General features: G+C 43.4%; 1 protein-coding gene, 1 long non-coding RNA gene and 1 pseudogene across 5 annotated transcripts; 2 read left to right on the plus strand and 1 right to left on the minus strand.

Moving 5' to 3' along the window:
* Positions 1–15,806: 15,806 nt before the first annotated feature.
* Positions 15,807–17,497, minus strand: LOC307213301 (WD repeat domain-containing protein 83 pseudogene; annotated as a pseudogene). The gene is made up of 2 exons (XR_013843986.1): positions 17,466–17,497; positions 15,807–17,268 (listed from the first exon to the last, which is right to left on the minus strand). The product of XR_013843986.1 is annotated as a WD repeat domain-containing protein 83 pseudogene (transcript).
* Positions 17,498–49,919: 32,422 nt separating this feature from the next.
* FRMD1 (FERM domain containing 1) lies at positions 49,920–109,890 on the plus strand. 2 transcript variants are annotated; one of them, XM_079971357.1, is made up of 14 exons: positions 49,920–50,223; positions 76,900–77,098; positions 85,413–85,503; positions 90,387–90,466; positions 91,714–91,790; positions 92,826–93,012; positions 95,874–96,029; positions 99,582–99,647; positions 99,824–99,892; positions 100,075–100,249; positions 101,390–101,725; positions 101,869–101,985; positions 103,174–103,253; positions 106,415–109,890. In XM_079971357.1, the coding sequence occupies exons 2-14, from the start codon at positions 77,003–77,005 to the stop codon at positions 106,700–106,702; spliced, it is 1,818 nt and encodes a 605-aa protein (XP_079827483.1). In that variant the 5' UTR covers positions 49,920–50,223; positions 76,900–77,002; the 3' UTR covers positions 106,703–109,890. The 2 variants fall into 2 exon arrangements, with proteins under 2 accessions (XP_079827483.1, XP_079827484.1); XM_079971358.1 differs by lacking the exon at positions 49,920–50,223 and adding an exon at positions 76,480–76,576.
* LOC307213173 lies at positions 53,487–60,434 on the plus strand. 2 transcript variants are annotated; one of them, XR_013837427.1, is made up of 3 exons: positions 53,487–53,584; positions 58,432–58,580; positions 60,257–60,434. It is a non-coding gene; the product is annotated as an uncharacterized lncRNA (long non-coding RNA). The 2 variants fall into 2 exon arrangements; XR_013837428.1 differs by lacking the exon at positions 53,487–53,584 and adding an exon at positions 58,018–58,135.
* Positions 109,891–121,896: the final 12,006 nt, after the last annotated feature.

The following is a 121,896-nucleotide window of genomic DNA, read 5'->3' on the forward strand; positions in this document are numbered from 1 at the left end:
TCTAAATGTCTAAATGATGTCTAAATGTTCCTCTCTACATGCAAATTAGCATATGCATTTATTTATTTTTGCAAACCTGTGTTCTCATTTGTCCTCTTTTTCTTTTTTTTTGTAATGTGGAAGTAGCCACCCTATGTATGAGGTCAGAAGTGGGGAGAAAGAGTGGCTAGTAATATCGGGGTGGGGGAGGGAGAGCTGCTATGCTGCTTGTGTGTGGTTTGTCTCAATTGTTCAGACATCTGGACTGTGACTATCACTTCTTTGAATTATGTGAGCGCCTCTGGCACAGAGTTCCCTACTGCAATCAGAAGGAAAGAGGTTTAAGGCTCTCTAATTCTCTAAAATCCAGCTCATTACTTCCCTTTATTTCCTCCATACTAACTCTAAATAACATGTTTCCATTCACTGCTTTTAAGAGTTTGAAAGCTTCCTGCTTAATGTTTTTCATCTAGGTACCTGCATTAGATGACTTGAGGAACGTTCGCCGCAAGAAATAAATTATCCCAAATGTGGCTCTGCATGTGTGTTACTACTGCGGAATAACTCAGTACTTTAAAACTAGCTGCAGGAGAGCTGCATAAATCCTCAGACCAATAGATGGGTATCTTCAGCAGCAAAAGCACCTCCTTCAGACAAAAGGCACTCCCTGCCTTTCTTGTCTTGGCTTTTCTGTCATGAGAGCAAGAAGAGAGCCTCCTGGAACTCTGGATGAAAATAGCTTCCAAATTGGATAGAATTCTGAGCTGAAGCTGCCAAATTAATTAAACAGTCTGTGTAACTATAAAATTAAACAAGCATAACATCAAATGTGAAAAGGACCCAAGGGAACAGGCTAAGGAGTGAAAACAGCTTCCATTGTTTACAACCTTGCTGCACATGTTTTATAGGTTACAGAAACATTTCTATCCATAATATGAAAAGTTGTTGCCTCCCCCCCCCCTCCAATAAACTGGGTATCGGCTTCTCTTGGACCATATCAGATTTCAGACCCTTTAGAGTTTGTGCCCAATCTGAAATGAATCCACATCAGTCTCCTGGGCAATACAAGATGCAAGATGATCTTTATGATAGCATCATCTTTGGCCATGGTCTACAAATCTCAGACCCTACAGTTGTCCTCACACAATTCAGATCCGTCTTACTGCCTGCACTAATGTAGGACCAAACTAGATGTGAAAACAATTAATGTGTGCTTTTAAAGAAGTTCTTAAAAAGTCTCTGTAGAGAGGGAGGTAATAAAGAATGGGACTACAGCAAGTGGGGAAGGGGGTTAGCATTTGTGCCATGGCCCCAATGAAAATTCTTCCCTGGGGCAAAGGCTTCTATTGGTGCCGGTAAGAGATTCCTTCTCAGCTCCAATAGCAGCTTCATGGGAGCAATTTTTGTCTAGACCTTGTCAGAGAAGGAAAAGGTTTAGTCCCATCCCTCTCCAGTCACAATCTTACTTAAACCCCTATATGTTTGCTATTTACAGGGTGTGTGTTTTGCAATTGCATGTTAACGGCTTTGATGCAATTAATGTGATGTTTGATTTGGCCCTTGCCAAAGGTGGAAGGGAAGGCTAGCAGGGCATCAGTATTCCCATGGATGCCCTTTGCATTCACAGTACAATTAAAACTGGGTGGTCTGGAAATAGCCTGGGAAGTTGATCTCAGTAAGCCTGTTTAAAGACTGATGAAACTTCCCTTCAGAGCCAGTGGGTTCTGCATCATCTTTGGAACTCCTGCCAGCCTCCATGTGATGAACAAAAAGATGTCTCTGCTATAGTGATGGGGGGGTGAGGCTTATGAGACATATTTGCACGCATGGTTGGGATGTGAAAATGTATCAAGATTCTGGGGAAAAGATACCTTGGATTACCAAGCAAACAATTGAGTCTAATCCTAAATTTGTGCTGCTAGTGCTATTTGCTGACAAGCATAAAAATTGTATTCATAAATACCTGATAATCTTCTTGACGGTTGCAATCTTGCTTAAAGATTACACAACGCTGGAAAGACTATGAGGTCAGCAATTTCTTATTTTATTTTATTCTGAAAGGTGGTACCAGTGTATAAGATGTTCTGTTATTGGAAAAATGAATCCTAGTTGTCACAAAATATGGTCAACCCTGATCATTTCTGTACAACATGATATCTCATTGTTTCCCATGTGAATCTTTGCATTACTCAGATACTCCAGGGGAACAGTTCCAAGGATTTCATGACTAAACAACTCAGTAATCTCTCCTCCTGTATGTATCTCTGAATTTTGTTCACATGCACGCACCCCGTCCAGCCTTACCCTGGTTTCATTGTAGCCCCTGAAAGCTTGTCTGAAGAGAAATCGGTCATGCAGTGCAATTCTTCACGTGTCTACTCAAAGTCAGTGGGTTCAATGGGAGGTTCTCCAGATAAGTGTATATAGCAAGCATGGGGAACCAAGATGTTGTGGGTCTTTAGCTCCAATCAGATACAGCAGTTGGTCCAGTGGTCATAGATGATGGAGCTGTGGTCCAACAACATCTGGAGAACCATAGGTTCCTTATCCATGGTGGACACACAATTACCTAGGAGTGAATCCCATTGCATTGAATGGGAATTACTGTACCTCTGAGTAGATATGCACAATATATTGTACCACAGATGCTTCTGGAGCTCAGGCTTTGACAACTCAGCAAATGGATAAAAGTTTGTAAATGAGCTTCAGCTACCAAGACTGTTTCTCAGAGTAGCTTTCCTGTCCTAGCTTGACATACTGGGTAATGGTAAACTCATGGGGGCCCACTGAGAAGATCATAAGAGATTATGGTGGAATGTATCAGGCAAGGTGGTCCATAAATAGGTTGGACCCTGTGGAGTTTGGATAGAACCCAGAAAACAATAAGGAGCTCATCCTGACAGTCAAGTTAACAATAAATATCCAAATTGGGGGTTTATAGCAGTGAGTCTCATTGGTCCATTGACTAGCAGGGCTAGAAAGTAGGATTCTTCCATGGACTGTAAAACACATGCAGCACTTTCAAAGCCTTTGTCTGCAGCTCCTTAAGCATTAAGCTCTCTGTAACAAATGATATATTCATAAAGTGAAACTATTACATGGGGCAAGGGAAGAGCCATAATCTTTCCATGAATATCTCTGTGGCTGCTGCCTGAAAGGAAACACAAAAGGAGGGATTTATCTGAAATCTTTTAAATATTCACTGTGTGGTTCCACCTTATTAAGAGAAAACAACTGGAAACAAATGGCCCTTTTCACTTGGTGGCTGAGGATCTGGAAGACAATATGAGTGAAACAGCAAAACATTTGTGGTTTTCTCATTACATTTTAAGTTGTGCTGTTAAAAATCCTTAACGTTCAACCCATGAAATTAGCATTTAGGAGATGTGGTGACATATGCTCTTTAGCACTAGAGTTTAGGTGCTTGCAGGGCAAGATTACTTTGGAGATTGCAAGACTCTGTAAGGGTGAGTGTCCCAAGTCTGGAGGCATCATTGGGCTCAGGCATGAAGTGATGGGCTCAGGTGGGTGAGGGGAACAAGAGGGTGGCATGGGGTGGGGGCTGAGGTAATGGAACAGAGACTAGAGGAAGTGGATAGTTTTCTTACCCAATATATGGCAGCCCTGGATGGTGAAGAGGGGGCCTAACTTCCTACTTCTCTCTCGGGAAGAGGAGCACAGCAGTGGAAACCAGGGAGGCCATCAAGCAACTACTGGAGTTGAAGAACCCTAAGTCAGAAAGGGGCACAGCTCTGTTGCCCAGAACCTGGTGGTGCTTCTGCTGCTGGAAAGAGAAACTCCCTCAGTGCAGTAAACATTTACATGCTTAACAGCCTTGCAAAGGCACAAGAGTCTCTCAGATAAGCTCTTTAAAAGCCTGACTGATGGTTGTACCAACCCGTTGGGTCAATTCCACTGCTTTCAAGCAGTTCTGAACTCCTTGACCCAATCTTGGGCTCCATAAACAACTGGCACTGCTGCTTCTAGCCCCACTAGCCTTCCCTCTTCTGTCACTATGTTTCATCCTTCAACCTTTCTAGTGATATCTAGATCTCAAATAAGGTATCCAAATACAGGTATTAGCGTGTGTGTGTGCACGCGCACGCATGCGCGTACACACACACACACACACACTGCCTTTCTGCATACCATTTTAAGATTCTAAAACATATAAATTATATAAAATGTAATGTTGGTCCTGTGAGGAAAGCAGAGGGGACAGTCCAACAGGTGCTGACCCTAGCGCTGTCTTTGCCTGCCTCTCCCACTCACTTCTTCCTTCCCATGTTCAAATGAAACAATCAAGCCTTTCGCTATACTATATTTCTGGAGCATAACTTTATAAGCACACTAATATATACATATTTTGATGCAATGATACACGTTTTTGTATCTATCTGTTTATGTGCAGGTTGCTTTAGGAAACCTGGAGTGGATATGTGTATAATATTATATGTATAACAATGTGAGTAAGAATACACAATGTGAATAATAATACATATAACATGTGCAAATTGTTTATTTCACTTCTCATTTTGATTAATGAGTGAGACACAAATTGGGGTTGAGGGACACATGTGGATAAGCTCAACATGGAGATTTTCAGAAAACTCCTTCTGTAGGGAAGAGTCTTTGGCACAACCTTAGACAGCAAGTGTGCACACCACTTCCTCCAAATATTTGCTTCTGTCTCAGCTTTTCTCCTTTCTTTCCTCCAAGGATCTGAAGGTGGGATAAATTAGTCTCTGCATTTCATCCTCACAATAACTCTGTGAGGTAAGTTAGGCTGTGACTGGGCCAGCGTCACCTCATGAGTTTCATGTCTGAGTGGGGATTTGAACCCTTGTCTCCCAGATCTTAGTCCAGTGCTCTAACCACTACACCAGCCTGACTCATTACCCTTTACATTTGCCAGACTACTTTGAAGAGATGCACTCCACCCCCTCCCCACAGGACACACTCATTTTTCTTAAATTTATTTTAGGCTATAGTCCTCCTATATAAACTTATGACTGAGCAAAATGGGAATAACTTCCAAATACGCAGCCATCGGACAGGATTGTAAATCGAATTTTATATGATTTTATGGAACTATTATATGAATTGGTTGTGGTAGGACTCTGTATAAACACAATTATTCGTTATTATACGTTTGCTACAGCCATGCAGGGACTGGTTGGTTAACTGCCCAAAATTTAAGGCATGACACAGTCTGAGGGAATCTTTTTTGTTTTATGGCACCCACAGTCCTCTCTCCCTTTGTTCAGCTCCTGCTATCGGTCATACAGCACAGCAATTTAGCACAGCTTTCTGCAGGGTCAATTATGCCTAACGTTGCCCTAGAAGCAGGCCTGTATATTCAAAGACAGGGTGTCATAAAAAGCACCAGCTATAAAGCACGCGAAGCACACGGGAATGAATGTTCAGCTCCTCATAAACCTTGTAAGAACCACAGCATTTAGGGTGCTAATACCAGCAATCCCTCTCACAAAAGGAGGTGTTGCTGAATGGTCTTGGTAGGGTGCCATCCCAGCAGCTGGCTTAGCACTGCTCTGAGGTCAGGCGAGAGGAAAATTCCACCAGGATTGTTAGTTTGTGTTGATCATCAGGCAGCGCTGTGGGAGGAAAAATCCTGCAGCAAAGAGGAAGGTCCTAGAATGGTTCCAAAAACGTTATTTGTGTTTGGTAAATGTATACTGGTGGTGTGCAGAAAGTGCTAGTCTGGTAAGACTGCTAATTGAAAGGATCTGCTGCCCCTGTGGATTCTGCCGCCCAAGGCAGCCATCTCACCTCACCTCATAGGTGGGCCAGATCTGGCTGCATGGGTTCTAAACAGGAAAGAAACAATTTGTGAGATTGGGGGATGAACTTACACAGGCGCTTAGGGAAGTATAATGAATGGAAAGTTATATGGCTGCCGAGACATATAACACCGGTCCTAAGAGACCTGCATTGGCTCCCAGTATGTTTCTGAGCACAATTCCAGGTGTCAGTGCTGACCTTTAAAGTCCTAAACAGCCCCGGCCCAGTATACCTGAAGGAGCGTCTCCACCCCCCCCCCCCACACCCCCGTTCAGCCCTGACACTGAGGTCCAGCACCGAGGGCCTTCTGGCGGTTTCCTCACTGTGAGATGTGAGGTTACAGGGAACCAGGCAGAGGGCCTTCTCGGTAGTGGTGTCTGCCACGTGGAACATCCTCCCATCAGATGTCAAGGCAATAAGCAACTATCTTACTTTGAAAAGACATCTGAAGACAGCCCTGTTTAGGGAAGTTTTTAATGTTTAATGCTGTGTTGTGTTTTTAATATTCAGTTGGTAGCCACCCATAGTGGCTGGGGAATCCCAGCCAGATGGGTGGGGTATAAATAATCAATTATTATTGTTATTTATTATTACTGCTTATTTAACTTATATGCAGAATTCATCATGCGAAAGGCTGGGCTGGATGAATCCCAAGCCAGAATTAAGATTGCCGGAAGAAATATCAACAACCTCAGATATGCAGATGACACAACCTTGATGGCAGAATTAAAGAACCTTTTAATGAAGGTGAAAGAAGAGAGTGCAAAATATGGTCTGAAGCTCAACATCAAAAAAACGAAGATCATGGCCACTGGGCCCATCACCTCCTGGCAAATAGAAGGGGAAGAAATTGAGGCAGTGAGAGATTTTACTTTCTTGGGCTCCATGATCACTGCAGATGGTGACAGCAGTCACGAAATTAAAAGACACCTGCTTCTTGGGAGAAAAGCAATGACAAACCTAGACAGCATCTTAAAAAGCAGAGACATCACCTTGCCAACAAAGGTCCGTATAGTTAAAGCTATGGTTTTTCCAGTAGTAATGTATGGAAGTGAGAGCTGGACCATAAAGAAGGCTGATCGCCGAAGAATTGATGCTTTTGAATTATGGTGCTGGAGGAGACTCTTGAGAGTCTAGTGGACTGCAAGAAGATCAAACCTATCCATTCTTAAGGAAATCAGCCCTGAGTGCTCACTGGAAGGACAGATTGTGAAGCTGAGGCTCCAATAACTTTGGCCACCTCATGAGAAGAGAAAACTCCCTGGAAAAGACCCTGATGTTGGGAAAGATTGAGGGCACAAGGAGAAGGGGACGACAGAGGATGAGATGGTTGGACAGTGTTCTCGAAGCTACAAACATGAGTCTGACCAAACTGCGGGAGGCTGTGGAAGACAGGAGTGCCTGGCGTGCTCTGGTCCATGGGGTCACGAAGAGTCGGACACGACTAAACGACTAAACAACAACAACAATTGTTATTATTTTCTAAACCAAGATCTAAATATGAGAAATAAAGCCAGCAGAGAAGGAAACCTAACTGGAATATATAACCCAGTTTCACTGGAGTACATACAATGACTGCATTGCCACCTGAGTCAGAAGGACTTGAATAACTAGGCAGCAGTATTCAAAATTCCAAATGGCCTGAATTCAGGAGTTGGGTGATATACGATAGATGAACATTGGGCAACCAACTCATTCTATCTGTGGTGATTTAAATAATTTAGTACAATCTTGATTGATCATCTCTTGCCTATGAATATATATCATCTGCTTCATTTTTACTATAGGAGTTCCAGGGAGTCAGTCGGTGTGTAAAAAGAACCTGCAGAGGGACTCAAGTCATTTAGAATTGCAGCGCTATCCTGCCATCTATTGGCAGACAGTGATCTTTAATTTTTACAATTTGAAAATCACCCATAATCTCTCTTTCTCTCTCTCCCTCCCTCTCCCTCTTAAAATGTAATTACAAACATGGCAAAGTTTACTAGAATGTGCATTCAGTTTTTACATGGACCTTTTCTGAATTCCATCCTGCATTAGCAGTTATGCACAGTGATATTTTTCAGTCTAAAAGGTGTTCCCTATGTCACTTGCAATCCTATGTGCAGTATGTTTTTTGGATGTTGGTCCCATTATGTTCAACTCCCAGGTAAGTGTGCATAGGAATGCAGCCTTCATGAACCACCCTTTTCTGCACTGTGTCTGCTTCTTTATCTCTTACATTTTATAGTAGCATAACGTTTTAATTTTAAGAGTCGGCATCCTGCACTCCTCTCAACCATGCAACCCCTATCTTCCATTTCAGCATTTAGTTATGGAGGGTGTCTTGAGGGAACATCAAAAAGTGTCTGGAAGCAGAAACTCAATAAGTTTTCCATTTCTGAACCAAAAGGCAAAACTGGATACTGCATCCCAAAGCAGAATAATTGGTCAGTGGTGCATTTAGGTAATTTTAAACTCTGGAATAATGGCCATATGTGAAGGGAAGGGGGACTCCTGAGAAGGTAATGCACATTGCTTCACATACTTCACATGTGTTAAGCCATCTCTGCTGCCTTTGCCCCTCCGCCCCCAGCCCCCCAGTGCCCATGATATTCTTGCAGAGAAGCTGGTAAAATGTGGACTGGATGAGGTAACTGTTAGGTGGATTTGTAGCTGGTTGACTGACTGAACCCAAAGAGTACTCATTAATGGTTCCTCATCATCCTGGAAAAAGTGACAAGTGGGGTGCCGCAGGGTTCTGTCCTGGGCCCATTGTTGTTTGACATCTTTATAAATGACTTGGATGAAGGAATTGAGGGGATGCTCAACAAATTTTCAGATGACGCCAAACTGGGAGGGGAGCCAATTCTGCAGAATACAGAATTGGGGTTCAAGATGACCTTAACAAGTAGAAGTAGTGGTCCAAAACTAACAAAATGAATTTCAATAGGGACAAATGTAAGGTTCTACATTAGGCAGGAAGAACCAGCTGCACAAATATAAGATGGCGGGTACCTGGCTTGCCAGTAGTACATGTATAAAGGATCTAGGCATCATAGTAAACCACAAGCTTAACATGAGTCAACAGTGTGATGCAGCAGCAAAAAAAGGCTAATGTTATTGTAGGCTGCATCAACAGAAATCTAGTATTCCAATCAAGGGAAGTAATTGCACCACTCCATTGTGCCTTAGTCAGACTGCTGTGTCCAGTTCTGTCGACACTGACCCCAAGATTTCAGAAAAGATCCCTTCCAACCCTGACTGGAAGTGCCAGGAATTGAATCTGGGACCTTCTGCATGCAAAGCAGATGTTCTGCCCCTGACCTATATGCTCTGTAACTGATTTCTGTGGGGGTTTTATCATTGACTCTACAAGAGACACAATTCTAGTTTTCCTTGCCTCATTTCTAAAAGGACAAAGAATAGCAATTCAGCAGCCTCCTTAACTAACACAAAACACAACACATTTCAATCACAGAGTCCATATGGCCAAAGCTTTTACAAGTGCTTTCTGTGAAGCTTTACAAGTGGATTTTTGTGTGCAGAGGGATCAAACAGAGCGTCTCAAGTGCGCCTCAGGCCAGCAATTTGGAGATGAGCCCCAGCTTTTGTTCAGAGCACACTTCAAACCTCAGCACCACAAGGAGCAGTGACAAGTGGCACAAAGGAGACGGAGGTTACGTTTAACTGGAGCTGAAGTACAAACGACGGCTACATTGATGGCTCCTCGGTTTCAGACAGTCAGTTCTTTCCTTGAGGAAAAACACTGCGAGGAGATGAGCCAAAGAGCCAAGAAAGGGCACTATTTAGCCTCTGTATCCACAAGGCAGGGTGGGGGGATGGCCCCTTTGGTGTACAGAGAATGTCTTCATTCACAGGCTCCCATACCATCCTCTTTAAAAAGGATAAAGCTGGCCTTTGAAGCAAAAAACTCATCTCAATGGGAGCAAATAGGAACTGATACTTAATCGTGTAATGGGTCTTTGGATTACATGCCCATTAACTACGGGGTATTTTGCCGGCTGTTTGGCTCTCGCTTTAGCTGTTAGTCAGGCTCCAGTGCACAATATTTAACATCCAGGCAAAGGCAAACTCTACTTCTTTTTTTGAGACACAGTATCAAACGTGGCTGCTTCAGCTAATGTGCAAGTCAGTCCGTTTTGTTACTCTGCAGGACCAATTAAACATCTATCGGGCAGCTTGGTTACCAATGTTTTGTTTTGCTTTTGAACACCTGATCTTGAAAGGCAAATTGTGTGCACGTCTAAATGCGGGACATAAAAGAAACAACTTGTAAGTGTATTGAATTTCAGATCAGAACCACCTTGGGGCAGGGTCCTGATGCTGTTGTAAAGCATAGGCACTCTAGCAGTGCTGAATGAAAAAAGAAAGCGCACTTTTCATGGCATTTCCTTGCAACTGGCATAATTTCTGTTATGCTTGTAAACAATCTGGACCTCATCTGGGCAAACAAGATTGGGGAATGATGTGATAGGTTTCTCAGATTTTGGTAAAGGTAAAGGACCCCTGACAGTTAAGTCCAGTCGCAGACGACTCTGGGGTTGCAGTGCTCATCTTGCTTTACTGGCCGAGGGAGCCGGTGTTTGTCCGCAGACAGTTTTTCTGGGTCATGTGGCCAGCATGACTAAGCCACTTCTGGTGCAACAGAACACCAAAACCAGAGCAGCGCACAGAAATGCCATTTACCTTCCTGCCAGAGCAGTACCTATGTATCTACTTGCACTTTTTGGCATGCTTTCGAACTGCTAGGTTGGCAGGAGCTCCGACCGAGCAACAGGAGCACACTCCATCGCGGGGATTCGAACCACCAACCTTCTGATCAGCAAGTCTAAAACACAGAGCCACCCGCGTCCCCCAGATTTCAGTAGTAGGGCTATCTGGGTTGCACCAAGGCTATTCCTGGCAGAGTTATAGACTTGGCAAAACAAAAGAGGGACTATTGATACTCCTACAGTGTGCTTCCATTTTCACCTAATTATCTCCCTTTCTCTAGATTCAGGTAGGTACCTGTGTTTGTCTGACGCAATCGGTGGGGGGGAGGGATTGTCCAGTAGCACCTTAGAGACCAACTAAGTTTGTTCTAGGTATAAGCTTTCGTGTGCATGCACACTTCTGAAGAAGTGTATCTGAAGAAGTGTGCATGCACATGAAAGCTTTTACCCAGAACAAACTTAGTTGGTCTCTAAGGTGCTACTGGACAATTCCCCGCCTCCCTTTCTCTATTCAGCTTACTTGGCCAGTTTCTTTCCATTCCTAGTGTCACTGGAAGATGATGTCATCATCCCTGCTGTTGAAAAAGTAGTGGGGCTTCCCCCCTCCCTGCCCACTGTTCCATTCACTACTAATTAACTTAGGTCATGTACAGGGTCTTGGGAAATTTCTGTTCTGAACATTCATACCAAATCCACCACAGTCCCTGCGATCTATCCGTCACACATTCATCTTGGAGCAGGTTCCCCCACCTCAATGCTATGGCACCTTTGTGATATTCACTGTCCAAGATGTTGTGCAAACCATTTTGCAGTGTCTTGTGCAAACAGAAGCACATCTTTGGATTTCAGTTATCTTTTCTCATTTAAGGCTCTTGTGCTAAACAAAACAAAAACCATCTGTTCTACCTGCTGAAGAGGCCTCTGAATCCAGCTCATCGGTTGGTGTTCAGCTAGGTTTTACTCAGAGTAGAGCCACTGAAATGAATGAACATGACTAAGTTAGCCTTATTAATTTCAGTGATAGACATATATCACCCATTTTGTCTATTTCTGCCAGCTAGATGTCCTTCAAGTTAAATAGACAATTCCAATCCTTTCCCCAATCCCACTCACCAATGACTAGCATGCTCTGTTTTCCTCTTCCCCCCATTCACATCTAGTACTTGAAGTGTTTCTGTCAGTGGCCATTGGGTCACACAGCATCAGGAGTAGTTAGCCAGTTTTGTCCCTGCAACAACATTGCCTCCAGTTGCAGAACTTTACTTTCTCTCCAAATGATGATTGACACTTGGTACCTCGGGTTACATACGCTTCAGGTTACATATGCTTCAGGTTACAGACTCCGCTAACCCAGAAATAGTACCTCGGGTTAAGAACTTTGCTTCAGGATGAGATCAGAACTCGTGCTACAGCGGTGCGGCAGCAGCAGGAGGCCCCATTAGCTAAAGTGGTGCTTCAGGTTAAGAACAGTTTCAGGTTAAGAACGGACCTCCGGAACGAATTAAGTACTTAACCCGAGGTACCACTGTATAGGGGATATGAAAAAGGTATTTCTGGAGCTAAACCTGTTCACTGCCTCTGATGGCTCTAATCTTTAACAATCACTGTAGCTTCCAATATGAATAGTCCTATTCTGGGATTACGTTTGTTGGTCATGCACAAGTAACTGTCATATCCTAAACCTTTGTATTCCTTTTTCAAACAGATAATAACATACAAAGAAACTGACTTTAATTTCTGATTGAATTTCAGACCTCACCACACCAAGCCGGGGTGAGGAATCTGTGGTCCATCTACAAGATATTGCTGGACTACAACTCCCATCATCCCTGACCATTGGTTGTGCTGGCTGGAGCTGATGGGAACTGCAGTCCAAGAACATCCAGGGGATCACAGATTTCCCACTCCTGTCACAGAGATGTATTCTGAAGAGATGTTCACCACTTCAGAAAATAAAAAACAATCTCAGGATGATTTCCCCAGCTCAGCAATGAACATGTGTCTCAGTCCTTTGTTCCGTGTTGGAAGGCTATCCAGAGGCTCAGCCTCTCAGTGTCTTGACTAAGGGGCATTTGTTGTGGCAAACTTTGATGGGTTCCTGAAGGAAGCCTCACAGCCTTTAAGGAAGCTTCTCTGTTTTTTTCGAGAGTGGCCCAATTCCTGCTCAAGCATGTTGTCAATCACTCAGCCTTGGTCCCCACATTGGAACAGTCAGAGCGTGAGCAACCAAAAAAAGACAGCTGGGAAAACACTGAAGTGGAGAGTTCGGAGACAGCGAGAGAGGCATACCCACTCACCATGCAATAAATAGCAGCTGGGGCATATCCTGTGATGTCCACAAGGCCCAGCAGATTTGAAGGAAGAAGGTTATAATACGTATTGGGGAAATTTAATCCCATTGGAATCCCCCATCCTTTGCTGTGACCCCCATGTGACCTTTCACCCCTGTTTTCTTGTGACTTGCTCACCCAACACCCTCCGCTCTGCCTGTGATCTTGTCTTGCGCCACCTCCATTTTAGCTTGGAGTCAAAATAACAGCACAGAACTAAAACATGGACAGGAACACCTTCCTATATTAGATATTGTCTTTGTGGTGTTTGTGGGGGAATCATGTCTGTTGGTGGAGTGCAATTCATTGCTACAAACCAACACCAGGACCCAGATTAAAGATTTACTATTCAGCATTTCAGTGCCTTATATCTACCATCAGGTGTCACTAGTGCAAACCTACTTCCTTAACCCTTTCCAATTTTATTCACCACTTCACCATTTGCTTCTGTTCTGGGAACTTTTATTCTGCTCTGTCTGCCTGCAGTTCCTCTTCTGTTCATAGAATGCAAGATAACTGGCTATTGTATTTCCAGGGTTTCATCATATTGCTTTTTGTTATTACTAGACGATGTCATGCATTGCTGCTTTAAATGCCTTATGATGAGCACGTACAGGAGTGAAAGAACAGGAGTAAAAGAAGTAAGGAAAGCTTCTGCAAGTTGAAAGAGCAGGAAGAGAAGAAAGGGCTTTGGGCTTGTTGGCACACTAGAGTGTGTGTTCTTTGAAAGCAAGGAGTGTGTGTGTCATTGCTGCTTCACAACAGCTTCCCTCAGTAATGCAAAAGCACTACCTTTTCATGTTTCCATCAGTTAATGGAAAAGTTAATTTTAGCTTCAAATAAACTGATATATAGCCAGGTTAGTAAAAATGTCACGTGGTTCCTGTGAAAATAATAATAATAAAGGACCACATAACCGGCAAGGTGGATTTTGAGACAGTGTGGATGAGCCCCAAGAAGTTAGAAATGTAAAATGATTTAGGCAGATTTCCAGGAACTAGAAGGGTTCAAAATCCACCTATTTAACTGTAACAGTTTGGATGTATGTGGAACAGTTTGCTCAAACGTATCCTTGGTGTTCTGATACTGTGGCAGTTTAGAGTTAGAGCAGGGGTCGGCAAGGTTTACTGGCCATGGGCCAGATCACTCCCATGGAGATCGTCTGTGGGCTGGACTGGTGCAGTGTGACGCTGGAAATCACGTCTGTGCATGTCTGTGGCACCAGAAATCGCTTCTGCGCATGCCCAGATGCCAGAAATCGCTTCTGCGCATGCCCAGATGCCAAAAATCACGCATGCGCAGAAGCAATTTCTGGCATCTGGACATGCGTAGACGCAATTTCCAGTATCTGCACGTGCGTAGATGTGATTTCCGGCACCGCTCGGCCAGTCCCCGCACCATACTGCATTGGTTTAGTGCAGCATGCAGGGGACTCGCCGAGCGGGCAGCTCAGTTCGGGGGCAGCTCGGGGGCCAGTAAAACGGTCTTCACGGGCCGCATTCAGTCCATGGGCCGCACGTTGCCGACCCAAGTTAGAGCCTATTATAGGTAGCTAAGCTGTGACACAGAGTGAAAAGGAAAGGGTTGTACCCACTCAAGGACTTCATAACAATACTGACAAACTATTCGTAATTATTGAAGTGATATATGTGGCCATTTAATTATCATCATCATCTTTGATGTGCTAGACAACCATTTCCCTGTAGCACCCAAAAGATAATAAATATGCATCTTACCAAGATCTGCTACAAGATAAGGGAAATCTAGCCTGTCAAAGTGATTTATAGCACTTTGTAGTCATTTTCTATTTCCCAGGCTGAAACATGACATGAAGAGTTATCTAGAACTTCTTGTTTTCAGTGAAATCTGTTTACTTCATCTTATGGTAGTGAATGAATACCAAGAAAAGCAGAAAAATAAAAGGACACTAGGGAGCGCTGTTGTTCTGCAGAAAAATGAATTTCCCATCAGTTCGTGCTGCAACCAAGAGGGCTAATGCAATTAATTGATAATGGTTTTTGATAAATATTTGCACTAACTTCATTAACTACGTGGTTCCAACTGTTTTATTTCATTATCGCAGACTGCCTTTTTAAAAATCACTTTGCAATTTTGGGATGTGAAAAGCACACTTGTCCCCATTCAAGGACTTAACACACTGTATCTATCTACATTAACAGTCAAGCAAAAAGAACAAAAAAAAATAGTGTCCCTTGTGGCATTTCATTCTGGGATCTGTTAGCTTCAGTGTTCGAATTCTCCTTTTGTACAGCTCTGCAAATTTCATGAAACAAAGCCATTCTTCTCCAATTCATTTCGCGGAAGCTCCCTACACTATTTATTTGGATTTATATTCAAGCTCTACATTTCCAACTCAGTTTGGTGACGTGTGAGTTACACATGACACAGAACTGAAGGGCATTTTAGAGGCGTGCATCCCAACTTCCTGTTCAATGCAGCTGACTAGGAATGCAGAATGCTCCTGCAGCATCCCTGACAGATGGCTGACCAGCCTCAACTTAAATACCTGAAGCAACTTAGAGCTGAGAACTGCCTGAGGTGGTCGGTCCTGCTGTCAATCAGCTTTTCCTGTCAGGAAGTTTCCCCTTGTATTTAGCTGAAATCTGCATCCCTGCAATCTCTACCTACTGGAGCAGCAGAGAACATGTCTGTTGCATCTTCTGAGATCGCAACTGTCTCAATTTGCCAGAGAGTCCCTATTTTAGATCCCTATTTTGTCTACCACCACCTTTTGGGGGTGTTGTTTGTTAAAATGTTGCTAGTGGGAATTGTTAGAGTTATCCTTCTTTCCTCGAAGTTACATTTCTGAGATATGTATTTTGTGGGTGCACCTTGTCCCCAGTGCAGAGGTGAGACGGCTGCCTCAGGTGGCAAGAACCACAGAGGCAACAAATCTCAATTCATTCAGCAGATCCTGATGTCAATCTTCCTCCCTCCCTTGTTTCTTTTTTTTTCTTCCTGAAAAACAACTTAACTTTACTTAGTTTTCAGTAAAACAATACAGTCTTTTTTAGGGGGGGCGGGGAGAACAATCAACTCAGGTATTAATGTTGAAAGATGAGAGTACTTATAAAACAGAAACCTGCTGATGGTTGAGGAAGAGAGACTAACATGGCCATCCCTCTGGAAACTGGTATGGAACTGAGAGATTGTAAGTAAGTGTTACAAGCACCAGTTGCAAAGTGTGATTCCAAAGAGCAGGGGAGTCCAGTGTTGCACACCTTCCCGAAGGCAGTGGAAACAGTACTGTGCTTCTGAAGAGAAGTATGGCTGAGAGTTCCATCTCCTTGCAGCTTCGGTCCTCCACTCAAGCCAGGACAGGGACCATCAGGCTGGTTCCCCTTCCTCAGCCACGTACAACTCCTCCCTCCAAAACTGCACACGGCCCTCTGCAGCAGTGAGCAAGCAAGACTCAGTTGGGTGGAAGGACAGAGACTGAACTGCAGTCTTGCTCACAGGCAAGCTCAGGGCAAGGGACCCCTCCACCAGGTCCCAGAAGTACACCTTCCCATCCTCAGAGCAGCTCCCCATATGAGTGTCCCTCTCGCTCATGCAGCAGTCCATCTTATAGGTTACATTCTTGTTGCCTGTATATTCTCCTAGTAGTTCGCCCGTATCCTTGTCCAGCAAACGCAGAGTAGAATCCAAGCTAGCAGCCAGGGTACATTGCCCATCTTTGCTGAAACACACGCAGGTGATGGGACTTCCAATGTAATCTGAGTAGAGCTCCCCAGCACGGAGGTCATAGCGACGGACACGCCCATCCACAGAACCTGTAAGGATTTCATGGTCTGACACCTTCAGACTGGAAATGCCATCCTTGGCCTCATCCAGGATTTGGATGGGATCTGGTCTGCGTGACCGGCAATCCCAGCAGCGGACACTGGAGTCAATGGCACCTGAAAGGATCACAGTTGCCTCTTCATTGAACTGGACACAGTTTACTTTCACGAATCACTTGACCTGTGGCAACATCCCACAACACTACTGTCTTGTCTGCACCACATGAACAAAGCTGGCTGTTATCAAATGATCCTGCTGCATCCAGAACTTTATAGCCATGGGCGCTGTAAGTCTTAAGAAGAGTGCCTTTGAGGGGGTTCCAGAGCTTAAGTGATTTGTCACTGCCACAGGTGAGACAATAATTTCCATCCACATTGAACCTCACTGCCCTGACAGCTCCCTGTTTACATTCCAGTGTGCCCAGAAGTTTCTTTGGCAACTCAGGCTTCTTCAGTTTTGGCTCTGGAAAGGCCATGATGAAGACAAGCAGGTATGCTATATGGGGATTCTTCTATACTGGATGCAACAGCTGTAACTGACAGCCAATTCTCAAGTACTATGAAAACCCCAAAGTGGAGTGATGTGATGTGTTAGGATTGCCCTGCGTCTGGGATTTTTCTTCCATTTGGAATACCACCCTTGCCTATATAGCTTGATTTACTTATTTTCTTAAATTTATATCCCGCCTTTCTTCTACACGTGGTTCCGGGGCAGTCACTGAACAGACCCAAACCTGCTTCGTTTCAGCCATGTCCCTTCGGACCACCAGGAATCAAACATGCGCAGACTTCCCATTCGGAAGGATACTCAACATGACTGAAAAACGACTTAGCACCTCTTATAGCTTCCCCCAAACGTTTTCCTCCCTCCCTTGTTTCTGATGTAGATCTTTTCTCACTCCTTCTCCCCTGTTGGAGAGGTGGGGAATTTTGAAGTCTGCCTCAAGTGCCAAAATGTCTTGGGCTGGCCCTGCCCTAATGCACAGGCCCAGGCAGATCTCAACATCTTTTCTTACTTCCTAATGCTGCATAAAGATATTAGCATGAAAGACTCTCTTTTGGATTCAGGTTTACTCTTCTGGGAGTGAGCGTGGTATTTTCATGCCAACCCTAATGTAGGAGAACCTGCCCATATAGCCTGCGGAATTCAGCTGTTCCCACCAAATTGGCTCAGTCTGATGGTGCCACCTAGAGTCAGCCAATCAGCAAGGGAAACTTCTCCAAATTTTACATAAGACACCTATGAAGAAATTGGGCAATCACAATCAGTTTAAGGATCTTATCTGCTGCTATTACTCCCCGCCCCCCGCCCCGCAAATGCCTGCTCACGTTTAAGTCTAGCATCCCAGTTTGTCTGGGGGACCCTGCAGAGATGGAGACTTATGGACTAAATTTAGCAGACAGGTTTTTGACTTAGGCCAATTCCCACAGCCATTTGGTCTATGGCAGAGGCTTTAAACCAGGGGTGGGGAACTGGCTCCAGAAATCGCCCCCTTTCTGCAGGGTATTTTTGACAGGTGGGCACTTGATGCAATATAATGACAGGTGATTCATAGAATCAGAATTGTAGTGACGGACGGGACCCCAAGGGTCATCTAGCTCAACTACTGTACCTGCAATGCAGGAATCTCAGCTAAAACAACAACGGCAGAGGACCATCCAACCTCTGCTTATAAACCTCCAATGAAGAAAAGCCCTCAACCTGCAAAGGAAGTTTGACTTCAAAGGAAGAATCAGAAGCACTTTCTGAGCATGCTCCAGAGTCTTCCTTCCTTCCTTTGCACCCCTGCCTTGCATTCAAGGTCTGGCTGCAAAGATTCTTCTCACGTTGGGCAGGGATGGGCTCCAACTAGGACAGCAAATCAGCAGCTCCTGAGTGGAACCAATCCTAGCAGGGCTTCTATTAGGTGATTTATTTATTTTTTAAGTGCCAAAAGCAAGCCCCACTAGCAGAGAAGTGATTAGGAGTGCACTCTAAGGTTCCTGGTTGTTTCTTTATAGCCATTATTTTACCTGCCCTACACAATGAGCATCCAGGCTTCCTCCTGGGCCGTGTTCAGAAAGTAGTGGTGGGGGATGAGTGTTCAGACCCCTCGGCTCTCACTTGTGGGGTGCCTCAGGGTTCTGTCCTCTCCCCCATGCTTTTCAACATTTACATGCAGCCGCTGGGAGAGATCATCAGGAGGTTTGGGCTGGGTGTTCATCAGTATGCGGATGATACCCAGCTCTACCTCTCTTTTAAATCAGAACCAGTGAAGGCGGTGAAGGTCCTGTGTGAGTGTCTGGAGGCGGTTGGAGGATGGATGGCAGCTAACAGATTGAGATTGAATCCTGACAAGACAGAAGTATTGTTTCTGGGGGACAGGAGGCAGGCAGGTGTGGAGGATTCCCTGGTCCTGAATGGGGTAACTGTGCCCCTGAAGGACCAGGTGCGCAGCCTGGGAGTCATTTTGGACTCACAGCTGTCCATGGAGGCACAGGTTAAATCCGTGTCCAGGGCAGCTGTGTACCAGCTCCATCTGGTACGCAGGCTGAGACCCTATCTGCCTGTGGACTGCCTCGCCAGAGTGGTGCATGCTCTGGTTATCTCCCGCTTGGACTACTGCAATGCGCTCTACGTGGGGCTACCTTTGAAGGTGACCCAGAAACTACAACTAATCCAGAACGCAGCAGCCAGACTGATGACTGGGAGCCGAGACCATATAACACCGGTCTTGAAAGACCTACATTGGCTCCCAGTACGTTTCCGAGCACAATTCAAAGTGTTGGTGCTGACCTTTAAAGCCCTAAACAGCCTTGGTCCAGTATACCTGAAGGAGCGTCTCCACCCCCATCATTCTACCCGGACACTGAGGTCCAGCACCGAGGGCCTTCTGGCGGTTCCCTCACTGCGAGAAGCCAAGTTACAGGGAACCAGGCAGAGGGCCTTCTCGGTAGTGGCGCCCTCCCTGTGGAACGCCCTCCCACCAGACGTCAAAGAGAACAACAACTACCAGACTTTTAGAAGACATCTGAAGGCAGCCCTGTTTAGGGAAGCTTTTAATGTTTGATGTATCACAGTGTTTTAATATTCTTTTGGAAGCCGCCCAGAGTGGCTGGGGAAGCCCAGCCAGATGGGCGGGGTATAAATAATAAATTATTATTATTATTATTATTATTATTATTATTATTATTATCATTATTATTATTATATTATTATTATTATTAATTATGACATCAGGTGTGAGGTAAGTGGAGCTGTGGAGGACACAACCTGCTGGGACACATTAGGACCCCTGGACAGGTCTGGTTTGGCTTTCAGTTCCCCCCATTCAGGTTTTAAACCTTTGCACAGCTGGTCAATCAACCAAATGCAGCAGGCCTTATGTTTTTGTCCCATTTCTTCTCTAAGGAAGGACTATGGTCTTCACAGGCCTTTTATGATGCCACACTAAAAGATTAATTGTGGGTGTAGTGATGGCTACACATGCCTCAAGAACTGATTGTCAGCAAATGACTTGTGTTTGGAGTAATTTCTAGGGCCACCAATAAGCCCTGTTGTGAATTGACATCCAGCCACATCCTTGCTCTATTGTTATTATTGCTATTATTTTAGCCAGGCACAATGATCCTTCATAAGAAATCAAACTCAAATTTCTAAGAATATCTTGTTTTCTATGCCATCTTTATGTCATTAACAAAAGCAATAAAACACAACAGTGGTGAACCCACAGTACTGACTAACTACCTGATTGTCACTCCCAGCAAAATCAAGTGGTTTACTGAGTCTCTGATGGGTCATCATATGTGTCTGATGAACTGCATTAAGCTTGGTGGGTCACAAGTTTAATCAAGTGTCCCTTCAGACAGTCTCCAGCTGCTGTCTGAGTGACTGGATTTGCTAGAGTCTCCATCATGAAGAAGGTCCACCTAGATCTTACTCCTGCACTTCAAACTCCTGCAAACACCCCTTATCCCTGAATCCTTTCTATCACTATCCTACAAAGGAAGAGAACAATCACACAGGCATGGCTATGCACCCTTTATATATTATCATTTATCAAAATCAACAACAACTGAATTTGCAATTTCCTGATAGGTTGATCTTCTCCCCAACAATACAAAACATGAAGTCTTTGATTCTTTTTCTAAAGGCTGAAAAGTAGACACAACCCCCCTTTTTTTGTTTTGCTGTGCCAGTCAGGTCAGATCTCAACAGCTTTACAACTAACTCTCAAATCTTATCTCAGAATAGCTGAATTCTTGCCAGGAGTTCTGTTTTGATACAGAAGGTATGTTCTTATCTTAATCGACAGAAGTAATTATTTGGGTGAGGATGTCTCACTGAAGAAATACATGCTTTTTAGCACTTCAGGGGGTGGGGCATTGAGCACAAACTGAGGGGCAAGCAACAAGCATTAAAGTGGGAAGAGACATCAGCTATTTATGAGCCAAGGAAAGAGAGATCTGCTGAGATTGGTAGGTTTTGTTCTTCTCAAAAAGGATATATAAAGCCCCTCAGTTTTGTGAGAAATTCTTGGAATGTTTGACCTTTTGCCTCCAAACAGTCCTCTAGTCTCTAGCTGTGGAGGGCAGTTATTGCACCCACTTCCAATATACCAAGATGTTTAGGTCTCTACTATCAGCTTCCACTACATTTTGGCAATACTAATTGTTTTCTTGCTATTAAACCATCATTAGATCAAACTACTTTACCTAAAACAGTGGTGAATGTGGATCATCTAGGCTTCTGCAGATTTTTATTGACTGGCGCATCCTAGTATTATTTGCTTTTGTAGATAAAACCTACATGTTATCCTTCGTTTGTTTCCATAGAACCAGGATAAACAAGAGAGATTAAATAAATGCACAGTCAGAATGAACTCTCATCGTTATTCCCATGGTTTTCATTCCCTTTCTTGAGGGAACAAGCAATCTTTGATCTGGCACAATATTCTTGCAGTTCTTGTCACACCCCGCCCCCCCCAAAATGGGCTCCACCATAAGGTCTTATTAGCTGTCAGTAAGTTATCTCCATGATAGCTATTGCTACCCCCCACCCACCCCCCAAAAGGGCATGTATAATTTCTAATGGCAATGTAAAATTGATGGGAAACAGCTCTCAGTTGATTGCTCTCTGTTTCTTACATATAAGTTTCTAACATTTATTTATCTTCTGTGACCTGATTGTGGAAGGCTTACAGGACACATTCATCCAGAAACTAGGTAGAGACTGTTTTGACTCTTCCCCAGAAACATCAGAAGAGCAACAGACACAGGAAATGCCTGACTCTGCCCAAACACAAGTCCAATGCCATCTAGTGACTATACTATACAATGATATTATCCATACATGCCCCAAACATATGTGCACACAACAACAGAGTTTGAAAAAAAAGCAAACAGAAATATTATATTATGTTGAAAGTTCACCGTTACCAAAACTGGAATTTCTCCAAGACACTGTGGCTAGAGAATTGCCACTCTTGCAAAAGTTTCCTCCTTGGAATGTTTCATTAGCTAGGCTTTAGTCCAGATCCACAGCTGGTGAACATCAGCTTGATGCTGGGTATTTCAGGGGAGTTTTGCTGACTAATGGAAATGCAGTATTGACTTCAAGAAGCTGTATCCTGAGTCGCTTAAATAAGGTCTTTGCATACCTGTAAAATCTAAATTTGCATGCTCTCATTCTGGGTCTGAACTCTCCACCTATTGACCCAGACTGAAAATAAAGTTAATAAAAATAGCATTTTAATTCACATGCAGTCTGGAATGCATGATGTTATAGGGACGATGTTATATAAGAAAAATAAAAATAAAAGAAAATGCAGCCAGATGGCATATTTTATCATACAGACCAACAAATGGAAATAAAATAAAAAGCTATAACCATACACACACTAAACTGCTCGAATAAGCACCATTAAACAAAGTTGACTTGCTTCTGAGTAACATGCATAGGAATGTGCTGGTTAAAGGGATTTCTTTCCACTTTGTTTGCAAGTTCTAACCTTAAACAACATGAAAAAGGCTTCTGGCAAAGCTAAGCCTGGAGGTAGCAACTGTTTGGTTTCTCCCCAGAGAGCTGAATGCAGTTTAAAACAGAATCACTGCTTGGAGTATATACGCTTATTCCACTTTCACATCTGGTTTTGCCTCAGCCTTTGAAGTGATAAAAGCCTTTTCCTTTGACCTGATAAACAGAGAGAAACTGGGGTTCACATTTCTTAATACGAGTGTTGACAAGAGATTACTGATTTATATTAGAAACCTTTATTCACAAACTGGTATTAGCGTGTGTTTAAATGGGCATCTTACCAATGTGATTCCAACCTCAAGGGGTTTAGGACCAGGCTATTTACTAGTTCCTTTCTTGTTTCATTTCAATATAAATAGAATCCAGGATCTCCAAGGATCCAGGATGTCCAAAAGACACAGTATTTTTTTGGCCTACAGATCGTAAGCCTATGTTGTTCTATGCACATGGTGTACCTCTTCTTTCTACAACTATGAGACGTAAAAAGCATCTTCTCAGAGACCCTGGTTTGTTTTGTAAAAAAGGAATTTCTTACCATGAATTTATGCTGAAACTAAGATAAAATATAGCATATAAATACAGATAAGGATTTTAAGTATCTAGGAATTAAATTCAACCAGAATTGTACTTGGGCGAGGCATTTGAAACCTACAAGCCTCTCAGCCTCACAACTGATTAAGGCCATTTTTAACTTTAGTAGCCCTTGCATTTAAGTGGGGGGTTTTAGGGGGGGGCGGTGAATCCCACAAGTAGTTATGTTGCAGATTTATGGGGCTGGAGAAATACTATTAAACTGAAATCTCTTCATAATTTACTTTTGAGCTCACTCTTGGGTGTCCCATGTTACTCTCCCACTGTCACAATAAGATCTGAGGTTGGTTTATTTTCCATATCATCCAGAGTTCATGTCGCTTTGCATCTGTCTTGGCTGAATTTAGAGCCTGACACAAGATTGCCCCCCAAAATGTTATTTGGAGCAAATTTCTAATAGATCTGTACAAAGCTGGGCCATCAAATGTGAAATCTTTCTAATCGAGTATGGTCTGATTTTCGGTGCCCTCAAGATGGCAAAGCAGTGTGTTAAAAACTGAGTTGGGACCTTCCGATACCTAGATGTTATGTCCAAATTATGCAGTTTTCACAACTGTATTACTCTGTGAAATCTGAGTGATTATGGTCAGTCCTTTTTTTCAAGGGGAATGCAGGGGTATGCATACCCCTAAATATTTTGTGAATCCAATGTCAGCTTCATTTCCTTTCCCAGTGATTTTCTTGAGTGAAATTGAGAGTACCCCTAAACAATTTTTAAAAGAAAAAAAACACTGATTATAGTCTTTCAGATTACTTTTGTGAATTATCGGTTGAAGCAATGGGGAAGGGATTTACAAACTATGTTCGCAGCATATTTAGATGAGAGGTATACCAGAATACCTGTAAATTGTTGTTTATGTATCTGCAGCCACAGAGAAGTGGAAAATATTATTCATCACATACTGTAGTTCACCTCATATAATTCTCCTAGGGATATATTTCTCAAAGGAATTTCATCAGAGAGGTTCTTTCTTGAATAGCAGGGAGAAAATTTGCTCTGTACTGATGGGTCGGGATAGCAGGATAACTAGCTTAAAAAAGCACCATCATAGTGAGGGGGGCTGGTCTAAGTCAGAACTAGAATGTTCCAAATATTTATTGAAATTCCTCCCCTGGAGTAAAAAATGGCAGAAGTAAGTTAAGGGTAATGAGAATATAATAGTGACCTGCATTATTAAAGTTTGGGATAGCTTAAAATCTAGAGCCCGAGGATTCCACCTGTAGAATCTTTCAAAACAGATGAAATAGTATCCCTGACTGAGCCTTTATGGAAAACATATGGCCTGGCGCAGGTGAAGCATGCTGGAGAGAACAGATCGGAAAAAACCTTTTAGCAATTTATATAGGGGCCCTAAATGTACTGGGACCTATGCTAAATTTAGTGTGAAGAGTTATTGTTTAGGAGCCCCAAGATTCATTATTTTGAGAATGGTGCCAGAATGGTTAAATAATGGAACAGTTGGATATGTGTACAGCTGGAATAAAGTTTTGAGGATATATCTGGAACAAAAATATAAAGTTGTCACCTTGTGCCAAGTCTGCTGAAAATCAGTACATCAACTTCCATCGCACAAGCATTTGACTCCATGGAAGTATAAACAGGTGGATAAATGGGGGAAAGCTGGTCGCTGAAGGTGAAGGATTCCTGTACACTGGAAGGCCAGGTCAAATAATTGAAAACTTTTGGAAATGAGTAAATAACTAACTATGACAGGAGAGGAAAAGGCCCTGTGGGGGGAAACTCAGTGAAAAGGAACAAGCTGAAACAATTCTTTTCTCCAAGGCCTTTGTCCAATTAAATGGTCTATGGCCTTTTAAACTGGTGTGGGGGCATTGTTTTGATTGTTAGTATAGTATGTATTTTTGAGTTTTTATATTGTAAGCCACCTCATGATCTGCAGATGATGGGTGGTATAGAAATAATATATTGGTTTTATTTTTATTTTCTGCCCTGCTTTCAGGGTATCCACCTTCACAAGACTGCCTGCATAAATACAATAACAGATTGTACTTTGACAAAGCTTCCAAATTCTTAAAATAACAATAAAATAGCACACAGTATCAACTTTAAAATGTTTAAATAACAAAAAAATTACAGCAGCAGACAAATATTTGTTAAAACACTGCTCCATAATGCACACTGATAACCAAATGGGACATGTAGTTTGCTTGATATTTGTATTGGAAATCTTTGTGAAGAAATTTATAAGTATTCTGCAAATATATAAACTATTAACTCCAGCCTAGTTGTGTAAATTAAGTTTGCTTGTAGACGAGCTGCGTTCTTGAAAGATTGGTTGATGACAATGTCTAAAAATAATTAAATCAAACTATGAAAGGGCAGATGTGACTTCATAGTACTGGGGAGAAACATCTGTTCTCATATCTACTAAAAAAGATATGGAAGGTGTGTGCTTTTTATAATTATAGAGGCCCCAAACGGAAGCCAGTTGAGATGCTTCCAGAAAGTCCATATCAGGGAATAAGCTGGGGTAGAATTCTTTTCTCTCTCATCTACAGCCTTTTCTATGCGTATAAAATTGGATTTGTGTGGAGAAGTCGTCAGGGCACATGTCTAAATCACCATTTTTTTATATACTCCAGAGCTTTCCCTATGAAAACCTGCTTTTATTTAAAGCTCAATCGGCGCAAACAGCAGTCCTCACAAACCCTGAACTGATGTTTGCTCCTACTGAGCACTCAAGAGCAGATTTTCATGGGGAGAGCTCTGAGACAAAAAGAAAACCCACAAAGCACTCGGTCATGGAGCTTTTTCTAAAAAAATTAATCTTTATTGCTTTAAAATCAACACTTACACATGAGGCATCTAATCATAAGCCTGAATTTTTATTAAAGCTTATATGTTTAATCAGGGCTTGTATTTTAAAAATGAGCTTAAAGATCTTCAAGTGTTTCATGCCAGGCAGAAGAGTAGCTGCCTAAAAACCTTGGCAAGATGTTTTTCTCCTAGACAAGGGGCCCCCCTGATTTATAGCAGAAAACAATTCTCAAAGTCGTAAAAAGGGAATTACAGGCAGAGAGCCAAGGTTACACTGACCCTACAAATTAAGGGTGGATAAATAGTAAAATGAGCCATATCTTCTTCCTAAGGTTAAAAAGGTCAAGAGCAGTGAAAAAGCAACTGGTCTGGCTGGCAGAAACAGAGCATTTTTGGGAAGTCTTTTCTAAAGCTGTTTCTTTCTTAAACTAAGATCCTTTTAAGATTTCTTTTCCTTTTAAAAGGTTATTTATGTATTAAATATATTAGTTTAAATATAATTATGCAAAGGATTTAAGAAATGCTAGATTCTTATTTCATATAGTTGTAAGAGTTGTAACTATCCTGAAATTAAGTCAGCCACCAGCCAACCCCTTGCCAGACAGGAGACGCCATCGAACACTCCTGATATATGGTTGTCAGGCCTTTTGTTTAGAAACCTTCAAATGAAGGAGATCTCTCAATGTTGATGTGAACTCAAAATCCTTGACATATGTTTAAGATAAAAATTCAAGATTAATCATCTGTTTTGGAAGGCAATAGGGCAAGGAGGGCAAGAGGTGAGCTGGTAATTAAGATTCCTTGTTGAGACACATGTAAGATATATTACTACTTATTTGTCATTTATAGATAGAAGAATATATAGCTTTTTGATTCCCATAAAAGGGCGAGAGGAAATGGGTGTATCTTTTGTGATTGGTTCTAGCAAACAGCCAATAGGAATTTCAACCAGGCTGATTGGACAGAGGCAGCCACAGGAGGAGCAAGGGGGCTGGATTAAGGAAATATAAGTGCTGGCCAGAATGGCAAGAGGCCAGGCCAGAGCTTGGTAACCATATACCACTGTGCCTCATATTTATTTGTCTGACAAATAAATTACTATTTTAATTTCTCTATTGCTGCGTTGAATATTTCATTCCAGCTAAGCGTTAACCACAAGCAGGGTGCTACACACACACAACAGAAGCTTGAAAAAAGTAAAAAAGAAAACGAAAACCTAACAAAAGAAGCACAATACATCTCTTACAAACAAAAAACAACAACAATAGAACAATACATCAAAAATTCGCAAAAATGTTCCATCAACTTCCAACTTCCTCGATATGGGTTCTTTGTTTTCTTAATTACTTGCCTTAATTATTTTTCCAATAAACTTTATCCTTGTTAAATCTTGTTTGACTTCATTATACCTTAGTCAGTTCCAAGAGCTATTCAAAACATTCTAAAGTTTTTATATGGGGACACTGTTCTTTTAAATATTCTCTATAGATTTCCCATTCCCTTTTGAACTTTTGGGTTGAACAATCTAAGATCTTTTCCATCATATATGCTAGTTCCATGTATTCAAGCATTGGAAGGTCTTTTTAGCATGGAGCTGAGCCTGCAAAGAGTGGGGCAAAAGGTAAATGTGGAAAAGCCCTCTGCAGTGTAAGCAAATGGAATTGGTGCAGCCTAGGCCGTGGCTTGTTCCCTCAATGATGAGGATTAGGCCTTGGCTTCAGCAAATAAGGCCCCTCCCCTCCCCAGGGGGGCGAGGTTGCAGGCAGGCCATGTGCACTCCCCGTGTACAGCAGGGGCGTGGTGACGCCGCCCGCATCACTGGGAGTCTCGGCTGCATCACGGACCACGGCTAACCAATCCAGTCAAACGGGGGCATGGCTTACCCCAATTTAAACCTCCACGCAGCCGGGGAGCTCCTTCCACTTACCTTCTCCTTCGTCGGATCTCCCACCCTATTTCCATGCGTTCGCCATCTTGGCCTTTCTGTGGACCACAGTTGGTCGCCTGTTGAGGGGGCCAGGTAGGAATTTCCCCACTTGGCAAATTGGCAGCAGCCATTTGTTTTTGCCTGCCTTGTAGCAATCGTCACAACTTTGTAAGGTTTGGCGGTTAGGCATTGGTAAACCTGGTTTATGGGAAGGGAGGTTGTGGTCTTCACCTGCCCCTCCACTTTAAGTGTATTCCGTTAAAGGGATCTGGGGGTGTGGATCTTGTCCGAAGCCTGGGTGGCGGCTAAGGCCATGCCACGACCCCATCGGGGACCCTGGGGGAGCTCTCAGTTGATGTACATCTACAGGACTTCCCCTACTGGTGTCCCACCCTTATGAGACTACCTGCATGTGGGCAGGAGTCAGATATAGTCGATTCAGTTCCAGTGCCTAAGCCAGTACCACTCACATCTGTAACCAATAAAGTTGTGGCCTTAATTCTCCCATTAACCCAAAATATTGGTGTCCGTGTGTTTTATTACCCATGAAATGGGGAGGGCTTGGGGCCTTGCCATGCAGTTCCTTCCTTCCTGGTAAGATGCTGCTATTGTGGTTCAGAGACTTTGTCATAATGTGACTTGTGACTTCCCCCATTGTGGTATCCGGGGACACAATGCCAAGAGGTTTGTTTTTCTTATCATTCCTGAGAGGATTTGGGATAGGAAGCAAACCATCTGCATCAGCCAAGTGTTAATTGCAAGGAGGAGGCTTGAATACCTGAAGAAGTTATTGGTGTAAAAAGGCAATTTAAAAGGGGCTGGGTGAGGGGAGAAAAGAAAAACCCACAAAACGTTGTGTAGCAAAACACTGGAGAAAATAAAATAGATTTTCTGGCTCTCTCCCACACGTACATTCACCTTTCCTAAGAAGAAGCTGCAGGACACATCTAGTTTGTGGCTTATTTCCAAGTCTTTGTGGCTTGTTCCAAGTCTTTTTTTCTATGAGACAACAGACGGCATTGTTTCACATTTATGACTGCAACTATTCTTTATTGCATCAATGTTAGTAATACAAATAAGCTCCCACTACTATTTTTCCAATAACTGTCCTTTGTATTCTACCACAGTGCTTCGAGCTTTTTAGATTTAACAGCTATGACACTTCAGAGAAAGGTAAATATTTGTGAAACAGTTGTTCATTTAAAAAGTATTGTGAAATAGTCCTTTGCTTCAAAACATTGATTATAGTCCCACGTCTTGGCAAAGGCAGGGCAATCTGTTCAACAGAGGTAGAGCGGGGGGAGAAACATTCCAGGTTTATGAGCAAATTCAGAATTTAGGAAATGACAAGGATATAAAGATGGCCAAGTTGATGCAAAAATGGATCAACATTCACAATAATGTGGATTTGGTCTCTGACAGTGGGCAGCATGAGATGCTATAGAAGATTATATAGAATAATGCAATTACGGTAGCAGTCCAGGCTGACAAAGTTTCCGTAAATTCCCCCTGTATTGGCAGGACTGTTCACAGTTTGTTTTTAAAATAAAAATTATATGTATTAAGGTGACACACATTTTCTGCTAAGAAAATTGTGAGTCTGTGGCATGTAAAATGCATCTACGTTTGCAAATAATTGCTTATTTTGCACTGTCTGCAAGGTTTCTGCAAGTCTAGAAAGAGGCCAAGGGCGACATCAGCATTAGCACCCATTCTCTGGCTTTATAAATGCTTGTCAGTCCTCAGGAGGTACAGATCAGTCATTTGCTTGTCCATGTCAGCTCTGCATGAGTCTATTCATAAATATGTTCTTGAGATCTTGAGGTGAGGGATGAAATCAAGGAAGCATCCAAAAGAAGAAATGTTGTAGCTATGGATGGCTTCAACTAACCTCACACAGACTGGCTACTTATGCATTCCAGTCAGGACAAAGAGGTAATATTTCTAGATGCCTTAAATAACTGCTCCCCAGAACAGTTAGTCATGGAACTGACTAGAGGGGTGGCAACCCTGGACCTAATATTGAGTGGCACCCAGGACCTGGCTATGGGTGTAAGTGCTGTTGAGCCAGCTGGGATCAGTGACCATAGTGGCTTCCCTACAGATCTCCTCAGGTGTTAGGATCAGCAAACAGACGTTCTGGTCATTCCACCACTCTCAGAAGCTCAGGGGGCGGTGACCCAGAAGAGGGCATTTCCCATGGCAGCCCCTAAATTGTGGAATTCCCTCTTCACATAGGTGCATCTGGCACCTTCACTGTACAGCTTTCACCATATGCTGATGAAGCACCTCTATACCATCACCTTACACACCCAAGAGAGATATTTTAAGCACCCACTCTAGTTGTGATTATAATTTGTTTGCAACTGCTCTTAATGCTGTATTTTATATTGCTGTCACTCTCCCTAGCACCTTCTAGTGAAGGCCAGCTGGCGATGATGATGGTGGTGATACCATCTCATGTTTGGTTTCCTTGGAATGAAGGTTATTGGGGTCTCTGTTGTTGTTTAGATATATAGTTTTATTTACACACACACACACACACACACACACACACACACAAGCTGAGCTTAATAAGGAATCACAGCACTAATACTGCAACAAAACTCTTCAGTTAAATTTCAGGGTGGAGGGGAGTCCTAAAGTCATAGCTTTGGGTTCAGCATAGAGGGGAAGACTCTACCCAGCTCTGGATGAGATTTCGCAAAGACTGACCCCTGGCCTATTATTCTCCCACACTTAGGATGATGTTACCTGCAGTTAGGTGAGGGGAGGAAAGCCTGCCCCTTCCTTCTGGAAGCATCACTAGCTACTTGTTTCTATGACAATGCAGTCAACTCCTTAGTCAACCTTTAATAAAAAGGATGCTTATCAGGTTCGGCTTGCACCATTAAATGAACAAAGCAGTGGGTTTGACACTCCAATCCTATAACAAAATGAAGCCCGTTCACTCAATAGCAGAGGAGTCCCATGGACTCACAAGTATATAGACTAGGACAAAAATATCAAGCTGCCCCTAAATCTCAGCAATTATTATCCTGCCTGTCTTATCCTGCTGCACCTCTGTTTAAACAATGCAAATACTAACAAAACTAACATTGCAATCTCCATCTTTTTAGTGCACAACAAATCAATATGTAGCTGCCCTCCTGTACACACTCCAGAGCCAAGATCGTTTAGTGGTTTAGAAATTACAGTTCCTCCTTCTATTTTTAATAGTGTGGCCATGGAAGTCCAGCCAGCTTTACATCCCCAAAAGGAATGCACTTTAATTTCAACCCGACACTGATATTTAGAGCTTGGCTTAACCCTTACATGTATTTTTATGTCCCTCCTTGTTTGACAGGCACACATCTGAATTGTGCTTCTTAGCCATTTGACCCCAACTTGTCCAAGCGTTTCTCTCGACTCCAGCCACACCCTGCGGCTGCAGGCAAGACATACAATTACATGCAGCACAGAAGTTCATATCCTGTTGTGGTTTTGGATTTGTGGCCTCCAGTTTAACTGTGTATCCCTTTCTACAACTGTTCTGACTCCACCTTTCCACGCGTTCCTTGATTCTCGGGTGCAGTTGTATGCATGCAGTTTGCTGCATGTGGGGATAGGTCTATGGGGAAATCTCCCGGCTCCAAGCTTCTGCTAGGGTGGTGATGCCTCTTCAATGGAGACAACTGTAATGCCAGATTGGAGCCAGGGTAGAAACACTTGGTTTGCAATGGAGAATGGTCCATTAGGGTTACAGGGCCCCACCAACCTCAACCAGCACTCACTTTCCTACCTCCTTACTTAAAACCATTTCAGCTTGGATGGGGACAAAGGAAGAATAATTTGGCTCTGCCTTTCATTAGCTACAGATCCACCTCCTGTCAAGCTCCACACCTTCTACCCCTCCAGCCCCAATGGGCAGCAGCAGCCACTTAGAAGAGGACACTGTTAAATAGAGAGTTGTCCTCTGCAAAGTAGAGAACATGGCTAACCTGCCACAGTCTGAACATGTGAAAAGGAAAGCTCACAGAGTACAGTGGAACCTCGGCTTACCTACCGTCCTCCTTACAGACACTTTTGGTTATGAGCTCCGCTAACCTGAAAGTAGGTGTTCCGGGTAGCGAACTTTGTCCCAGGATGTGAGCGGAAGTCACACGGCGGCAGCAGCAGGAGGCCCCATTAGCAAAAGCGCGCCTCAGGTTAAGAACAGTTTCGGGTTAAGAACGGACCTCTGGAAGGAATTAAGTTCGTAAACGGAGGTACCACTGTACACTGCCTGCTGTTCACAAGAACAATACACTTGAGATCAAGATATGAGGGATTTGAATGGAGGTGTTCCCCACAACAAATCCCATGAATTTCAAAGTGCCATTGTCTTGATTCTGGCCTTTGAAGACCTCTTGCCTTGCAATGTTACTATTTACTGTCTCACACTCGCTTTAACTAAAGGTTAGGCTTTTTTTTTTTTCTTGAACTGAAGCAAACAATAGCAAAAAGGTGTGTGTGGAACCTAGCTATTTCCCCAGTTTGTCTGTTTTGTCTGTTTGTGTGAAGAGCCAAAAGCTGGAGGAGACATGCATATGCACACATGCTCACATTGCTGCCTGGTATCGTTAAAAAAAAAAAAAAAATACAACCAATTTTCCACAACAGCAAGTGTTGCTTAAGATATGCCATATGTTCTGTGCCTTCTCTGTCAGTAAATAGATGGGTTTAGAGTGAAACGGGGCCTTCTAAACCAGAGGATGCTGCGCTATTCCTAGTTCAGATGCTGAGCTGCCCACAGAGATAGGAGAGGAAGGAAAAAAACACCTCATAGTTCCTGTTCTGAAGGGTTTCAGAGCTTTGCTCATCTCAGGTGTTTGTTAAGTATTAACCGTTTGACAAAGGTGCTTTCAGTGACAGCTATCTTTGAGCATTCGTCAGAACGACATGCAAGAACGACTGTTCTAACCCACTTCTGTCTGTGTTCATGTTTTGTATAGATACCAAAAATAGCACATTGTATTGAAATATTGCACGGGCAGAACTAGCAGGAGGGGAACCCTGTGATCTTTGGCCCTCCTCTCCCCAACTTGAAGGCCTGGCACTTTTGCAGAGGCCCTATTGTGCACTGTGTGTTGTTTTGGAGAAAGCAGGCTTGCTTTCAGTCTCCTAAAGTATGCATGAATTTTCCCATGGCCTGCTCCTGGCCCACTCCAAACAGCATGCTCCAGGCATAAGCAGCTGACGCTGGAATGAAGCATTCCCTTGGCAACTATTAACCCCAAATTGAGAACGGACAACCCCTTCCCATTGTGTGGAGCTTGAGTGATAGATGCTTTGTGAGGTGATGTAATGCCATGTATGCAAACTAAGCGAGGGGCTCAAATGGCACTTGGAAATTGTTCAGTGACTTTGAGCAGGGGGCTGTGGGTGGCTCACAACAATAGCCTCGAGTGGTGAGGCAATAGCTACCAAAGCATGGAGGGGGTTCATGGGGATGTGTGTGTTTTCTAGAAACCATCCATCATAGCTGAATTCCTGGTGGTAAGAAGGGTGAGAATTTTAGCACAAGATTACACTGGAAAAAATGTGAGCTGTAAAATACCATGTTGGGTTCTGAGTAGGTGGATCAGACATGCAGGTGCTCCCATTAAAAAAAAATATTTTTAATACTGTATATATACTGCTAATTACTGTTATCTTTAAATGTTTGTGATTGTTTTTAACTGGCTTTATTTATAATTTTAGTATTTCATGGAAATTGCTTAGGTTTTTCTACAATCAAGTTGCCATATGAATTTTGTTAAATAAATTGTTCTGTCTGGCTCTCTATAGTCTTCCCTGGAAACTATTAAGCACAACTTTTGCTTCAATCCCCCACCCCAACTCATAAGGTATTTAGCCAATCAGCTCTTCATTTCTTCTGAAGCATATGTCCTGGGAATGATTCATACATGATGTTTGAATGCACCTCAGCATTAAAAAAATATGACACTGATATTTGTTCTAAAAAGTGCATTCATAAACACAGAGGATGAAAAAGGCTTTGTCCTACCTTGGATACAGGTCAACAGTATGGTCATGGTTATTACAATGACTGGGCAATTTTCCTCTGTAAAGGAGATAGCCCAGGAGGAGGAGAACATTAGCTGTCAACTGAAGTCACCTTGGAGATGCCATATCTGTGTCCGAAGATCTGATGTTTGAAAGCAGATCTGTTGCATGGCATGATCACACACACTTCTTGCTTCTACTTGTATATTTTCAGATAAACCACATATTAAAGGTAAAGGTACAGGGACCCCTGACCGTTAGGTCCAGTCAAGGACGACTCTGGGGTTGTGGCGCTCATCTCGCTTTACTGGCCGAGGGAGCCGGCGTACAGCTTCCGGGTCATGTGGCCAGCATGACTAAGCCATTTCAGGCAAACCAAAGCAGCGCACGGAAACGCCGTTTACCTTCCCGCCGGAGCGGTACCTATTTATCTACTTGCACTTCATGTTTTTGAACTGCTAGGTTGGCAGGAGCAGGGACCGAGCAATGGGAGCTCACCCCGTCGCAGGGATTCGAACCGCCGACCTTCTGATCAGCAAGCCCCTAACATGGTTGTTATCAGTCTAGTGTGACTTCTGTTGATGGTGCAATTTGTTTATTTAATGATAATGATATTTTATACTGCCTCTCTATCTAGGCACTCAAGGCGGTTTATGATTTTACAATACAGTGGTACCTCGGGTTAAGTACTTAATTCATTCCGGAGCTCCGTTCTTAACCTGAAAGTGTTCTTAACCTGAGGTACCACTTTAGCTAATGGGGCCTCCCGCTGCTGCCGTGCCGCCACACAATTACTGTTCTCATCCTGAAGCAAAGTTCATAACCCGAGGTACTATTTCTGGGTTAGCGGAGTCTGTAACTTGAAGTGTCTGTAACCTGAGGTACAACTGTACTAAAAGAAACAGCTGGTCTAAAGAGCAGAATCCTCTCGGGTGACTGATGGGCTTCCTCTCAGGAGCTGAGGGCATGAGCTGGGGGCACACACTCCCTGGCCTTCCACTCTTCCCTTGGGGCAAACAGGTTTTAAGTAGACCCTGGGAAGGTGCAGGGGAGGGGTTGCCCCAGCAGGGCTCTCAGGCCCCTTCTGAAGCTGATGGTTATATGCTTTTCTGGCCTAGATGACTTCTCTTCTGTTTTCCCTCAGCCAAACATGTGATAAATTGCTTACTGAGTGGCATAAGCAAAAGCCCCTCTCCAGTGGGATTTACAATCTAAATGTAAACAGTGGGGAGACAATAGAAAGAGCAAGGTGAAAGGGAGGCAAGTACAATAAACAAAGGATGCAGGCAGATTTCTTTTGAGACACATCCAAACTTTGAGTTTCTTGTCACAAGCCAGTTTTCTACTTGACGAGGTGGCTTGTGGAGCCAAGGGAATGTTAGCATAGTGAACTGGTTTGGGAATATTTCAAAAATCTGTCACAGACACATGCACACATGCCTGTAGCTGTTGCCAGGGAAGATTACTGAGAAAGGCATGTGCAGGTGTGGATTTTGCATATAAAGACATTGGGAGTTCAGTTTACGTATAGGGAGTGTCGTGAGTTTCTAGAACGCAATCCCAAATTCCCCTGAAAGCCACCAAAGTCAGAAAAATCCCGCTCCTGCCCCCATGGAACACACACAACCTCCTGTTAGAACTGTTTATTCTAAAAGAGCTTTGAAATGTCAGCATGGGGCTTGATAGTTGTACAGCATCATTTGGGGGTGGGGTTCAGAGCTAGTTTTGTACATTATTTCAATAATTCTTAGGAACACAGGGAGCTGCCTCCTCAAACTATTTATCCATCTAACCCATAAACATCTACAGTAGTACCTCAGGTTACATACGCTTCAGGTTACAGACTCCGCTAACCCAGAAATAGTACCTCGGGTTAAGCACTTTGCTTCAAGATGAGAACAGAAATCGTGCTCCGGCGGAGCGGTGGCAGCAGGAGGCCCCATTAGCTAAAGTGGTGCTTCAGGTTAAGAACAGTTTCAGGTTAATAACGGACCTCCGGAACAAATGAAGTACTTAACCTGAGGTACCGCTGTACTCTGCCTGGCAGTGGTTGTTCCTGGCCTCAGACAGAGCTGCTTCCCATCACCTGCTAACCTGATCTTTTTAACTGGAGATGTCAGGCACTGAACTTGCAAGCAAAGCACAGACTCTAGAAATCCCATCATCTTAACCTACACAAAATGGCCAAGGAAGCCTGAGTGATCAGGCTGAGACCACCTACCAGACTTCTGGTGCTCATCTTCTTTGGGCTGCGGTCCTGTGTACTTACTCAGGAGCAAGCCTCTTCGATCTCACTGGGACTTTATTCTCTGGGCATGGTTTCAGTTTAAGACACCTTGTGCAGTAGATTTGCTGAAGTTCAGCAAGGCTGAGCCTGGTTAATATGTGGATGCGATAGACTGTATAAATAAATAGTTAAAATAAAAATATTTCCAAATAAACAAGCATAGGCTGGTTTGTCTAAAAAGTGTGTCTGCAAGGTGTTCCACTCCAGCAACTTTAAATTTAACACTCACAGCATTGGGGGGGGGGGGGAGAGAAGCAACAACAAAGATCTGCCAAATGGCCCCGTTTCTCCTCCCCCTCCCCACTTTTGTGCAATTTCTTTCAGAAAACTAGTCATCTGCTTTGTGGTGGATGGCTTCCCATTTCCTCTCAAAGAATTATGCTGTTAATAATTAAACTCCCATAAATTCCTACAGGTGGTGCTACAGACAACCAGCAATCCTGAGAGAGGCGGGGGAAATAAGGAAACAAACAGGGTTTTAATAAAGAAGACAGATGGCTGCCTCATAGCATAACACACTTGATGGGCTGGTCTAAACTCACTGTTCTGAGTTCTCTGCCTTTGTTTTTTCCTGCTTCTGCAAACCTTGGGGTTCCCTCAAGCCTCCTGGTACCTTTCTTGTCCATGGATGGTGCCATTTTGGCTGCATAAGGATCCGCACTTGGAGAATCTGTTCAGCGTTAGGCTAAAGGATGAAAAAAGTAGTAGGAAAATCTTCTTTGATTGCTTAAGGCATGGGTAGGCAAACTAAGCCCGGGAGCCGGATCCAGCCCAATTGCCTTCTAAATCCGGCCTGTGGACGGTCTGGGAATCAGCGTGTTTTTACATGAGTAGAATATGTCCTTTTATTTAAAATGCATCTCTGGGTTATTTGTGGGGCATAGGAATTCATTCATTTCCCCCCCAAAAAATATAGTCCAGCCCCCCACAAGGTCTGAGGGACAGTGGACAGCCCCCTGCTGAAAAAGTTTGCTGACCCCTGGCTTAAGGGATCCTGAAAAATAACAACCTGTTGATACAACTTTGGTGACCCTAACTGAGCTCTTTCTGACATATCAGTATGATAAATTACAGAGTAGCAAGAGAGTTAACCTTGCATTCCCTTCAAAATTGATGGGATTATTTATGTTGTAGTGAAGACAGTTTGAAACACTCAACCACCGCCAAATACTTAAGCACACAAGTTCACATTTTATTACACAAAGCTTTCTTGTTGCCCTGCCTGCACTTTTCTGGGCTCGATGAGTCAATGTGCTTCGTTCCGTTTTGGAGTTGAAAGACTACAAGTTGATCCCCTGCAGAGATTAGATTTTTAGAGCCACATTCCTAATTTGCAAGAGTATTGGTGGTCTGGTCCATTTTTGGGTGTTTAAAAAGTAGCTGCCATCATTATTTTTCTCCCTTTACAAGCAGACATAAAATTTTATAACTTAACAAGGTGAATTTATCCTCTGAAACCCTTTAAAGTGAAAAGCACCACTAGCTGATACGTCAACACATTCAAGCAGTGAGTTGCAGGCTGGGAACAGTGTGACCCTTTGCCTTGACAGCTCAGTTCTAATTAAGGCAATTAGGGGTAGATTCACACAACCTATTTTCCTCCACTGTGCAGTCATTTGTACTATTGCATCCTGGTAAGATCCACATGGAATATGGTCTTCCAACACCATTTTCAGAAGAACTACAAAGTGTTAATGGGAGATAGAAACAATCAAACCAATGGGGGTACATGATCTACATGCTCAACGAGAGCTTGAGTTGGGGGAGAAATGTGTTTCATCTCACATTTAAAGGCAAATCTATCAAATTCTTAGTTTTTGAAACAGTATGAGAACTGAAACATAGCCATCCTCTGGAATTCTTATCCTTCTGAATTCTGCGATGCGGTTCTCCAAACATACAATATTTATTAAAATGCTTATATTAATATAGTAGTGAAAATAATATACAAAAATAAGATGCATCCATTGGGGGAAATTGTTTGCAAAAATGTGTACATTAGTCACAACCGCATACAAAAGTATAGTCATTAGGATAAATTTCCACTAAAATGTTGATGAATTTTCATTAAGGTTTTTTTTAAATAAAAAAATCACAATAGATGCAGAAATGTAAAGAACTGAATTTAAGATTGGAAAAGTGAGGAATCAAAAGAATTGAAATCAACCAATCCCCATAGCCTTAGCCGCAGCACAGGTCCACCACATGTGTTAGTTAGTGTCTCCAGTTCTAAGTGGACCTATAGTTTATTACTTTGGACACTTATATTTTACAGATGTTCATTGTCGTGTATTTTCCCTGATCTGCTTCCTTTCTTTTTTCGTGCTGCAGGAAGAACAATGAGTATTAGCACTAGGAGCAATCTGTCTAGAGGCAGATTTTAACTTGTTTGCAATAAAAAAAATCCCACCTTTCTAATAAAATACTCAAGGGTAGAACATTTAGAACAAAACAATAACACCACAGAAAATCAAACACATGAAGATCAACAAAGAAAACCACACTAGATCAGGCCTGCACAGCTTGTGTGGGTAACCAGAGCTTTAATTTCTCCCTCCTATCTGCTCCACAAAAAAATAAAAACACCTCTCACCTGCTTAAGCATCCCAAGTGGATAAAGAGAAAAGGTTCCAGCCTACTAGGTGGTAACCAGGACAGGAGCTCAAAGCCTCTCATTTTTTTCCAGCTGGAGGAGAAGACGGCAAAAGAGAAGGGAGACAAACAGTAGCAGTCAGTGGGATAGCAGAGAGACTGTTTAGACAGCAAAAAAGAAGATTCGCTAAATTTGAAGGCAAAGTATGGAGAAATCTTTTCATGAGTATTGTGGAATTGGAGAGTTGGAAGGAACAAGTTGGTTTTCTAGTCTAACCTTTTGTTGATGGAGAGCCATGTTTACAGCATCCATAGGTAGCCGTCCAACCTCTATTTTAAAACTTCCTGAGGCAGCTTGTTCCACTGTTGAGCAGCTCGTGCCATCAGGAACTTCTTCCTATTGTTTAGTTGCCCCCTTCCATGTAATCCGAACCTGTTGTTTCAGGTGCACCCCTGAGCCCCATCATCTGTGTGGCAGCCCTCCAACCTAGACGCAAATCTAAACTACAGCTTGCTGCCAAAAATGAAATTAACCAGGAACTTCTCCTACCTTTGCCTTGGAACCAGGCAGGTTTCCCTTCCCCCAGAACTTCCTTCTTCCATGCTGACTAATGATGTTTAGGTCACAGTATGGTACAAGCAGGGAGGGGTTGAGAATTCTTGGATTCCTTGTCAGTCAAGAAACCACGCACTATTTCAACGGCTCTCTTGATCAGGCAAAGAACCACTTGACTCCATTAGCAACTGCGCATGATTGGCCTGAGCAGAGTGTTTGGCTTCATGGGTTTCAGTGCTGAAAACCCGGATCCAAATCCCCAGTCAGTTGCAAAGCTGTGGGGCCTTGTTGAAGTCACTCCCTGTCAGCCTAACCTACCCCACATAGTTGCTTTGAAGCTAAAACACTGCTCTGGTTTCCTTGGCGGAATGATAAAATACTGTTATGAAGGTTGCGCACCACTCCCAATCTCTGCTTAGCATTAGCAAGATTACAGGGGGTTCCAGGTGCTTACCCAGGGTTGTGCTATTGCAAAAATCGAGATACGGTGGAACCTAATGCCTTTAGGAAATTTGATTTATTTTACATATATTTACAGCTAAAGCTTTCAATGGAGGGAACATAGAACATTACACCTTAAGGGTGTCCCCTTTGCTCCTCTCATTTAGCAAGCTTGGATCCAAAGCAGCAATCAGTTATTATTTTTTTAATGTATTTTTATTAAAGATTTTCTTAATTTACAAAAGTATGTGCAATGTTTCTCTCTTATTTTTTCCCCTCCATGTAACATTTTTTACAAATCAATTTCATTTTTTGAGACATTAGGAAGAAAGGTGGAGGGGGGAAGATGGGTGGGGGTGGGGTCGGGTGGCAATGTTTCTATTTTACTTAATATATGTGGGGTTTTGTGTCAGCATTGCTTGTGCGGGTTCTCTGCTGTTCACTTGTGTTCCTTTGGTGGTGAGAGACGTTGGGATGTGGTTGTTTGTTTGTGGTTGGCTGTGGTGGTCTTTATTTTCATGTGTGAGTGGGGTGAGTGGGTGTTTTGGATCAGGTTAGCCATATCGATTTGTATGCTGTTGGTGGATTTTTGTCATTGTCTTGGTGGGCTGTGTATGTGATAAAGGGGAGCCATACTGGGGTGAAGGTGTCTTCTTCTATTTGTACCCGTGTCAGTTTCAGTTTATTGGTTACTTTTTCTAGTAAGGCTGTTTCCCATACTATTTGGTACCATTGGTCCATGCTTACTCCTGACAGGTCTCTCCAGTGTCTGGTTATGATGTTTCTGGCTGCTGAAAGTAGGTGGGTTATGAGTTCTTTGTGGTGTAAGTGGGCATTATTGTCTTGGAAGATGTTTCGTAGGGCCAATTCTGGGGTGATTTCTAATACTTGCTTGGTTATAGCAGCAATCAGGTATGGCTCCTGGTCTCTCGGGGCTGCCTCCTCCAGCCAACGCCACATGGAGTTCTGCCTTATTCCCAGCACACCTTTAGATTTCAAAAAGGACACATTTTTCCTGTGACATCATGCTCCCCCATCACCTTGGCAACCTTCCAAATCTCCTGTCAACTTGAGTAGGGGAGAATAGCTTTTTGCATTGCCAGTTGGCTTTTATGGTCCAGTACCTGACTCCCCATTGTTCCTTTGTAGCCAGGCTGGTTTGCACAAACTAACCCAGGAATTTCATGGCCAGACCAGTTCTGCAGCTTGTATTTTCCCTTCCTATCCCAAATATTATCTAAATACTACCATCTATTAATTTCTGCCATTCATTAACAGACTCTGGTACCCTAGATCTATGACAATACAAATGAAAAATGTAACTAAAATGTAGAATAGTTTGAGTTCTGGAGAAAACATGTTGCATCCAAAGCAGAGGATCTTATGGGTCTTACACGCACACAGCACAACAACTTCCCATTTGTTGCACTTATAGTCTGGCAAACTGGAAAAGGGCTGTTAAATCATAGCTTAAGAATCAGCTCTCAGTCTCACCATAAAATTCTTCTGGGCACAGGACCAAACTGTTTCACACTTCATTTTTATTTCATTTCCCATTGATGGACTCCAGTGAGCAATGAAGCAGGCAGAATCAGACATCAGTACCTTTAAAACATTCTTAATTGGGCTGATGGGTTTTACACAAGGAACAAAATACATCCCTTCTGTAATTAAAGTCAACTCCCCAGCATTGTGGAATGATTCTTGGGAAGGATTTATGCAAATGTGTGCAGGTTTTTATATTAATTACATTTTTATATGGTGGGAAAATGCCAAATTGTGAGGCTGTTTTTGTCGTTTTTAAGAATCTTCCTCTGTTGTGTGCAGTAACCCCTCCCCTTGCTTTTCAGGAAGAAAACTTTCATGTCATTTGCCTCTAAGCAACATTTTTTGAAAAGGCTGGGACCTGAAGACTTGATCCCATCTCACTCTGGCTTGCCCAGAAACAGAGAAATGAAGAGGAATTTGTAAATGGCAGTTTCTGCTGAGACAATTGCTTCCAGCCAATTGCTTTTGTTTCAAGGATTTGCCCATGTAGAGCTGGTTTTAGTCACGTCTGCCTCCCGATGTGCTCTCTCAATTCCTCTGCTCTGAGCATCAACTCTCTTCTTTCAGCTTAAATAGGCAAGGGACTAGTAGGCAAGGCTACTTCCCAAGATTGTATCTTCCAGAGCCTCTATTCTATTCTGCTCCCAGAATGCAAATCTGAATAAATTCTGCTGGGTGGGGGTGGGGAGAGCAGACAATCAAGAGCAACAAATTGAAAAGCGTTTACTAAATTAAGAACGTAGTGCTTCTTCAATTCCCACTTTAATCAAGGTAAAAGGTAAAGGTAAGGGACCCCTGGACAGTTAAGTCCGGTCAAAGGTGACTATGGGGTTGCAGTGCTCATCTTGCTTTCAGGCCGAGGGAGCTGGTGTTTGTCCACAGACAGCTTTCCGGGTCATGTGGCCAGCATGACTAATCCGCTTCTGGCACAACAGTACACCGTGACGGAAACCAGAGTGCACGGAAACACCGTTTACCTTCCCGCCACAGCGGTACCTATTTATCTACTTGCACTGGTATGCTTTCGAACTGCTTGGTTGGCAGGAGCTGGGACAGAGCAACGGGAGCTCACTCCGTCGCGGGGATTCAAACTGCCGACTTTCTGATCAGCAAGCCCAAGAGGCTCAGTGGTTTATTCCACAGTGTTACCTTTACCCACTTTAATCAAGCTCATTTGGAACACTGCTTGCTCAAGATTGAACACACAGGCATGGGCGTAGCCGGGATTTGTGTCAGATGTGGGCAGGACACCCACCTGTTATTTTATTTAAATCTGCATTTAACAATATCAAATGAAGATTTAAAATGCCTTTTTGCATGATTTGCAGGATGCCCCTTTGAGTTTATTCCACACATGTACCCACCTCGTGAAAATTTCTTTTTCAAAAAGCCCTCACGTACAGTGTGCTCCTTTAGTGGGAATTCATTATTCAGTTCAGCTCCTGTTAGTGTTTCAATGCTAACATACTCCGCATAACCCTGGATTAAACTGTTCAAGCCATGTGATTCAAATATCACAAGCATGAAGAGAAATGTAGAATTATGTCTGTTCAAATCACATTAGGGAGATTTACAGCAGCATGACTAAAAATCTGTTTTTTGCACATGACAAATTGGTATTTAGATGACCGTATCTATTTCTTAGGGACGCGGGTGGCGCTGTGGGTAAAACCTTAGTACCTAGGACTTGTTGATTGTAAGGTCAGCGGTTCGAATCCCCGCAGCGGGGTGAGTTCCCGTCTTTCAGTCCCAGCTCCTGCCCACCTAGCAGTTCAAAAGCACCCCTAAGTGCAAGTAGATAAATAGGTACCGCTTTATTAGGGGACGCAGGTGGCGCTGTGGGTTAAAAGCCTCAGCGCCTAGGGCTTGCCGATCGAAAGGTCGGCGGTTCGAATCCCTGCGGCGGGGTGCGCTCCCGCTGCTCAGTCCCAGTGCCTGCCAACCTAGCAGTTCGAAAGCACCTCCGGGTGCAAGTAGATAAATAGGGACCGCTTACCAGCGGGAAGGTAAACGGCGTTTCCGTGTGCGGCTCTGGCTCTGGCCAGAGCAGCGATGTCACGCTGGCCACGTGACCCGGAAGTGTCTCCGGACAGCGCTGGCCCCTGGCCTCTTAAGTGAGATGGGCGCACAACCCCAGAGTCTGTCAAGACTGGCCCGTACGGGCAGGGGTACCTTTACCTTACCTATCTATTTCATGAATTGTTGAATTTGGGCTGAAATGAAGCAAGTGGATGGCATTCGGAAAAGTGGGAATGTGAATTAGCTCCGAGTTTAGGCCAACACATCCAGGAAGCATTCTCTCTAAACTGAAGCCATAATTTCAGCATGATTTCAGAAGCTCATCAGTGTAATTCCATATATTGCTCTACAATTAAAACTCTTTTAGTCTGAGAGAGGTATTTTGGTGCCTTCCAGCTCATTACTGCAGTGTCAGTCACAAACCAGTAATAGGCAATTTGGCCACTACTCAAGGCCATGCTCTATAAACAAGTCTCAGGACAAAAACAAGGTCATGTTTAACTTGAATATTTTAATTCAATACAGTCAACCTCTTCTGCATTCCCTTTCCATGAATTTCCCATTTAAATTGCAATTGATGGATAGGGGCTTTGATGGCATACAGGCTAGACTTGTTATTCGTTGTTTTAATTTAACGTGCTTTTTCCCCTCCTACTTTTCTTCAGGAAAAAGTTCAAAACAGCTCTCAGTCATAAAAGAATGTCAGACAAATAGGAGGAAAAAACCTAACAATAGCAAAAACCAAAATTCACACATTGGTTTGGGTCCTACCTTACTGAGCAGAAGACAACAACTCCATCTTCCATGTGACATCCCTTCAGATATTTGAAAATGGCTTTCAGTCTTCTCTTCTCCAGGCTAACCATACCTAGCTCTCTCAACTATTGCTCCTATGTCTTGTTTGGGGACCACTGATTTAATTGCAGGATCCCCCTGCCAAAAAATAAGTCAGTAAGCATTCATTCATTCATCACTGCAACCAGAACATCATTAGGTCACTTCCTGGTGACCTGTTTATTGAGCATTCATTCTGATTTGTTTGCAGGCGGGTTAGATAAATCTGTGTCAAATAAATGTAATCCCACACTTTCCAGTGGATTTTGCCATTGTTTTCCTTATTCCAAAAAGTTCAACTTTGGGAGGAAGTGGGTTTTTCCCAGAAGAACTCCAAATCAACTGTAATTGCACAACCTAAATTTGTGGGTGTATGATTGAATCCCACTGTAAAATAGCAACTGCCTAGATGTGTCCTTAGTCTCAAATTTAAAATATAGATTTTTTTAATACGCTTTGTGTACTATAAATTGCTTTCATTGCTTATGGCATTTCTGTAAACACACTATTTACTTATTTTGATTAACAAAATTCATTGCTGATGTACTTTACAAGAATAAATTATTCATCTGTTTTAAACTTACCAAGAGAACTTATTATTTTTATTATTAACCTAGGTCAGACCCATTGAAATTAATGAATGTGACTATGTTAAGTAAATTAATTTCATTAGGTCAACTCTGTGTAAAAGTTGAATCCCACCAGGTGAAATTCTTTTCCAATTCTGAGCATCGTCACGCAGTTTGACGGTAATGACAGTCCATATAACCAGTGAATAATATTTTAAAGTGGGAAATTATTTTCAGCTATGTCAGCTATTAAGGCTACACACTATCCTGTGCAAACGTACCTGGGAGTAAGACCCATTGAAAGCAATGAGACTTTCTTCTGAGTAAGCATGTATCGGATTGTGCTGTCTGTGCCCTTTTCTATCCCTATCAAGATTAAGAGTTTCTTGAATGAATGACCTATTATTTCTTTTGAGTTATTTTTCCTATTGATTCCCACGGCATACCTCCTGTTGGTCCTCTGTTTACAAAATTTGTGGAGGACAAATACCCCAGATTTCTTACTTCTGAGTCATCCTGTCTTGGCTGGAACAGGCCAGAGCTTTCAGAAAACTCAGCAGGGAAATTCTCATTGTTTCTACTGAATAAGTGTTAGCAGTTGGCAAAAGATTATAGTTAAGATGCTATTTTATGGGCCATGACACCATCAAGGGAGAAGTCTGCCATCACCAGCAATAGTTACAGATAGGTAGCCGAGTTGGTCTGCCATAGTCAAAACATAAAATTCCTTCCAGTAGCACCTTAAAGACCAACTAAGTTAGTTCTAGGTATGAGCTTTCGTGTGCATGTATCTGAAGAAGTGTGCATGCACACAAAAGCTCATACCTAAAACTAACTTAGTTGGTCTTTAAGGTGCTACTGGAAGGAATTTTTTATTTTATCACCAGCAATAGTTCTGTTAGAAACGAAAACTTTATATGTATCTTCAAACAGCTATGGTTGGTAGCCACAGACCCTCCAAGTGTCCGTATTTTCCAGGGACGTCCCTGAATTAGAGAAGCCGTCCCAGTTTCTGATTTGATCCTGGAATGTCCCACTTTTCCCTAGGACATCCCTATTTTCACTGGATAAATGTTGGAGGGTATGGAGTTTTCTGATCCCCGAGCCATCCGAAGGCAATCCTGTATGAGGAAGTTTTGTTTTAATGTTTAAAGTTTTGTTATGTTTTTATATATGTTGCAAGCTGCTCAGAGTGGCTGGGGCAACCCAGTTAGATGTGTAGGGTATAAATAGTAGAATTATGGAATGGGACATCCCTGTTTTCAATAGATAAATGTTGGAGGGTATGTAGACAGTGAGGGTGGTAGGCCTGCCCTGGTGCAAAAGAGTAATTTACAGCAATGGGCACAGGGGTTGCTTTTTAAGGTCAGCCCTGCTGTATCAGACAAAAATCCCACCTAGGCCACTGTTCTGTTCTCACAGTGCCAACCAGATGCCTATGGGAAACCCACAAGCAGGCCATGTACAGTGGTACATCAGGTTACAGACACTTCAGGTTACAGACTCCGCTAACCCAGAAATAGTACCTCAGGTTAAGACCTTTGCTTCAGGATGAGAACAGAAATCGTGCGGCGGCGGAGCAGTGGCAGCGGGAGGCGCCATTAGCTAAAGTGGTACCTTAGGTTAAGAACGGACCTCCAGAATGAATTACGTTCTTAACCCATGGTACCACTGTAACACTCTCCTGCATGTGATCCTCAGCAACAGGCATTCAGAGGCGTACCGCTTCTGATAAAGATTCACACTATACATTTAAAGCAGGCTTCCTCACTCGGCCCTCCAGGTGTTTTGAGACTACAATTCCCATCATCCCTGACCACTGGTCCTGCTAGCTAGGGATCATGGGAGTTGTAGCCCAAAAATGTTAAGTTGTGGGTGAACATATCAGACGACACAGTGATTCTTCAAACAGCTCTTGTTTATTCACAGGCCAGAACAGAACTGAACTGAAGGGTTTAGTCAGCCTGCTTATACAGAGCTCCAGTACAACGTAACTGTAACAATTTTCTAAAACTATCCAATCAGTGAACGTCACTTTCGATCACTTATTTGCATAACTATCTACAGTATCCCCCTGCTGGCCCAGGGTGAGAACTTCAGTACATAACAAAAAACATCTGGAGGGCCGAGTTTGAGGAAGCCTGATTTAAAGCATATTCAGCACACATTCAAAGCATAGGACTCCCCCCCCCAAAAAAAAACCTGAGATCTGTAATCCCTCCCCCCTGCAGAGCTACCATTTCCAGCATCCTTAACAAACTACAGTGCCCAGGATTCTTGGGGGGAAGTCATGGGCTTTTAATGTGTGTCTGCTTTTAATATCCAGAGCTATAGAGCTGTGCTCGCCACCATCTGTCTGATGTGCAGCTAATTCAGCATGAAAAGAAGCAGGGGTCCCTTTTTGTATCTCTTTCAGCTTAGTGACATGTTGCTCAAACTTTTTAAACTTAGCCCCTGTTCTGAAGTTACTTTACTCTATCCTGCCTCCACCCTGCACCAATAATCTGTTCTGCAAGTACAATTTCTTCTTGGGGAGAAGAAAAGGCTAAGGAGCAAACCCTACACCAATCCAGAGCGGAGTCCCTAAGACGGTTGTGTTACGCCCTTTGATGACAACTCCCAATCATTAGGACAGCATGAGCTGTCCACGCGTTGATCATGCTCCAAGCAATGCTTTCTGCTTATGAAATCACCTTGCAATAATGAACTTTTGCCCATGCTCTTATGGACAAATGACCATATTCCCACACGGTTGGATGGTGCTTTGTACGCCTCCTTCCGGCAACTCCTGCAGCCAAGCTGGTGCCAAACATATTGCTCTGCTTTCCTTTGGTCCACACCAGCGAGGCGTCTGGGCAGCCCAGGACCTCCATACACAATGCCCAGGCTTGTGCCCCAGGAGGTCACTTTGGTGCTGCTAGTGCAACAGTTTGATTTCACCCCCGGAGGCCCGCTCCATTATCTTTCAATGCCAAAAGCATGTAAAATGTAAACATTTTCTCTAAATCTGATGATAATGTACTTCTCTAAATAATAATACAAATATGATATATACTTCTTTAATCTCACTTATCATTTGGAGCACCACAAAATGGGAGGCAGACAGATCTGACCCAAACAGCACCACCCACCGGGATGTTCTCCTGCATAAGCTCTGTTGAAATGAATGGGAGCTGTTCAAGACCATAACCATGCTGGGCATGATTCCAAGATAAATCACACTTGCTGAAATATGGTTATAATTCATGGTATGACTCCATAGGCAATAGTGGCCATGTTTTTCAAAAGTATAGAAGACCAATATTGCCTATGTAATTCAGGCTAACTGGCAACACTGTTCAATATGATGACTGTTTTCATCAGTGCTTTAATTACAGTTTGTTTTAATTGCAATTTCACAATGGCTAGCCCTTGAGTGACACCTGTAATAATAATAACATCTTCCAATTGATATGTAGTCATCTCTAATATACAGCTGAAGAAATGGCAAGCCATAGAAAAATTGGTCTCCATTGCTAAGAGAGCATATGTAAAAGGTAAAGGACTCCTGAATGCTTAAGTCCAGTCGAATTCCACTGAGGGAGCTGGCGTTTCGTCGCGTGGATTAGAACTGCCAACCTTATGATTGGCAAGCCCAAGAGGCTTGGTGGTTTAGACCAAAGCACCACCTGTGTTCCTAAGAGCACATATATTACAGTGCAGATCTCCTACTAAGACAGTTGTCGCTATAGCAAGCTAGACCACACCTCTTCCCCAAGGTGTGGTTAGATTAACACATGATTCATTTATGAAATTCCCGGATGTCGCAGGAAATGAATTATATCCTCTGGTTGCTAAACACAGTAAATGTAGAAAAGGAGCCTTTGGAAGAAAATGACTGAGGTCCGCCAGATCTAAACAGGTATAAATTACAGATGAGCATTGTGTGACTCCTTGAATTTATAGCATTTCAAGCTCATGATACAAACTCTTTTTAATCTCATATAATCCAGAAAAGCCAAGATCCACTGCATCTCCCAAAGTGTTTCATGCTACCAATTCCCAGTTTGTCTGGTTTGGAAAAGTACTGTCCACTGCCCGTCATATTTCGATGTTCCATGTCTAGCAGGTTTATTGTGTAAGAGCACAATTCCAGATTAACAATTGATTGATGGGATGTCATAAGGCCTCCCCAAAAACTTTCTGCAAGCAATATCACAACAAATTCTTAGGCCACTGCCATACGACCTTTTCCTCGAGCTGATATGTTGGCACAAAAATTACAGAGGCAGCCTAGATGACATTGGCTGTCTACTGAGCATTCATTATAAAGGTAAAGGTACCCCTGCCCGTTCGGGCCAGTCTTGACAGACTCTAGGGTTGTGCGCTCATCTCACTCTAGAGGCCGGGAGCCAGCGCTGTCCGCAGACACTTCCAGGTCACGTGGCCAGCGTGACAAGCTGCATCTGGTGAGCATTCATTATAGGAGGTTATATAACACTGAATCAAGCAAAACGTTCCAGCGCTTGGAAGAAGTATAGCAGTGTTTCCCAAACTTTGGTCTCCAGCTGTTTTTGGATTACAGCTCCCATTATCCATGACCACTTTACTTTGTCTTGAGGCGCCAGGAGGCAAAGTTACAACATTTGAGGCTTTTTTGTTTCAAGAATAGGTGAGTAAGAGGTGCAAAGCATGGGAGAAAGCAGACAGGGCAGAGTTTTTCTCCCTCTGCCATAACTCATGGTTATCCAATGACGCTCAATGTTGGAAGATTCAGGACGGGCAAAATAATGTATCTTAACAAAGTCGCTGTGGTTAAACTATGGCATTTGTTCCCATAAGAGGCAGTGATGGTCACCAACTTGGATATGAAGTGGGAGAGCTAAGGGGGCGCCGCCCCAGTGAAGGAGCACTACCTGAGTGTGCCACCCATCTGTGAAAAGGGCGTCTCCTGGCTCGGCCAATCGCATCGCAGCGATGGGAAATGGGAGGCTGCTCCGTTTCCGCCGCCCCCGCCGCCCGCCGGGTTCCTCCTACGCGCTCGGCGCCCCGCCTCTCCACGTGGGCTTCCATTGAGAAGGCGACAAAGCGTCTCTCTCGCACTGTTTACAAGCAGCCGCGCTGGGAAGGATCCGAGAGCGACCTCAGGGGGCGGGATCGTGGGAGGAGGCGCTGGGGATTGGCGGGCTCTTCGCAAGGCAGGGCTCGGCTGCCCCGCTGCCCCTTCTTCCCAGGGGGCGAGTTCTTCGAAAGGCAACCTCCGGGTTCCTAATTTCCGTCTTCTGCTAGGCGCCTCTTTCTGGCGTGGTGGTGGAGGGAGGCTGGTGAATCTGACTGAGCTGTGAAGGAGCCGCGCTGCACTTGTCAGGATCCGGACCCAACAGTCTTTCCTCCTCACGCTTGCTGCTTGCTGCAAGCAGAACCTGGCTGTAAGTACTACTTGGCGATAAAGTGTATTTGGTTGACCAATAAAATATGAAGTACTGCTTGTTACGTCGGATCTGCACATCTAACCTCTCCGCCACACCTGACACAAGTTTCTTTATCCGCCGATGGCGACAGGCTGGAGTTATGCTGTTGAGATGGATCATTAATTTGCTTACGCGATTATCTGCTGTTTTGGCGCCTTCTCTTGCATTTGCTTCGCTTTATGTCCCCAGATGTTTATTGCGCGGTGCTAATTTTCAGAGCAACGTAACGAGCAACAGGTTTAACAGGCGCCGGACTCCATAGGAGTATTCTTGCATTTTCACTTCTTGGATACCCCGCTGCGCAGCCTAGAATCATTATTGCCTTTCCTACAGATGACGCTTTTCTAGCACTCCTTAGCTCTGCACACACGAAAAGATCAGCTGGGTAGGAGAGTCCCTTCGGGCTCCCTTTCCGAAGAGTATTGTTTAATTTCGCGTGCAGACTTTGATCTGATTTCTAGGCTTAATGAATCCGCCTGAGCGTTCTGATCCAATTAATTTAGATGTCGACTGTATCACTAATGTGAATGAATGAATTTCAAACACAGCCTTGGAGTAATTCCTCCCCCCTCTCCCCCCACTCTCTGTTTTTCTGTCTTTGTTTTTTTGTGTGTGGTCGAATATAGGTCACTTTAGACAGTTCTTGCAACAGTTCTTGTCTGTTCGTTTTGGTTCAATCTAAATATTTAAACTTTTTAATGATGCCAAACCTCCTCACTTGTTCAGATCAATATAGGAAGTGACTTTTTTTAATGAAAGAAAAAAACTATTTAGAATTTCAGATGTTCCAGGAAATCATACTTTTCAAGGGAATTGGTTTCAAATCAAAGACGGGTGTTTTTAACAGAGGTCCTCTTTGCAGTTCTGAAACTGTCAGGGCCTGTATTTGCAGATTGCATCGCACACATTTTTCCTACATGATATGGGGCAATGGTATGTGAGGCGTGCTTGTTTTGCCACCTGTACACCTTCCTGGAAGCAGCATCTTCCTAACAGGTCCAGGTAGCACAGTAAACAATGGAATGATATTCACACACAAAGGTTTGTGTATTTTCTGCCTTGACCCATGTAGGAAAATTCTTGATTGTGATATGAAATAGTTCTGACTCATCTGCTCAACTATTCTTCCATCACTAATATCATCGACAGAGGTTTGGGCAGTCCACAATGGACCACAATGGAAACATGCAACAAAATGTTGCAACGGGAAGTTCTCTTGTTCTAGATTCCAGCCAGCCATGCCCTCTTCCATCCTACTGTGTTTGTGTTCTCCCACATCAGCCAATCAGCATTGACTGAGCATTGAGTACGTTCAGTGGTGATTGGGCTGTTTTTGGTTCTCACCCCCCACATTCCCACTCTAAAGTTTTTTGTACTTTCTGAAAAAGTTGGGGTTCCTCAGCTGATCCCCCGCACTTGTGCATGGATGGTCCCCTTTTTGCCTTATACAGATCAGCACTTTGAGAATGAGTTTGCTATTTGTATTTATGACTGTACCCATTATGCCAAATGAGGTGGGAGGGAGACAGAGGTGATGGGATTCTGGACTATACTATTTTAGACTTCAGATGGGGTGTCATTCTCTCGAACGTTGACCTATATTTCCTTTTAAAAGCCCTGAATAGGGCTACGGAAAACTTTTCTGGATTTCTGGTACACTACATGTTGTTGTTTTGCAAAGGAAAACATTCAGAAATGATATCCCCACCTGGTATGGCCCAGTAATCCACTATCTCAACAAGTCATTAGTTTATTTTTTATATATTCTGCTTTTTCACAGTGAACTGTGCCCAAAGTGATTTGCAACTAACATCCAGTTATCAAAATGAAAAATGTGTATGTGTGTGTGTGTAAGAGAAAGAGAGAGAGAGACCAGTACTGTGGTACCTTGGGTTACATACACTTCAGGTTACATATGCTTCAGGTTACAGACTCCACTAACCCAGAAATAGTACCTCGGGTTAATAACTTTGCTTCAGGATGAGAACAAAAATTGTGCTTCGGCGGCAGCAAGAGACCCCATTAGCTAAAGTGGTGCTTCAGGTTAAGAACAGTTTCAGGTTAAGTATGGACTTCCGGAACGAATTAAGTACTTAACCTGAGGTACCACTGTACAGTATACAAAACAGCAATAAATTCAAATACAGCCAAATCAATGAATATAGAATAAACCAATATTACCAGGATATAATCTGAGTTTAATATATAAATACAGAGCAAAATGAAAGTCATACAGTGCAGAGGGAGTGGGATAGGTCTTCTCACCAGGCTAGATGATTTACAATTGGCTCTCTCAACTACCCTCAGGCAAAGGTGAGTGCTGGGGCGGGCAAAGATGGCGAGTGCTCTTTCCCACCTCCTGGCAACTCCAGCACCTGGTGCTGGTCTTGTTGCACTGAGCTCACAAATGCCAAAGTGTAGAAGAGGGCAGGGGTGCACGTGTAACTGTGCTTCACTTCTAGTGATGCGAAAATTTCTTGGTTCACTTCCTCCCGCAGTTTAGGAAACTGGGCTGCAGCTATGCAAAAGAGAGATAATCTTCACCATAATTTTATCTCATTAAAAAAACAACAGCAACCAAAGACTTGGAACCTTCCCTTGGGATCTGGCTCCAGATACCTGCACAGAAGCTGACAGACTGTGTTTAGTCTCATCCTCGGCATAATCTGTCTGGTGATCAGTCTCGGTTTTCTTAGAATATTTTCAGCGACACTTTTATCTGTGCTAAAATACATCTCTCTTGAGGCAGATAAGCTGAACTGCACATGCGGCACATTCTTCTTCAGTTCTCATCCGAATGTTGACAGAGATTTGCATTTTGCCTGTGAGACTAGCAGCAAAGTCAAATGGGGGAAAGTGTGACAGTGGAAGACAGTGGAAGAAGGGGTGAGTAGGGAAACCCCCTTCTGTACCCAACCAGACTGCTCGTCTGCTACTCCTATTTTTCTGGGGTTGGGTGAAAGTTCTTCCCAACACACCTGTTGTGGCCCTGAGAATCATGGAACCATAGAATTGTAGAGCTGGAAGGGACCATGAGGGTCATCTAGTTCAACCCCCTGCAGTGCAGGAGTCTTTTGCCCAACGTGGGGCTCAAACCCACAACCCTGAGGATAAGAGTCTCCTGCTGTACCAGCTGAGCTATCCCAGGGAATGGTGGATCGTAGCTTCATAGGGAGGTGTCCATTGTCCTGCTGAGCACCAGAATCTTCTAGGCATTCCAAGTTCTACTAGTGCATGCTTCTCAGATTGAAGCCCTTGCCCCACCTGTTCAAAGTGCATCACATACATTAACTCAATTGTCCTTCTAACACCTTGTGAGGTAGGCTGGTATTATTGCCCCCATGTATTTGATGGGTGGGAAAGCTGGTTGAAAATTAAAGCCCCATTCATGTGTTACTTGTGTGTAGGGCAGCCTTGTGTGTTGGGTGCCCAGATGTTGTTGGACTAGATAATTTTATTTGTTTGTTTGTTTATACTTACGTACATACATACCCTGCCCTTCTGGTTGGGTTTCCCCAACCACTCTGGGCGGCTCCCAACAGTATATTAAAAACACAATAAAACATCAGACATTAAAAACTCCCCTAAACAGGGCTGCCTTCAGATGTCGTCTAAAAGTCAGTTGTTTATTTCCTTGACATCTGATGGAAGGGCGTTCCACAGGGTGGGCGCCACTACCAGAAAGGCCCTCTGCCTGGTTCTCTGGAACCTAGAACTCCCATAATCCCTAGCTACCAGAACCAGTGGTCAGGGATGATGCGGGCCTAACATATGTGGACCCAAGTTTGAGAAAGGGTGGTGTAGGGCAATTGTGTCTTGACCAAAAAGTGAGACTGCGCATTTAGCCCTGCTCCCAACATCACACCTGCTTCTCTGTAATAAAAACCCCAAGCCACAAATTCCTGCTGACACATACAGTAGGGGCTCTACACAATTGGGTCACCCGATTGTGCAGGTATCCTGAATGTGTGATGCTCTTACATACAGCAGAAGCTTACGTGTGGTGTGTTTCATACAGACGACAGCTCACGGTGTGTGACTGTTCCAGGAAGTGGATGTGAAGTTGCAGGTGGGGCTGCTTCCCAGTCAACCCACAATTGCCTCACATGGAAATAAAGGCATGGAAAGGGCTGATGAGACAAAGAGACTTCTGTAAAGTGCAGGAGACAATTATGACTGAACTAACAAAGCAGCAAAGAGAGGAGAGTAACAGAGAAGAATTTACAGAGTTGCTTGAGGTGTTTTGATAACATCTTCCATTTTGTAGTTGTTACCCTGATAAAGTTTTAGTTGGAGTGCTGTGGGCAATTCATTATTTTCTCCTCTTGGCACTTGTTTGAGGTTTACCTCGCTCTTCACCTTTTGTAGACATAAGGGTATGTTGTGAGTTCATGGTTGAACTGGGGTTTAAACTAGGGGTGCCTCCATCATAGCTTATGATCTTAATCACTTAGCAACGCCAGCTTGGAGCTCAGAAGGTCTGTAGGCCCTGTTGATGTTGACATTTCATTCATATACCTTTATTGTTCTGCAGAATAACATAAGTAAAAGGTGGTCCCCTGGTGTGAAGCACATACATTTCAAATTTAGACATGGGCCAGGAGGATGAGGACACAAGAAAGTGAGGTGGGTGGGGGGCAAGGGTAACAAAAGGATGAATGTATGTAGCCTTTATTATGGTTGGGGATGAAGACTCAATGATTTCTGTGAAAGGCAACACAAAAACATCAAGAGTAGCACTGCTGGATCAGACTGAAGGTCCATCTAGTTTAGCATTCTGTTTCTCCAAAGTGGCCAATCTCATCCCTCTAACTAGTATTATCCCCCAGAGACTGGCATTTGTTCAAGATAATTCTAGACATTGCCTTCTTTACTAAGTAGCTTTAAGCTTTTTATTTCTTTTTTTGCATTTGGAAAGCTTGGTCTGGCTGGGGTGTAATAATTTTGTTCCTTGGCATTCATAAAGGGATGCTGAGCAATCTTCTGAAAACATTTTCCAGCCTCTTTGAAAGCCAAGTTTTCTGAGTACAAATGCTGCTGCCACTGTATGTCCAGAGCATCTTACGTAAAATGGATTATAGGTTAGCATCTGTTCATTGGGCCTGTTATTGGTCTTCCTACTAATTTTTATTGGTCAATTGAACCACTTGATTATAATCTGCATTGTTTTTTCTCCCTGCTGTGCTAGCGCTTAAGGGGGGCAGAGGAGGAAAAGGGGGTGGAATTCAGCATAGCCAAAAAGCACATTTCCAACACTGAGTGAATCTAGACCAGCTTTCACCAACGTGGTGCTTTCCAGGGGTTTTGGACCACAACTCCCATCAGCCTTGTGCTGGAACTGATGGGAGTTTCAGCCCAAAACCTCTGGAGGGCACCAAGCTGGCAAAGTCCTCTCTATACAGCATCTCCACTTCCTCTCTCCCTCTCTAATATTCAACCTTTCCCACACATTGTTGAGTTTTCCCTTTTCTACCCTTTATGACACAGTCATAAGAGCAAAATCAAAATATTCTGGAAAAGATACACAGTAGTGTCATGCAGGTGAGGGAGGCTATTTGCCATCACATTAAAAAAAAAAAAGCTTGCACATGGAATACAAACATGAGGAGGAGAGGTTGTAGCCTGACATTCTTCCTGACTTGCTAGCTTTCTAGCTTATGTATCTAGCATTAGGCTCAGGCCAAATACCAGTATTCCTTGTCATTTTTATCCTTGCAATTAGACAGTACAGTAAAACCAGGAACTGAGGTGAGAAATGGCTTAGCTGTGAAGCCTGCCAACATTTGGAAGGTTTAATTTCTTCCCCTCTCCCCTTGCTCAACCCTATTGTGGAGGCAGGTTATCTGAGCAAACAAGCAGGAAGACCTGCCAGGTCACAGTGCACTTTCTTTTTCCACAGCAAGTTGACATTCATGCCTTTGCTCTTAGTGGAGCAGATGAAATGTGTGGAAGTTCTCTCTCTGTGGCAGCCCCTGCCCCCCAAATCACCATTGTGTTTTGACAGGAGCACCAGGTATTCTTCAGCTTTTCACAGACTTTAGCAAAGAATGCTTGCTTGGGCTGTCTTTGTGGGGAGCTGAGGAAGAACCTTCCTCGCCATCCAAGCTGTTCCCAAATGAGCCACCTGTGCAATGGCCCAGTGGTAGGACTTTTCATGTAGCAAAAATGGTACCTTCCACTCCAGATGTTGTGGACCACAGTTTTGATCTTAACTGACCATTGACTGTTGACTGGGGCCAATGGGAGTTCTAATCCACAACTTCCAGAGGATACTACATTGTTTATCTTTTTGTGTAGAATTTCTTGGTTTCAGTCCCTGGCATCTGGTAAACACCACTGCCTGGAAACAGCTGGAGACAGACTACTAGTCACTGTGGACAGTACTGTGGACCAAGGGTCTGAAGCAGGGAAAATTTCTTGCCATTTTGTTTTCCACAAAGATTGCCCAAGATTGTGAAAGTAATATGGTTATCGCCTCCTAGGCCGCTGCTAGAGCAAGTTATAAGTATTGAATCAACTGTACTATCTACCTTTTACCTTTGTTCTGTCTGCTTCTCTTCAGCAGATCTCATGACTTTTGAAATCCACAGCACCAAAACAAAGAGTCTTTGTCATAACAAAGGGATTATTCACAATTATTGCACTTGATTAAATGCTCAAATTTTCAAGAAGTAATCCTTAACCCTTTGCTTTTAACATACCACAGCTACTCAACATTGTTTAGAATTGGAAGCTATCTATTTAGGGCTTCTGCACAATTGGTGCCATCTCCTCTTGTACCATTCTTGTCATCTGATCATTTATTTCTGGACTTCCAAGCCACCGTGGGTCTTTGTTACTTTGGAAAGTGCTTGGCTACAATGCGCTCAAGTGCTTTTAAGTTACATTGCACTCACCTATATTAGCAAAGTGGTCTGCCAAACAGACTTAAACTGGCTGCTTACGGGTAAGATATGATTATACAGAACAGTGAGACAGGAAAGAAGAGGCTTCGCATTCCACTTCTTCCATACTATAGGTGATCACTTTCTGTACCAGATAATTCCCTGCTGGAACTGGTCAGTTCTTACAGCTCAGCAATCTCCAGTCTTTTTATGACCGTGAGCAGATTTGGATTATTGAGTAAGTTCTATGGATGCCATCCCTCTCGTCACTTTTCTCTCTCCTCCCTGGAGAAACAGAAAAATAGAATGTGCATGCACACACACTTTGCTTTTCCCAAGTATCTCTGGTTAAAAGAGAGATCCAATAGAATCGACCTGAGTCTTGAAAAATCCATAGAGCTGGGAGAGGAAGTGGGAAAGAGTGCCATTCTTTCAGCTTCCTCTTTCAGCTCCATGTACTTTTCAAGGAAGAAGAAGATAACCACTCCCACCAACTCAAAATCAAAGGCACAGTGTGTGGGGAGGCTCAGAGAATTCATAGGTATCAGGGAAGACCTTAAGGGTGCTATTGAACCCACAGCTACTGTGTTGGCAACCACTGTTACACCAGCAATAGCTTCAGATGAATAAGAAGAGAACACAGTGCAGTGATGGGACATGCATACTTTGCATCCAAATGGTCCCAGGTTAAATCCTTGGGATCTCCAGGGAAAGATTCCTGTCTGAATCCTGGGAGAGTTGTTGCTAGTCAAAATGGGCAATACTGACCTAGATGAACTAATTTTCTGGCTGGAAGAGAGCTTCTTGTGGTACATGCAACCTTATAAATCATACTGATGTTCATGATCCATATTTATTGGCTAGCAATGACATCCAGGTGCCTCACAGAAACAAACCAGTGAATTTTACTGGGAATCTATTGCCATGTGAGGAATCCAGTTCATTATGCAACAAGGTGAATTGCAGCCAAAAGGTCAGAGCAAGAGGTGAGGCAATCAGTCCATTGTTCCATAGGTAAATATGTATAGTAATGAGAGTTAAACAAGGCAGAATTTTTCTAGAAAGATATGTCCTGGAGGTTTAGCCTTCATCTTCTCTAAAGCTTTTTAATCAATGCTGCCATGGCAAATATTTGCCAAGCAGTACTTAAAAGTAAGGATGTTTGGCTTATTTCACAATAAGGACTGTAATGGAAACAGACCACAATGATAGGAACCTGAAATGAATCTTCTATTGTAGTCCAAGGCAAATGAAACAATTTGTATCTTATTTGTGTTGACAGGAATGCCATACATACTTATCTTTTGGTGCTGGACCGTTTTAATACATACTGTCGTCATATGTTTTAAGTGTATGTCTGAAGATAGAAATGTCCTTTCAAAAAAGAGCAAAGATGGCTGGGAATCTCAGGATTCCAACAAAAGCCTGTAGGTAAGTGCAGTAGGACCAGCATTTAGCCTTCAAGCTCTTTGTGGATGAATCATATACCAGTAGTAAACTCATCATTTGTCATGGGTTCCATTGGCCTCCCATAGATTGGTCACTGTGAGAAAAGGGATACTGTACTAGATCGGTGTTTTGTCTGGTCCAACAAGGCTCTTCTTGTCCTTTGATGCAAAATACCAGAGCCAGAATGTCCACTGCCTATTTCTATTTCCTGATGGCATCCAAAAAAGTAAAATGGGAAAGCACCTAAAATCTCTCTCTCAAATCCCTGCTTCTTCTGAAATGAAATTTCTAATAACGCCCTGGCTCTAGATATTTTCCTAAAGACAATCCCATGCCCTTTGAGGAGTGGCAGTGGGTTTGAGTCTGTTCAGAACAGATCTGCAAGTGCCAAGCTCTGACCCTGAAACTACCTACCTCTTTGGATTGACTGTGCTGATTCCTAGTTGCCATTCCAGAGACTGCCCAGAACAGACATTCTAATCCATCATTTGGGATTCACTGTTGTAATGTAGGCAGGTTTGGGTTAGCAATTGTGGATACCCTTATGTATCTGGAAACCAAGTGGCACCCATCAACATTATCTCTGCTCTCTGACCTGACCTGACCAGCACACTGGTAGGGAAGGTCCAGCAGGCGGTTGGTAGATTAGGTGTGCTCAGGGGTCATCTGCTGGTCATTCACACATTTTCTTTCTGTAAAAAACCACGACTGACATATTTTGATAAAATGGTCTCAACTCCAAATGCTGCTGTTCGAATTCTACAGAACTGGTTGAATGTAATCTAAAGGTGGAAGGGAGGAGCAGAATTGAAATGCAATGATTGATATTGCTGGTTTATATGTGAAACAGTGTCTGAACGGGTGAAGCAGTCCATGAAACTTCACCATCTAAAGCCCAATCCAGATAAAATGGTGGTCATAGTCAAGTCTCGGGTTTTGTTCTCATGGCAAACAACCTATGCCCCATATATACCGTATTGGCCTGAACATAAGCCACACTTTTTTTTCCAAATTCCGACCGTGAAAAGTTAAAAGTGCAGCATAAATTCACGACCTTACAAATATTGGCTTTTACAGTATCACTGCCGAGACAGACATACGGTAAAACTGAACGGGTGTGAGTGCCTGCTGATTTTTTAAAAAAAAAGTTTTAGACATCTTTATTGGTTTTTCAATTAGTTTACAGCCATCCTTTTTATACATGTCAATATTCACAATAAACAATTGGACACAATGAACATTCCAGCATTTGACATGTATGCATAAACTAAAGTGAAAATAAATATTATGTTACTTATCTATTTATTTTGTTGTTACTTTGTTTGCACCTGATGAATTTTAAGGGAGCAGCTTATATTCGGGTATTGTATTTTTTCTCCCCCCCCCCCTTGAATGAAGGTGCAGCTTATATTTGGGTGCTGCTTATATTCAGGCCAATATAGTACATAGAGAATTATAATCAGCCATTGGTGGCAATTTATGAGTGTTCTGATCATCTTGGGGTATAATACTGACTTCCCATGTTGTTCCATGCTGGAATCTGGACACTTAACAGAGTTGGAGTATGTGGGAAACTATCCACTGGAAACATTATTCTGGGTAGGAATTGACTGTTTTGGAAGCCATGATGGAAATGATATTTCCTATTTCTATCTCAGGTGTGATGCCAATTGTGTGTCATTTGTTTTCACCGGCAGTGCTTTGAGGCATTGAGTTGAAATGAAATGTCCAGTGGAAGACTGTGAAGGAGGAAGAGTGGAAATAGTTTGATTTTTATCAATAAAATTTAAACTTACTGACATCAATAAAGTCGTACCAGACTAAGCATTAATTCAAGTTGTTGTGATTGTAGCTTTAATTTTCAGTAAGCAATTGTGGTGTCTTTGAACATATCCAGATATATAGGTAACATTCCTTAAGCACACTTACCTGAGAGTAAGCTCCAGGTTATCTTTAAAAAGTAGGATTATCCAAATCATTATTTAACAATAAATCATACTCCTGAGGCTACAGAGTCAAGAAGAAGCAACAATTGTGTCTTGTAGAGCTGTTGGAATAAAAGACAAAAGGCTCTGCCTTTTTGCTGCCTTTTTATTTTATCAACAGTCATAATAAAAAGAAGAAACCAGTAACAAAAAAAAGAATAACATCACAAAATCAGTAACAAAAGAAAGCCTGGTTTTAAATATGTGCTACTGTAGCCAAGTTGACTTGCTTAAATAAGTCACTCCATATTCGATAGCAGAGCAGTTTGATTTTAATTTCTAAATGTTTGTACATGTCTGTTACATTGTATTGTTCAAAATACTTAATGAAAATGCTTTTGTAAAAAGGTATCATATATTAGAGTACAACTGAAATCCAAAAAGTTATAAAGCCAAGAATCAAACATTAAATATATTTCCTTAACACTGCCAATGATAAACTAACTCAATAGCTCAGTAACAAATTAAAAAAATTCTGGACTTTCTTTACATTTGGTGCCTCCCTCTGAACATTTTCTTAATTAATTTTTCTACTCCAGTTCTGGTATGCTATGTCAGCATTTCAAAGTGTCATTTTTTTCCCTTTCTTTTTATTAAGCCCCCCCCCCCCCCAGGATCTTTTAGCAAGTGATTTTTATACATTAAAATCTTACACTCTCTCCCTGCCATGATTATTTTTGCTTGTTTTACATATCTAAAGCATTTGTATACCACCCCTTCATCCTTTTTAGGATTTCAGAGATGTATCGCTACAACAATAAAAAACCCTAAAAATTATTAGAATAACTAAAATCTCAAGTTAGAATGCCTGGATACAGGACCAGCCCAAGACATTTTGGCACCTGAGGTAAAAACAAAATGGCACCCTGCCACAACCAGAGAAGAAGGGATGAATGAAGATCTACACCAGCTAACAAGGGTGAAATAAAGATCTACACCAGGAAATGAGGGTTGGAGGAGCTCACACATGGGAAACAATCAGCCATGGAAAACAGCTGTAGCTATATTATTATTATTATTATTATTATTATTATTATTATTACCATATTTTTCCATGTATAAGACGACCCCATGTATAAGACAACACCTATTTTTTTTTGGACTGCAACAAAAAAAGGGGGGGTGATTGCCCAGATTTGTTGAGCTTATACATTGAAAAATATGGTGATGGTGGTAGTAGTAGTACCCTGCCCATCCGACTGGGTTTCCCCAGCCACTCTTAGCAGCTTCCAATATATATAAAAGCATAATAAAACATGAATGCTTTCCTATACAGGGCTGCCTTCAGATGTCTTCGAAAGATTGTATAGTTACTCATCTCCTTGACATCTGATAGGAGGGTGTTCCACAGCACGGACGCCACTACCAATAAGGCCCTCTGCCTGGTTCCCTGTAACTTCACTTTTTGCAGTGTGAGAACCGCCAGAAGGCCCTCAGAGCTGGACCTCAGTGTCCGGGCTGAACAATGGGGGTGGAGACTCTCCTTCAGGTATACAAGGCCGAGGCTGTTTAGGTCTTTAAAGGTCAGCACCAACACTTTGAATTGTGCAGAGCATCTGTTTTGTATGCAGAAGGACTTGGGATCGATCCCCAGCGCTAGCATAAGACTCCTGCCTTAAAATGCTGGAGGGTCCCTCCCGGTCATTGTGGAGCTGGATGGACCCAAGGCAGCTTCATACGTAATAATTTACCTATCATTTTCCAGTCCTGTATTTCTGCTGACTTGCCTCCAGAAAATAGGCATACCTGTTGTGGGGTGGCCAGGAATGTGTTCCTTTTGTTGATGATGATGGTGAGTCATTTGTCGTTCGGCACTTTGCTAAAATGGATTTTGGCAGCACATTTGGTATCCCGCTCGTGAAATGCTGAAGCACACAATATTTCTGGGCTTTTTAACTGAGGCAGACTTAGTCACTGGATTCAATAGAACTTACTTATGAGTAGACATGGCTAGGTGTTCAGCCTTTGTCTGGATCTAGCTTGAGCCCCGTTGATCTCAGTGAGTCTACTCCAAGCATGGCTAGATGTGGGTCTGACCCACTGAATGGCGCAAACCCATACCTGTTTTCTTAGACGTAAGCCCCATGTTACTCAGTGGTTCTTTCCTACTTGTAAGTGTGTATAGGATTGCAACCTTAACATCTAACATGCTTTGCCTGTGTCATGTGCTGCCCATTCATTTCCTGTCAGTCATTGTTTTAATGAAAGTTCTCAGTCACCATGCAATTTCTAGAATAAACAATAAAACATATGCTCTTCCTGTCTTAGCAATGAGCAGGCCTGTCAGAATTGAAATCCAGAAATGCTGGTATTTTCCCTTAGGTTTTAATTGTACCTTTTTGAGATGTCTTTAAGTGGGAGGAGTATTTCCTCTCTCAGGCTTGCTCAGCAGTGAAAATGTATTATGGACCTTTTTTCCATACTTGCTTATAATTTCCTTTAAAACTTGTCGAAAAATGACCAGGGGAAGAAATATGGGGCTCAGTTGAGTAAAGTGGGAGTGTCTACCCCTTGAACTTCAATTTACAAGGCTAAAAGCAATTTGTCAAAAAGCATCCAGGGAGCCATCTTTAAAAATAAAATAAAATCATATTTCTGTCCCACTATTTTGTCAAAGAGCTCAGAGTGTACCCCAGAACAGAGCTTTGTTGTCCTGAAGAATGTGCAGCCCTAAAGTTAAAGACGCTTCATGAACCAGGAATGCCTAATAAGTTACTTCCCTCTGGGACCATCGTTAAATTGCCGCATGTCCCTCTGCAGAAGATTTAGCAGCCTGCTTTGAATTGACATTTAAGACCGATTGCTTTGTAGACCTTAGGGCAGTTCAGTGCATAGTTGGCAAAAGACCACTTAGTCATGCAGCAGCCGTTCACATGCTGAAACATGGCGTTCTGTCTCTTGGACGATTGCATGCCAACCTGCTATTGTTGCACCTTGTGAACTGCTCTGAGATCTAAATAAATAACATTCCTCTTTCCTTGGTACTATGACATCACAAAATGGGATGGGTAGACTTAATGTGCAAAGTTTAGGTTGCCAGCTGCTAGACTAGTGTGACCCCTCTGCCCTCAGCGAAAGAATTCCCCTAAGAGTAACACATTTCCAGAGTAATCTCCTGCATCTAGCTTTATACAGGGGTGCAAGTAGGCTTTATTTCACCGGGGTCAAAGACCCAGTTTGACAACCCTCCCCCCCTTCACCTGGGGCAAAAAACTTGGCAACCTTTCCGCCCCCAGCTACCGCTCTGGTTTCTAGCATCCAGATAAATAGTGGCCCTCAAAAATCTATGCAGCTGTTCATACGGATACTAGAAATGTCTGTGCATGGATAAGACCTATGAGGGATAATTGTACAACTTGCTTATGGTGGGAGAGGGTGGTCCTCTAAATTCTTTTTTTTTTTTTTTTTATAATAATTTTTATTAATTTTCCACACATAGAATAAAGAACAGTGTAACATAATATAATTTCATACTCATCGGTTCATAACCTTTTTTCTTTGACTTCCCCATACCTCCCCATCCCTGCATCCTTGTTTAAAAATTCTTTAGCAACCCTTAAGTCCATTGTCTTAGTTCCTTTTCATAAATATTTCTTAAGTTTTTTTTTTTTTGTTTACTGCTGCAATTCTTTACTTCTTACCCCCTGACATCTTAACATTCCCCAATTTTACAGTTATTTTTAAGATATATTTTGAAATTCTTCCAGTCCTCTTCCACTGTCTCTTTCCCCTGGTCCCGGATTCTGCCCGTCATCTCCGCCAGTCCCATAAAGTCAATCACCTTTGTTTGCCATTCTTCCAGAGTAGGTAGTTCTTGCGTCTTCCAATACTTTGCCAGTAGAATTCTTGCTGCTGTGGTAGCATACATAAAGAAAGTCCTATCCTTCCTTAACACCACTTGGCCCACCATACCCAAAAGGAAAGCCTCTGGTTTCTTAGGAAAAGTCCACTTAAGGACCTTCTTAATTTCATTATAGATCATTTCCCAGAAAGCTTTAACCTTTGGGCAGGTCCACCAAAGGTGGTAGAAAGTGCCTTCAGTCTCATTACATTTCCAACACTTATTATTAGGCAAATGATAAATTTTTGCTAGCTTGACTGGGGTCATGTACCACCGGTAGATCATTTTCATAATATTTTCTTTTAAAGCATTACATGCAGTAAATTTAATACCGGTGGTCCATAACTGTTCCCAGTCAGCAAACATAATATCATGACCGATATCTTGTGCCCATTTAATCATAGCTGATTTCACCGTTTCATCCTGTGTATTCCATTTTAACAGCAAGTTATACATTCTTGATAAATTCTTAGTATTGGGTTCCAACAATTCTGTTTCTAATTTTGACTTCTCTTTCTGAAATCCTATTTTCCTGTCCTGTTTAAACGTCTCATTTATCTGGTGGTAATGCAACCAATCTCGAACCTTAGGTTTTAGTTTCTCATAACTCTGAAGTTTCACCCTTTCCCCATCATAATCTATGATCTCATGATATTTTGGCCATTTAGAATCCATATTAAGCTTTTTTACTTCCCTAGCTTCCATTGGTGACACCCACCTAGGGGTTTTACTTTCCAACAAGTCTTTGTATCTAATCCAAACGTTATACAATGCTTTCCTTACAATATGGTTTTTAAAACTTTTATACACCTTTACCTTGTGGTCCTCTAAATTCTTTAAAACCAGAGGTGTTTAAAGTGCAATAGTAGTCTTAGTCCCTCAGGGCTCAGTGAGGTTACTTAAAGTTCCCCTTAGGTGAGTGCAAACATTCACATACAAGTACCAGCTCCCCTGCTTATCTCCGCCCCCCCCCCATCACCATTACTGACCTTTGCACTGCATCAAAGCACTTTCCAAAATTCCTGGGACTTTGGGGAGTGCCTTACTTATCAAGTTACTGAAGAGAAATTCCAACTCTGTATAACCCGAAACTGGTATTCAACTATGTCTTCCTCAGAGTAGACCCATTGAAGTTAATAAACATTGCTAAGTTAGCTCCATTAGTTTCAGTAGGTCTGCTTTGCACAAACCACAGATGAATACCACTCTCATAAGGCAGTTGTTTAGCCCCCAAGTCCATGAACCAAATCTCAATTTTAGCACAATTTATTACTTTATAAAAAGAGCATTTTCTTGTACCAAAGCAGAAAGTATTGAACATTTCAGGAGAAAAAAGCCATTAACTGTTCAATTCTGTACGTGTCTACTTTGAGCTGTTCCCTGGTTCATGGTCATAGGCCTGAAACAGTTCACAGTCAGTTGCAAGTTAGATTCGCTGTGGAAAAGGGAAATTGCTTTTCTGCTCGTGCAAGGGCAAACCTTAAATAAATTTCTGGGAGCGTGACATTTGGATGTGATACTCTTCAGCTCCAGGAGCCAAATATTATTGTGCAGAGTAATGCATTACCTTGAGGATTATCGTGAAATATTGCACATTTTAAATAATGCACGTAAAGCTACTGAAAGTGAATTGTACCCAACATATTTTATTGATGAAAACAGAAGGCAATTTGTTGGTATTGTTGTTATTTCACATCAGGAAAAATTCTGCCCTTCTTTTCCTCTGCTAGGGAGCTCAAAGCAGCTAACAGCACAGGAATACAAAATGATCAAGGCAGTGGAAACAATACAGTAAAATACAGTAATAAAAAATCAGCCGTCAGAGCAAATGATTGCTTCAGCTTCCATCAAAGGCCTCTTGAAAGAGCCGGGTTCTCATCTGCTGCTGGAAAGCAAATAGTGAAGAGGGCAATCCAAAAAGTTGGCCCTTCCTCTGCTGCCCATCTGCTGAACCTCAGCTGATAGGGCAACTTGGAGCTGGACCTCAGGTGTTCCAGCAGAATGTGTGAGGGGGCACTTGTGGCAGAAGGCAGCCCTTAAGGGAGCCAGTTTCCACACCATCTGTTAAGTTTGTTTTTAATTTAACAAGATTTATACAGTCGTACCTTGGCTCCCTGGGACGCAGGTGGCGCTGTGGGTTAAAGCCTCAGCGCCTAGGGCTTGCCGATCGAAAGGTCGGCGGTTCGAATCCCCGCGGCGGGGTGCGCTCCCGCTGCTCGGTCCCAGCGCCTGCCAACCTAGCAGTTCGAAAGCACCTCCGGGTGCAAGTAGATAAATAGGGACCGCTTACCAGCGGGAAGGTAAACGGCGTTTCCGTGTGCGGCTCTGGCTCTGGCCAGAGCAGCGATGTCACGCTGGCCACGTGACCCGGAAGTGTCTCCGGACAGCGCTGGCCCCTGGCCTCTTGAGTGAGATGGGCGCACAACCCCAGAGTCTGTCAAGACTGGCCCGTACGGGCAGGGGTACCTTTACCTTTACCTTTACCTTAGCTCCCAAACAAATTGGCTCCCGAACGATTGAAACCCAGAAGTGAGTGTTCTGGTCTTCAAACATTCTTTTGGAACCCAAACATCCCATGTGGGTTCCGCAGCTTCTGATTGGCTGCAGGACCTTCCTAAATCTAGGACTTTAAAGGTAAGAAGCAGCACTTTAAATTGGCCCCACAAATGGATAGGCAAATGTGAGTCCAAAAGAACTGAAGTAATATGCTCTGTTTGTGCAGTCCCAGACAATAGCCCTATACTGTGTTTTGTGAAACAAGTTTAATATTGCAGTACTAGACACACTTGGGAGTAAGTTCCATGAGTGGTTTTGTAAGGACCAGCTTTTCCCATATGTTTTTTCTTGCTGTCTTCTTGCTGAGACCCTGCTCAATTTTCCTCAGTCATCTGAGGCGTAGTGAACAACAAATGACTGTTTTGGTTATGACACCCATCTTGTGGAATGCGCTCTTTGTTGAGATTAAACAGCAAGTGAAAGGCTGTGTTGGTGGTGCTGCCAGTGAGGGTTGTCCGGTTACTGTTGACCCATGACAGGGCCTTCTTAGTGGTGGTTGCCCATTTGTGGAATGCCCTCCCTGATGAGGTGCATCGTTCTCCCTTATTATTGATTTTCAGGAGGAATTTTAAAACATTCCTGTTTACTCAGACATTTGATGGCTGAAAAATACTGTTCCTGACAACCTTGAAACCATTGGCTGAGAGGATGGGACCATTTAAAACTGTTTTTTAAATGTTTTGAATGGCTTTTAGAATGTGTTTTAATGATAGGCTTGCTGTCCTAACAGAAAACCATAACTCCATTATATCTTTCATCTCATTCTCCCTTTTTCTCTGGCCTTCACAACTACTCTCCTTCCACTCCACCCACCATTTTCCAACCCATACTCTCTGCCCATCACTCACTCAGTCTTTACCCTGCCGTCAACCATTCTTCTACTGACATCATCCCAATGATGTCAGTATGTTCTGGTGGTGGTTTAATGCATTTTGTGGATTCGGTTTTGATGTTGTTGTTGTAGGCCACTTTAAATTTCTTTTGGAGCAGGAGGTGGGGAGTAGAATATCTTTCACCTAACTCACCCTGTCAGTGTATGTTCTGTGCAAAGACTTCCACTTGTGCAACTGCACTTTCCCCTGCTCTCCTTCACCTGTGTGCCCCACAAAATTGGCTCTGAGGGGCTTGGGAGAACCACCAGAACAGCACAACACAGTGGGAGGAGAGTGGGGAATCGTTCCATCCAACCAGCCGAAATGCTTGTGCAGACAGAACAGGAACAGCACAAGGATGACTTGCAGCCTTCATGTTTGAAATAATTGTGGGACTTGCTTCTGCGTCCACATAAATAGGATTGTCCTGTTAGTATGATATGTTTACCATATAGTATCGACTTCAATCAAAAAGCAGTTGACCAATCTAAGGAACACCAAAAAAGTGTGTGGCAGGGTGATTCTTTCTCCTTCTGAGGAAATTTAAATTGGTCCCAGTTGGAGCAATTATATTTTTAACAGACACTTTCATGGAATTTAAAACACCAAGCTGTTTTAAAAACACAGGCAAAGTAACAGCCTAAGAGACACATGACTGACTTCAGCTTTTCTTAATTCTTCTGCGATGCATTCACTGGGCTTTTGTAGTTAAGTGAGGTTTAGAGGTCAGCATTGGTGATAAACAAAAGCATGGCATATGGACAGTCTTAACACCATCTGCATATAAGTATGTGTGCTTTGTTTCCAGGTTCACAATCCAATTGTGCAAACCTGCACTGCTCTTTGGTTGGTTGCCTGCACTTTATCATACTGTGGTATTAACTTAGATATTTGCTTTTAATGAACTATATAGATTATATTGTATACCATGCTGAGAGAGAAGGATATTTATGTCTTCTCTTAGCACAGGGATGAGGAGCCTTTGGCCCTCAAATATTGTTGGACTATGACTTCCATCATTCCTGCCCCTGGACCACACTTGCTGAGACAGATGGGACAACTTCTGGAGGGCCAGTTTCCCCACCCCTGTGTTAGCCTCTTTAATGCCACTGTATCACATCAATTAATCCAGCAACCCATTGTTTTTGTTGCTCTATGTTGACTCTATGCATATGGAATAATCCCATTTGATAGCAACCCTCTGAGGTGCGTTAGGCTGCAAGGTAATGTATTGGATCCTAAGAAGGAGGTTTTCCAGAAGGGAGATTTCCTGTCCCTTTGCGCACCCCAAAAGTCACTCCAGAAGATTGGGGCACCATCCAGAAAATCATGGGATGGACAGAGGTGGCTGTGGCAGGAAGTGGAAATTGCTCAAAATTGGACAGACACCTGACGTTCAAAGTTGCATTCCACTTTGGTAGAGGAAAGCACAGGGGTGCAATTTCATTTGCACACACCTGTTTAGAATTTATTTCATTTTTTGGAAAAAGATTTCTAAACCACTTCATCAAGAGTTTCATCTTCATCTTCTTGGAGGAAGCAGGGGTGTTGATTGCATAGGGGAATGTGATTCTAAACTTTTCATCCAAGTGGATTAGAGGAAGGGTAAAATAAATGCAGTGATACACCCCCTTCATTGCTTATCTTCAGAGCTCCATCAATGTCAGAAGCATGGAGGCCAGGTCCTGAGCACCTGTCTTGCATGCAGAACATCCTGGTTCAATCCCCAGCATCCCCTGGTAGGGCTGGGGGAGATCCTGTTTTAAATCCTCCCAAACCACAGTACTGAGCTAGCAGGATCAACGCTCTGATATGGTATAAGGCAGCTTCTGTGCTGCACTTTCCCAACTTGTCAATCTTCTAAGACAATCCCATAGGAAAAGGGAACTAGAGAGATCTCCCTACTCTTCACTATCTTGGAGCTCTGGCAGAACATAAAATAGCTAAATTTTGGGGGGAGATTGGAGCTACTATCTGTCTCCTCCACACCCATCTTTTCTGATGCCGCCCTTTTGGAAGTAGACAGCATGTTTTGAAGGGGACCGGGTCTCTGATCTCCCCAGGATCTAAGAACATAGATCACCTTCATGTTCACATGGAGATATTTGTCCATGGCCAATGTGCCTCAGCTCCACTATGGCATAGTGTACACTTTAGTTGACACACCGACACTGTAACTATACAGTACAGCTACACCATCAGATTTGAGAACACGGAGAACCTTAATCTCTATGCATGTTTGCCCATGGCTAACATGAATTAGCTACGCTGTGGTATTTCATCAATACTGTGAAATTCTCTCTTAATCACAGGAATAGCTACCATCAAGGTGCGCATACAGCCCAGTAATGGCAGTGGTTGCTTCCTTCAATATATAACAGGGCACGAGAAGCTTCCTTTCTCTTTTAGCTCCTTATTGGGTTCCCCTCCTCCGTCTTCTTTGATTTGATTGCTGTCAGCCTGGAAATTCAAGATGCAGTAATGTCACACTCATTACAAGAACCAGCAGGGACAAGAAGAGCCCAGCAGAAGTGGCATCCCCCCTACCCTGCCACCTATTTAGAGTTTCTATATTGCCAGAATGACTGTTGCTACTAGCGCCATTCAGCCTGATGGAGGGAGGGAACAAGGTTCCCTGATCAGTTTTTGTAAATCACTTAGAGGTTTTGATACAATCAAGTGGTGTATAATTTTTGTCTAATTGATAAATAAATGCTACACACACACACACACACACACACACACACACACCGTTACCAGAGCCACCTTACAGAAATAGGAGACATTTCACAACAATGGAATCTGATGTCCATGATGTTCTTTAGGAGTTGGAGGATTGTAATGTTTTGGAATAAGGGATAACCAGGGCTTTTTTCCAGCCAGAACTCAGTTCTGGCACCTCTCAGGTGGGCGTCACTGCCATTATAAGAGAACAAGAGACGCTCATGGTGAGTGCTGGCACATCCTTTTCTAGAAAAATAGCACTAGGAATAACAAAAAAAGCCAGTGGCCTCTTTCCATTGTAGTCTGGATAAACAACTTTGAGACACCTCAGCTCTTTATAAAGGTAAAGGTACCCCTGCCCGTACGGGCCAGTCTTGACAGACTCTGGGGTTGTGCGCCCATCTCACTTAAGAGGCCAGGGGCCAGCGCTGTCCGGAGACACTTCCGGGTCACGTGGCCAGCGTGACATCGCTGCTCTGGCGAGCCAGAGCCGCACACGGAAACACCCAGCTCTTTATAGTGGTCTCTAAATCATAGAATCATGGAGTTGGAAGAGACCACAAGGGCCTTCGAGTCCAACCCCCTGCCAAGCAGGAAACACCATCAGAGCACTCCTGACATATGGTTGTCAAGCCTCTGCTTAAAGACCTCCAAAGAAGGAGACTCCACCACACTCCTTGGCAGCAAATTCCACTGTCGAACAGCTCTTACTGTCAGGAAGTTCTTCCTAATGTTTAGGTGGAATCTTCTTTCTTGTAGTTTGGAACCATTGCTCCGTGTCCGCTTCTCTGGAGCAGCAGAAAACAACCTTTCTCCCTCCTCAATGTGACATCCTTTTATATATTTGAACATGGCTATCATATCACCTCACCCCTTAACCTCCTCTTCTCCAGGCTAAACATGCCCAGCTCCCTTAGCCGTTCCTCATAAGGCATCGTTTCCAGGCCTTTGACCATTTTGGTTGCCCTCCTCTGGACACGTTCCAGTTTGTCAGTGTCCTTCTTGAACTGTGGTGCCCAGAACTGGACACAGTACTCCAGGTGAGGTCTGACCAGAGCAGAATACAGTGGCACTATTACTTCCCTTGATCTAGATGCTATACTCCTATTGATGCAGCCCAGAATTGCATTGGCTTTTTTAGCTGTCGCGTCATACTGTTGGCTCATGTCAAGTTTGTGGTCAACCAAGACTCGTAGATCCTTTTCACATGTACTGCTCTCAAGCCAGGTGTCACCCATCTTGTTTTTGTGCCTCTCATTTTTTTTGCCCAAGTGCAATACTTTACATTTCTCCCTGTTAAAATTCATCTTGTTTGTTTTGGCCCAGTTCTCTAATCTGTCAAGGTCGTTTTGAAGTGTAATCCTGTCCTCTGGGTTGTTAGCCACCCCTCCCAGTTTGGTGTCATCTGCAAATTTGATCAGGATGCCCTTGAGTCCATCATCCAAGTCGTTGATAAAGATGTTGAATAAGACCGGGCCCAAGACAGAACCCTGTGGCACCCCACTAGTCACTCTTCTCCAGGATGAAGAGGAACCATTGATGAACACCCTTTGGGTTCGGTCAGTCACCAGTTACAAATCCACTGAGTGGTAGCATAGTCAAGACCACATTTTACCAGCTTCTTTACAAGAATATCATGGGGCACCTTGTCAAATGCCTTGCTGAAATCAAGGTAGGCTACATCCACTGCGTTCCCTTCATCTACCAGGGTTGTAATTCTGTCAAAAAACGAGATCAGGTTAGTCTGACATGACTTATTTTTCAGAAATCCATGCTGACTATTGGTGATCACAGCATTCCTTTCTAGGTGCTCACAGACTGTTTGCTTAATGATCTGCTCCAGAATCTTCCCTGGTATTGATGTCAGACTAACTGGGCGGTAATAATTTGGGTCCTCTCTTTTCCCCTTTTTGAAAATAGGGACAACATTTGCCCTCCTCCAGTCTGCCGGGACTTCGCCTATTCTCCAGGAATTCTCAAAGATGACTGCCAGTGGTTCTGAGATCACATCTGCCAGTTCTTTTAATACTCTTGGATGCAGTTCATCTGGCCCTGGAGACTTGAATACATCTAAACTAGCCAAGTATTCTTGTACTATCTCCTTAGTTATTCTGGGCTGTGTTTCCTCTGCTGAATCATTTGCTCCAAATTCTTCAGGTCGGGCATTGTTTTCTTTATCGGAGAAGACTGAGGCAAAGAAGGCAATGAGGAGTTCAGTCCTTTCTGTGTCCCCTGTTTGCATTTCACCATCTTCTCCTCTGAGTGACCCCACTGTTTCTTTGTTCTTCCTTTTGCTACGAACATACCCATAAAAGCCTTTTTTGTTGCTTTTAACCTCTCTAGCAAGCCTGACTTCATTCTGTGCTTTAGCTTTTCTGACTTTGTGTCTACACGTGCTGGCTATTTGTTTGAATTCCTCTTTGGTGGTTTCCCCCCTTTTCCATTTTTTGTACACATCCTTTTTTAATCTTAACTCAGTTAAAAGTTCTTTAGATAGCCACCCTGGCTTCTTTAGGCACCTTCCATGTTTCCGTCTCATTGGTATTGCCTGAAGTTGTGCTTTTACTATCTCCCTCTTAACAAACTCCCAGCCATCATGAACTCCCTTTCCTTTTAGTATTACTGTCCATGGGATCTCACCCAGCACTTCCCTGGGTTTTATGAAGTCGGCTTTCTTAAAGTCAAGAAATTGAGTCCTAGTATGCTTGGCTGCTCCTTTCTGCTGTATAGTAAACTTCAGAAGAGCATGATCACTCGCGCCTAATGATCCTTCCACTTCTACCCCACTAACCAGGTCATCAACATTGGTTAGGACCAGATCTAAAATGGCTGTTCCTCTTGTTGCTTCTCCCACTTTTTGGATAACGAAGTTGTCTGCAAGGCCAGTGAGGAATCTGTTTGACCTTATGCTCTTGGCTGAGTTTGACATCCAACAAATATTCGGGTAATTGAAGTCCCCCATTACTACTATCTCCCTTCCTTTTGCATGCTTGGCCATCTGTTCCAGGAAGGCATCATCTATGTCCTCCGTTTCGCTTGGGGATCTATAGTAAACTCCCACAATGAGGTCACTGTTATTCTTCTCTCCCTTAATTTTGACCCAAATGCTCTCACTTTGGCTTTGAGGTTCTAAATCTTGGATCTCTTCACAGGTATACACATCCCTGACATATAACGCCACTCCTCCTCCTTTCTTGTCTGGCCTGTTTCTCTGAAATAGATTGTATCCCTCCATTATTACATTCCAATCGTGGGACTTATCCCACCAGGTTTCAGTGATGCCTATTATGTCATATTTAGTTTGCTGTACCAAGAGCTCAAGCTCATCTTGTTTATTTCCCATGCTTTGCGCATTAGTGTACAGACATTGAAGTCCATTAATCATTCCCCCGTGTCTCTTTTTTAAGGATTTTTTCCTCCCACCACTAGGTCTGCATGCTGTTTGCTCCATTTGGTCTATGACATTTGAATGACCATCTTCATCAATTGATAGACTCCTACCTTCAGGAGCACTGTCTCCCTCCCCCCACATTAGTCAGTTTAAAGCCCTCCTGATGAGGTTTCTGATATTTTTGGCAAAAACATTCCTCCCAACCGTTGTGAGGTGCAGCCCATCGCTTGCCAGAAGTCCATCTTCAAGAAACTGCAGTCCGTGATCTAAGAATCCAAACCGTTCCTGATGCTGCTCATCTAAAATGCCCTGCTGATTTTAGTGAGAATCCTCACAATTCAACCTCAACAAGTTTTTATTATTCATGCAAACTGTAGGAATATGATTTCCCTATATTTAATAGCCCTATAATTTGATTCTCTGTAAGAGAAGCCTAGGAACCTTGGTTCCCCTACTAAATGACATTATTCCTACTTTCCTTCTTCCCTTAACTGTTGTGGCTGGCCCTTAATGATTCATGCCACACGTTGGATAGACTCTCCTAATATCATGTGGCTGATAACACTATAATCAGATCACTTAAAATATAACAGAACTAGGTTTTTATTATTATGTTTCTATTTTTACTCATAGCAATTTGAGAATGTTCTTACTAGAGTGGAAAGAGGTGTCTGGAAAAAGAAATTCCATACTTTTATTGAAATTTCCCAGGTCTAGCAAGATACATTACAAAAGCAAAGGAAATCACCTGCAAAAATTATTTAACTCCAGAGCGCAGAATCCTTCTGTCCTTAGGTTAGCAGAATTTTTCTTTGTTTCTTTACAGTCAAAAGAGCACAGCTTCCCCAATACTACCAAATCAACTCAGGGCTTGCTGTGGTGTGGGAGCTTCCAAGGCCTATTTTTGTTATGTAGAGAGAACCTATAAATCTGAGCCACAGAAGTGATGGAATGATGGGCAGGTGTTTGCATTTGCTGTAAAAACAGCATTGATGACATGCCCACCTGCAATATTAAGAATTTTGTTCTTTGTCTCTGAGTATTGGGCACATACAGAGGTGGCATGGTGAAAGTGAGTTTCAGTGTGCTAGTTTAGTGAGCCTGTAAGCACGGTTTGCTCAGAGTTTGTAAACGCCGTTTACCTTCCTGCCAGAGCGGTACCTATTTATCTACTTGCACTTGGATGTGCTTTCAAACTGCTAGGTTGGCAGGAGCAGGGACCGAGCAACAGGAGTTCACCCCATCACAGGGATTCGAACCACCAACCTTCTGACCGGCAAGTCCTAGACTCTGTGGTTTAACCCACAGCGCTTACATTAAAGCAAATAAAGCCTTGTTGAAATGCCCACTCACAAAGGAAGTTGGCCTAGCAAGCACATGGGCTACGGCTTTTTTTGGTGGTGGCCCCACAATTGTGGAATAGAGTTGCCCCATGACACTAGTTCCCATCCCTGGATATTTTCCAACTGCCTTGAAAAACTTGTACCTTTTACCTTGGCTTACATGAACAGACTATATGTGGGGATTTGCTAGCATAGTGGTGTATTTTGTTGTGTTTTCTAATGCTGAGCTGCTCTTGGTCCCTAGCTTTAATAATAGAGAATGTTTTCATGTAATATCTGTTGCACTTTACTGTTGTACTTTGAGATATTCTACCAGCGCCAGCCCATGTGGTGGTCTTCATACATTGTGGACCACAACTCCCACCTGTCCCAGCCTGGCCAGGAGCCAGGAGTGATGGGAGCTGAGGTCTAAAACATTTGGAGATCACCACACGGGCTACCCCAGTGTTACGCCAACTGCCTGGAGAAGGGTTTCATTCCTGAAAGGTGGTGTGGACTCTTATTCAACATAAATGAATAAATTAAAGGAGCGTATGCTAATGTGGATGTCTAGATGCAAATTTTGAAACAGTTACCTTAAATTGAATACAGTACATCACACTGGAGTGAGAAAGACTGACCTGTGTGGCTTCTCAGTCTGCTGCCCAAATGCTAACAGCTGGTGGGCAACTTCAAGATTTCTCCTGCTCTCTTAGGGTTCTTTGTATCTTTAGACTGGGCTTGGACTGGACAGTCCTTCACAGATAGGGCTCTCCTCTGTAACATGGGAAACATTGGCCACCCAACTGATCAAAGGTCCTTTTAGTCTCACATCCTGTTTCTAGATGTAGCCAGCCAGATACAAGCAAGGTGTGTGGGTAATAATTCTTCTCCACTTAATGGCCCCTTTGGCATCTTGTGTTCAGAGAGACATTAATGCAGCAATGGCTTATTAGACAGCATGGTGTATACCTTCTCTGTGTCTCACTTCCACCAAGATCCAGTGTCATCTACAATCATTCTGTGCTGACATTTAAAAAAATAAATTCCTCCCCACATACTTTTACTAATACTCCTTAACTCACAAAGGCACGTGAATGTGGTTTTTTCCTCCTGATTCACCTTTTGGAAAGCTGCCCATCCTGTGGTACTGTTTACTGTTGACTTCATAATCTTGCGCCTGGTGCTCTACAAATCCCCTCTCCCCATTCTTCCTTGCTCTTTGCATTACTTCCCAGTGACTCAGATGAGGGAGAATGTGCCTTTGAGGGCTGATTGCCCACGTAGGTGAGACAAATCCACAAAGCAAAACAAAACCCTGGACTGTGATACTTGGCATGAGGGGGACAAGGCTAATGACTCAGGAGAAGGGAATGTGTGCCACTCTCCCGAGCCCAGTGTAACCAGCCGTTAATTGTCGAAAGAGCTGACTAATGCTGGAATTACTTATGACTCTGCCCCAGTGAATGCAGCCTTGGGAGACGCTTGGCTGTTAGCGCTGGTTATTAGAATGAAGCTCAAGAGATCGCTTTAACATATCGGCTTCTTGCCGCTCACGACGTCCACCTTTATTTTCCTGAACAACAAAACTAAGGATTTGTGTTTCTCAGGTTCGGAGGATAGAGAGAGAGGAGTTGGCTTGGTTCCTGAGACTCTGGCTGCTGCATCGTTACGTGGCGGAGTGGGTATGAGAAGTTTGCAACCGGTTCTGCAATGAGCAAGCAAGCTCTGCAAAACAAGATGCCACCGGAGTTTAGAAACATGTGCGTCCTCCTGCCAAACCGAGACCAGCTCAATGTGATTGTTGGGGTAAGTCTATTCTTGCCGCCTTCTGAGAGCCCAGCGTGAATGACACAAAAGAATGTATTTGAGTAGCTTGTGAGAGTGGTAAAACGGAGCCGCAGAAGTCTTTTGTTTACAGAAAGCTTACCAACAAGAAGCTATCTATAAAGATCATCCCATTTACCCCAGTCAGTACCTACTTCCCAAAAGAAGAGGACCAGACTAGCTGAAAGATCTGTTTCTGTGGATTTAGGAACTCTGTTACATTTGATGACCAGAGACTGTTTTTCTTAAATTCTTTTTCATCTTCCCTAATAGTTTTACAGCATTTGAAAACCAAAGGTCCGCTTGTATATGAGTAAAGACACACATCTGTCTGCTAACTCAAGCATTTGTGTTGGTTTTTCCAACACAGAAGACATTTAGGAAACATATTTTGCACAGTATTGTCTCCTGGTATAATATGGGGCAAATTATAAGTTGTGCTATATTATGCAAAGTCTCCCTAAAACAGACCCTTACAGAAATGTGACTATTAAATGTTAATTATTAGCCCCAATAATTAAGGTAAAGAATGATATATTTCACTGTTTGTGGTAGCTTTTATACACTAAAAATGTTAATGGGAATTAGTTTCAGGGCTCCATTATTTATTTATCTGTTTTAAGAAAGAGAAAAAGGCAGTTTCCTGATTTTCACAATCCATGTATCAATGAACAAAAAGTAGTCTTGCTTACTAGGCTCAGATTTATTTCAAGATTCACATTTTTTATGCAACATGCACCTGTTTAGTATTTGAAAAGGCCGGCTATTTATTTCCATGCATAGAACTGCCTATTTTCCTTTTCATGTGTTTGGCCAATAAAACCAGGCTTGCAATAATAATAACAGTGACAACAACCTATAAAGAAGAGAAAGCTTATTAGAAAGCCTTTTGTTGTTGATAGGTATAAAGTTTCCATCACTTTCAAGTCCCCTCTGGAGGGAAATAGAACAGTATATGTTCAAAGTAAATGAATCAAAGGGGTTATTCTGTGTTATCCCACTCAGTTTTTCAGTAGCATGGCCCTTTAAAGTGGTATTATTTGGATGTCGTCCTATTTTCCAGGGGTGGGGGAGTTGCTTGTGATAGATAACAGAGGGTCAGAAATCCATGCTGATCAAATCACCCAGACCTACTAGTAGATCTCAGTCTACCTTCTTCCCAGTCTAGCATAGGCAATCTTTATGAAGAGTAACACAGTGGAATAGTAAAAAAAAGGTAAAGGACCCCATGACCGTTAAGTCCAGTCAAAGGCGACTATGGGGTGCAGCACTCATCTCGCTTCAGGCCAAGGCAGCGCACATTGGAAATGCAACAAAATCCTGCAGTCTGCAGTGCTCCTGTCCAGAATTTCAGCCATGCTCACCCAGAATTCTATTCCCACCGAGATCACACTGTTCCCATGGGACTATCCCCGCCCCCCGGGTAGGTGTTTTCCCCATACTTCTAATGATTTTTTGTACTTCTGCAAACCTCAGGATTCCCACCAAGCCTGCTGATGCCCCTTTCTTGTGCGTGGGTAGGCTGTTCTGCATAGATCAGCAATGACATGCACAGCCTGAACATCAGAAATAGAGGGAAAAGAAAAGTCAGGCTGCATACATGCCATCAATTTAAAGCTTATTTAGAGGACATTCCCTCCCCTCCCAAAGAATCCTGGGAGCTGAAGTTCTGTGATGGGTAAACTACAGTTCCCAGGATTCTTTGGAAGAAAAAAAGAACGCTTTAAATGTGTTTTATATGTGTTGTGTCTATGCAGCCACAGTCTTGAATGGATTCAGCAAATATCCAATTATTTTGGCCCTTGAGCTTTGTTTGGGTGTAGTGTACAAACAGCAGACCAGGTCCCATGTGGGCCCCAATAGTGAACTAACGGGGATTAACAGATTGGGGTAGGTAGATTCCTGCAATCCTCTGACGTGACAGCCATTATGTAAGACTCTCCTTGCAATTGAGCTTCCATTATTTCTGTAGGAATCTGTCTAGTATAGCTACTGGGATAGCTCATCTGTTCTGTCATACATGCTGCAATGATCACATAGTAACTAGTCATGTGTACGCAGCCTCAAAGTCCATGTGCATCAGTTAAATGCTCATGACTATATTGCCCTTCAGTGTACAGTTTGAAACCTATTAGCTAGCAGGCTGAGGGATGCACCACCGGGGCATTCTTCTTTATTAGTCATAAGAGCAGTGACAGAATCGTCATTGCCACTACCACAATAATCTCTTTTGTGCCTGCAACAAATCAATTTAACCCTGAGCTGGTCTCATCCACTTCCATGGATGTTTTGATCCACCTTTACACCTCACTTTACCAGCATAGGAATTGTTTCTCCATGTGAGATCCAGTACTGGTGCAGTAAGCATCTGTGCTCTGGAACTGCCCTGGTTGGGGCCAGTCTACTTCAAGATGAGGGACCATGGCTCAGTGGTACAGCACATGTTTTTCATGCAGAAGGTCCATGGCATCCTCAGTTAAAAGGATCAGGTAGCAGATAATGGGGAACACCTCTGCTTAAGGTCTGGATAGTCAGTGCCAGTCAGAGTAGACATGACTAAGCTAGGTAGACAAATAGTCAGGAAGCTGTCAAGCATCTGTTTATTTCTAACTGGGCAGTCCTTGTGTGTGTGACACTCACACAAACAACCTTACACCCAGCATTCTTTAAATGTTCTCCTAGGGCTTATCCATACTTCTTCTTGTCCCTTGGGGGAAACTACTCTTTGGTGCTCAATCAGAGCAAACAGCAATCAGGTTCTCCATGGATTGCTATTTGTTCCATTTCAAAGCTAAAGAGCAGGTTTACCCTGGGAAAGGAGTGGGGCAAGGGGGAAACCACTCGGACCCATGTTTTCTAGGCATGGTACAAGCAGAAGTGTGGACAAGCCCCTAATAGATATGCATAATTTCTGCAGGAGCAAATCCTATGGGGCTAGGGTAAAATTTAAGTGACCCAACCATGTTGGCAGGGTTGATCATGTGCATCTGTGCCGTGGACCTAGTATCTCTTCCCAGCAAGGATGCTAAATCCATGATAAAGGAGAATATTACTGACCGTGCCTAGCACAATTTGCAAGCCACTTGGGGATTTGTTCCCCCACGTGACTAGGAGAAGGTTTTAAGCAGGGAGCGGTGGTACCAAGCACCTGCTCTGCTGTCAGTCACATTTCTCTGCTTACTGGAAGAGGCAAGGTAGCAAGGAGGCTGGGGTGGGGTGGGAACAATGGCAGGCTGACTCTGCCACAGCACCCGAACCTTTCCAACTTACCCACCACCGCACCCCTCCCGGTAAGCACCACAATGTGGCTGACCTCGGGAGGGCAAGTGCCTGGTGGTTCCCCTCCTCACCCCCCACCCCCAGATTAAAGGGCACCCACAGAGTTCAAGAAATATGGTTCCCACACTGCTGTGGCAGTAGCTTGAATAAACCCATTAATTGGAAGAACACTCACGATTTAAACTTTTAAGCTTATACTTGCTTGATGGTTGGGCACTTTGTCAAAACAACCCATTTCGGATTAAAGAGCAGGAGCTTTCTGAGCTCTTGAAAGATTCCGTGAGCGATAGGAAGGGGATGATCCTGAACTTGCACACCGACTAACATATTGCAGCAAGTACAGCTCTCCATCCAAAGACATAAGTGGCGGGAGAGTCACTTGGTATACAGATGACACTTTGCCAAAGGACAGTCTTTTAAAAATGGAACTCTGTATAGAAAGACTTGAAATTTATAATAACCTGTCCCTTGGATTAGTCTATTTCATTCATCTGCTGGGACTTAAGGGCTTCTTTTAGGTTCTTCTGTTTCCTAGGGCTGCCACACGTCCAGGGTCTCCCAGACAAATCTGGGATTCTGCCCTTAAAAATGGGGGGAAATTTCTGGAATTGGCAAAATGTATGGCAATGGGGGTGGAATACATTGCCGGCAGCAGCGGCAGCCCCCACAGTGACGCTGAGGCCGGCTGCATGCTGTCACCCAGAGGCCTGGGCATCTGGGAGAGGACCAGGGCGCCTCCCATGGACTGGCAAGCCTGCGAAGCAAAAAGGCAGTGGGGGTGGTTTGTGGGTAAGATTGGGCATGGAGTGCACAGGCACTGCTTCCATGAGGAGGGTGATGGCTTCACGAGGCTGGAGGAAGCAGGGGACAGGCCAGGTAGACAGGGAGGGAGGGAGAAATCTTGCTTACGATATTGGAGGGAGGATTTTGTGAGGTGGAGGAGCAGCAGAGAAGATGAAGGCAAAGGCAGTGAGGGAACAGGCAGGTTTCAGAGGAGGGGGGAAATGCACCTCTGTCTGGGTTTTCAGTTTTGGAAATATGGCAACCCTACTCTTTTCCCCTGTAGAGTGCCATTTTTTCAATACATATGTTGTTACCAAAATATTGCTGCGAAGTGTCTTCCTTAAAACAAGACAATCCAGTTTGGAGTAGTGAGTGGTGAATTAGGATGATCTAGTTTTCTGGCATCAACACAGTGGTCTATAATATTTCAGAACAGTCTGTTACATAATGGGCATACCAATGGCCCAGACCATGCTGCTAAGAGCTTATGTGATATCAGCAGCTCAAATGGGCTTGAATTCCATCGATTGTTGGCAATTTTGATCAAGTGTGGTACATGTAAAATGGCACAGAGAGGCCCCTCTCATCTGCTTGCTGGCCATGTCAGTGGTCTTCCTGCAGTTAGCCATTCATGGTCATCAGCTGATCATGGGCTTCATATATGAGGCGATTTCCTTTTTTTTTCTGGGCTTAAAGGTGGCGCAAATGCTTTGTATGTATAAGATTGCAGGTCCAATCCCTCACATCACCAAGGAAGGCTAGGAAAGTCTGAAACCCTGGAGGGCCACTGCCAATCAGGCCACTGCCAATCAGCCTGGTGCTCTCCTGATGTTTTAGACTACAACTCCCATCACCCGCAGTCAGCTTGGCCAGTAGATAGAATGATGGGAGTTAATGAGAACATAAGGAGAGCCTGCTGGATCAGGCCAATGGGCCATGCAGTCCAGCATTCTGTTCTCACAATGGCCAACCAGATTCCTGTGGGAAACCCTCAAGCAGGATTTGAGCACAAAGGCCCTCTCTCCTCCTGGGGTTTCTAGCAACTGGTATTCAGAAACATTTCAGCTTCTGAGCATGGGTCAGCAACATCTGGAGGGTGTACCAGGTGGGGAAGGTTGGTGTTGATAGCAAAGGTCTGACTCTGGATAAGAGAGCTTTCTATGTTCCATTGTGAGGGAGGTAGCCATAGTATGGTGAAAGTCACTCTCATTCTTTATTGTGAGTTGCTGCACGCATCACAGTTTGTGGCAGGGAGGCAGCCACGATAAGAAGTGGTTTGAATATTTCTCCTTGTGGAAGTAGCTATCTATGTCCTGGTATGCACACGAGTTACTAGTACTGGAACCAGAACTTCCATCAAATAAGTTCCTAGTTGATTATCTGTGTCCCAGTAGCTCTTCTTTCAGAGGCTGCTACCAGTAAAGAAGGTAATCTTCATTTCTCAAATGAGTTCTTTTATCTGCATGCCCCATCTTTGTAGCATTAAATTTGGCCTTTGAAAGGCTACTTAAAATAGAACCATTTTCTTTATCCAATTCATTCCCTCCTCAGCTCCCTCTTCCCATAGAACAGAATTGGTTTAGTGTCTCCAGAAGGATTAAAATACTTTGTGCCAGTGCTATTTTTCTAGAAAAAGAGGTGCCGGAACTCATCATGAACACCTCTCTCATTCTCTTACAATGGCATTGGTACCCACCTGAGAGGTGCCAGAACTGAGTTCTGGCAAGTTTCAGCTGAACAGAAAAGGCTCTACTTTGTGCATGGTTTATTTGTCCATAAAAACTAGGAAGGGTCAGCATGCAGGACCAAGAAGGCTTTGCAGTGCATCCCTGCACATAGAAAGTGCTTCTTTCAGAGGCTTGTTGAGGCCAGAGTTGTGTTCTTTCTTAGTTCTGCCTCTACTCCAGGAATAAGGAAGTGGGACTTGCATCACACTATGCATTTCAGAGTGTGTGAATATCCATATTAATACTTGCAGAATTCCTGGAAGGGAGATTAACTGACTAGGATGCAAGAAGCTCATGAATAGATCCACATCTTGATAAGCAAGGGACTTTGTGTGATATTCCCATTCTCTTTCCTAACACTGCAGGAGGTCTTGTGGGACTGTATTCTACCAAATTGAAATTCTGTCACTTGACTTTATGCAGTGGACTTTAGATCCAAGTAACCATGCATCTCTCAGCATTTTTCAAACTTATATGCTTCCCCACACCCCCTTCCTCCTTGCACAAGCATGTGACTGCTTTAAAATGTTTTTAAATAATTCTTTAATTCTTTAAAAGGTATATATCCCATACAGTGGTATCTCGGGTTACATACGCTTCAGGTTACAAACGCTTTGGGTTACAAATGCTTCAGGTTACAAACGCTTTGGGTTACAAATGCTTCAGGTTACAGACTCCGCTAACCCTGAAATAGTACCTCGGGTTAAGAACTTTGCTTCAGGATGAGAACAGAAATCGCGCAGCGGCAGTGCAGCAGCAGCAGCAGCAGCAGGAAGCCCCATTAGCTAAAGTGGTGCTTCAGGTTAAGAACAGTTTCAGGTTAAGAACGGACCTCTGGAATGAATTAAGTACTTAACCCGAGGTACCACTGTATATCGAGGCAGCCAACAATAATATAAAATATAAAACATTACACAATTCAACCAAATTTTAAATCAAAATATCAGCATGAAAATGAAGAAAACAATAATAACTACAAAAGAGTCATTAGAATTGAAAGCCAGAATGGGGGGATGTTAAGCCAAAGCCCTTTTTAAACAGCAATGTATTTGTGGCCATCAGAAACAGTACAGTGAGGGGGCCTGATCCAGCTTGCCTGGCACAATGTGAGTGCCACTACAGACACCCCACCACACCCCTTTTGCCGCTGCCAAGTGTGCCTCATGGTGTTGAGAGATCTGCAACAGGGTCTCAAATGATGAAACCAATCTCTGAATTTCTTCTCCCGTGCTCCCTCAGTGCCACATACCTATTTCATTTTGTTCTTGAAAGTGGTTCTTTCAGCATCTGTGACAGAACAACTGCAGACGTTCCTGGATGTGACTGATTATATGGATCCATGCCAGTCTGGGTTCAGGCCTGAGTTTGGGACTGACTCAGCCTCAGTCACCTTGATGATGACCTTTATAAAGAGAGGGAGTACTCCAGGCTGTGCAGGTTATTTCGACACGCCAGGCAGAAAATCCTGCAAGTTGCTCTCCCTGGAAGTAAAAATACAGTAATAATACATTAAGAATGACAAGGGCCAGATAGAGAAGATGGAAGGGCCACATACAACAATTGAGCCTGTGGCTCCCCACTCCTGGTTGTACTAGCCCAGTCTTGAAAATCAGGCCATAAAAGTTACTAGCCTGTAGTTCTTTTGTTTTTTACTAGCCAGTGTGGCAGAGGAGAATGGGAATGCTCTCCTGTAGCCAGCTTGGAAACACAGAATACTAGCATCTAGCATAAGCAGCTGGATGGCAACACCAAGCGGACTGGCCAAGGAAAAATGGAGAGGTCTGTGTCTCCTTCACAAGCCTACACATTTGCCCGCATGGAATTCCTGGTTGCTTATGGCTACCGGGCAAGTTGTTAGCTTGTGATAAACAAACCATGGCATCATGTTATGTCTGAAATCCCAACTTGCGACTTGCTGAAGAACATTCAAGGCTCTGTAAACTTAACCTTTAATCCACTTAATGGGGGGATGGGGGGAACCATGCAATGATTTTATATGACTGAGCAGGTTTTCACCTTGATCTCCAGTGTTCAGATTCATCCATGCTATCTACTATTCTACATTGCCCTGTGATTCCAGTGCACAACAGGATATCATGCAACATGGCGCTGTTTTACATGTGTAATAATATTGCCCCTAATTCATCACTATGAAATACTGGCCACTCTCTATCTAACACAGCATTAAGCTGGCTTAAGTTCACTGTGAAGCAATATACATGTTAGCAATAGAGACTGGATTCTAGAGCAATCTTAATTGTTTCCATCCAGCTGTGGATGTGCTTTATGGCAGTATGTTCGGTTCACGCTGTCGGATGCAATGATGCAATGGAGCATGGAGCCACGAGGCAGCGCACATTCCCTCACTACGAAGGTTTGCTCAGGCACGGACTTTGCTCCTTCAGGTTTTTTATTGTCCAAATACCTGTTACGTTTTCTCAGGCAAGGGGAAACTATCCTATCTTGTTCAAACGGTAAACTATTTACCATTATCTTTTCCTTTGTAGGTAAAAGCCACTGGACAGGAACTCTTCGAGCAAGTTTGTGACGCACTGAGAATTAAAGATCCTCACTTCTTTGGCATCAGTGTTGTAAAAAGTAAGCACAGAGAGAAATTGTTTCAGAAGTAAACATGGGATTGGATGTAGGTCTGAGATGTTCAGTGTCGTGTGGTCACTAGTCAGGAGCATCGTGTCAAAGCCCTTTGATCATTGGCCTGTGAACATGTCTATTAGAAAAAGGAGGGGTTTGAGCTTTTAAATTTAGTCTTAGCCCACCCGCCCCAGAGCTATTCTTTTCTTTCTTTCTTTCTTTCTTTCTTTCTTTCTCTCTCTCTCTCTCTCTCTCTCTCTCTCTCTCTCTCTCTCTCTATCTCTCTCCCTCTCCATTAGATAGAATTCTAAAATATTGGTTGTATGGTGAGAGAATATATCTAGAATGTCTGGGACTGGATGTATTCAGTGGCTTTCAAAGCCATAATTTGTGAGGAATGTTGTTTTTACTGACATTTGGAGGAGTTTGAACGTGATTAAATTATTCTACACAGAGAAGGCTGAAGAAGCATACCAGTAGGCCAAAGCATTCTTTTCAATAATCCAGGTCACTTTGATACCAGTACTGTATATAATATGACTCACAAGTGGAATCTCTCAGAACTTGGAAAACCTATTAGATAAAACAAACATTGACTGTATTGATGCTCGCCAGGATCTAATGGGAGAGGAGAAACTGGTCTTGGTTTCCCAGTCCTCCCTACAAGGTTGCCTTAATACGCTAATGCTGCTCTCCCAGGTGTTGCACAATTGGGGATAAGCACGTTTGGAGACTTACAGGTGTTGCTCTGAATCAACAACCACTCCTTACACAAAGGATGTTTTCACTATCCCCCTTTGCTTAGGGCCATTTCACTCATTAGACAGAGGCAAACCTGCCTTAAAGCTTAGTTTCCCCCTAAAATGAACTGTGTGAAGTGATATCAGCAGCAGTGCATGGACTGATGCACGTTCACAGTTTTCAAGATGAAATAAAATTCAGCCACCTTTTTTTGTCAGAGGTGGTGAGCCTGTGACCTTCCAGATGTTGCTGGAAGTCCATCAACTCCAGTCAGCATGGTCAGGGCTGATGGGAGTTGCAGCCTAACATCTGGAGGACCACCTGAAGGAAACTCATATCGCACCCATATTTAGCCCCCTTGGGTGGTATTCATGGCTAATCCTACTCAAAGTAGACCTATTGAATATGACTAATTGGGTTAATTAATGGGTCTTCTCTGAGTATGACTCCTTGAGCCACATTTAACTAAATAGTTTTCACTAACAGGAGACAAGAGCCACAAGTCCCATTAGCTCAATGGGGCTTTCCTCCCCTCTCCTCCTCTGCAGAGGCCCCTGAACCCCATCCCAGATGGGCTCTGGGGTGTCAGGAGAACCCCCTAGAACAGCATGCAGGGGGAGGAGAAGGGAAATCATTCCATCTGGCAAGCAGAAATGAAATCCAGCCCCTATCTTTGTAATCAAGATAATTACCACAAATTGGATGACATAATTTGCATTCACAAATCCTGTGCTGGTGATCATTCCAAGTAGGAATGAACACGTAGAGGGCAGAATTGGGATCCAGCCCACTGGACCTGCCACCGTCTGCTGTCTTCTGTGGTCCTCGTTTGCATATGCATACACTTCAGGGCACAAAGGCTCCCTTATATGTCATGGCATCCTACAGAAATCAAGCAAACAGCTCGTAAGCGGTGATCCTGAATGTTTATGGGTACACCTGCAAAGGCACATCATACACACACATTCACTCAGTAGTAAGTATCATTGATTTCAATAGGACTTTCTCCCAGGTGTGTATAGGATTGCAACCGGAAATACGTAATGTCAGTACTCAAGTCAACCTGGCAATCCTATGCTGTTATCAGCCTTTCTCCCCAATGTCTGATGCTGCCCAGCTGTGCTTACTCAGTGGAGCAGAAAATGCACTCTGTACATTCTCAAAAACACTCTTGTTACTGCTTTTGATTCCAGAGCTGAGCAGGAATATGAGTGTTTGGGGGCTGAGCCTTGGCACCAGTGAAACTTGGCCTTTGCGTTGGCATGTTTTGCGAGCGACACTTAAACTGGCCAATTTGTGTGCCTATCCAAGTCCTCCCCCCACCCCACGCAAACACCTCCGCTGTAATCAGCTTGAAATTGTTCCCAAATTTCATGTAATCAAAGGAACACACTTTAAAAAAAAAAGAGGCACGTTGGAACACATGACAAGGCTCTGTAAACTTAACCTTTAATCCACTTAACTGGGCGGGGGGGACGGGGACACACAGACCGGACCCTCAGCTTTTATGTGAGAAAGCTGGAGGGGGTGGGAAGGACTTTTTGTTTTTGTAGCTTAAGGATTACACTGCAGGTTGGCATTTTGACAATATTAACCTCATTAGAGTCGGAATGTATTGCTGCATTCCTGCACATGATGGGAGGATGGCCACAACTGCAGGCTGCGTCTGAGGAGAGAGGAGGTAGAAAGAAAGAAGGGCTGTTTCTTGGCTGAGGGGAGGCAGGGAGATCACGCACTGTTGATAAAATCCCAAAGCAGCTTAGCGAGTCATGTAGGTTTGCCACCCCCCACCCCCGTATACAAATAATTCTTGGTTTCTATGTCCCCCTTCCGAGAAATGCTGCTGAAACAATAATAAAGTGGTGTGATTTTCAGTGTACAAATAGTCTATAACACTTTGCAAACGCCACTACGGGCTCATGCGCAGAGTTGTGAAGCATGTGAGGGGGATTTGTGGTCATTCTTCACAAAGGGAAGCCCAGCGCCTAGTGCTGCTGAGGAAGAGAATGTGTACCCGGTCCTCAGAGCTGGCTCTACCCATGAGTAAGGTCCCTCAGACTAGACTGGAGCAGCTGAGAAGCAGTAGCTCATTCTTGGGGCCTGTGGATATTTGCATTGAACTGTAGGGTGGGTTTTTTGTGGGGGGTTTTAATGTCAATAGCATTTTTATTATCGCAATCACTGGCTTAGAAGGAGGGTTTAACCCCTTCGTCTCCCTGCTTTGGTCCTGAGGTAAAATTCCTTTCCTGAAGCTGGGGTGAAATCCCCCATAAGGGGGTCCATGTGAGATTTTTCTCCCAATGCAAATTCTGACTTCAGACAAAAAAAAATTCCTCACGAGGTGTGAGCCAGCCGCTTCATCCCATCAGCTAATGCTATTTGCATTTTTTAAAACATACACGCTATTTAAGTCTGGTTTAGCCCTTTGCCTTGGCCATATATCAGTGTGGCTTGGCGTATTCCAGTGAACAGCTGGAAGACTATGAGCCATACTGTTTTGCCATATAATACATATCAACATCTCCTTTGGTTAACCTCTACACCAGGAATTTGGCTTGGAAAAAAGAAAACTGTCTTCAGCTTGGCTTATGTGTGTCTGTGTTATTAATTTATGCCACAATTTGATATCCTGCTTTCCTGATCACTACCTTCCCTTGCTTCCACCCCCTTCCCAAATAATATTGATCATCAAATTTTATGCAAACATATGAATAAATTTGCTTTTCCATATGGTCATAGAATATCTGTAACCACTACTACTCTCAGCCTGCTGTCGGGGTGACTTTTTATTTTATTTATTTATTCAAAACCCTTTTTCCTCGCTCTTCATTGCCAAAGCAATCCTGAATGGGATTATATTTAAACCCAATACATAATATACATTAAGACAAAATGGGCGGGGGGGGAAACCACATAGCCAGCAGAAAAACACAGCCATCATTAAATAAAAGCCTGGGCAAATAAATAAGGTTTCAGCTGGCGCCAGAACATCACACTATTAATTTCTTGGGAGTTTTCTTGGGGGGGAGGGGGGAGGTTTGTTGATAGAGAACATCAAATGTGTGGTCTCTTCTAGGGAGTTAGGATTGCCTCAAGGCAAGCGGTACTCTGGCTTCCTCCATACACATGTGCCTCTCTTCCCCTTTCCCCTATGCAGAACATTTACTTGTCGGCCCCTTCATGTGTTGAAGGCCATAGGCTGGGGTGGGAAACCTTTTTCAGTCTAAGGGCCACATTCCCTCATGGACAACCTTCCAGGGGCCACATTCCAGGGTCAGAGGGGAAAGTGGGAGGAGCAGTGGATGTTATTTTTACTCTTGTACCTTTAACCACACAAAAATCACACACACACCTCGAGTCTGGCTTGAGGAGGGGCATGCCCTGGGGAAAGTCTCAAGGGCCAGACAGAGAGGTCTAGAGGGCTGCCTTTGACCCCAACCATAAGGCTTCCCAACCCTGCCATAAGCTCTTGCCTACAGAAGCTCATGACACAAAACTAGCACTTTTTGGAGAGGGGTGTGTGGTATTTTGTATTTATATAGAGAGTTTGCCTGACATTTTAGATCCTTTTTAGAATGTACTCTTCAATTATAGCCTTGTCTTTACTTGCTGTTTTTTAATTTTAAAAAATCAGAATTATAACTGTGAGCTTAACTATATGTTGACGCCATCTATGTTCTCTAACAGCAGGAGCACCACTAAACTCAGCTAGCAGTATAGTTTAGAGCAGTGATTCCCAAATGTTTCATTCATAAAAAGTGTGAATATTAATTCTAGTGTGCTGCTACAGGATATGAAGCGTGCCTTGAGAAATTGCCACTCTGTGCCCCAAACCCTACGCCCCGGGAGTAAATAGTCCTTATTTCTCTTTGCCACATAGCAGAGGTTGCATTTATTCAGGCAACAGAGGCCTGGATAAAGTAGCTCCTCTAATTTTTGCCCAGTCGACATGATTTCCAAGATTTGGTAAGTGGGAAAATTCTTTTAAAAGAAAGAACAGGTTTCAAATTTAAATGATTTAATTGTGTATTTAATTTTATGCCTATATATAATTACTAACATTAGAAGTGTGTGTCACACTGTTGAAAATGTCAGAGTTTGTCCCTGAAGCCTTCTATTTACTATCAGTTCTCCTGTCTCCTTTTCAGACAATGAATATGTATTCATTGACCTGGAGCAGAAGCTTTGCAAATATTTCCCAAAGGAGTGGAAGAAAGAAGCAAGCAAAGTGAGTCCTGCCAGTGTAAATTCCTGACACTGAATTCTTGACATGGTTGTGTGGTGAGGCTCCTCCTGTGGGAAGCTGAAACTACTGGACATTTTTTAGCCCAATGTTGGTTTTGTTGCCCAAACCATTTATTTTTTATTTTTTTGCCTGCTTTCAAATGTATTTTGAGATCTGAGATTCTGATAGCACAGTGCAATGCACATGTACTCAGAAGGACATCCAACGGTGTTCAATGGGGCTTGCTCTTGGGTAAGCATGCCTTGGACTACTGCAATGCACTCTACGTGGGGCTACCTTTGAAGGTGACCCAGAAACTACAACTAATCCAGAATGTGGCAGCTAGACTGGTGACTGGGAGTGGCCACCGAGACCATATAACACCAGTCCTGAAAGACCTACATTGGCTCTCAGTACATTTCCGAGCACAATTCAAAGTGTTGGTGCTCACCTTTAAAGCCCTAAATGGCCTCGGCCCAGTATACCTGAAGGAGCGCCTCCACCCCCATTGTTCAGCCCGGACACCCAGGTCCAGCTCTGAGGGCCTTCTGGAGGTTCCCTCCCTGCAAGAAGTGAGGTTACAGGGAACCAGGTAGAGGGCCTTCTCGGTAGTGGTGCCCACCCTGTGGAACACCCTCCCAGCAGATGTCAAGGAAATAAGCAACTATCTGACTTTTAGAAGACATCTGAAGGTAGCCCTATTTAAGGAAGTTTTTAATGTTTGATGTTTTATCATGTTTTTAATATTTTGTTGAGAGCCACCCAGAGTGGCTGGGAAAACCCAGTCAGATGAGTGGGGTATAAATAATTAGTAATAGTAGTAGTAGTAGTAGTAGTAGTTTATAAATCAAGGAGGAAGTCTGTGGCTCATTTGTGCAAGGTCCCTTCATGGTAGTCACAGCCATACTCTTTCCATGATTGTGCAAAATATTATTATACAATAATAATAATAATTAGGGATGCATTGCAATGATCGGTACAGATCCTTTCAGCCAGATCTACTGGTTTTTGTGCAAGTACATGGGAAAATGATTTGGAGTTCTCCACTGTCTTCTTTTGGAGTGACTTAAGTTGTGCTTTCCTTGAAGTTGCTGTGCTATGAGTTGGAACAGGGGATGTCCAAGCCTAAGGCCCTGTCTGGATTAGCAGAGGCTTGCACATGTAAAGCTAAAGCAGGTTTTAGTGTTGTGTGTACATGTGGTTAGGGACATCGTGTAATCCCTCCTTTCCCTACCATCTTTCTTTTGAAGGCAACGGAGAAGTTCAGCCCTCCTTTGGTTGCTTTCTTCAGAGTACAGTACTATGTTGAAAATGGACGGGTTATAAGGTAAAGTTGCCCAAATCTTTGAGAATTATACATGTTTCTCCTTTTGTACTCTTTCTGCTTACTGCCATTTTATAGTAGCTCTTAGGAAAGGGTTTTGGTATAATATCAGTTGATCCACTTGTCTGAAATTGTGTGTGATAGCTAATATCTTTTCCACACAGGTTTGGGGGACCATCAGATCTTGAGCAGAACTGTATTACTTGTTCATTCATTGATCCTGGATCACTGAACTCTTTATTTCCCCACCTCCCTTTCGCTGTTTTTTAAAACTTCTAAATTAAAACAAAAACCATGTAATTACGAGCCCTCCTCAAAGTATATATCTAGGCTACAATCCTGGAAAAGCAGCTTGGTTTTGTGATAGTCTCTTTGTCCTCCTTTATAACACACCTGTCAACATGTCATTCAAACCTTAGTCAGCACAAGATGAATATTTCTGCCTCCCTTCATTAAAAGCAGCCCATTTTGTGCTTCGGAGGGAGCAGGGCTGACTCAAGACATTTTGCTGCCTGAGGCAGAACAACAAATGCTCTGCCCTGCTGAAGTTAAAGTATTCTGTGGGCATTCAAGTTATTCTGACAGCCCTCTCAACAGAAAACGTTATGATGCATACTGTGTTTTATGTCTTATGGAGTTTTGTGCTGTGCCTTAAGAGGACTATTGTGCCCTGAAAGGTGGCTTATAAATCATTTAATAAATAACATCAAGTAAAATCCCACAAGTGGCTCTCCAAAACACCACTGGCAGTCAATGTACAATAATGAGCCTTTTAGGACCCCCAAAACCAGCCGCCTGAGGCAGCTGCCCCACTCTGCCTAATGGTAGGGTCAGACCTGAGAGCAAAAGACTTAGCTCCTAACAAATCCTACTCAGCCTGAAAGGGGCCTCTAGAACATCACATAATTATTGATGGTAACAATGTGCCTCACGTCTTTTTTATCAGAATGATAATTCTCTGGTAACTGTCTGCAGTGCTTTCTTTACCTGCTTCCATTCTTGTTGTTTTCTAACCCAATGCTGTTCCTTATCTTGCAGTGACAAGGTAGCACGCCATTACTACTACTGCCATCTTCGGGAGCAAGTGTTGAGGTCCCGGTGCACTGACAAAGAAGAAGTCTACTTCTTGCTGGCTGCTTACGGCCTGCAGGTTGACGTAGGGGACTTCCAGGAGAACTTCCACCGAGGGAACTACTTTGAACCTCAGACTTACTTCCCACAGTGGGTAAGTCTTGCATTATGAGAGGGAAGCAAAATCACTAAGGAGTTTCAAGCTGAACAAAACATAAAGAACCTTTTCTTTTTTTTTTCTCTCTCTCTCTCCCCCCCCCCCATTCCTCCTGTACCTGACTCTGCAGGCTTAGTGGGTTATCTGAATTCACCCTATTACTTACTCATGCTCTTTCTTAATATGTAGGGTTATACCCAGTGAAGCATGAATGTAAAGATATTCAGGCAAGGAGAATTCCTTACTCCCTACTTACCACTGCCACCCCTGGGAGTTAGGAGACCCCCAGGAAAAGTCTGGGATGTAAAGTGGGAGGGGGGAAATCAGGTAGAGGCAACTTGCATAAGCAGGGAATCCCATCTCATTGCACTTTACCCATCCCAATAATCTTCAGAAAGCTACTGCCTTCAGAGAGGGGGCCACAGTGAGAATTTACCTGGCTTTGCAACCCATCATCCTGAGCACTGTGAATGTGAATGAAAACCCCATTCAGTTGAGATCCATTATAGGCTGCTGTTGGAGGGAGCAGTTTACATCAACTCCCCTTGCAATCCGCAGCACTGAGATTATCACTGTTGTTCCAAGGGACAACCCAATCCTCTGGAGCAGATTTTCAGACTGCAGGGGGAATCAATGAATATTGCTTTCCCTCCCCACCCTCCACAAGAAGAGCTGAAGTGAGTGTGCATCAGAGAGGCAACTTTTAAGAGGTTGGGCAAGTTGAGACTCCACACACTGGCAAGCTCTCTGTTTGGCATAGAAAGTCCCAGCCAAAACTTGCATCACTCTTGGAATTGCCATTCTGTGAGGAGTATGGCATGGGTTGTTTTATAGGTGGAAAAGGGTCTTGGATCTTTTCTTATCCCTGCAAGTTTGTGACTTCACAGCACCCAAGTCCACACTAGCTCACATATGCAAGTAAACATGTTGATAGAATTGGCTGCCAGAGATGGAACCTGGCACCCGGTAGGATGTGTCTCTCCCTGTCCCCAGGGCACTGCAGTGAAATAATGTATGAAATGCTTCTGGTTTGGTTCCACGGCTCAGGATTGCTGCATCGTGCACGGAAGCGAGATAAAGATGTTGGCAAGAGCTGGCAGGCGGGCAGCCTTGTTTTTGGAGTCTGCTTATGAGACCCATGGCACCTGGCTGATGAGGCAGAGTGGAGTTAAGAAAGATCAGGCTTCGTGGCAGCAGGATAATTAAAGTCATGGGAAGTCTGACAAAGGGAGACCATGGTACAGCGACCTGAGGGAGCCTCCCTGTAATTAAGGGAATAGAAGACATTCAGGCAAGAACATCCCTTTTGAGGGCTTTCTGTTCCCTTGTAAAGACTGGGTTTAAGTGCCTCTTAAGTGTTGAGTGATATTCAGGAAAGGGAGAAATAAGATATACAACCTAAACTGCAATGAGCTCTTATTACACACAGTTTAGATGAAGCCTGGAAGGAATTTCTCCTGCTTGGGCAAGCAATCAGTCTTGCACACAGAATTGCATGGTGAGAAGTCTCCCGGTGACTGTAGCAGGTATCAGCTCTGACATCCACTACAGGCACTTGCTGCTTTTTCAAATCTCTCTCAACGCTGCCACCTGGTGGGCCCCCCTGTTCACCCCATCTGTTGTTTTTTCTTCTTCTAAGCAAGAGAAAGTCACTGTGGTTTTCCTATTGCTATACTATTTTGATCTTCTCTGGTCTCTTTTCTCAGAAGGGTTGCCTACTGCTTGCCTTGGAATGCTACTGGTGTACCAATAATAATTAATAATAATAACAACAACAGTGATTTTATTATTTATACCCCACCCATCTGGCTGGGTTTCCCCAGCCACTCTGGGTGGATTCCAGCACATATAAAAACATAATGAAATGTCAAACATAAAAAACTTCCAGGGCTGCCTTCAGATGTCTTCTAAAAGTTTTGCATGGAAGTGCAGTTTCTTATCTCACTGTAGCACTGTGAAAGAAGGAGCTTCCCATCACAATTAAAGACATGGATACTCTGTCCTAATTTGAGCTATTAACTTCAGGTGCATTTTGCAATATTGACCCGAAGAGATTGATTCCCTGTGAAAATTATTTCTCTAGTGATCATTTCTCTAGTGATTTGGAATGATTAGCACCACTTGGATGGGGAAACAGAGGAATGACAGTGTGTTCCTCTTTACCCTTTAGTAGGAAAATTTGCAACAGCTGAAATTCCCTTGTTCTGCATTGAATCTTGTAAACCTAGCTGAGAACCATACTTAAAAGGGCATAGTTAAACTATGAAACTTGCTCCCACAGAAGGCAGTGATGGCCACTAACTTGGAAAGCTTTAAAATACAATTAGTCCAAATCATGGAGAACAAGACTATTAATATCTACCAGCCATGAAGGCTATGCTTTGCCTCCACGGTTGGAGGCAGTACTGCCTTTGAATACCAGTTGCTTGAAACCACAGGAGGGGAAAGTGCTTTTGTCCTTGGGTCTTGCTTGCAGGTTTCCGTGGCCACTGAGGGAACAGGATGCTGAAGGAGTTGGCCCTTTGGTCCGATCTACCGGCCTATTCTTATGTTCTTAGGTTATGAATACAATTGTCACAAGTATTAGTAGGGTTTCCCCCCTCTTTGTTGTTGCCTTGTAATTAAAGAGGAACACACTGAGAAATTTCCTGGTACACACTTAGTGGCTTACAGCAGGATTCTTCTTTTTAAGATATTTAAATGATGCACCATTCAAAGAGCTTATGATGTGTGGGGGGGAGTACCCTCGCCTGAGTCTCACGAACCATGCCATGGATCTCAGTCATCTTGTCTTGCAGACTTATTTAAGAGAGACTAAGGAAGCTGCTGACGTTGTCTCTTTCCTTCCCCCATGGCAGATAATTGCAAGGCGAGGGAGTGACTATATCCTGAAGCATGCTCCAGAGATGCACTGGGAACAGCAAGGCCTGTCTACGAGGGAAGCCATTCTGAAGTACGTCAAGGAGTCCTGCTTGCTGGAAGATGTGCCTGTCCACTTCTACAGACTGCAGAAGGTGAGACTGGGCCAATTCTTGCTTCAAGCATTGAAATGCTGTGTTTGAAATGCAGACAGCCTTTCCAAGTTCTTTTCTCAAGCAAGCAAGCAAACAAATGGAAATGATGGTTGGGAGGAAGGTGCTTGCCAGGTAGACCCTCTGCAGCTTCTTCCCATCCACCCTTCACACCAGAAGTTTGCCCCTTTCTCCCACCTGATGCTCCACCCTGTGGCACCTTCAGATCACACTGGGTGGCCAGACCCAATCCAGGGATGTCTCCACCTGACTAAGACAAAGCCTGTATTCCCCCCACGATCAACACTGACCCAGCTCACAGTCCTAGTATGCATAATATTACAGCAAAGCCCTCCACTTAAGTGCAAATGATTCTTCAAAACTTAGAGTCATTCCTGTAGGATTGCAGACAGCAGACCATAGCTCACTATGTTCAGGGGTTTCCATTGCCCTCTGTGGAATATGATGATTTGTGTGTGTACAAGGTCATTCCCTTTTTGTAGCAGACAATAGGAAAGCCCTGCTTGTCAGCACTGATATTTCTGGGTGCGGAGAAAGCGTTTGACAATGTGTCTTGGCTATCTATGAAAAGAGTTCTGAGGAAAATGGATTTGGGGAAAACATTCTTAAAGGCTATAGAAGTTATATATTCTGAAAAACAAGCAAATATGATTGTAAATAACATTATCTCTAAAGGATGCAAAGTTACGAAAGGAACCAGGAAAGGGTGTCCATTGTCCCCGATGCTGTTTATTTTGATTTTGGAGGTACTGACACAAAAGATAAGAAATAATGACAAAGTGGACCAACAAAAGTATAAGTTAAAAGCTTATGCGGATGATGTTGTTTTGACGTTGGAAAACCGACTAGAAAGTATACCAGCGGTTTTGGAAGAAATAAAAGAGTTGGTAACTTAGCAGGTTTTAAACTAAACAAATGAAAAACAACAATGCTAGTCAAAAGTATGGATGCTCAACTCACAAAAGATTTGGAATGAATTAGTGGTATATAGAATGAAAAGAAAGTAAAATACCTGGGGGGTATGGTTAACTGCAAATAAGCACAATATTTTTAATGATAATTATGCAAGGGTTTGGAAAGAAATTAGAAAATATTTGCAAATTTGGAGTAAAATTCAGTGGGTAAATTTTCTGTTATAAAAACATTTATACTCCCAAATATGCTATTTCTATTTCAAACAGTACCTATAATTAATGATATTCAAAATTTTAAGGGCTGGCAGAAAGAATATCTAGTTTATTTGGCAAGGGAGAAAACCCAGGATAAAAAATAGGGTTATCATTGATAATAAAGAGAGAGGTGGTTTTGCTCCCCCGACCTACAAAGATATTTTGAAGCATCATGCTGATGCTGGTTAAAAGATTCGATTTTATTAAAGAACAGCCACATATTAGATCTGGACAGGTATGATTTAAAATTTGGATGGCATGCGTGCCTCTGGTATGGAAAGGCAATGATATTTAAGAGTTTCTCAAACCATATAATCAGAAAAAACCTTATAGGGTTTGGGAAAAATATAAAAACCTATTAAAAAGAAAAACACTGATGTGGCTATCACCAACAGAGGCCGTGGCAAGAAAAATAATTAACACAGAGACAAACTGGAGTACATACAGAGTCCTCCTATAACTTGTTGCGAAGGAATACAAACAGAGTATGAAGAGATAAAAGACCAAATGACAGATTGGTTAAGTTACTACCAGTTAAGGGCAACATTTAAGTTGGACAAAAAATACAGTTTTGCTGATAAGAGCTCTCATTTTGAAAAAATATTAAGATCCAAGCTCAAAATATTAGCAAAAATGTATAATTTAATACTTGAGTGGGAGACAATGGAGGAGACAGTAAAATCTGCAATGATGAGTTGGACTAGGGGCCTTGGACATAATATTGATTTTCTACTATGGGAACAACTGTGGAAAGTAAATATAAGATTTACAGCATGCTATATGTTAAGAAAAGACTTCCTGAAGATGCAGCATAGGCGGTATCTGTCACCCAACAGATTAGCAAAAATGTCAAAATCAATAAAGGGTAACTGTTGGAAGTGTAAAACACAGGAAGAACCACATGTGGTGGTCATGCAGCATAATCTAAAATTATTGGGAAATGATTTATACTGAACTTTTAAAAGTGTTTAAAAATCTTTTGCTAAAAACCCAGAAGTACTGTTGCTGGCGTTAATAGCAACAGAAGTTTCCAATAAAGAGAGGAATTTGTTTCTATATGCTACAACGGCCACCCTTGTACTATTAGCGCAAAAATGGAAAACAGAAAAAGTGTCAACCAAAGAAGACTGGCATATTAAACTGTTAGAATATGCAGAGTTAGCAGGGATGACCACTAGAATAATAAATCAAAATGATGAAAGATCTAAAGAGGACTGGATACTATTTATAGATTATATGGAAAAGTATTATACACAAACAATTTGCCTAGCAGGATGGTAACATTTTCAGCAGAATAAGAAATAAAGTATATAAAAGTGGTTGCGATAGATAGGGTGAACTTAGAAAACATGAGGAAAAGAGGGCGAAAAAGAAACCATGATAGTAAGTCAAGGGATTTTTCCTGATTTTTGGTCGATTCTTTGAAAGGAAAGGTTTTTCTTTGTTGCATCGTTTTGGTTCATTCTTTGTTGGTGTGGAAGGTTATCAGAAAAGCAAATAAATGAAAATATAAAACAGAAAATATAAAAATATAAAAAGGAAAGCCCTGCTTGTGCCTACCACTTATAAGACTTACCCACTCTTGCAATTTCTTTCAGTCTAAGCTGTTTGCTGATTGAGACAGCGCAAGTACAAGCTGGAAGGGTTATATGGGGCAAGATCTGACACGCTTTGTGCCTAGGGATGCCGAAGATCTGAAATAGTCACTTTAATACTTGAATTCCCGTCTGACCTGAAATACTGGTGTGTGAGAGTGTGTGTGTGGTTTTGTTTTTTCATATGCTGATAGGAATTTATTTTTCATTACTACTTTATATTATTATGATTATATCAGCATCCATTTCTGTGTAGTAGGGCAAGTGTGGCTAACCAGGGGCCCTGCAGGTGTATGTCCACAGCAACCGCTTTGCAAATGCATAGGTTTTTTGCAGGCAACATAGCTGGGGGAAAGAGAAGTCTGGAACTGGATTTGTACTCTTGCTCATAGGTGTGAAGGCCCAGGGAAAAACCAGAAAAAATTGGACAGAGAAAAAGCAGGAGGGAAAACGTTTTCATTTTCCCCTGGGGCAGGGTGGTGGTTCTGGGCCTTCAAATCCCTACACTTGGACATGGTTTGGCTTAGTGTGACCTGCAAATAGACCATAGGGTGTTTCAGTGGTCTGCCTAAAGGCATGCATGAGGGTGGCAAGATCCATCTCATGCAAGAAACGGGTGTAGTTTATACAAGTGATCCTGGTCACAGCTTGTATATGTGCAGCATCAGTTTCAGGAGTAGTCCAGGCTACACAGTCCTGTTCTGGTAGTCTCCTTGACTATCACCAAAGCAAAGTCTGTCTTTTCACCTTGCACCTTTGTGTCTTCCCAGGACAAGAAGGAGGATCGCCCAACCATCATTTTGGGCCTGACTCTTAAAGGGATGCACATCTATCAGGTAAGAAGTTGAAAGATTTTAAATCTGGCATTAACACCCCACTCTCTTTTTCTCTCACACACACAGTTCCTCTGCCAGCACTTCCAACTTCTTCCTGTGTCCTAGACTTTACAAATCAGATTATTGTTCCTGTGTATCTCACAATGTCGTTTTGCCATTTGTTTTCATTGTTGTAGGAGGTGAACCATGTTCGCCAGCTGCTCTATGACTTCCCCTGGTCACACATTGGGAAACTAGCATTTCTGGTGAGTGTTGCAGAACGTGACAGTGTTAATTTGGATTACTTGCAGTTTGAATCGCATGATTTCTTAAAGGCTCAGAGCTGACAAATGCATAATAGGGTTTGGGGTTTTTTATATAAAGAGATAATAAAACGTGCAATCCTGTTTACCAAGAGCACTTTCCTTTTCCCCTCTCTGTAATTTAGGGGAAGAAGTTTGTAATCCAGCCTGATGGTTTGCCTTCAGCCCGGAAGCTAGTTTACTACACAGGGTGCCCTTTCCGGTCTCGGCATTTGCTGCAGCTGCTCAGCAACAGCCACCGTGTGTTTCTTAACATCCAACCCATCCTTAAGCAGATCCAGATGCTGGAAGATGCAGAAGGTAAGTGAGGGTGAGGGTTTGCATTTGAGAAGGGCCAAGGCCTCTGGCAAACACAGGGCAGATGCAAAGACATTGGTTTTCACAAAAGCTTAAAGATATTTGCAAGGTCAGAAAGTTGTGTTGAGTTCAAAAGGTGTGAGGCAGGCAGGGGCAACATCAGTGGCTGCCATGACCGGACACCTTCCAAGGCCCACACTTTGCATGAGGTCCAGCACTGAAGGCCTCTTGATTGCTGCCACTCACCAGCACCAAGGGGCTGATTGCCAACTCTTTGGCCCAGAGGTGATGTGTGGGCAGATGAGAGTTGAGGAGGAGGAATGGCTGGCAACTGTTTGCTGACTGGTGGCCTGCTTGCTCAAGACAGAGACAGCTGTGGTGGGGAAGAGGAGGTCATGTATGCGGTCTGTAGGGTTCACAAAAACCTGGCACTGATGTCATGCCACCCTTCAAAGGCATGGCTTGTTTGCTACAATCCACCGTGCAAGGAGAACGTGGCTCCAGTCTCCCTTGCATTCTAACCTCAGTTGTTACAGAAGAACTTAACCCACTATTTTTGAAGGCACCTGGGACCCTTCCAATTCCTTAAGCATGCCAATTTTAAAAAAATACTTAGCTAGCTTGTATCATTCCAAATTTCAGCAAGATTTTTAAAAGTCATAAAACATATGATTTCAGAATTCAAAAACAAATATTAAAAATCTTCTTAACCACCAATGAGGTGTGTCAATTAAAAATGGAAAGTGGACAGAGTTGGAGGTTTGAAAGTTTTATTATAATCAGGCCACATGGAAATGTAATGAATGGGTGGATTAATGAATGAGAAACCACTATAGCCATTTTGTCTCCATGGCCCTTCCTTTTGCTTCACTTCCGGGTAAGAGTGATGGTTGCTGGATAGATTGTGAGGGCCGCTCCCAAGAGCACTTGCTTCATGCACAGACTCTGGTGGTGTTGAGCCTTCCACCACATGTGCTAGTCTGACCAGTGAAGTGCTTCCTTCCACTATAATAATTATTAAATACATTAAATACATCGCTATTTGTATGCAGTGTTGTCATGTGATCAGGCCAGCACAGGTGGCAAGAGATTTAAGTTTCTCTTTTTCCAAACTTTTCCCCCCACCCATCTCACTTGTTGCAGAGAAGAAACGATATCGGGAATCCTACATCAGCGACACATTGGAGATGGACCTTGACCCATCCGATAAGCATTCGCACGGCAGTGGAAGCAGCAGAGGAAGTGAGAAGAACAACCGTCTGTCTCGACAGTCGACCGACAGCCATGGCAGCTCTCACACGTCGGGCATTGAGGCCGACTCAAGGCATCGGATTTCAGTGGAGATGTCGGTGGATGAGCCCTTTGGGATGGATCGGGTTCATCAGAAGGAGAAGTCCTGCAGCTCAAACATCAGCTATGGAAGCTCTGGCATTGATAGCGGTGGCAAAGAGAGAGCCGAAGAGGACTCTCAGGATGATGGTAAGGCTTGGAAGGAATGGCCAGCAGGTATTTCTTTTCTGTGGGAACAAAATTAAGAGCAGTGGTGGGTAGGATGAATGGGCGAGCAGGTGACTTTAGAGAAAGATATATCACTGTGCCACCTTCTCTCTTGTAATTTCCAGAAGTTGAATTGACAGTGGACGAGTCGGAAGAGGTGCCTGTGGATGAGCCTCAGTTAGAGGATATCATACATGGAAAACCTGTAGATTCACATGCAAAAGATGGTGTTTGCTGCCAGGGTGAGCTGATATTTGCGCAACTCTTTGAAATTTGTCAGTGTTGCATCCTGTTTCACAGTGTTTTAAGTTTCTGACTTGCATAAAATATTCCAGTGTGACATTTCTTTTACTAAATTTGAAGAAACCTGTTTGTGGAGTGAAGGGGTGTGTGGGACATGGGAAAGTATTTCAGGGTATCATCATTTTAAAAGGTCACAGGGACACAAAAATGTGGAGACTGAAAGCCACAAAGAATTGTGAAATAAGCAGAGTTCCTTCAAGCGCTGGAATTCCCAATTTCCTGTGTGAAGCTTTAGCTAAATATGCATGTCCCCATGATGACTTTTTTTTTTGTAACAATGAGCTAGGAACTTTCTTGAACCAAGCATCTCTGGAAGTGAGAACCTACTGTCATATATAGAATTGTAATCCTTAAACTTGCATCTTGTTGCTCTCTCCCCAACCTGCTTAAGAAAATAATTTGAATAATCTGTTAACATCTGCTGGTACAAAAGCTGGACAATTTCAACTGTTAGCCATGGATAGGACTGGGTGCAGTAACAGGTGAATTTAACACTCTATTGCCTGGTGTTATATACAGAATCTTAATATAAGCCAGGAGTAAGGAATATTTTGCAGAAGAAAGAGAGAAGCAGCAGATACCCACTATTAATGCCTTTCAAATTCAAGGAATTTGCGACCTGAGGATTCTCCTTCTGATGCTTCTGCCATATTACATTTCTCAATATACAGAGCCAGCTCGGACAATCCTTTCATTCACTTACAGACCCCCTTTGCCACTAGGCACGTTTAAACCAGGAAATCTTTAGCCAATCATAATTTATGGTTTTATGCCATAGAAAATGATGGCAACCAGGAACAAGCCAGGGCATTAAACTCACTTCAAACCATGGTTTGATATCCTGGCTTTTTCAGAAACTGACAGCTGTATTTTCCCAATTCAGATGAAATGGAAAACTATGGCTAATTAAAGCCTCCCTGGTTTAATTGCAGCTCATATCCAGGGAAGGAGCAAAGAGGCATGGCATGCGTGGACAAAATACTTGTGCATATATCATGGCTTAATAAGCTGAGATATGACCACGTGAACATGACTAGTATCTCTACAAGCTTTGATCCACATTTTTGTTTTCAGTTTGAATCTTATCATTTTGATTTTGTCTCTCTCTCTCCCCACCCCCACAACAGACACAAATCTGAACCATCTTTCAGTAGTGCAAGTCACGTTAATAAAGGTCAGAGGCCAGAGTGAGGAATCGCTTTGCCAGGTAAGAAGTTGGCTGGTGTGGAAAGGGTGTAGCTCAGTGGCAGAGCAGCTGCAAGGTTCCACCTTCAACCCACCGCATCTCCTGGTAGGAGAAGGACAGCAGCTGTCCATCAATATAGGCAATAATGAGCTGGATGAATCAATGAGCTAGAAAGTATAAGGCAGGTTGATATGTTGCTATGAGCCATACCAAACTCTTGTCTCATTTACACGCTGTAATAAGAAATTTGGCAAATATCATATGCCACATTAGGATGAGTTCTGGGTTTAAACTCCCAGGACATTTTCTTTTGAAGCATCTATTTCTAAGCCTAAAAGATAGCATCAACCACTTGGGAAACTGGATCCAACTCAAAATAAAGAATGCACAGGGTTTGGTTTAGCTCATGGATTTTGTTTCTAGTGGTGTAATCAGATGCTGTTTCTTAAGCAATCACATTCTGGTCTGTAAAGAATACTTCGATCTTTACATTTTAATGTTAATGTTTCTATGTTCCAAATGTGGTTGCCGTCATCAGGAAAGGGGGGAAAGATCCCTTGACTGTAGATTTCAGCATTGTGGGACCGCTGTTTATTCTCAGTCTGTGGTTAGTGCACAAATTGCTCCGCTAAGAATGTATCTTAACGTTTCATTCGCCAGCACAGCGTAACAGCAAAGATCTGAAAGTAAAATCAGACTCACTCTGTCAACAGCACCAAAGGAAGCCTAGCTTGAATTCAGTAGACTTCGCCATAATCCAGGGTGCTCAACAAGATGGTTTATACGTCTAAAACTGAGACAGCCTGCAGGGCTGATTCTGATTAACTAGTGGGCACAACCCAGCCAGAGTTATGCACTTTTAAGTCTCTCTTATTTCAGTAGGAGAGCTAAGCATGTGATTAAGGGCTGCAGACTAAAAGCATTTACTTGGAAATATAACCCACTGAATTCAGAGTATAGGATGAGGCTGGTCTACATTGCAAGCTGAATCTTAAAAGTGCCCATGAAAACTCACCAACATTTTAGTGCAAATTTCTCTAACAAACATGCTGCATTTTGTATGCTGTTTTCACTAATACACTAGATTTATGCACATTCCCCATGAATATATACATTTTTTGTAAACATTGCAAAATTCAGACAAGTATGAATTTTGGGAGGATGGCTGTGCTTTGGTTCTCCTATTGTTTCAGAAAGTGTGAATTTGATAGATTTGCCTTTAACAGGATAGAAACTCTTCCCCATTCCTTTTCCTGACTATTGCTTGTTCTGGCAGAGTTGGAGTGCCAACATTTGGAGAGCCACAGGTTCCCTACCTTTGACTTGTATCTGTAATAGATATGCACACTCACATGTGTCCACATAGAAGGGAGGCAGAAAGACCAGCTATGGAAAAAAGAGTAGCAACAAATGCATCTGTCCCAAGTCCATCACATTTGTGCATGGGGACAGATTAAAGACTTCCCTAGGCTGTTACTGTGCATATTTTTTAGGATAATTCCAGAAAATCCTTTAAATATCTGCATAAACCATTGGAAATAAAAGTTACAAGGTGGTCCAAGGACTGCTTTAAAAAAAATGTTCAGGGAAGCACATTGCTTCCTGTATAATTGAATAGACATTGTGCTGATGGTAGCAGTCATCCTTTTTTCATACCATGCCCCTTCATACATACCATTTTAGGTACGTAATTTTATCCACTTCTGTCAAAAATGAGGGAAAGTTATTGCTATTCTTTGATTTTTCTGAGGGGGCGAGGGAGAGAAAAGAAGCTGTCTTGGGCAGCCTAGAAGTCCCCTTGGTCTAAAATGGGCTGTTTCCCAAAGCACTAAATCAGAGTGTGCACTGTTGATTTTGCAGTGTCCCAAGCACAGCGGAATGATGAGGAGTATGTGCCACATACTCTATATTACTTTATTTACACTTCAAAGCTGGTAGATTACAGAAAAACATCTTGCCTCTGCCGGGGCAGAGAAAGCATCCTCTCTCCTCTAAAGCACGGAGAGAACACTGAAAAACAGGAAACCAGTGTACGTCACATCCAGTCTCCCTTTCCCGTGGGAAGCCCAACAGTACGCTGACTGTGGAATGTAAACACCTGTCTCGTGACAAGCACTTCGCTGCACAGTGAAGGAAGCAGAAACCAACATGCACACCCATATCATACATATAACATTCAGGAATTTTCCAAAATTTGGTTAACAGGGATTCTGTTGTGTGCTTATGTCGAAAAACATAAGCACAACTAGCCTTAATAGCAAAAGGGAACTTCTATACTTAGAGGCTTCCTATCTCTGAATACCAGATATCTTCCACTTTCCCCTCTTATGGGGCAGCATAAATGCCCCCCCCCCAACCCATTTCTCCTCACATCCTGTGAGGTAGGTTATAATGAGAGAGAATGAGTGGCCAAAGGTCAACCTGTGAGTTTCAGAGCTGAGTGGGGATTTGAACTCATATCTCCTCAGCCATCCTAGTCCATCTGTCTATAATCAAAACACCACAATGGCTCCTTGCTCCTCTGGCTGACCACTGAAAATAACAGAGTGCTGGATAAGAGGGTTCTTTCATCTGACCCAGGAAGGCACTTCCTATTGCCTTTCTATTTCAGTACATCCTCAGGGATAAGAACTTGTCAGAAATTGAAGTTCTTCATAAGTTTTGGAGTTCTTCTTCCTATACCACTTCTATGTGGCTTATTTTCCTTCCTTCCTTCCTTCCTTCCTTCCTTCCTTCCTTCCTTCCTTCCTATGACATTGAAGGACCAATCAAAATATACCGTAGTGATTCTAAAAGGAAGACAAATTAATCTTCTGCTTACCATGTTCAAACCTTTTAACTATAAGAAGCAACACCCCTCTTGGCTCTCCCCTCCTTTTTCCAACCTAGACAAGCACCGTTGTTTCAGCCAAACTCTTCCCTTCCAACACTCAGTTCATTGTACATGCCAGGGGGACACTGTGTTCTGAAGCTCAGAATCTAGGCGTTAATAGTTGAATGACTTCACAATTCCATAATGCTTCACAGCTTCTTCATTAAGACAATTTTCCTTAAAGAGAATGAGAGGAATGTTAACAATTTGAGACGAGATGGGAGCTTGCACGCATGCAATCTTTTTCTTTTGTCTTGCTTGTTTGTTTTAAAGTTGTTTGCTTTAATATATGCTTGTCTTAAACTGGCAGCTTGCACAGCCCAAAGCTATGAAGTGCCCGGACCAGCACAGCCATAGTCTAGATGACATCCGCCTTCACAAGTGTCTTCATCCTCCACTAAGTGCCACATTATCTTCAGATACCTCACACAGCTATACGTTTGGTTGCGCCTTAGAGGATAAGCTGGCCAGCTATGGATGTGTTTATTCAACAGCCGACTGCAAAACCAAGTCTGCCCTCTATGGGAAGAGGTCCATGAACTGCCTGTCTCTGGATCTCTTGGGGGAAGATCAGCTCCCAGAGGAATTTGTGGTGTAGACACACTGGAGAAGCTTTCAGACCATCTTGCCAAAGGTCACCTACAACAAAAGAAAAAGAAAAAAAGGAGTGACTGCTGTTCTGATGGGAAATGGATACTGATTTTACCTCATCGTGTGGGATCCTTTCCTTATTGTTGCCCTCTCTGGTTTGTCATTGTTGTTTGATCCAGCAGATCTGATCAAACTGCATAGCATTTAAAATGCTATGATTCCAGACTGGATAACTGAGGAACGCTTCAGAATAATTGTTCAGGAACAATTTTCTTACTGAAAAGAAAAAATGAAGACCAGAAGTGGGCAAAAAACTGAACATATTCTCAGGACCCGGAAATATTTGCCTCCTGTTTTCCAAACTCTGGTCCAATTTTCACCACTTTTTCTTCACACAGCTTCTGTATGTATAATCCTTAGGGATGTTGTTTTCCTAAAATGTGTCTCCATCAACTGTCTGCCATGCTCAAGCCTCTACTGCCATTTGGAGCAAAATCCTGTCTTCTGTTAAATGCAGTTTTCCTCTCCCAGACATGCCACTTGTCAAGTAGCAGTATCGGAAAGAGTCAGATATCATATCTGAAACATATCTGTGACACGTGCCCCTCCAACTGTTTCTTTCAGAAAGAGGGGCAGACCCAGAGGAGAGGCAAAGTCTCAAAGCACTACCTCAGAATGTAAATTTGCCCAACACGTTTGAATAAAAAAACCTCTTATGCCTTCATCTAGTAAAGGACCATAGCAGCTTTGCTAGATCAAGGTCAATGCTCTTTGCCCAAACATGTATATTTACTCATATCCATCGGACATATTTATATCACCAATAAATCTTTTGGAGGGTGTCATGTCACTTCCAGACTATGCCTTTCCTTATTTCTTTTGCAACCATTTCTTGAAAACTGCCTGGTTAGCTCACTATGCATCATTCTTGGGGACAAGTAGCATTGGTACAGTATTGCTCACAGGGTGCTGAATTGTGCCACAAACAACAGTGTGAAAAATGGAGGCAAGATGTCACACGATTTGTGGAAATGGCATAGAGGTCATTGATCAGTAAGTTCTGTAGGGACAGGAATTTCCCAGAATTGTACAGGCATGGTTGAAGTTCCCATGCAGGTCCATGTTCATATGGAGGTCACAGACAATGAGACATAGGTCAGCTTAAACTTTGGATGGTTTTGTATGAAAGGAAAGAAATAGTTGGCCCATTTGATGGAGTGCTAATAAGTGCTGAGTAATGAAGACCTCCTCAAAGGGGGGGGGGTACAATTTTGCGTGGTGTGGAAAAAGTGGAGTGTGAGACGTTCTTCTCCCTGTCTCAGTAACGAGAACCCGGCCCATTCCAATGAAGCCGGATATTGCGAAATTTAGAGAAGACCCAAGGAAGCACACACAGTTGTGTTCAACTAGGGCTGGCCACCAACTTGCGTGGCTTTAAAGGGGGATGAGGCAGCTACTTGCCATGATGGTAGGTACCTACCTCCACTGTTGGAGGCACTATCCCAGAAACCAGTAGTCAGAGGCAATCACAAGTGGGAAGAGCTCTGCTACACTTAACCTCATTGCAGGCTTTTTCTTTCATTCTCATGTGTTGAATATTTCTAGGCTCACTTTTGCGTGCTTCAGGGTAGCATTATATTCTGTCAAATGTTAGAATCAGGGGATGCGATTAAGACAATGTGCACTAACCTAACTGCCTTCTGTTTGGCAAGAGCCCATTGGATTTTCCAACCCAATTCTGTGGAATGCCTCTTTCTGGACCAGCTGTTCTCAGCAAACAAAACTAAAGGTTAAAAAGAAAAAGTTTCCACAAAATTATAGGGCTAGAAAGATTAGTGAGATCCCAGTTTGGTGCTGTTGATCCTTTTGCACACATTTAACGATCAGGAATAGGGAGGGCAGTGAAGAGATGGAAAGGCAGCTGCTATAGCAGTTTCTACTCTCCTGGGCGCTTCCTCTTCAAGAGGTGTGAAATCAGTTTCAAATCCTGGACACTTCCCAGTAAGAAGTTCCCTTGCAGGAGCCTGATGGGAATGAATAGAAGCTGCTCTCCTGTAGAGTTTGTGGCCTCTGTCACCACCTTCTGGTTTGACATCTCCTGACCCCCATGAGCCAGTTAGTCACCCTGTAGGCATTTTTAGACCAGCAATACTTATTGTTGGTACTGTATTGAGAAATTACTGCAGGCTTTATTGCTTTAAAAAAAGAAGTTAACTTTCCATAGTTCACATATGAAGAATTGGTGCCAATCCCTTGAATTAGTCCATTTGTTCATTGCCCACTGCTTAAGATGTTCATAGATTCTCTCTCTACTTTGTATTTCTGTTTGTATCATCATATTTATTTGTAGTGAGCAAAAATGGGGGAGGGAACAGCAGACTTTCACATATCTTGTCTTGATTCCTTGAAACAGATGAGATGGAAATGAAGGAGTACCCAAATTGTGTTCAGGGTGTGAGGACCAGTTCTCATGGGAAGCCAGCTGCCAAATTTAAGCCCTTTCATATTCCACTGCATCATAGTTTAACTCCCCTCATTAAGGCCCACTGATTATTTCAAATGGGGAGAGCCCAACATGAAACGATAGAATGGAAAGTGCCTAAACTGGGCAGGATCACAGATGGGTCCCTTCTTACCTTCTGAGGGGATTGTACCCCCCCTTTTTTTCCTTCCATCTGCTGAAAAGGTAACATTAGAACCAGGGCTAAGTGTTTCATTCCCCTTGTCTTGAAACCTCTTCAGCCACTATGATGGCTGTGCAGCCTCCTTTTGGTTCATGTAAACTTATGAGTTCTGATATATATATGTATTGATTTTAATCTTGAGGTTCTGTTTCATGTTTAGCTTAGCTGCGGTATGCGATTAAAGAAAATGGCCTTTTTAATCTGCTGAAGATATGGAAACCAGCTGTCAATATTTGTTCAGCTGTAAGTTACTTGTTGCAGCCCCTCTGTTTTTTTAATGGTAAATGTTCCTCCTTTCCATGAAAGGAAAACTTTTGTATTGGGGGGGGGGGGGGACTTGCACACAGACGGATCCATCTAACTCCTACTCCTACATATACACATGTAATAAAAGCTTGCTAGAAAAGCAGCCTTGAGCGTGTGCTACTTGAGTGTGGAAGAGAAATGTGAAAATGGTCACCTCAGAGAGATGAAGTTCAGAGAGAGGGAAATAAAGTATTTGCCAACTGTATTCTTCCTCATAGCTTTTATGTCACTACTCCTATTGCCAAGATAAGCCACTCTTGACAGGCCCAACGGCACAGTGTGAATACGTAAAACCAGTAAACAGCTTTGTAAGTTTTGGGCAGCAATGAGACTTTGCGTTTGAAGACTAAGTATTTCTGAGGTGTTTTGGAGACTGCAAATTATTCTAGTTAGGGAAATGCTTTTCAATAGCCAGTGAATGTGTGCTTGCTTCACCAGGGCTGGTGGTACGTTGGATGTAGATTTGGGTAACGTGCCCTCTGATGTCACCTCATTCCTAATTGTTGAGGCCTTATTTCCTTAATATTCTTAGAGCACTTCCAAGTGGCCATAATTTGAAGGATCAGGTATAGTGTATGAAGTGCTTCCACTCTTAAAATCAAGACTCAGGAGTTTCTAACTCTGCCAGTCAACAATCACCATCTCCTTCCCCCAGAATGCTGTTGGCTCTCACATTAGTCCATTAACTGCTAACTGTATCTCCTCTTAAACAGAAAAGGCTTGTGTAGGGAGCAGCGGGTTGCACTTGTGAACTGGGATAGCATCATGGCAAAGAGACTTGAGTTATGAATCTGGAAGCCTCGAGTTCAAATGTTGACTCTGTCATGCACTCCCTAGGTGACCTTAAGCAAGTTATTATTTCTCAGTCCCTGTGATAGAGAAGATTTTTATACTGCCTTCCCTTACCAGGTTGTTGTAAGAAGTACAACTAGAACATGCATGCCTTGGAAGCACTGTGCTGGGGTGGGGAACCTGTGGTCCTCCAGATATTGTTGGACTATGACTCCCATCATCCCTGAACATCTGGAGGGCCACAAGATCCCTGCCTCTATAAAAAAAGATCAGTATTATTATTACATTGTCACGTGTGACTAATGCATGTGACAGCTAGGATTTCACTATAGTTTCCTGGAACACATGCAAGTTGCATAGTTAATTTATTCAGTGCGTCATTTGTCTTCCAAAATATAATTTTCATAACAATTTTGTGGGTTTGGTGTCTGAGTGGCAGTTATTTGCCCAAGGCTGGCAGTGCACTGTAGGGGTTTGAACTGAACCTGCTTTCCATTTGCAAGTCCAATAAATTATTACAGTGGTCACCAGCCTTTTAAGGTCTAGGGGTACATTTGAAAAGCACTTTACCATCTTTGCTATTCTTTGGCACATCCATTTCCTGCTAGCCTTTGAGCACCTGAGAGGTTAATGAGCCGTTACACAATTTATTGAAGTTTTTGGCTTCCAACTTTTAACTGGAGATGGTGGGGATTGAATCAGGGGACCTTCTACATGCAAGGCATGTGTTCAACCATCACCCAGAATCCATGAGCAATTTCAGAGCCATTATCACAACTTAAAACCAGTGAGCCACAGCAGCTGGACAGTGTTTGGCTGATTCCCCCCCTGTCTTTAGACCTTTAATAGGATTAATAGCTGTAACATGGTTTCATTTATTTAATGTGTATTGAATGTACATGCTGTACATTTGAAGCATATGGCTTCCTCCAAAGAATGATGGGAGACGTAGTTTACCTCCCGCAGAACTACAATTCCCAGCATTATCTGCAGGAATTCCCACAATCCTAACAGTACACATGGGCACTTCAAGTTGTATCTGAGCGCAACACATTTATATATTAATAGGAATTGTTTCCAAAGCGAGTTGCATTGCCTGGTCTAAATTTGCCAATCAAAAACTTCACTCTTGTGGTTTATCCCCACAACAGTGGGTTACTATAACTGTGGGTTATAGTAAAGCAAACAGTTTAATTTGAGCGTCAGAACAACCTGGCCTCAATAAGGAAATTTTGCCCGTAGTATGACCATTTCCCAACTTCCCACTTTGATTCTCTGGCACCCTACCTGTACAACCTAGCAATTCCAAAATATAGACGTACTTTTACCCTCACAAGGCTGAATGTATTGCCCTTGGCTGTACTTGAGGGATGATTCCAAAAGATTCCACACGAAAAACGCTTATGTCCCTGCGGAGATGGAAGCGACGGATCAGTGGCGCACACCCTTCTGGCGTGCACTCTTTATAAAGACCTGAGGAATGAGATTTTCGCTCCTCTCTTATTGTCCATTCCGGGTCACCCACTGCTACAGTGCCTTTTCTCCTGGCAGATCAAGAGGAGCAGATGACAGCAAAGGTTGCAAGTTCTTAGATGGGGCAATCAGAATAAGGTTCACTATTTGACTGCTGATTCAGGACTCTAAACTGTGTTTTATATACTCAACTCTTTATTTGGTTCTCTGAGTCCAACACATTAATAGGAATTGTTTCCAAAGCGAGTTGCATTGCAAGAGGTGGTATGCATGGCCCTTTCTTGACAGTAGAGGGCACTGGAGGAGTTATGTAGCACATCCTGTCAGCCAAAAGAATGTGGGATCTGTTCATTAGTCAGTTCTGAGCATCAGTATGACAAGAAGTTGTCCAATGTTGTTTTTCCAAGGTTATTTGTTTGGGGGCTTATTCCTTTATTTCTTATTAGCCATTTCAGATAGACTAGCAGATGGAATTAAACTTTGGAATTGGGCATAGTTAGAATGTAAGCATGGAAAGTGGTGTAGAGCTGTGCAGTTCTGTTCAAGAATCACACACAAAGAGTGATCTGCCATTATAATGTATCCTTCCTAACTGCCACAATGACCTTTTGGTTGCAGCATCAAGAATACAATCTGTTGTTCTGGCTGGGCTGCAGCTGCACAAGACAACAAAACAGGAATTGTCTAGATTCCACTATGGGCCTCTCCTTGACCCAAAAATTCCTTGGGGCACAGCATACCCCTCAGCACACATGCACAGAAGTATTTCCCATTGTGCCACACCTGTGCAGAGACTCTCCTTACCAATGTGGCATGATAGCACTGGTACAGGGATTCGCTGAACATACGTAGCAAAGTGAGAGGCAGGTGAGACACACCGGAGGGTGTTGAGGAGTCTCACCCTCATGCTTTGCATCTCAAATCGGGCTAGCACATGTTTTAGAGGTGTTTGCTAGAACAAATTAGATTTGTGAAAGACAAATGGGAGCATTTCTTGACAACCAGGTATATTTGGTTTATGACACTTGCTGCCATAAGTTGCAGTGATTGTCTCTACAGCTCGGATGGTTTTTAAATGGGACAAGACAAATTCATGAAGCGTGAGGCTATCAACAGCTACTAGTTATGATGGTTTGCATACAGGGGTGCCAACCTGAATAAATTATTGGGGGCCCCAGATAAGCTCTGTCCCACATTATCAGTCGTATAATGCGGTGCAACGGCCTCGGTCCAGTATACCTGAAGGAGCGTCTCCACCTCCATCGTTCTGCCCGGACACTGAGGCCTTCTAGCGGTTCCCTCGCTGCGAGAAGCCAAGTTACAGGGAACCAGGCAGAGGGCCTTCTCAGTAGTGGCGCCCGCCCTGTGGTATGCCCTCCCACCAGATGTTAAAGAGAAAAATAACTACCAAACTTTTAGAAGACATCTAAAGGCAGCCCTGTTTAAGGAAGCTTTTAATGTTTAATAGGTTATTGTATTTTAGTGTTTTGTTGGAAGCTGCCCAGAGTGGCAGGGGGGACCCAGCCAGATGGGCGGGGTATAAATAATAATAATAATAATAATAATAATAATAATAATAATAATAATAATAATAATAATTTATTATTATTTGAATGGCAATGACCATCAACTTGGGGGGGCTGGCCCCTCAAATATTTTATTGGGGGGCTGAAGCCACCTCAGCCCCTAGGAGTTGGCTCCTATGCTTGCATACCCTCCAACATTCCTGAGATGAAAGTTGAGTGGCGTGTCTCTTGGTGTCGTGCTGTGGCACGAGTCAGTTGGCCACCTCACTTGCCACAGCCCCTACCTGGCAGCTGCTTGCTCCCTTCCCTCCTTACTCACTTTTCCCTCTCATTCTGCACCTCAGGCCGCCATGACAGTGGTGGCAGCAGCAGAGAGGGGCCAGCAAGAGCGTCAGTTGCCTCTGCTCCAGCAGCAAACTGCCTCCCCCCCCCCAGGGTTCTGCTTCAAGTGGGGATGGGCCCAAGAAGGTGGTGAGAAGAGACCCATGCTTGCCTTGCCACCACTACACACCTTGGCCTGCTTCCAATAGCAACAACAACTTATTATTTATACCCTGCCCATCTGTCTGGGTTTCCCCAGCCACTCTGGGTGGCTCCCAATAAGACATTAAAAACACACAAAAAAATCAAACATTAAAAACTTCCCTAAACAGGGCTGCCTTCAGCTGTCTTCTAAAAGTCCAATAGTTGTTTATTTCCTTGACATCTGATGGGAGGGCGTTCCACAGGGCGGGCACCACCACCGAGAAGGCCCTCTGCCGGGTTCCCTGCAACCTCACCTCTCGCAGCGAGGGAACCACCAGAAGGCCCCCGGAGCCTACTATAACATACCCTTGGGGCAGCACTGCAAACACAAGTGTTGGCAAGAGCACTGGCTCACCCTCCTCCCCAAGTTTGACAGTGATGGTTCTGGAGGGGAAAATGAGACATTCTGGGATCAAATCAGAAGCCGGGATGGCTTCTGTAATTTCAGTAATGTTCCAGGAAAATCAGGACATTTGAAGGGTCTGGGCTTGTACGCAGCCTCTAGCATCACTTATCACCGGCCACTGGAGATTATCGCTGGAGATTCAAAACAGGAGACAGCTGCTGTCTTCAAGCCCTGCATGTGGCCTTCCCCACAGAGGCATTCGGTTGGCCAGTGTGGAAAACAGGATGCTGAAGGAGATGGGCCTTTGGTCTGATCCAGCAGGGCCCTTCATAGGCTCTTATGAAGCTCTGTACCCTCAGCAGATGAATAGCAGCCGGAAATATAGACACAGATCCTTTCTCAATATGGAGAAGCAGTAACAGGGGCAGGGGAGTATATCATCAGCTGATTTTTGTCTGCTTTTTTTCATAATAAAAAGGCACAGAAATACTGTTCATTAAAAAAAAAAGTTGAAAACCTAGTCTGAAACATGGTACCATAAGCAGCTCATAGGGTCAAACCCTTACTCTTCCCTGTAACATTTCTCCCGAAAAATCAAACTGTGTTGCAGGTTTCTGCTAATTTATTTTAAATAAAGAAAGGTACCATGTCAGCTCTGTTAACACCTAAACCAACTTGAAGTGCATGATCTACCTTGAATCCTTCTTTCTTTCTTTCTTTCTTTCTTTCTTTCTTTCTTTCTTTCTTTCTTTCTTTCTTTCTTTCTTTCTCTTTTTTTGGGGAGTCTATGTCAGTGCACAGTTACTCCTGTGAAAATTGCAGCAACATAACATCAGAATCATTCTGTTGCACCAGCCCCAAGCTCTATAACGCTGTTAAAACACACAGGAGCACACGGAGTTAAAAAAATGTTTCCAGTAGGAGACTTCAGGAGGTTTCAAACTAAGTTCATCTGAAGACAGAAAATGCAAAGAACAAGCAGGAGGCAAGACAAATAATAATAATACTATATTTCTTATACCCTGCCCATCTGACTGGGGTGCCCTAGCCACTATGGGCAGCTTCCAACAATAGCAAAATAAATAAAAATAAAAATCAAACATTGAAAACCCACAGCTCTCCACTATGTGCAGCTCAGTTTACAGAATGACAATGCACAGCCTAAAAGGAGTCATTTAAAGATGCAGCTCCTCTCTTATTATGACAAAATTGCTACTGTTGACATCCCAACAGTTCAACAGTCCCGACTGAAGCAGTGAGGAGAACCAAATTCATGCAGCCCACACTGCACAACAGCCCACATCTCCACCTCCATCAGCCTTGTATGTTTGCACAGAAACGGGACATTGATGCACATATAGTTCCACAAGCGTAGGAAGAAAAATATTATTGCAATGAGGTAGTGCATCAAAGCCCACAATTTCCACCTTTGTGAGCTGAACTGTAAAGGTAAAGGTAAAGGTACCCCTGCCCGTACGGGCCAGTCTTGACAGACTCTCAGCGCCCATCTCACTTAAGAGGCCAGGGGCCAGCGCTGTCCGGAGACACTTCCGGGTCACGTGGCCAGCGTGACATCGCTGCTCTGGCGAGCCAGAGCCGCACACGGAAACGCCGTTTACCTTCCCGCTGGTAAGCGGTCCCTATTTATCTACTTGCACCCGGAGGTGCTTTCGAACTGCTAGGTTGGCAGGCGCTGGGACCGAGCAGCGGGAGCGCACCCCGCCGCAGGGATTCGAACTGCCGACCTTTCGATCGGCAAGTCCTAGGCGCTGAGGCTTTAACCCACAGTGCCACCTGCGTCCCAGCTGAACTGTACACGTGTACATTTTGATGTTTTGTCCCATTTGGGGGATGGCAGAGGCTCATGCACCAGTCAGGCTGGAATAGGTTGTGCACGCTGACTCCCAAGAGGCATTAGGCCAGATCGAGAAAGACATCTCTGTTGATCCAGGGCTGTGGATTTCATGACTGAAATGAAATTTGAACCAGAGATTTTCTGGTTCACAGATCAGTCTCTTGGGCACAAGCCTGTTGCAAGGATAAGAACTGCTGTTTACAAGCCACCCCATTTAGCTGGGCAAGTGGCACGCCAAGAACAGCAATGCATCCTGGGACATCCTCGTCATCTCCCCAGACAACAGGGATGGATTAGTGGCAGTTGCACAGAGACGCACGCACACACTCCAGCAAACCACAGTGCCTGGCAAGGCCCCAAAAGCCTAACTAAACAACCAAATAGCATTCTGGGCTGTAGTGAAAACTCTCGAGTGCTGTTTGGCAACTTACTTAGGACTCATCTGCCTTGCTGCTCAAAACCTCACTAATGTTGGTATGGCATTCGGGTGCCTTTTGTTTCCCAACAGACACATTTTTAGGTGCTGCCAAATACAAAGCAAGCTCCATTTTCACGCAGCAGCAGTTCAACCTCTGCCCAAACACTTGCGCCCACAGTGATGCATGTAACTTTTCATCCCACATCATTAATGTGGGTATTTGCTCATCCACTATTTCCCCTCTCCTTACATCAGGGGTCAGCAAGCTTTTTCAGCAGGGGGCCGGTCCACTATCCCTCAGACCTTGTGGGGGGCTGGACTATATTTTGAAAAGAAAGAAAAAAAGAACGAATTCCTATGCCCCACAAATAACCCAGAGATGCATTTTAAATAAAAGGAAACATTCTACTCATGTAAAAACACACTGATTCCCAGACCATCTGCTGGCCAGATTTAGAAGGCGATTGGGCCTTAGTTTGCCTACTCATGCCTTACATTGCTCCATGCCATGGTAAATTGCACAGCTGTATAAAAGTAACAGGGACAATTCACTTGTGAGAGACACGCAAAGGAATAAATTGTATTTGATAAGTTCTGAAAGATAATGAAGACTGCACCTGTCTAAAGTATTTTGGGGAGGATTTCTAAAGGGTAGGTGCTATCACACAAAAAATCAGATTCCGACATCATAGGGAACAAATGTCCTGATGAGCTGGAATCTGCTGAGCTCACAGTGTAGCTATTGGGTATGTAAGTGATCGGCTAGAGATCTATAGTTGGTGTCCTGAACCCCTGGCTTACCTGGCAGCAAGTCAATATGTCAAGCCCAAAGTTCAGAGTCTGAGGTCAGGAAACACAGTGCCGGGTCAATCCAAGCTGACCAAGTCTGAAGCGCGGCAGTCAGGATACAGTCCAAAGCACAGACCCATAGAGGTCCAGGAGCATCCAAGCCAAGGTCCACCAACATGGGCTGTTGAGCAGACCCAGCACCTCAGCTCTGCTTCCCTTTTGTATTTTGCATGCTGATTGCAACACCTGGGCTTGATTAGGCATGTGACCCTCACCTGGCCTGAGCCTACTCCAGCTGAGGAATCACAACTTCCTCCCACAGCCCCACCTGGCCAGCTAGGGATCTGGGCTGTGTGCCCTTGCTTGCCTCAGCCTCCTGGAGCACCCTGCCTACTGCTTCCTATGCCTCAGAGCCTGCCGTGTTTGTGGAGACAGGGGCCCCTCTGACTCTGATTATGGGTCCTGCTACTCTGGTTCCTGTGCCCTCCATCACCCTGTGAGTACTTCCTTCTCCTGCTTCTCCCCATGTGTCCCAGTCCCAGCTACACCCCTCAATGGAATTCTCTTCCTCCTCCCTGTCTTCCTGCTAGTTCATGACAGTGGGCCATCCCTTGCTCTCACGCCCCATTGAAGCTGCTTACCATTATGTTCTGTGTGGAACAAGATTACCAGAAGCTGCAGGAGGTGGGGAAAAAGCAGGGAGTGAGTGAAGCAGATGCTCGTTTCAACTCAGCTAGCACACTTCAGCCACAATAAGCCAAATATTCAGAATATTCAAATTCAGAATATCTGTCTCCACAGGCAGTTGCTTTTGCACTGCAAATTTCAACAGGGACTTAGACCTTTGCTTTTGCAGTCACTGGAATTTTAAATATACAGGAGCAGCAGATCATTTGTTGATGAACTGTGCAACCAGTCCTAAGCATGTTTAGTCAGAAGTAAGCCCCATTTAGTACTACAAGGTTTGCTCCCAAGCAGTACCCTAAGCTTGGAAGAAAACGGAATGGTTCCAAAGTGGGAGAAAACTAAAGTGGAATGGTTAGGCTAGACTGGTCCACCTGTAAAGAATTGGGATGGCATCCCACCCCATCCCTCTCTACTATCAGCACTGCTCCCTTGTAAGTATCAGCTACAACTCATCAGCGATCCCCCTCACAATTTGGGCAAAACCGCTGAGCTTCTGTAGCTCCTCTACTTATTAAGCTACATTCCCAGAATGTGTTTGGGTGTAATATTAAGCTACAGTTTAGGGTTACCTGCACAAGGCTGCTCCTTCCCCCTGTCTTCATGTCTGGCATGGCTCTGAGGGGGTGACAGGAAACATCCTATTGTTTTTTTCAGCTAACCAAAGTTTGCCTTTCTGCCCAATCTCGGAAATGCCGATAGTTTCAACTTGGGTTTATCCAGTCAAATCAGCATAGGTTCAAAAATAACAGTCAGGACAAACAATATATAAAACAAACCACAATGTGTCCCTGCTTGGACAGAATAGCAAACCAAAGTCCATTGTAAACAGAAGCAATTGCTTCCAACCTCAAGGCTGCCCCAGAGGAGAAGAGAGGAAGGGAGAATGTGTCAGAGGCTTGCTCTTATAGCACTAAGATCAGGGTAGCAAAAGCGTTGCAACCCCCATCATCCTTGACCAGGCATCCCCAAACTTGGCCCTCCAGCTGTTTTGGGACTACAGTTCCCATCATCTCTGGCCACTGGTCCTGTTAGCTAGGGATGATGGGAGTTGTAGTCCCAAAACAACAGGAGGGCCAAGTTTGGGGGTGCCTGTCCTTGACCATTGACCATGTTGGCAGGGGCTGATGATGGAAGTTTTGGAGTCCAACAGCAACTCGGAGGCTTCACATTGGCTGTTCTTGCCTTAAATTTGGTGTTGCTTCGAAATGTAGCTTGACTCAACCCAATGGCCCTTCTGCCATCTTTGGGTGATGGTAGTTGGGCTCCATTCTTGTGATGTTGCTCATCATTCTTGTGGGGCAGGCTGCCATTTGGGTGAGACAAGGGAGCCTGCTATAGATTAGTTCATGTGTAGGCAAACTAAGGCCCGGGGGCTGGATCCGGCCCAATCGCCTTCTAAATCCAGCCAGCAGACAGTCTGGGCGGGAATCAGCGTGTTTTTACATGAGTAGAATGTGTCCTTTTATTTAAAATGCTTCTCTGGGTTATTTGTGGGGCATACAAATTTGTTCATATTTTTATTTCCAAAGCATAGTTTGCCCCCCCCCACAAGGTCTGAGGGACAGTGGACCAGCCCCCTGCTGAAAAAGTTTGCTGATCCCTGGTTGCTTGCATTATGGTATTGTCTGTTTATCACTGAGCATAATCAAGCGTAGCTCTCGCTTGAAAGGGCAATTGCTTTTGCTTAGAACAGCTCCCAAAGTGCGTGCCCATTTATCTTTAAAATCCTCTTCAGCCTCTCTACAAACGCAACCTTGCCAGGAGCAGTAAGGTTCTCAGATGACATTAGGGGCATTTGAGGAATTCGATCTGCGTGAATTCTGATACAAACAGATCCCGATGCACACTTCCCAAACTAATGTGCGGATTGGAAAATGATTTTCCTTAGGATATTTGCACTTCTCCTAATTCTGTGGTGCTACTCATGCCTCCAAAAATAAAAAATACATTTTAAAGGCATATTTTTAGAAAAAAATACATCATTCAGCAAGGTGTATTGTTATAGAAAATATGCTCACTAATATCTATTTGAATAGCATTTAAATGTGGTTTTTCATGAGGATTTGTTGCTGTTTTAAATAGCAAATAATCCTAAAATAGACTTTTGAATGAGTGAAAGTGACATTTCATTTTATTTCTTTGAGATTCCTATATCCTGACCTTTCTCCAGTCTGAATAGCAGCTCAAAGATGAACATTCACACAGTTATACAAAATAACACATGGACTGCAAATAGACTGATCTGTCTACCCCTAGCTGAAATATGCTAAGTTACATCCAAAGCTTTGTGTTACGCAATTAGGCTGTCTGAAAAGTAATCGAAGACAGCCTTACGAGAGAGAGAAAAGCATTGTTATAAAAACCATGTGCTGTACAGAATATTTGAATTACATAACAGCTGTCTAGACCATTCTCCCCATCTTATCTTAAATATATTCTCTACTAGCGATCCTGGCAGCTAAGCTATAGTTTAATTAGCTTTCATCAAGGCCATTTAAAATCACCTTCATTCAAGTCAGTGACTGAAAACAGCATTCCAGTGTGTACCGTAGTTATTTTCTAAAGGAAGAGGCTCCCTATTTTTCTTGCTGAGCTCTTTGCAGCTCTGATTTTATCCTTGGCTTGTGGGCAGGGGGACCATGCAGTATTAAACCATGTATTAAATTCCCAGGGCAGGGGCAATGAGGGCTGCATTGACAGCTGCCACTCTGAGGGCCACATGCTGGCAGTAGGCATGGCCAATGCCCACCCACCACACATAAATTCAGGCAAGCAGCAGCTTCCCACTCCCCAAATTCAGATGCTCATGGTTTTTGCACATCCTCACTCACACATACAAATATAAAGGAAGACTATGAAGGATAAGGCTTCCTCTGTGCATGCAGAACAGGAACAGAAGGGCTCACCCTATCAGAAGTGCAACAACAAGGGCTGGCACAGCCATTAGACAAAGTGAAGCACCTACCTCTGGCAATCCCTGCAGTGAGGGGCATGGAGTGGCACTGAGTTGTTTGCCATTTAGTCTGTGCTTAGTAAAGGTAAATGGACCTCTGACCATTAGGTCCAGTCATGACCAACTCTGGGGTTGCGGTGCTCATCTCGCTTTATTGGCTGAGGGACCCAACGTACAGCTTAGCATGACTAAGCCGCTTCTGGCTAACCAGAGCAGCGCACGGAAACGCCATTTACCTTCCCGCTGGAGCAGTACCTATTTATCTACTTGCACTTTGATGTGCTTTCAAACTGCTAGGTTGGCAGGAGCAGGGACTGAGCAACGGGAGCTCACCCCATCGTGGGGATTTGAACCGCCAACCTTCTGATTGGCAAGTCCTAGGCTCTGTGGTTTAACCCACAGCGCCACCCGCGTCCCTAGTCTGTGCTTAGCCTAATAATAATAATATCCCATTTCTTAGATCACATGGACTGTGGGCTAAATATGTCTCCATTTGGAGATTGTAAAGCCCTAAGACTATCATGACACTTTCGCGCCCAGCCACCTGTCCTTAGTTGTTCTCACCAGCAGAGCTGAGTAGGAATATGGTCCTTGTAGGCATTTAGTCTGTGCCAGTATCTGAGGTAGGCTAGATCAATTTTGGCTCTTATTGAGGGGAGACCCAATTCATCTCTGAGGTGGACTGCCGGTGTCCCCGGTGGAATATTTGCCAATATTTGCCACATGAATTTGTTTTGTTGGACTTCTAGTTCAGATTTGATACCACTTCCCCAAATCTCAGCCCCGCAAAGCATTTGTGCAATGATCTTTTGACACACATATCTTGATGGCTGGATTGATTAACTGC

The sequence above is a fragment of the Podarcis cretensis genome, assembly GCF_951804945.1.
Source record: "Podarcis cretensis genome assembly, chromosome: 3".
Taxonomy (NCBI): domain Eukaryota; kingdom Metazoa; phylum Chordata; class Lepidosauria; order Squamata; family Lacertidae; genus Podarcis; species Podarcis cretensis.

Excerpts from the sequence above, each read along its gene's own strand:
- FRMD1 (XM_079971357.1), top strand. The coding sequence starts at position 77,003 with ATGAGCAAGCAAGCTCTGCAAAACAAGATGCCACCGGAGTTTAGAAAC. Across the intron at positions 101,726-101,868 it reads AGAGGACTCTCAGGATGATG|AAGTTGAATTGACAGTGGAC; the intron begins GTAAGGCTTGGA and ends TGTAATTTCCAG. Across the intron at positions 103,254-106,414 it reads GTGAGGAATCGCTTTGCCAG|CTTGCACAGCCCAAAGCTAT; the intron begins GTAAGAAGTTGG and ends TTAAACTGGCAG.